The 121,896-nt window shown below is 43.0% G+C and overlaps 1 protein-coding gene across 2 annotated transcripts; it reads right to left on the bottom strand.

Moving 5' to 3' along the window:
* Positions 1 to 428: 428 nt before the first annotated feature.
* Positions 429 to 80,736, bottom strand: LOC126174789 (proton-coupled amino acid transporter-like protein pathetic). 2 transcript variants are annotated; one of them, XM_049921156.1, is made up of 10 exons: positions 80,567 to 80,736; positions 44,796 to 44,866; positions 43,281 to 43,385; positions 41,869 to 42,019; positions 20,878 to 21,002; positions 16,832 to 16,916; positions 11,482 to 11,763; positions 7,488 to 7,666; positions 3,912 to 4,081; positions 429 to 1,783 (listed from the first exon to the last, which is right to left on the bottom strand). In XM_049921156.1, the coding sequence occupies exons 2-10, from the start codon at positions 44,864 to 44,866 to the stop codon at positions 1,545 to 1,547; spliced, it is 1,407 nt and encodes a 468-aa protein (XP_049777113.1). In that variant the 5' UTR covers positions 80,567 to 80,736; the 3' UTR covers positions 429 to 1,544. The 2 variants fall into 2 exon arrangements, with proteins under 2 accessions (XP_049777113.1, XP_049777112.1); XM_049921155.1 differs by lacking the exon at positions 80,567 to 80,736 and adding an exon at positions 61,664 to 61,835.
* Between the last annotated feature and the right edge of the window lie 41,160 nt (positions 80,737 to 121,896).

Here is a 121,896-nt window from a genome sequence, read left to right as displayed (position 1 = left end):
TTTATGGCAGTAGGTAGACATGTTTTTAGAAAAATGTGTGGACTCCTTAGAATTGTGTAGTTTTTACACAGTATGAAACATTTCAGAATTCTGTAAAACGACAGCCCTATTCCGGGAAGTGACCACTTCACACAGTTATGGACTGCATAACAAATAAATAGTAAAACGTATTCTTTATCTACAGGGATTTAAAAAGTTATAATAACTGACAGTTTATACTGATGAACAAACTGTGTGAGAGTAAGCCAGTGATTATGCATTTGCAACAAGAAGGATACTTTTTTTGTTATTGGAGATTTAGTATTTACGTGATAATTATTTGCTGCTACGTGTTGACTTTCTGTAAAGGTGGACAGCTAAAATGTAATCATTGTCAATATTTGAGAGACGCACGAGGAAAGAGGGAAATCAAATAAAACATGGTCAAATGTACTAGAAAATAAATATAATTATCAGTATCAAAAGCATGCCACTAATCATTTTCAGTATCTCGTGACAAGGGTATATTAAAACTGACATTTACATTACAGCTGCAAATGATACAGTTCTTTAAACAGGTACTGGTATTGGTTCACACTGACAGAAACGAAACAATGATGTGCGACTTAAAGTTAGGCACTGTTAGCTTACGTAATTGCAAACTAGAAGTAACAAATTCCGTCAATGTGGATTATATTTGGAACTGAAGACAAAAATTCTTACTAATATAAAACTGCTGTTTCATAATAACAGCTGTAACTCATTACATTCGTGCACTTATCAAAAACAGTTATGCTTGTACAAACAGAATGCGCAATTGTATTCGGCCAACGTTAGTTGCACAATTTGTCGAATAATCCGTTTAACACCATTGCACTTATATTTTCACTGCTTTTTTATAACAGCGTCAAATGCGTTGTCATAGACACTTCAGACAACTCCACATGATAGCTAATCACCCACACTGTAAGAAAAAAATTCGAAGACACTACTATTTACCTCCATTTGTTGCATAAGTGCGTTTACGGAGAAAAAAAAATTAGTCCTACACATTGAATCAGTGGGTACAGATGTTTTCTGACAACCGCAAATTACATCTGATCTGTTTAGCAAGTGTATATTTTTCTCACAATAGCACATCATCCAGTCAGCGTCACCTTTGTATTTATTGTACGCTTTGGAAATTGGTAAATATTTGTACGTCGATGTGTTGCGTGTCGAGAGTCATTGTTGTACCCGGAATGTAGCAACATAAATACAGCGAGAAAACACACATACACACACACTTCTCAAACACACGACATAAACACACTAAAAGAGCTTTGATATAGGAACTTGATTCGCAAAGTCCGTATCCACCACTTCTGTCCTTCGCAGTTCATGCATACAGTTCAACAGCTACAGTCCGGTTGAACTAGATATTCTCCTCGACGCAGTAAATGGTCTCACGTTTAATGATCAGGAGGCGTACACGCCGGCACTACATCGAGAACATCTCTCGCGCAGACGCTACAGCAGTGGATCCAGTTTTCAGTTCACGGGTTTTCGGCTGCAGTTACATCAGTCTATACGGTGTTGATAATGTCAGCAATACTAGCGTAGCAACCAGTTGCTAGGCCGAAGAGTGAAAAGGCAGCGATGAAGATGTCTTTCCACATTCTCCAGCGCTTCCAGCCGAGGCCCTCGTCCCAGAAGACGACGATCTCCAGAATGGGTGGGCAGAAGAGTCCCAACACGGACAGGAAGACAGCTCCCACCAGCGACACGATGGGTTGCAGCTTCGGGATGGCCACCGCTATTGACACTGAAACAGAAAAGAAAAAAAAAACTGTAGTTTGTTGCATAAGCTCACGGCAATGTGATTTCTGGTGTCAAGCGGACTTGGCATAATGCGTTATGGGATCACAGTGTTATCTATACAGGGTGAGCCAGAACGCCACCGATAAACTTTCAGAGGTGGTGGTATGCACCAAAACTAGAAAAAATCCCGTAAGCATGGGCTCTAAATTGCATACCTGAAGAGTTCTGAGAACTTTCCCAGTAAAAGTAATGTGTTTCACAGTATCGATGATGAAAAAATGCTCATAGCTTTTAAGGTATGCATATTAGAGCACATGTTTCCTGATAATTTTTTCCTTGTTTTGGTCCATACTAGCGCTTTTTAGATATGGAAATCAAAGAGCTGTCAGTAGAAACGTTTCTAACAATAGCTCATAGCTCTTAAGGTATTCACTTTGGAGCTCATGTTTACTGAAAATTTTTTTCTTGTTTTGGTTCTCTGAAAGTTTGCCGGGAGTTCTGGCTTACCCTATACACGGAAACGACTACTTACTACTGACACGGTAGTGTCTTTGAGTGACTGTAGGAGGACACAGAATGACTTGGATCGAATTTATGTTTGGTGTGATGAATAGCATCTTCCTCCAACTGTGGGAAAATGTAATGAGGATGAGTTGGAAAAATCATCCTGTAATATTCGAGTACAGTATTAGTGGTGTTCTGCTTGACACAGTCACTTCGATTTTAAATCTAGGTGTAACATTGCAAAGCAACAGGAAGTGGAACGAGCACCTAATGCCGGTTGTAGGGAATGCGAATGGGTGACTTCGCTTTATTTGGAGAATTCCATGTAAGTGAAAATGTCTATATATGAATGAGACAGCATGCAAAACACTTGTAAAACCGATTCTTGTGTACTGATCGAGACTTTGGCTTCCCCACCAGGACAGATTAAAGGAAGACACCGAGGTAATTCAGGTTAGTTCTACCACATTTGTTAGCGATTATTGATTGGCGACTCCATGGCGTGTTGTGTGCACCACGACCAATAAGTGAATAGTGGAAGAATACGGCCAATGCTGATTTTCCTTCCAATTCTGTTAGCGGTTAGTTTTATCAACACGCGAGAATTGCGCATATGTGCTGTGAACCGATGGGAATTGGAAGAAATGCATGTTTGCCGTCAGCAACAGAAAATTATTCTTTGGTTTCTACTCTTTACTGTCGTAGCGATCGTCTTCAAAGGAAGAAAGAAAAACTGTTCATTACATGGATGTGCAGATCCACTTTCCATTGGTTATTTTCGTTTCCACCTTAATGATCGTTCTTTTTAGTCATAGAAAAGTCAGTTGTGGTTTTCAAGTTATTTTCTAAACATTTTATGACTGATGGTTTTAAATTTATCCAGTGGAAAGTGGAATTAGATACCCGTCTGATATACATCTTCTTTCCTCCTGTGAAGCTGGTCATTACGACGGATACCAGTAAAAAATACACAATAGACCTGTGCATCTGATGGCCACCATGCAATTCGTCAAATTCCCGACAGCCGTGTCGAGTTATCTCATTAAACTGACAGCCTCATGGAAATCTCTTGAGGGAGGATGGTGCTCGTTTCACGAAACACTGCCGAGAAAGTTTAGTGAACCAGCGTTTGTGACAACTGCAGAATAATCCTAGTGTCCCCAACAAACGTCTTACATACGTAGTGCAGACCCTAGTTGAAGATATCAGGGCATGTACAGAAGTAAGTCAATTGCTTTCCGTCCCTCCATTTGCTAATGGCAGGGAGGGGTATAACAGGGAGGGAAAGTACCCTCACTCATGTACCGTGTGATGGCTTTCGGAGTGTGTATGTAAATGGGGAAGTAGAAACGGTATCATTACTGGCTCTGAATTTTTACTAAATCATCAGACGTTTTGAAATAGTTACGTAGTAACTAGTCAACAAAAGAGAAAAGAAGTGTTTTATTGTATCTGACTAAAGTAAACTTAAGAGGAAGACGAGAGAATTAGAGGTAGACATGGACTGTCAATAGTTTGGTAGTTTGTTGCTAAATCTTTTTCTTCCTCGTTAGAATCACGATTTACGAGAAGTATTAACAAGAGCATAATGCGACTTGTTTAATGGAGTGACCAGCAATTTTCCTTACCTGAAGCGAGGACGACGAAGATGCGAAAGACGTACTGGACGACGTCGGCCCTCTTAGGAGAGACCTTCTCCAGGATTATGGAGAGGGCGATGTTGTTGGGCACCATCACCGCCAGCCCGAACGTCACGAGCGTAGCCAGCGCGATCAACACGTTCACCGACTGCGCCAGGCTGCGGTCACAAGAGAGGGAAACACGTCAGCACAGCACAGGTAGACTCACAAGCCTCGATGAAAAAGTAGAAACGGAGCCGACGTGTAAGTTCCTGAGCTGCCTTGTCTCTCCTGCAGTGTGTATGTAACAGGTACTGGAAAGTGCCTGTCTTGCATCCAATCAGATACTACTGTGAGTCTACCAGACAGTCGCATCTGTCTTGCAAGCCTTAAATTAAGAACGATCAGCGATCGCGTCGTTGCCCAAGAACACCAGCTTATTTATTTGTGAGCAAACCTTTATTTGTAATTAATATGAATGCTCTGAATGTGACTGAAAGTTCTAAAATTTCTTTATTTAATAAATGTTGTAATATGTTAGTTCAGTATGGGAAGTGATGAATTGAATCAGATCATGTCTGCAGAAGTTAATAACGATGTAATTTTGGTGGGAACGGCCTTCAGCCAAAGAAAAAGCAGACAGTGGCGGAACACTGCGGGAGTCAAGTGGAAACTGGGACTTTTCGAGTGAAGAGACCAAGGGAGCGATCTGATACTTTGTGTCGTTGCTGGAGGAAGGCAGGCCTGCCTATGGTAATCTGCGTGATTTAGTCGTATAGGTGATTGGCTCGGGGTGGTGAATGCCCCCTACAATACTCCAACTTCTGAAGGCATTCTAACTTACGAGAGATCCGAATATGCCACAGAGTAGGATTCTAATTTTTTCCGCTTGTATTACGGAACCGAGGATAGACAGAATATTAGTTACTGTTCTTCGTATCGCGTGTGATAATTTATAAATCATCATGTTCAACTCTGAACTATTTGAACTAGTCAGTCATTCACGTATTGTGAGCATGAAATGGATTTAGTTTTCGCGACTCTTCGATGACTTTTTAGTTTGAAGATTTTGTTACCGTTATCGAAAAGTTCTAGACGTAACTTTAATGCATTTCTTAAAGATATTTTCTGTCTGTCTTCCCGTTTATTTCAGATGTCCTTCTTGAATAAATATTATTCGACATAATTCTCTGTCGTCTAAACCAAATACGGATGTTGGAATAGAACCCTTCTCATTAGATTATTCACTTAACTTTTATTTCGTATTTCTGTATATTTTATTAAGTCCGATTTTAGCCAATGGAAGGATTGTTTGTCTGCGGGATCACAGATACTGTTTACTATTTGCAGTGAGTCGGATGTGGCTCGACGCCGGCCGGTGTGGCCGAGCGGTTCTGGGCGCTTCAGTCTGGAACTGCGCGACTCCTACGGTCGCAGGTTCGAATCCTGCCTCGGGCGTGGATCTGTGTGATGTCCTTAGGTTAGTTAGGTTTAAGTAGTTCTAAGTTCTAGGGCACTGATGACCTCAGATGTTCAGCGGTTCTGGCCGCTTCAGTCTGGAACTGCGCGACCCCTACGGTCGCAGGTTCGAATCCTGCCTCGGGCGTGGATCTGTGTGATATCCTTAGGTTAGTTAGGTTTAAGTAGTTCTGAGTTCTAGGGCACTGATGACCTCAGATGCTAAGTCCCATAGTCTTCAGACGCATTTGAACCTTTTGTGGCTCGACCCTATGACTACATCGAGTTATTCTTTTTAAATAGAGCAGCGCGTAGCCCGACAATCAAAGGTACGAACAGTATGAGGGAAAGTCGCAACTGGTTTACTCGTCTGGACTGCTATTTGGAAGAGCAACTATTCAGCATCAACTGTTAGGTACCGTCGCAGTGAAGAACTGTCGTATTTTACAACCGAGAAATAAAAGAAAGTCTATTAACTCTTCACGCACAGTTTACGAGCACATATTCACAGTGTGGTGTGCATGATGCGCGTCTGCTTTAGGCCACTGCTCGTTTTTGTTGCAACCATTTTTGTTGATGAAAATATAATTTTGCAACAACTCTGTATCATTTGCCCACCCCTTTAGCTGCGTGTTTAGCGCGTCTGACTGCCATGCAGAGGGCCCGGACTCGATTCCCAATAGGGCAGGAGATTTTCTTTCTCTGGGAGTGGTGTTGTCTTTATTACCATTTCATTTATAATGAACACGCAAGTCGCCCAATGTGGCGTCAACGGAAAAGATTTGCAACTCGCCGGCCAAACTCCGCCAGGTGGAAACTTCCGACCATCAATGCCATACCATCGTTACAATTTGAATCGTTCAAAGGTAATGATTTTTTCCACATTGTAATACCGAATCCGCTAGATGCTCTGACTTTGGTAAGACTTTTTTGTTATTCTTTTAGTGCAATTCTGTATCCTAAGAACTATGAAATTTGAGTACAAGTAGCATGGATGTCCTTGTGTTGTTCATAACATCATATACGCTTAAGCCTGTCAATACGTGTATCTATGAGCTCAGTTGAATATGTATTGAGAGCTACTTAAAAAAAAATGGGCTTGGCTAGCACTTTGATGGGTCACCGTGCGCGTCTACCGCGTGATGACAAGTGGGGTGCACTCAGCCCTTGTGAGGTCAGTTAAGGAGCTACCTAACTGAGAAGGGTAACGGGCATGAAAACTGACAACGGCTGGGAGAGCGGTATGCTGACCACATACCCCTCCGTGTCCGCTTCCAGTAACGCCTAAGGGCTGAGGATGACTCGGCGACCGGTCCGTTCCGTTGGGCCTTAAGGCCGATGTTTGTTTTTCAGACGTTTGAATAACATCCTCTCGTAATCGCCGGTCTTCTATAATTATTCGCCAGAGATGAAATTTTTACATTTAACAAGATAGTGCATCGTTGGAAACGCCACTCCTGCATGCAGAATGGCGTTAATAGGAAGCCGTCGTCCCTGCATACGGAGACATTTGAAGCAATTTTCAAACTCGCAGTGCTAAAAAAATGTGTTGGGAAAATTTCTATTCACGCGCAAATCTTACCTGAACGTGTTTTCATGTGTTTCAGAAGACTGTGTTTTCACAGACCATTCATCCACCAACACTTCCAGTTACTCAATATATTCTAGCAAAGAAACTGAATTCTTATCACTACATCACAACGTTGCGCAAGACAGTTTCTTTTTTTTTTTTACTTCATTAGTCTTATGGGACTGTTCTGACTAGATAATCGCTTTGTTTAAAAGCACTGGTATAAACTTTTCTGATTCCAAAAGTGTTATAACGCAAACAGTAAAAACAGATACTAAATTCCATCACAGTGTTTGTCGATTGTCTGTATCTTCACACAAACTAATGTAACCGAATGATTACTGTGAACTCAACCTTCGACATGAAAATGTGTGTATGTTAACGGTTTTAGTGTTTTACCTTACATTTAGTGCACTCATGATGGTCACACAGTGACCGCAATCTGGATTTTGCTATAAATGTTATTTGCCTGCCCTTTACTACTTTAGTTACTGATGAGGTACGTTACAGTTACCAACTATTGTTACGAGTTCTTAGAGGGCTCAGGATACACTTACATCTCATTTAGCGGCAGGTTTAGAGTGATGCTGTCCATGGTGTCCTCGCCATACTTCCAGTAACCGACGAAGCCCATCATGGCGTACAAGCCGACGACGATGGAGAAACCGATGTTGAGCACTCCAGGGCAACCTAGGAAATGGCTCGGTTTCTTCATGCTGTTTTCTACCGGCAAGACCTGTAAAAGATACAATGAGTTTTCAGCACTGATGCAGCAGCCAAGATTCATTAAGATATTTTCACTTGTATTTTATACAAAGTGGTCAGAAACAGTGTGGAAAGATGGTAAAGGTGTTGCAGGGTAGGTTGTATTGAGAAATAAATGTTTACATAATTCGATACGTTGCGTCGTTTATGAGTTAATTAGCAGGCTGTCGATGGTGCAAATTTTAGCGTCCCGCCAGATACAAGTAGTGTCAATTGTTCTCATAGCGAAGACGACTGCGTACGAGACTGCTCAGCATTTGACTCGGGTTCCATTCTTACTTCCGTCCCATGTCAAACTATTGTACCGCTCTCTTGTTCGGTTTTGGGAAACCAAACGAAGAACGCGCATCTGCAGAGTGTTAAACTATTATTTCAGATTCTTGAACACCATAATTTCACACAGAAGACTCGTGTTACTTTGTAATGGACTTACAACAGTTAGATAAGTAGGTGAACCATATTTACAAGTGACAGGGCTCTGCAAGCAGACAATAAAAGCTTCCAAAAACGAACGCAGTGAGTGACAGGAAATGCAGACTGAGAAAAATTTAGAAGTCAATTTTGTCTAAGGACCGAGACTTCACGAGACGGTTTTAAAAACTAAATCTGTTGATATCACGTATCTTTCTATATAAGACAAGATTCCAGAACATATGTATTTGAAGTGTATCCTCATATACTTCAGTATCCTCATATACTTCCTCTATCTCTTCATCTTCTGCTTGCGACGTCGGTGTTGATTTGCTTTCGATTCTGATGAGAATAACTCTATCACTAAACTGCTCACAGTAACTCACTGTCTGCTCTTACTTCCTATTCATAGCAAATTTCACTCCCGTTATGCCTTTTTTCGCAGCTACTGGTGTTAACCTATACTCGTCTGAACACAAGTTCTTGTCTCCTTTCGATTTCACTTCACTGACCTCCACTATATCTAGAGTCAACCTTATTATTTTGCTTTTCAGATTTTCTAGCTTTTCTACTACGTTCAAACTCCTGACTCACCCCACTCGACTCACAGAACGTTAACTTTTCTTTGGTTATTCAATATTTTTCTCATGGTCACCTCCCCTTGGCAGTACCCTCCTGGAGATCCGAATGGTGTAGTATTCCTGAATCTGTTTTCAATGGAGACATCATCATTCCACTTTTTCAATTACAGGCCACATCGCCGGCCGCGGTGGTCTCGCGGTTCTAGGCGCTCAGTCCGGAACCGCGCGACTGCTACGGTCGCAGGTTCGAATCCTGCCTCGGGCATGGATGTGTGTGATGCCCTTAGGTTAGTTAGGTTTAAGTAGTTCTAAGTTCTAGGGGACTGATGACCACAAATGTTAAGTCCCATAGTGCTCAGAGCCATTTGATTTGAACAGGCCACATGTCCTGTGGATACACACTGTGTCTGTGATGCAGTGGTTTCCAGTGCCTTCTGCATTCTCAAGCCGTTGATCATCGCTGATTCTTCCTCTCTTAGGGTCAGTTTCCCGTCCGAAGGCAAGAGAGTCCCGTAAACCTCTATCCGGTCCTGTGACCCTCTTTGACAAGGCCGTTGGATGAATGAGGGTGACTTCTTATACCGGAAGTCTTTGGCCGCCATTGCTGGTGATTTTTATTCAACATTTAAGCAGTGCCGGGGTTCGAACCCGGGACCGAGGAGGTTTCGGTTATGAATGAAAGACTCTACGTCTATACCATGGGCGCGTTACTCTTAGTTCTTAACCATTGAAATCTGGCCAGGCCACGGTTTTCCAGTCGGCTAGGGTCCAACGGATATGGTCACGAGCCCGAGAAAGAGACGCTGCACGCGATGTCGTGCTATTAACAAAGGCACTAGCGTCGGCCGTCTGCTGCCATAGCCCATTAACGCAAAATTCTGTCGGACTGTTCTAACGGATATGTTTGTCATATATCCCACATTATTTCATTCAGTGTAGCTTATCTATTAGCGCTTACAACTCTACGCAACTGCAGCTCCTCTCAGTCACTAAATGAAGGCCGGCGCCCAGTGTATTGCCCGTGGTGAGAGGGAAAGCCTGAAATTTGGTGTTCTAGGTACGCTCTTGGCTCTGTGGATCTCTGAATACTGAATTCCCTGAAGATTTCCGAAATCGATTGTCCCATGCGGCTTGCTCCAACCACCACACGGCTTTTAAAATCTTTAAACTCCCGTCGTGTGACCATTATCACGTCGGAAACCATTTTACGGAAATCACATGAATACAAATGACAGCTCCACCAATGCACTGCCCTTTTATGGTTTGTGTACGCGATACGACCGCCGTTTGTACGAGGTGCATTCAAGTTCTAAGGCCTCCGATTTTTTTCTCCAGACTGGAAAGAGATAGAAACATGCGTATTGTTTTAAAATGAGGCCGCATTCATTGTCAATACGTCCCAGAGATGGCAGAACCGTACGGCAGATGGAATTTTACCGCCAGCGGCGAGAATGAGAACTGTTTTAAATACTTAAAATGGCAACGTTTTCCTTACTTGAACTGCGTGCAATCATTCGTTTTCTGAATTTGCGTGGTGTGAAACCAATTGAAATTCATCGACAGTTGAAGGAGACATGTGGTGATGGAGTTATGGATGTGGCGAAAGTGCGTTCGTGGGTACGACAGTTTAATGAAGGCAGAACATCGTGTGACAACAAACCGAAACAACCTCGGGCTTGCACAAGCCGGTCTGACGACATGATCGAGAAAGTAGAGAGAATTGTTTTGGGGGATCGCCGAATGACTGTTGAACAGATCGCCTCCAGAGTTGGCATTTCTGTGGGTTCTGTGCAAACAATCCTGCATGACGACCTGAAAATGCGAAAAGCGTCATCCAGGTCGGTGCCACGAATGCTGACGGACGACCACATGGCTGCCCGTGTGGCATGTTGCCAAGCAATGTTGACGCGCAACGACAGCATGAATGGGACTTTCTTTTCATCGGTTGTGACAATGGATGAGACGTGGATGCCATTTTTCAATCCTGAAACAAAGCCCCAGTCAGCTCAATGGAAGCACACAGATTCACCGCCACCAAAAAAATTTCGGGTAACCGCCAGTGCTGAAAAAATGATGGTGTCCATGTTCTGGGACAGCGAGGGCGTAATCCTTACCCATTGCGTTCCAAAGGGCACTACGGTAACAGGTGCATCCTACGAAAATGTTTTGAACAACAAATTCCTTCCTGCACTGCAACAAAAACGTCCGGGAAGGGCTGCGCGTGTGCTGTTTCACCAAGACAACGCACCCGCACAGCGAGCTAACGTTACGCAACAGTTTCTTCGTGATAACAACTTTGAAGTGATTCCTCATGCTCCCTACTCACCTGACATGGCTCCTAGTGACTTTTGGCTTTTTCCAACTATGAAAGACACACTCCGTGGCCGCACATTCACCAGCCGTGCTGCTATTGCCTCAGCGATTTTCCAGTGGTCAAAACAGATTCCTAAAGAAGCCCTCGCCGCTGCCATGGAATCATGGCGTCAGCGTTGTGAAAAATGTGTACGTCTGCAGGGCGACTACGTCGAGAAGTAACACCAGTTTCATCGATTTCGGGTGAGTAGTTAATTAGAAAAAAAATCGGAGGCCTTAGAACTTGAATGCACCTCGTATATGTGCGTAGAGCCATCCCGTGTCTTTATTACTTCAGTTTATACAATACATGCACAATAAGTACAATTTATTTATTTACTGTGTTTCTGGTGTTGCAATCTTAAGGGCCAGGAGGGTTGAGTCTGTTTCGCGAACCCCTTCTCAAAAATTGTTAGCTTTAGGACGGAAGACTTCGACTCACCACGCCGATGCACTCCATGGCGAAGATCGCAATGCTGAAGAAGATGGGCAGCTGTGCGACAGTTGCGAAGTTCTTGCGCTCAGCGATGTCCGGCAGGTCGCAGAACATGTAGTAGAGCGTGATGCCGCAGCTGACGCCCACGGCCACGTTGGCCGCGTGCGAGAAGGGCACCAGGTACTTGAGCTCGCGCAGCACCCCCAGCACCAGCAGGATGGGCAGCGGCATCAGCAGGTAGTAGCGGATGTCCAGCTCCGCCATCGCGGGCACGTAGTACCTGCACACCTGCCACGCAAACACCCGTTCAGCACCAACGGATTCGCCTATAGACGAGTACACAGGAAATACAGGGAGAAAAATGTCACCCACAAACTGTGCAGAACTCATATTGCAATTATAATAGTAAGAGTAGGCATAAAGGGGAAGCAATAGTCGGGAAGACGCAAAAGAATTATATCCATTCCCCAGTGTTACTCGGTCTGTGGATTGAACAAGAAGCAAAGAAATCTAGGGAGTTTAAGTTCAGGAGCAGAGATAAAAACACTGATGAGTCGAATCAAATCAGGTGATGCTGAGGGAATTAGATTAGGAAATGACACACTTAAAGTAGTAGATGAGTTTTGCTATTTGGGAACCAAAATAACTGATGATGGTCGAAGTAGAAAGGATATAAGATGTAGACTGCCAATGGCAAGGAAAGTGTTTCTGAAGAAATTTGTTAACATCGAGTATAGATTTAATTGTTAGGAATCTTTTCTGAAAGTATTTGTCTGGACTGTAACCATGTATGAAAGTGAAAGGTGGATAATATATGGTTTACACAAGAGGAGAAGAGAAGCTTCGAAATATGATGCTACAGAAGAATGCTGAAGATTAGATGGGTAGATCACGTAACTAGTGAGGAGGTACTGAATAGAATTGGGGAGAAGAGGAATTTGTGGCACAACTTGACTAGAAGAAGGGATCGGTTGGTAGGACACGTTCTGAGGCATTAAGGGATCATCGGTTTAGTACCGGAGGGAAGCGCGGAGGGCAAAAAATCGTAGAGGAAGACCAAGACATGAATACACTAAACAGATTCAGTAGGATGTAGGTTGCAGTAGTTAGTCGGAAATTAAGAAGTATGCACAGGATACAGCAGCATGGAGAGCTGCATCAGATCAGTCTCTGGGCTGAGGACCACAGCAACAGCAAAAACAACAACAACTATCCTCGATGACTTGTTAATTCTGACATACACGGCAAATGGATGGAACATCAGTTGAAACTTCAAACAGAAAGAGGCAAGAAGCTTTTGAATTGCGATGCTACAGAAGAATACTGAAAAGTGGATGGATAGATCGAATAGATGAGGAATTGGCAAGGAAACTATAGCACAACGTGATAACAAGAAGTGGTCGGCTAACAGTAAACATCCAGAAACATCAAGGAAATGTCAGTTTGGTAATAGAGGAATAGTGGAAGAAAAATAATTAAATAGGAAGGTCAAGTACTCAAGTTCTATTGGATGTTGGTTGAAGTAATAGTAACGTCGAAATGAACAGGCTTGCACAGGATAGACTAGCATGGTGAGTTGCTCAAACTAGTCTTTGGAGTGAAGACAACAAAAACAGTAACAACACCAGTAACAAGTCAATATTCTCGTTAAGTCAGTGACCTTTCTACTTTTCTTGTACTTCTTTTCTACATGAACTGAGGTAATGGTTTCACATCAGTGTCTACAGGATGTTTTCCAGCAGCAGAGCAAACTTTTCACTATCACAAAAGAAGTCGCCTGTTAGTAAAATGATCAAGAGGTGTTTTGTTTGTATCGCTGCAATCCTCCCCATGCCTGCACTGTTTAAGGTTATCTCTAAGATAATTCATCAGGTTACCTTCCATTCCGAATGCTGTTGCACACAGCGACTGTTATATTGATTGTAAATAATAGATTTCAGCTATCAGTCGTCCTTTTGAAATTTTATTGGCAGATATAGATTTCAGTTAGAAACTAGCCATTCCCAATGCACTATCATTTTGGATCAAAGCATGTAATGCCTGTTGGTCGGGCTTCATCCACAGTTCAGTTTAATGACTGTGGAAGAAGCCCGACCAACAGGCATTACAAGCATTGGTCAAAAATGATAGTGCATTTGGAATGGCTAGTTTCCAGCTGAAATCTAGACCTGCCAATAACATTTCAAAAGGACGACTGAGAGCTGAAATCTATTATTTACCGTCTAAGACAGTTGATCACTGTCAGTAAGACAAGAGATAATCAGATAGAAAGACAAGGAAAGGAGAGACAGGCTGATAGTGACGAAATTACAAATTATGTTTTCACTGTTCCTCTCGGAATCTTACTTCAAGAAGCCAGCTATTTTTAAAGCAGCTTAGATATGTGTCATCTTCTGCATCATTTTTTGTCAGCATCGTTGTGATGATTAAGGACGGACTGTCAGCAGTTTCTAAGCACATCATTGTATCAGCGTGGCTTTCATAGTACCGCAGCCCTTGAAATCCATACTTATTGTTTCTCTGATTGTTTATTAATAACAACCTTTCAAGGTATTTCTTTAACAAGAGCAGCTCCCTTTAAATGGCCTCCTTAGTGATGACATCCAAATCTTAGAGACAACAAAATTCTTAACAGATATTTGGACGAGATAAACGTTACTCAACAATGCTGATGAATTGTAGCCAACCGGTCATATGAGTCTCAGAAGCATTTCGATTGGGACGAGTACTTTCCTTGTATGGTAGTACCAGTTCATGATACAGAAATAGGTTACCTCTTCTTATTGAGGCAGTTGCTACGTCTCAATCGATTATGATATCAATGTATTGCTCAGTACTAATGTTTACTTGTCACTTGCTGTTCGAGATCACCAGAGAGGTATGTATCTCTGAGTATCTCAAAACAGTTTGCTAATTTTCTGCTGTAGATGATTCGAATATTTTGCTCTAAGTAATCACAAACGAGAATATTTGAAAGCAGCGAATATGAATATGTGCTTCATATATTTAAAAAAGCGTTCTATGAGTGATGTAATATGTTTCATCATGCAGAAACTCTTCTAATCTTCTGGTAAACATGAGATGATTTTCTATGTGTTGTGTACATAGTTCCGCGTAGTCAGCGCATACACAACTTCCCCAATAGAGCGCGCCCCGCTAAGCACAACAGCGCAGGCGCTGTGCTCGTCCGTCTGCGCACTACGAGATGGCGCTGTCTTAGAGACGGACCAAATTCTGCTTCCGCCGATCTGCGTATTAATATGTAACGCAGCCAATGAGATTGCTGCTAGCGTAGAATCTTTTCTCCTCACGGATCACATTCGCGCAGTGATACCTGAACGCTTGAGGTATTATAACGAGTGTACAATCCTCCGATTAGTCAGTCTGCATCAGTCTGCATTAGGTTGGACCAGTCTGCATTAGTCTACATTTGTCTGTACCAGTCTATAGTCAAGTTTCAGTCTGCGCCTAATAAGATTATCATATTCCCGTACATATCCATGAAGAGAAATGTATAGACACTTTGTAAAGTATCAGAGATATGTGAGAATAAGATTAACGTACCAAGACCAAAGGAACTTCGATTGTCAATTGTAAATAGCATCCATAATCAAGTTAAGTAAGGTTTATGATTATTATTATTTTAATAAATGTGTGTGAAAATTAATCAAGTTCTGTTTAAAGTTGGTCACCGTCAATCTGCTACTCTAAGCGTGCAAGTGGCATTTCTATCGTCTGACCTAACGGCAGAAGATAACACGCCACAATAAGATCACGAGACATATTGCTGACACTCGCCTACTTCATTAGAGCGACAAGTCAAATAATCTGATGGTGTGTGTACCGAAGGTCTTACAGTACCCGCACCACACTATGGTTACTGAGTAAGATTCATCTTAAGAAGCCACAGAGACCACAATGGCTCCTTGCGTGTACAATTTCGCCCTTAAATAACGAATGCAGCTCGAATTTCCACATTTCACTGATCACGATGTCAGTATGTGGGGGAAACGTTATCATAGCGTCAAATCATGCCAGCAGAAAATATAATACGTAGTGTTGAACAGGACTGTTCTATACAACTTCTGTTTTCAGTACATGCAATCGTCTAATTTCCTTCCAATGTCAGCATTAACTACGAATGTAGGTGATTAAGAGGGTATGGCGCTACAGAAGTTCAGTGTCGAACCAGCTTCCCTTTTCAATCAGGAAACAATAAACCTTAGCAAGAGGAGCGACCATTCGAAATAAAGTTGTTGCAACATGAGTCAGTCGTGAAATATGCGAGTCGGAACGATGGAGACACAAATCATCAATCAATCTGATTGATTTCCGTAAAGTGATTGTGGAGAAAGCGGGTGAAATCCACCTTCTCGAAATGAATTTTTTTGGAGAAGGGGCAATTTTGTGACCGAATGCGCTACAACAAGACTCGTGCAAATTTTCGCCGAATCTACCGCACCTGGATAAAGTTACAGGTAATAAAACAAGTGCTAATTTATGACAGAAACGCAGTTAAGTCTCAGGCGCGGACAGAAACAGAAATTTTGCAGTTATTTTCCGTTAATGATAGTTTATTTTCTACGTATTGTTGCAGGACTTTCGTTTATTGCTCTCGTAATTTGCTTTGCATGGTACATAAATTTTTTTTTCTGTCTGCTATAACGATTTGTGTGCTGGATCTAGAGTTTTAGTCTTACGCTTCTAAATTTTTAAAAGCATGTACGCTTATTCATTTCTGTTGCAAGATTGAGCTAAGTAGCGCAGTGGTTAGCACACTGGACTCGCATTCGGGAGCAGGACAGCTCCAATTCGCGTACGACATTCCAGATTTAGATTTCCCCTGACTTTCCTAAATCACTGAAGGCAAATGCCGGGATGGTTCCTTTAAAGGACAAAGCCGATTTCCTTCTTCATCCTTCCATAATCCGAGCTTGTGTTCCGTGTGTAATGACCTCATTATCGATGGGGCCTTAAACATTAATCTCCTCCTCGTCCTGTTCTGTTGCAAGGTTTGCGGTCCAACCGAACGCAGGCACACACTCGCACACACACACACACACACACACACGAAAGCGCACGACTTCCCCCTCCTCTCTCCCCTTCGTCCACGCCCACTCAACTTAAATCACAGTCAGTGATACAAGTGTCGATATCACGAGCTTGGAAACATGGAAAATAGTTTTTACGTGTAGCAGTTGTGTTTACAAAATGCAATTGTCGTGTGGTATCAGTCATTAGCTCTCTAACAGGTTGATATTCTAAGCCGGAGGTCTCGCGTTCATTTCACTTAGAATGTTGTGTTCCTGAGTGGTGTAAGAGAGTCTTCAGATTTGGATTACGACAGCAGACTCACCTGCTGTACCGAAGTGGCGAGCAGCAGCAGGTACACGGACGACGCTCCGTAGTAAGATGACAGGATCCCGACGTTCACGAAATTCCTGTGAAGAGGACTGCGTGAGTAAATCGAATACCAAAATAAGAGCAGCGACTGACAAGCAACGTAATTATTCAGAGTAAGTACATTTAGCGTCGCTTGAATAAATGAAACACCTGTAACTAATACTAAAATCACAATTAAATGACTGAGATCGTTAGTGGTTAGGGCATGGCACTTACGGGAGATAAGGGTTGTAAAGCGTGTCCTCCCATCCAGATTTATGTTTGACGTGGTTTGCCTACTTGGATAAGACTGATGGTGGGATGGTTCCTTTCAAAACCACGCTGCCGATTTCTTTCCCTATTCTGGACCTATCTGAGATTGTGCTCCGACTTTAATGGCCCCTTCCTCCACGGGTTGCTGAAGCTTAAGATTCTGTCTTCAAGGGAATGAAGAAGTAAGGAAATGATTTGAAAGTAAATATTACCTACAAAGCAGAGAATACACACCGATAAGCCAAACAATTATCACCACCTGCTTAATAGCCTGTTTGTCCGTCTTTGGAGCAAAATACACATTGATTCTGAGCATCAGGAACCCGCAGTTTGCTGGTAGGTTCGTAGATATATATATTATATTTCAGTGCACAGGTCATGTAATTCGCATAAATAAAGGGCCGCTGGTTTGCGTATGCGGTGATGGCGCCCAATAGCGACCCAGATGAATTCTATAGGATTTACGTCAGGCGAAATTTGCCGCAGAGGCGTCAGCGTGAGTTTACTGTAATGCTCCTGAAACCACTGAAAAACTGTTATCGCTCCGAGGCACGGACAATTATAGTGATGAAAGATGACGTCGCCCTCGGGAAAGACACCAAGCTTGAAGGAATGCAAGTGTTTCGCAGCTGTCAGCGTGTCTTCGATTACTGACACAGGTCCCATGAAAGCACATGATAATGTCTCCCATAGCATAATTCAGCTCGCACCAGACTGCGTCCGAGGTGCGCTGCACACCTTGAGCCGCCGTTCACTTCGATGACGTCTTCTGTGGACACGACCATCTCCCTCGTGTGTCAAAAAATGTGATTCAGTGGAGGAGCCGACATGTTTCCTTTCATCAACGACAGAATCCGGATGGTCCCGTTCCCCATTGCAATCGCAACCGTCGATGTCGCTGGGTCAACATGTGAACACGTAGGTATTGTCTGCTGCGGAGTTCCATGTTCAACAATGTACGATGAATGGTGTGATCTGAAACACTTGAGCGTGCACCAGCATTGTGCTCTTTCGGGAGAGATGCCACAGATCACCATCTGTCCTACTTTGCAGAGCAGACAAGCTTCCAAACAATGCTAATGAATAATTAAAATAGTGTGTGTTAACATTGTTCATCTCGATGATACGCTGCTGGGCACTTATGTTCCAACGACACAGAAAACTTTTCGTTTAAGTCCCTCTATTCTGTTCGTTATAGCATCGATGACGGAGTCAACGCTGAGTGAAGATTTCGTCCATTCCACCCAAAAGTGCTTTTTCTATGACCTGTTGCGACATAGCCCTTCATAACTCTGCATCTATAAGGAATGGCTAACTTTTGCATTGTAGTGAAATTTGTCAATTTAATGTTGTGGGGGTATACGGAACTCTATAACTGAACCTTCTAAGCATTAAATGTTATATCGTGTGTGTATCTCCTTGAAACACGTTACCATGTCGGGAAGACTTTTAATCCTAAATGCAGAAGGCGCCGCTTATCACTATTTTTAAATTTTTACGTGAAACAACTTACCGATTTGCTCACGAAACGAGACACTGCAAATGTAGTTAGCAGCCGGGCGGGGTGGCCGTGCGGTTCTAGGCGCTACAGTCTGGAACCGCGTGACCACTATGGTCGCAGGTTCGAATCCTGCCTCGGGCATGGATGTGTGTGATGTCCTTAGGTTAGTTAGGATTAAGTAGTTCTAAGTTCTAGGGGACTGATGACCTCAGAAGTTAAGTCCCATAGGACTCAGAGCCATTTTTTATTGTAGTTCGCAGAAGTATAAAATGAAAAGACACGCGCAACAAAGATGGTCGCGTAAGTGTGTAGAGTACAGTTGAGAACTACATGACATTAGTTGTTACTAAACTACTGCGATAAATTTCTCTTCGGAATAAAAGGGCTATGCTTTAAAGAAGACTTTCAGATATTCTCTTTATCTTTGTATGAAACATGTAACCGGGTGGACATATCAGTTACCAGAAAACTGTGCGTTTGCTCTTTGCCCAAACAGCGTGTGTCGTTGTCTGAACCGTTTACTGTTCATGTTTCAATTGGTTCAAATGGCTCTGAGCACTATGGGACTCAACATCTGAGGTCATCAGTCCCCTAGAACTTAGAACTACTTAAACCTAACAACCTAAGGACATCACACACAACCATGCCCGAGGCAGGATTCGAACCTGCGACCGTAGCAGTCACGCGGTTCCGGACTGAAGTGCCTAGAACCGCACGGCCACCGTGGCCGGCATATTTCAATTCTACATAAGGATACACACCAGTAAAGTACCGTCTGAATGATTTCCTAATTATATTTCTGAATCTAAAACCCTAGGGTCTCCTGATTTAATAAGACGACTGTTTAATTGCGACAGATGTCTCTCCTTCTTATACGAGTCATGAAATCTTCTTCTCACACACAAACACTATACAGATGCCATTTCTGAATGGAGGAACCAACAGCTTACATATTTATGACAGGCGGAATGTAGAAAGCGTTACTTCTACCCCTAACATGTTGTGCCAGATTCAAAACGAGACCTTCGGTGTAGCGCCATTGTATATAATCCCAGTGAGGGAATGTTTTTACCGAGTGGTGTTGTGATGGTATTCGCAGTAGCATAAGCAGAGTTAACGGCTTTGCAACAAGTTCGTCATTTCTAAAGAACGGTTTCCTCAGTTCGTTCCATGATGGATTTCTCCCGATCAGTACAAAGAGTGGTTACCCAGTTTCTTTTTGCAGAAGGGGAGCATGCTTCACATATTTATCGCAAGATGATTGTGGTGTACGGAGAGCAGTATCTCATATGGTGTACAGTATTCTGGAGGGATCAGCGTTATGAACATCTTTAGTAATGAGTCCCGCTTCTAACTGAGGCCCGATGACCAACGAAGATATCTCTGGAGATGCCCCGGACGACGGTGGGTAGCGAACCTCACAGTCGCCCGCAGTTCGGCCCGACAACCAAGTGTGATGCTATTTCATTCGATATCAGGACTCTTTCCGTTGTCATCCGCGGCGCCTTAACAGGACAGAGGTACAATACGATACTCTATGAGTCCCGTTTTGTTGCCCTTAAAGGCAAACCATCCTGGGCTTACATTTCGGCAAGAGACTACCCGTCGGAAGACGGCGAGAGCTTGTCTTCGTGCTTGCCAAACCCTACCTTGGCCAGCAAGATCGCCGGATCTCTCCTCTGTTGATAGCGTTTGGCGCATTATAGGCAGGGCCCTCCAACCATCTTGGAATTTTGAGATCTAACGCACCAGTAGGGCAGAATTTGGCACGATGGTCCTCAAATAGAATTCCAAAAATTGTCATCACTCCAAGCTGCATAACTGTTTGGCTAAGGACCGGAGGTGGACCAACACGTTGTAGACTCGCTCAGTTTGTGTAGATCTTCTTCTAGAATAAATGATACAATTTTTCTGAGGTAGTAATCATTTGTTTGTCTGTACATGTACATCACATCTATTGCTTTCCGTTCCATTCGGATAATTCCTACATGACGCGTCGGTTTTCCTTCTCTCTTTTTTTTTAAACATTTTGTTCACTTCAGGACAAGCAGAAGTTTGTTACATACCGACTTCTTGGTGTTGTAATTTTATTAGTCAGCAGTTTACACACTTTCGAGAAGAAAATTCATTAAGCAGAAACATCACAGTTGAGTTAAATGCTACAGGTTCCTTTAGAATCACTATGCAGCGGTAGTTGCATTATTACTAGTTATTAAAATTATTCTCGGCTCGATACGATTACTCACTTTGCGAACGTGGAGTAGGAGCGGAGGACTGGAAATCTCGAGGTCTTGAAGGCCGCCTCCGCGGTCTCAGCGAAAGCGAGCACCGGCACGCGCTCCCGCCGGCACAGCTCCTGGGAGCACCGCACCTGCAAAGCAACGGACCCTGGTTCAAATCCAATTGGTGGCGCCACCGCGAGAGACCGCAAACGGTGCACCGATGATTAACGACTACTGACATTCTAAAGTCGTCAAGTTCAACCCAGGCCTGTTAGCTACCCATTGTTATCTATCGGAACCTGAGCTACATGCAACTGAAATGCTAGCGTCGTAGTCCGTCACATAGAATGTCTATCAGCAAGACGCGTTTGAAAGAACATTTGGCTTGTGACTAGCAGTTTCCTCATTCGCACATCTCCTACAAATCCCAAAGCTGTAAAATTAAGTGTGACCCACGCTGTAAAGAACACTGCTTACTGCTTTTTTATCACTACTGTATCCTCAAAGCAAACCAAGTTCTCCTACGAGGTTCTGCAGAGATTATTTGACAGACCTACAAGCTTCACACTCCTCGAGATGTATGTTAGTACTAAACAGCGCAGGACATTCCGCATGGCCCTCGTCGTCATTAATTTATTTCTCAGTTCTAAATCTCACGTCTGATTTTCCAGTTATTAGTTTCTTCCCATTATACGTACCTACTGCATGTTTAGAAATTTGTTGAGTTCACTTATATGACACTTATCTTTTCCATCACAATTCTTTAGCGTTGTAAGTAAGCTGTTTAGGTTTTTTTATTGGTAACGCAACGTAGCTTTCTGTATGAAAATCACTGGCTGTGCTGTGTGCAGTCTGTGGCTGGTTTGCATTGTTGTTGGCCGTTGTAGTGTTGGGCAGTTGGCTGTTAACAGCGCGTAGCGTTGCGCAGTTGGAGGTAAGCCGCCAGCAGTGGTGGATGTGGTGAGAGAAATGGCGGAGTTTTGAAATTTGTAAGACTCGATGTCATGAACTGCTATATATATTATGACTTTTGAACACTATTAAGGTAAATACATTGTTTGTTCTCTATCAAAATCTTTCATTTGCTAACTATGCCTATCAGTAGTTAGTGCCTCCAGTAGTTTGAATTTTTTATTTAGCTGGCAGTAGTGGCTCTCGCTGTATTGCAGTAGTTCGAGTAACGAAAATTTTTGGTGAGGTAAGTGATTTGTGAAAGGTATAGGTTAATGTTAGTCAGGGCCATTCTTTTGTAGGGATTTTTGAAAGTCAGATTGCGTTGCGCTAAAAATATTGTGTGTCAGTTTAGTGTTGATCAGAATAGGTAAAGAGCGAAATGTCTGAGTGCGTTCAGTTCTGCTCAGCTGTTTGAAAATCAAATAATGTAAAAGATTTACCAGCACAGTAATTAATTAATTTTTCTAAGGGGATGTTTCATATGTCGACCCTTAGCCGAGGATACCTCACTGGAATCTTATGACTTTTTTCTTGTAGTTTGTGTAATTAGTGTAGCTATTGTTTATTGCTAGCGCATAATCATAGAGAGAATTTCCTTTGTAGTTGTAGTTTTTCATTGTTGTACAGTAAAAGAGTTGTGGCATGCATGTAGATTTGCACCTAGTATTTCGCGGCTGCCCTTGCAATTAACTAGATATTATTTTCAGTGCTATGTTAATGTGTTCTCTTATTTTTGCTCTTCAAATTGTGCTTTTCTGTGTTATCGTGTGAAATACTGTGACAATAATGGCGTGTGAAAAACGTAACACTAGGTTCCAAAGTAAACTGAGAAATGACTGTGAAGACGAAAACAGTGTGTTAGCGTCTCTGTGTAATGAATTAACTAATGTTCAAAGTAGTAATTTGGTAATTGTGCGTAGGGAAATGGAGCGGGCTGCAAATAATGGTGTAGGCAGTGAAACAATTAGTGAACAGGGAAGCATTATCGATCGATCGGTCGGCAACAGCTTGCCTCAGGAATCCGAAATAACAGGACACAATCTTGAAAATACTGTAGATTCGGGTTTTGCGTCCTCGCCGTTTTCTCAAGTAAGTCAAGACACATTTTCTGCTTTTCAAAATGCGAATATTGCCGGTTCAAATGCATTGCCGAATAGCACTGGGGAACATGTTTCAGACACCAGTGCATTGTTATTACAATTAATGCAACAAATGGGACAAAAGCTTCAAAAGTTAGACACAATGGAACAAAATCTTCAAAAGTTAGACACAATGGAACAACACCAGAGACAAACACAGCGACAGATAGACACAATGGAACAAAATCAGAGACAAACATAGCAGAAGCTTCAAAAGTTAGACACAATGGAACAAAATCAGAGACAAACACAGCAAAAGCTTCAAAAGTTAGACACCACACTTGAACAAACCTATTTTTTCGCGGCATGAAAATGCATTACAGAATCACGAAGCAGCCATAAAAGAACTGCAAACTAATGTTCATGAAATTCATGAGACCTAGCAACCTAAAATTGACTCAGTTGCATCTACCGATTCGGTTACGCAACTTGCAAAAACTCAGGAAAACTTAAAGGACACTTCAGATGTGATTTCAACACAAAAGGACACTCTGAAACTTGGTCCAGAAAAACACACTGAGGAAATAAGTTCACTATCGGAGAAAGTCGCCGAACTTTCTGATCAGTTCACTAACTTATCTACAAAGGTGGATGATGATCTGAATGACACAAGACCTGTAGCCTTCACTGACACAGAAAAGTATGAACAAATAAAGAAATTCAAACAAAATCTGAATCAAATTAATACGAAACACAAAAGAGAAATCCGGGAAGTACAAGATCAGTTGGCACAAGTAATGCAAGAATTACATATTTCAGAGGACACTCGCGCTCCAACACGGGAAGAGGGACTTAGAAATACGGAAAAGCCACAAAATAATAACACAGGGCATTTCAGAAATTATGAAAGAAATTGGCAAGGTGCTGACTATAAACTGTTCATTACTACACGTAAATTCAAAACATTTAAGAGTTCTGGCAACGACATTCATCCACATGCGTGGCTTCATCAATTCTCTCATTGTTTTCCTCCCAACTGGTCATTGGAGCACTGACTAGAATTTATGTGTGGCTACTTAGAGAATGAACCAGCTGTAAGAATGCAATCGGTCATTCACGATTGTCACGGTGATGGAGAATTTTATCATGCCTTCCTCTCAGCATATTGGTCTCAAGCTACACAAGACCGAGTAAAACATAGCATCATAATGATGAAACATTTCGAACAATCGGAATTTTCTAGTGTTGTCAAATATTTTGAAGACATGTTACACAAGAATCGGTACCTGTCAAACCCATACAGCCCCTCAGAACTCATCCACATTAGCTTAATCAAATTTTCTGAACATTTACGACAAATTATTTTGGCAGGACGTTGCAAAGACGACATTGAAGCTTTTCAGGGACTCTTACAAGAATTGGAAATTGTTACTGACAATCGCGGAACGCGAAACAGGAGCACAACAATTACAGGTCACATCCGTCACAATTCCGCGATGACAGAAATAATAAATGGACACGACAAGGCTACTCTTACAACGTAAATCGTGACCAAAACAGACACCACCCGTATGACAACTGTTGGCAGAGTAGTAATAATTACAGAGAAAGATCACCTCTCTGCGGTAATGACTATCACAGAGACAATCAGAGAAACAGACAATATGGGAACCAAAATAATTATTATCAAGGGAGACAGAATAGCTTCAGACGCAACGGTCCACCACGCAGTTACGATTTCGGGAGAAATTCTCCACCACATGACCGACAAACAAGAAACTATGTAAACTACCGACAAAACGACAGGCCTGAATTCCATCAGAATTGGCGAGCTTCAAAGAGGGCAGGGCCTTCTCGTCAAGGTGAATTTGTAGAAGTTAGATCTCCTAATCTCAATAACGACGCACGCCAACAAAGAGATAGCAGACAATGACTCCACCGCAGGCAGCCACTTGAGCTGGCTGGCTCAGACAAAAACAAGATAGATGCTAACTTTGAGATAAATTTTAGCATTCCGTACCGACGTATACAACATGATAATTGCGTTGAAGTTGAAATTCTGCGTACTAGGAAAAGTAAAGGATTGCACCACATTTCACATATAAAAACCGTTTACTGAGAGATAATCTGCTTTTTAACTTTGTCTTTGCCATAAAATTTTTCACTTCACGCTACTAGTACTCTTTGTCAGACTTAGAAACTGTTATCATGCAACATTGTTTTGAAGTTAACTATCCAGTCTAGAACCTAGGGAACATATTCAGACAGTAATTACGAAGAGGAATTTGTTAACATCGAGTATAGATTTAAGTGTCAGGAAGTCGTTTCTGAAAGTATTTGTATGGAGTGTAGCCATGTATGGAAGTGAAACATGGACGATAACTAGTTTGGACAAGAAGAGAATAGAAGCTTTCGAAATGTGGTGCTACAGAAGAATGCTGAAGATAAGGTGGGTAGATCACGTAACTAATGAGGAGGTATTGAATAGGATTGGGGAGAAGAGAAGTTTGTGGCACAACTTGACTAGAAGAAGGGATCGGTTGGTAGGACATGTTCTGAGGCATCAAGGCATCACAAATTTAGCATTGGAGGGCAGTGTGGAGGGTAAAAATCGTAGAGGGAGACCAAGAGATGAATACACTAAGCAGATTCAGAAGGATGTAGGTTGCAGTAGATACTGGGAGATGAAGAAGCTTGCACAGGATAGAGTAGCATGGAGAGCTGCATCAAACCAGTCTCAGGACTGAAGACCACAACAACAACAACAATTACGAATGCATTATTATAGTGAACGGATGACACAGTGTTATTGTGTGCGTACATTCTTGCTTGTTTGTTGCACGATTACATAGTGAATATAAGGCCCACATACTTAGAACGTTTACCAGTACTGCTAACAAGATTTTACTGCAACATTTTGGTTTACTTGAAAAATACATTATGGATTTAAAGTGCTTTCTGAGAGATATCAGATGACTCAGTGGTTAGTTTATTTGACAGCTACACGATTATATCACGACGCTAGTAATGTGTGACACAATTTACATTGTTGCTTTTGTGGTGTATCTGTTTTATATCTGCACAGTTTTTCTTAATTCTTCTGGAAAGGAATACATGTTTTAGTAGTAACTTTTGTGGTATAGCTACAATGAGACAGCATTTTTCGTAGCACAACAATACATTACAGTATACTACTTTCTTGATATGGTACTGTACGTAATAACTACGATATCTATACGCATAGCATTTCGCATTTGTTTATTACGATGTAAGTACATTGATACGTTTGAAGTTCTCTAACGCTGTAGATACAGCAATAAGGAATAGCGCAGTAGGCAGTACAGTTGAAGAGGAATGGACACCTCTAAAAAGGGCCATCACAGAAGTTGGAAAGGAAAACATAGGTACAAAGAAGGTAGCTGCGAAGAAACCATGGGTAACAGAAGAAATACTTCAGTTGATTGATGAAAGGAGGAAGTACAAAAATGTTTCGGGAAAATCAGGAATACAGAAATACAAGTCGCTGAGGAATGAAATAAATAGGAAGTGTAGGGAAGCTAAGACGAAATGGCTGCAGGAAAAATGTGAAGACATCGAGAAAGATATGATTGTCGGAAGGACAGACTCAGCATACAGGAAAGTCCAAACAACCTTTTGTGCCATTAAAAGCAACTGTGGTAACATTAAGAGTGCAACGGGAATTCCACTGTTAAATGCAGAGGAGAGAGCAGATAGGTGGAAAGAATACATTGAAAGCCTCTATGAGGGTGAAGATTTGTCTGATGTGATAGAAGAAGAAACAGGAGTCGATTTAGAAGAGATAGGGGATCCAGTATTAGAATCGTAATTTAAAAGAGCTTTGGAGGACTTACGGTCAAATAAGGCAGAAGGGATAGTTAACATTCCATCAGAATTTCTAAAATCATTGGGGGAAGTGGTGTGTAGAATATACGAGTCTGGCGATATACCATCTGACATTCGGAAAAGCGTCATCCACACAATTCCGAAGACGGCAAGAGCTGACAAGTGCGAGAATTATCGCACAATCAGCTAAACAGCTCATGCATCGAAGCTGCTTACAACAATAATATACAGAAGAATGGAAAAGAAAATTGAGAATGCGCTAGGTGACGATCAGTTTGGCTTTAGGAAAAGCAAAGGGACGAGAGAGGCAATTCTGACGTTACGGCTAATGATGGAAGCAAGGCTACAGAAAAATCAAGACACTTTCATAGGATTTGTCGACCTGGAAAAGGCGTTCGACAATATAAAATGGTGCAAACTGTTCGAGATTCTGAAAAAAGTAGGGGTAAGCTATAGGGAGAGACGGGTCATATACAATATGTACAACCAAGAGGGAATAATAAGAATGGACGATCAAGAACGAAGTGCTCGTATTAAGAAGGGTGTAAGACAAGGCTGCAGCCTTTCGCCCCTACTCTTCAATCTGTACATCGAGGAAGCAATGATGGAAATAAAAGAAAGGTTCAGGAGTGGAATTAAAATACAAGGTGAAAGGATATCAATGATACGATTCGCTGATGACATTGCTATCCTGAGTGAAAGTGAAGAAGAATTAAATGATCTGCTGAATGGAATGAACAGTCTAATGAGTACACAGTATGGTTTGAGAGTAAATCGGAGAAAGACAAAGGTAATGAGAAGTAGTAGAAATGAGAACAGCGAGAAACTTAACATCAGGATTGATGGTCACGAAGTCAATGAAGTTAAGGAATTCTGCTACCTAGGCAGTAAAATAACCAATGACGGACGGAGCAAGGAGGACATCAAAAGCAGACTCGCAATGGCAAAAAAGACATTTCTGGCCAAGAGAAGGCTACTAATATCAAATACCGGCCTTAATTTGAGGAAGAAATTTCTGAGGATGTACGTCTGGAGTACAGCATTGTATGGTAGTGAAACATGGACTTTGGGAAAACTGGAACAGAAGAGAATCGAAGCATTTGAGATGTGGTGCTATAGACGAATGTTGAAAATTAGGTGGACTGATAAGGTAAGGAACGAGGAGGTTCTACACAGAATCGGAGAGGAAAGGAATATGTGGAAAACACTGATAAGGAGAAGGGACAGGATGATAGGACATCTGCTAAGACATGAGGGAATGACTTCCATGGTACTAGAGGGAGCTGTAGAGGGCAAAAACTGTAGAGGAAGACAGAGATTGGAATACGTCAAGCAAATAATTGAGGACGTAGGTTGCAAGTGCTACTTTGAGATGAAGAGGTTAGCACAGGAAAGGAATTCGTGGCGGGCCGCATCAAACCAGTCATTAGACTGATGACCAAAAAAAAAAAAGTACATTGACTTCTACGGAACTTTGCTTACAGACGACGATAATTACGACACTTGGCACATTTTTTACCCTTAAGTAATGACAGAGATTATCTTACAACAAGATGCACAGTTTAGTGCTGCAGTACACGTATTTGAGTGATTAAGTTTGTACTTAAAACATTTATTTTCAAAGATTTTTGAATTACAATGATACAAAGGTTTTCTGTGATACATTTCATTCCATTGCTGTAACCTGTAACACCTGAAGGTATAATTACATTAATCCTCAGGGGGGGTACACGCCTACTTTGTGTACCATGTGTTTGGGAAGCACAAGGAGCCCTAGCTAACATGGTATTTGCTTATACAACTTTACACATCGGTACAATATTCCTCTAACACAGAATTACATAGCTATCTGATTATTTAACAGAGAAAGAAACATTTTTTTTTACTACGTCAGTGACAGATGTTTATGCAATTACACAGTTGGATAACTTCACACTTATGAAACTGTATTTTGTTTGTACTTTGTGAACTCTTCATATTTTTTCAGAACCGTTGTGATACTATCAGAGCTTTGAATGATGTATTTGGTATGAGATCATGATTTTTAAAGTACATTTGAAGTAGATGAAACTATTGAAATGAGCAAAGAATATTTTTTAGGGTTTGAAATTATTGCAGAAAGCTACGACGTTTTTGAGATTTGGCTGAGGTTTTACGATGTTATTATTACGATGACAATATGTATTATGCTGTTGAGGTATGTTTATGATCAATAAGCTGATGCTATATGAGGAATTTGATTATGCTATGTATTTATTATGATGAAATATTGACGAAGTGTCGACGAATATGTATATGTGTAATAAGGTAAGGAATAATGAGTAGTGGTTAGGGATTCTGATTTATGAAAAGGATGTTGGAAACCAAGAATCGTACTTTAAGAGTTATGAAATGTGTGTAAATGCGTGAATGTATCACAATGCCGGCAAAAAGTTTTTGGACACTGTTATATTTACAGGATTTTGTTTCTATACATTTGTAACTTTTCGACCTGTGAAATTTTTATATGAGACTGTCACTGTAGCAGAAACTGCTGTCGTAAATATTTCGGTAAGAAGGGTAAGTGACCGTGACGTAATGCGTTGTGAGCAGCCAGGTGTGCCAGCTGCCTTGAGAAAAAGCCATTAGGTGGAGAAGAAAGAGGCCATTATCCTCGCTATTGACATTTCTTTGTAGAAAGCATCGCAAGTACGGCACGCTCAAACTTGAAAACATATGATTATACTGTGGAGCTCTTAAAATACACTCCTGGAAATGGAAAAAAGAACACATTGACACCGGTGTGTCAGACCCACCATACTTGCTCCGGACACTGCGAGAGGGCTGTACAAGCAATGATCACACACACGGCACAGCGGACACACCAGGAACCGCGGTGTTGGCCGTCGAATGGCGCTAGCTGCGCAGCATTTGTGCACCGCCGCCGTCAGTGTCAGCCAGTTTGCCGTGGCATACGGAGCTCCATCGCAGTCTTTATCACTGGTAGCATGCCGCGACAGCATGGACGTGAACCGTATGTGCAGTTGACGGACTTTGAGCGAGGGCGTATAGTGGGCATGCGGGAGGCCGGGTGGACGTACCGCCGAATTGCTCAACACGTGGGGCGTGAGGTCTCCACAGTACATCGATGTTGACGCCAGTGGTCGGCGGAAGGTGCACATGCCCGTCGACCTGGGACCGGACCGCAGCGACGCACGGATGCACGCCAAGACCGTAGGATCCTACGCAGTGCCGTAGGGGACCTCACCGCCACTTCCCATCAAATTAGGGACACTGTTGCTCCTGGGGTATCGGCGAGGACTATTCGCAACCGTCTCCATGAAGCTGGGCTACGGTCCCGCACACCGTTAGGCCGTCTTCCGCTCACGCCCCAACATCGTGCAGCCCGCCTCCAGTGGTGTCGCGACAGGCGTGAATGGAGGGACGAATGGAGACGTGTCGTCTTCAGCGATGAGAGTCGCTTCTGCCTTGGTGCCAATGATGGTCGTATGCGTGTTTGGCTCCGTGCAGGTGAGCGCCACAATCAGGACTGCATACGACCGAGGCACACAGGGCCAACACCCGACATCATGGTGTGGGGAGCGATCTCCTACACTGGCCGTACACCACTGGTGATCGTCGAGGGGACACTGAATAGTGCACGGTACATCCAAACCGTCATCGAACCCATCGTTCTACCATTCCTAGACCGGCAAGGGAACTTGCTGTTCCAACAGGACAATGCACGTCCGCATGTATCCCGTGCCACCCAACGTGCTCCAGAAGGTGTAAGTCAACTACCCTGGCCAGCAAGATCTCCGGATCTGTCCCCCATTGAGCATGTTTGGGACTGGATGAAGCGTCGTCCCACGCGGTCTGCACGTCCAGCACGAACGCTGGTCCAACTGAGGCGCCAGGTGGAAATGGCATGGCAAGCCGTTCCACAGGACTACATCCAGCATCTCTACGATCGTCTCCATGGGAGAATAGCAGCCTGCATTGCTGCGAAAGGTGGATATACACTGTACTAGTGCCGACATTGTGCATGCTCTGTTGCCTGTGTCTATGTGCCTGTGGTTCTGTCAGTGTGATCATGTGATGTATCTGACCCCAGGAATGTGTCAATAAAGTTTCCCCTTCCTGGGACAATGAATTCACGGTGTTCTTATTTCAATTTCCAGGAGTGTATGATATTTACTAAAATGCCTAATGAAATATTGAGAAACATTTTATATCTATTGTCTTTCTAGTTGAGAGAATTTTTTTGCCTTTGGAGACGACATTTGCCTTGTGAATGACGTTTTGTATGTTGCTTTATATATATATATATATATATATATATATATTTGCTCATTTTGTTTAATATCTAGTTTCTACACTCCTGGAAATTGAAATAAGAACACCGTGAATTCATTGTCCCAGGAAGGGGAAACTTTATTGACACATTCCTGGGGTCAGATACATCACATGATCACACTGACAGAACCACAGGCACATAGACACAGGCAACAGAGCATGCACAATGTCGGCACTAGTACAGTGTATATCCACCTTTCGCAGCAATGCAGGCTGCTATTGTCCCATGGAGACGATCGTAGAGATGCTGGATGTAGTCCTGTGGAACGGCTTGCCATGCCATTTCCACCTGGCGCCTCAGTTGGACCAGTGTTCGTGCTGGACGTGCAGACCGCGTGAGACGACACTTCATCCAGTCCCAAACATGCTCAATGGGGGACAGATCCGGAGATCTTGCTGGCCAGGGTAATTGACTTACACCTTCTAGAGCACGTTGGGTGGCACGGGATACATGCGGACGTGCATTGTCCTGTTGGAACAGCAAGTTCCCTTGCCGGTCTAGGAATGGGAGAACGATGGGTTCGATGACGGTTTGGATGTACCGTGCCCTATTCAGTGTCCCCTCGACGATCACCAGTGGTGTACGGCCAGTGTAGGAGATCGCTCCCCACACCATGATGCCAGGTGTTGGCCCTGTGTGCCTCGGTCGTATGCAGTCCTGATTGTGGCGCTCACCTGCACGGCGCCAAACACACATACGACCATCATTGGCACCAAGGCAGAAGCGACTCTCATCGCTGAAGACGACACGTCTCCATTCGTCCCTCCATTCACGCCTATCGCAACACCACCGGAGGTGGGCTGCACGATGTTGGGGCGTGAGCGGAAGACGGCCTAACGGTGTGCGGGACCGTAGCCCAGCTTCATGGAGACGGTTGCGAATGGTCCTCGCCGATACCCCAGGAGCAACAGTGTCCCTAATTTGCTGGGAAGTGGCGGTGCGGTCCCCTACGGCACTGCGTAGTATCCTACGATCTTGGCGTGCATCCGTGCATCGCTGCGGTCCGGTCCCAGGTCGACGGGCACGTGCACCTTCCGCCGACCACTGGCGACAACATCGATGTACTGTGGAGACCTCACGCCCCACGTGTTGAGCAATTCGGCGGTACGTCCACCCAGCCTCCCGCATGCCCACTACACGCCCTCGCTCAAAGTCCGTCAACTGCACATACGGTTCACGTCCATCCTGTCGTGGCATGCTACCAGTGTTAAAGACTGCGATGGAGCTCCGTATGCCACGGCAAACTGGCTGACACTGACGGCGGCGGTGCACAAATGCTGCACAGCTAGCGCCATTCGACGGCCAACACCGCGGTTCCTGGTGTGTCAGATGTGCCGTGCGTGTGATCATTGCTTGTACAGCCCTGTCGCAGTGTGCGGAGCAAGTATGGTGGGTCTGACACACCAGTGTCAATGTGTTCTTTTTTCCATTTCCAGGAGTGCAGCTGCACTGCAGCATTGGTTAAAATAAAATTTTATGGATGTACTAATATAAATATTTTATGCCTACAGATCCAGTAAATAATAACTTTATGATGAACATAAAAAAAAACGATGGAGCACAAAAAGACATTTCCCTTCACAGGAATTGCATACAGAGTTTTCTTTTCAAGTACTTGGTAATTTCTTTTGTAGAATAAGTTGTGGTGCACCACTTTAATTACATTGATATTAAGATGTGAATAGACATTTCCCTTATCTGCATTGTTGTCTTTAGTGTACTTTCTTATTTTTTTATTTTTTATTTATTTTTTATTTTTTTTATTTTTACTTTTTTTTCCTTGTGGGTTTGACGTTATTGCATATACTGCTGCTGTTTGCCAGACATAGTGTTACTGAATTTCCCCTTGTATTATTCTGTTAAGCCAGTTTTACTACTGATTTATTTTTCTTATTTGCTGCAAATTGCCTTATATTAGTTGTAATATTGCAATTTCTTTGCTAATTTAGATATACTGCTGCTTGCTTTGCCAATTTGCATTTTTTGTCATTGCTGTTTGCGTTAATATGTTATGTATTGCTGCATTGCCTCGTCCCGTAGTTTATGCATCTGAGCTCAGTAGATTTAAGTTAGCTTAAGGTGGGGTAGGTTATATAAGAGAACGATTTGTGATGAATTGGAAGAAATGCATTGAGAAGCTATAAGAAAATAGTTTGACCAAAAAAGTATTTTGAAAGATGATATGAACAACAAAGTAGGGTTTAGGGACAACAGGTTTAGGTAGGATTTTCTTAGAAATAAATGATGAGGTAATATAATGGAAAATAAATAATGAGGTAAGAAGTATGTGAACACATAAATACAGAAAGCATGCTTGGATAGGATTTTTTTGGTGGAAACAAATGTTGAAATAAGAGGAAAGATCTATGGAATGAAGTTTTGGGTTGGACTGCAGTACCAAATGTTACACTGAAAACAAACCCTGTCCTTTCCTCCTGCGTTGTTCTGCTATGTGTTTGTGTACTCTCGTGTATTTGTGTTTTTCCAGTCTTTGTGTGTTTAGCTAATATGATTTATGTTGTAGAATTTTTCTAGTACTAAGCTACATTCACTATGATGAAGAATACTGTTATCCTCAAATATAATTTGCATTAATAATATGTTATTTTCTTTGTAAAGATGTTTATAGACATTATTAATTCTGTTCTGTTTCAATGCTCATGTGTGAAATTAATGTTTCGGAAACTATTCTCATTATTTTATATATTTACTTATGTCATAATTCCTGTAACACTGATGTGTATCTTTATTTCTATTCTTTTGTAAGGACTGTGTTGCTACAAATGTTATCTGTACTGTTATGTTCTTTAATGATGTATTTCATACCTTTGTTATTGTATTCTTATGTTATAAAATTGTAATTGACACCAGTTCATCAAATTAAGTAACTTGTAAGCATTCATTTCACTGCACATGTTTCTGTTGGTCATAGTATATGCACAAGATGTGAAAAAAGAGGACGGTTAGTGTTTGCACTTGTGTTAATAATTCAGCAAGAGACTGATTAACAGCATTGCTGGTTCTAAGGACAATTCCAAAAACTTGGTGAGTGCACAAGTGGTGGTTTATGGACTTGCTATATTGTCTGCACGACTTCTAAGGACAATTCCAGAAACTTGGTGCGTGCACAAGTGATGGTTTATGGACTTGCTATATTCTCCGCAAGACTCTTCGATGTTGATTGTGCACCTGCACAGTCGCAACAGATGGCTGCTATGCGTCTCTACAAGGACTACAGTGGGTCTGCATCTTTGATGGCCCACCAATACCATTATTTCTACAAGGACTGCAGTGGGTCTGCACCTCTGGTGGCCCACCAATACCATACTCTCTACCAGGACTACAGTGGGTCTTCTCTTTGATGACCTACCTACCAATATTCTTCAAAACTTCGACTGACTCTGCTGTGGGTTTGCTCTTTTGTGGCACATTACCTGTTTGCATGTCAAGAGTCAGCACTGTCATTCCGTTGAAGGACAACACTACTTCTTCAAGACTGCATGGAATTGCACTACTTCCGTGTGCATTCTCTTTTACTGCTCAGACTTTGAGAAAAAAAAAACACTGCAATTTTACTGTGATGAACGATCAGGACTGTCTTTGTGGACTGTGAGAAAATTTTAGCTTTGATTTCTTTGTTACAGTAATTGTGAAAAAATTTTAACTAATATGTATTGGCCAGTGCCCAAAACAGCTTGTAAAATTTTTTGTGGGGAGCATGGGGGCTATGTAACTAAGCTGTTTAGGCTTTTTTATTGGTAACGCCACGTAGCTCTCTGTATGAAAATCACTGGCTGTGCTGTGTGCAGTCTGTGGCTGGTTTGCATTGTTGTTGGCCATTGTAGTGTTGACGTTTCAGCGTGATCATAGATAAAGGAGAAGGCTGTTCGCTCTTAAGCCTCGCAGTACTGTACATGGGGAGAGGGGGGGTGGAGGGGGGGATAATTAATGCCCACCTTTTGAAAATATTGTAATCTGGTCAGTTACTTAATATTTTAAAATTTTGGAAAAACTAATTATTGTTTGCAATTAATACTTGTACAGTATTCCACAAATATTTTAAATTTTTCAGTTACACCTAACCCAGAAATTTAAGTGTTAGTAGCAGATGCCACTTTCCAGTGAATTTAATGCTCAGTATCTTCAATTTCAGGACCATGTTGTTAGTAAAAGTCGCAACAGCTGACAACATTTGCATTTTTTAATTTTTTTTTCTTGGTAGTCATGATCCCAACTGGGGTACAAGATGTTACTGAAAATGCACTGGAATTGCTGTGAACGTGGTAAAAGATATTTTCAGGTTCTGGAAGATATATACACATCAGTACCTTTTAAAAAGTACGTTATTAACATAACTCAACAACAATCATCAAATCTTGCTTTTTAACTTTCTTTCGTGGGATGAAGTATTACCCCCTTTCCTTTTTAATATATGGACTCACGTAATATACGCTATCGGAGAAACTTAAACAGCGTAGTAAATACACTATGGAATGTCACTTTTAGTATACTCCTTCTGCTAGTCTCAACACCCCGCCAGTTCAGCGTCATATACATCCTACCATCTGATCACATACACAAAAATCAAGCCCAGGAATTCGTAGGACAAAATTGAGCTTCTTCGGTTACGAAGACGATGAGAAGTTTCTCTTGACGGAAGGTTCTGGCGAATATTGTCAAAACTTAATATGAGTCACGTTCTTAACGTAAAACTGGTGTGTTGCTAAGTACGTCGTTAGTTGAAATAAATGAGTGACTAGGAACGTAGTCAGACGCTATCTGACCGTTACGTCTTTGTGCTAGAGCTACCAATAACGTTTGCCACTGCAGACCGAAACTAGGACGGTGCACCTGTTTTTGTCCTTCTGTTTGGATTGTCAATAAAACAAGAAGGAGAGGACGTTACTGACTGCTCTGCAGAAAATGAGGCAGAAGTTTGACAAGCTGCGACTGATTCACTTTCACAAACGAAGCTAAAAGTTTTCGCTTCAAGAAAGAAACGAACGACAGAGAGAAAAATAGAAAAGAGGGACAAAGAGAAAAAAATATGGAGCGGAACTACAGAAAAACCTTTAGATACATGGGCTCGAGAAGGCTACACAATTACAAGGACAAGAACTCTCGGCCTTGCAGAGGCATGGTGCTTTATTGTTTGTTATTAGGGGTCAAGCGTTATATTAGTTTGTTGTATTTACTTTCTAGTACACGACATTACGAAGTGGGGTGACTTTCTAGTACATGACATTACGAAGTGAGCACGTTCTGTGAGCTTCACTTCAGTCGATGACCTGAAAAGTTGGATTTTATCACTTAGAGATCGGTTTTAATTGTAAAAAACCGTTCAATAGCCAAGATCGCACAAAACATTTCTTTATTTAAAACAACCGGTTGCAACAGACTTTGCTGTCATTTTCAGGTCTTAAAAACTTTTTGTTGTAAAACATGTTCATTTTTCTCTGAACCTCACACACAAGATGCCAGATCGATTAAAATCAGCACATTATAAAACGCTTGTCATCACTAAAATAATTATTGAAAAACATAAAGCACCTTGTGCAAAAGGCCACGTCCATATACATATTACTCACCGATGCTTGTTACATCATACAGACACGGTATGCAGAACCACATCCGTTTACATATGGCGGACGTATTTTAAACAGTGCAAATCCACTTTAAATTGCGTAAGGTACGCAGTAGCTAGCATCATAGACATATCAGAAGGAAAACGTGTCGTACAATTCACTCAGAAAATTAGCTATGAAAATGCTTTGTGCAAAGCGTGCGCCGGATTTAATGAATACTAACCGAAAGAAAATGCGTAAAATTATTTCTCAGCATTGTATAGTGATTTTAGAATGTAACAGAATGTATTCACGTATTTGTCACTGTAGATAAAATACAGGTTCATTACTTTACGCTGGAAATTAAATGGCAATCATGCAATGATGAACTTCTGCCGAAATATGCCAAGTCGATTTAGTCAGCCGGGAAAGCTGCAGACACTGCCAGCATTTTACTCTTAGCTGCTTTGCGAAGGCTGAAAAAAATCGCTATTATTTTGCCAATGGGAGGTACACTTCGCAGTTCGTGGCCACAAAGAACCGGTGACAAAGAGTACTCATAATATCCTACGTCTTCCAGGAAGCGTTGCGACAGCTTCTTCGCCACCATTTCCTGGAAGTATCTGTCCGTACCTGGGCATATGATGCGCACCTTCTAGCCTTGAGGCTGTAAGAGCCAAGGAAAGTCCCCTCTCCCCCCAATTACGTAAAGACTGTAACAAGAAAAACAGTATCATATGAATCGTCATGCACATGGTCCGTGCTTCACGAATAAACGAGCCTCAGTAGTTGTCTGCTTCTGTTTTCTTCTTTTTTTTCTTGTCGCCGTTCTTGAAAATGGTATACTGTTGACTAAGAGGACAGAGGATTTTTTTTTTTTTCATAACAGGGATCATTATATTTCCAACAGACGCATCCACCCAAGCTTTGATCTTAGACTCTGGCCAGCGGCGTAGAATAAAGTTCAGTAGTTTCAGAGTGTTAAGGTAGGTTCAGACGAACTGCTGCGGTATTGTGTATCACGTGTACCTCCTTGATCAAACAAATGAATAACTCCAAAGTTTACTTATCAGTCCCCGGATGATAAAATACAGTTTCTCTCTTTAACAGACACCTGTTTGTTATTCAGCCATAACAAATTGCTGTCAGACCCATTTTTGTATAGTACTATCTTATTAATAGAAATTGTGTTTTATTATTTGCGCATTGACCTAAAAACGAGAAATATTTTGCGATCTAGGAATTGGTTAACACACAGAATAACTGTGCTCTTACATTGCTGTTTCCTAGCTAGTCCCCTACAGTCTATAAATACACTGAGGTGCCAAAAGTCATGGGAACCGATACGCACAAACACAGGTGGCGGTTGTATAGCGTACACAAGGCATAAAAGGGCACTGGAGCTGTCATTTGTGCTCAATTAATTCATGTGAAAAGGTTTCTGACGTGTTTACGGCCTCCTGACAGGAATTAACAGACTTTGAACGCGAAACGGTAGTTGGAGCTAGACGCATGGAACATTCCATTTTCGGAATTAGCGAACTCCATATTCCGAGGTCACAGTGTCAAGAGAGTGCAGAGAATAACACATTTCAGGCATTACCTCCCGCTACGCACATTTAACGACTGAAAGCAGCGGCTTTTGCTTTGAGATGTCGATACTAACAGAAATAATCATAAAAATCAACGTTACACGTACGACGGACGTATCCGGGAACCACCTTCGCAATAAGCCGCTGTGCAAGCTGCTGGTGGCTCCATAATGGTGTGTCCTGTGTTTACGTGAAATAAATAGACTGGGCCCTCTGGTTCAACTGAACCGACAACTTCAAATGGCTCTGAGCACTATGGGACTTAACGTCTGAGGTCATCAGTCCCCTAGAACTTAGAACTACTTAAACCTAACCAACCTAAGGACATCACACACATCCATGCCCGAGGCAGGATTCGAACCTGCGACCGTAGCGGTCGCGCCGTTCCAGACTGTAGCGCCTAGAACCGCTCGGCCACCCCGGCCGGCGAACCGTCAACTGATTGGACGGCTACTTGGACACCATTTGCAGTCATTCATGGACTTTATGTTTCCAAACAGCGATGGAATTTGTATGGATGGCAATACGCCATGTCACCGGGCCGTCGATTGGTTTGAAGAACATTCCGCACTCAGATCGCCCGACATGAGTCCAATCGAACATTTATGGGACGTAATCGAGAGGTCAGTTCGTGCACAGAATCCTTCACCGGCAATACGGTTGAAGAGACAACATGGCTAACAATTTCTGCACAGGAGATCCCATGCCTTGTTGAGTCCATGCCGCCGCATCTAGTCACTGCACTACACCGGGCAAAAGAAATCTGACACGATACGAAGCGGTATCTCATGACTTTTCTCACCTTTATGCATAATTGATGCACCGTCTTTTGTGACAGTAATAATAGTCTTGTTTGGACCTTACGTATTTCGTCATCCAGTGTTACGTGAAGCGCAAATCATGGAAAACATTTGCTGAACTGTTTTCACAAATTTTTTAGATTTTAATTGTTATGGAAAACCTCCAGCTAGGTTTACAATGGATAACAAAGTGGCGCGAGAAGCGCTGCGTAGCGAATAAAAACGGTATCAATACGTAACGATGTCGAACAGCAGAATACATTGGTCGAGTGAAAGAAAGCCCCGAACACGATACGACGCAATCTCAATATTGTTTCTCTGTGCAACTGGAAATCTTGTGATCATCGCGTCGAAATATTACCAAAAAGGACCTTCATGTAAATCCTTACAAGTTTGCTGTTCTCCTTGAATTAAAGCGTATAGGTGAACTTGAGACCTTGAGTTCTTCCGGTGGTTTTCAAGTGAACTGGAATTAGGACTTTTGGATCCGCATTTTAATTTCTTTATATGAGTCTGATTTCAGCCTGTCAGAGTATGTAAACTCATATAACATGCGTCATTACGCAAGCACTCTGAAAAGCTGTAAGGTGTCAGGCAAATCCAACACCTTCCATGAAAACCCTGACATGATAAGCAAATCCAGTAGTATGTCATATAGCTCCGAATAAATCGTGACTTTAAATTAACCAAAGTAATACGAGTAACGAGTGAACAAACGGAATACCACAGACTAACACAAGAATGTCTAAATGCATGTCATACCTTCCCACCGTGAGACAGACGCAGTTCTGAGGGGAGAAACGAGAGCAGAAGCCGAGAGCAGAACCGTGTTAAGCTAGAAGGCCCTACGACAAGGGACGGACTGTACACCCACGTCGCCAGCTAACCACTAGGACCACCCCAGCTGCAAGTTTTAACGTGAGACTTTTTCGCGTCTCTGTTACGCTAGGACCACCCCCCAGCCCATGTTAAAAGCTAGAGCCCTCCAGAAGAACAGTATAGATCTTACGATAACACAAAAAGGGCCACACCCCAGCCGTAAGTTTTAGCGTGAGACTTTTTTGCATCTCTGTTACGTCAGGACCACCCCCCAGCCCATGTTAAAGATAGAGCCCTCCAGAAGAACAGTATAGATCTTACGATAACACTAAACATTACCACACCAGCTACAAGTTTTATCGTGAGACTTTTTCTGTCTCTGTTACGTTGCAAACTTTAAAAACATTGCCCCACCACGAAAAGTATAACGTTTCTCATTGGATAGACAGAATTTTTGTAGGCGGAGCTTAAGGCTAACATTGAGACCCTGATTGGTCAGATGAGAACACAGCCAGATAGTTTATTTTAAACCAACTTCGGTAAATTGTAGTAAGGAGAAGTTAGGAGAGAGTAGCTTCTGAGACGGCGAGGTGAGCGGAGCTGTGCTGCCCACCGCCCCCTGACAAACACCGACAAGGTAATGAACACACGCGATGCCGCATAACAGCGCATAAAGCTTCACTCAGAACTGCAGAAGTCTCATCTGTTACACCCCCTTTTTGCGTAATACTATTGTCTATCGTCAATTAAAGCTCATGGTGTTCACATTTGCCACTTGAAGTAAAAATCTGTAACGCGATGATTTTTCTGTTATATAGTTATTGAGAAGCCACATCAGCCACTGTAATTTACGACAAGTTAGATAAGTAATTAAAGATAATTGAGGGTCACTGTAGACCGTTTTGATAGTTTTCTCTTTTGTGAAACTTAACTTAAACCTAGATTATAGATGTGATATGGCATAGGTCATCCTTCGACCCATTGTAGAACTTGGAAACCCACTCAGGGAATATTCGTTCACATTTTTGTTGAACGCAGTTGGTTTTTACCATCCTGTATTAAAACATTTCCTTTTATCAATAGTGCAATTTATAAACAATGTTTTGTGAGTAGAATAAAATTTCCAATGGTAAACGTAACTGCTTTTTCGACGTTATTTTACCAGCTAACTAAAAATAGGAAAGCCTTGAACCCCTTCCACTAAATTTAGTTAGTATTAAGATTCTTTCACAGGGAGTGCAGTGGAGCTGACGCTGAAATCATTAAGTATTAGGTTATATCATCGCTAGTCTCACTGAACTCTTCTGAATTCTACATGTCATGTGTGGTCTGGCGTCTCCTTACCAGCAACAGGTCCCAGGTTCAAACTAGTCAATTCCCTAAAAAACACGCTCAGAGCGTCGTTGCGCGAAAGTGGTAGGGAGACACTAGATAGAACAAATAGACACCACGCAGAATGTTAGAAAGCCGTTGCATAATCTGGAGATTGGTGTTTGGTGCGCAATGTCCGGTGTCCGCATCGTAACAGTATTCTCTCATCTAGCTGTTAATGCTAAACAGTATGTCCAGAAGCTGCTTAATCAATATGGTTATCAACTCACGGAAGAAGAACGACTGTGTGGATATTTTGAGTAAGACAAGAAAACAGCAAGCACCTTTATGACAATTCTGTCACGAGTGCAAGAGCTGCTCGCTGATGATAGGACAGCCAGTGTCCTTGTGATTTCTACCTGTGAAGTAAATTGAAGTGGCAGGTGAACTTAAGTAATCTTCAAACACTGAAAAAGCTGTTGCTGCTATCCGTTAGCCAGAGTTTGATAAATCGAGCACAACGCTGCATCGTTAACGGTAGCCAGCACCTTCTGTGTTTTTCATTAACAAAGGTCAAACCTGCGTCAGTCTTACTGTAGACATTTACCGGGTTAGCTTTATTTTTCCCACCCTGTATTAACAATATCACTAGAAGTTTTAAGCAGACTGATGGAAAAAATGCTGAGAAGCTCTTACCAGCAATTGTATAGTGTGGTTGAAGATGAAGGCTATGACGAAGGTAGAAACCAGTCCAAACCCGAGCCCGGCGTTCTTGAAAGCATTCGGCATCACCAGGAAGCCGCTGCTCAGAGCCGACTTCAGCAAGTGCGCCAGGGCACCGTAGTCGCTGCAAAAGGCGAAAAAGGTTAAGGGACTCAGTGGCCATATTCAGCGAGATGCGTTGGTAATCCGTCAGTTCTCTCTCTCTCTACCTATCTGTGTGTGCGTGTGTGTGTATGTGGAGGCGAGAGTGGACTTGCGCGTCTCTGTAGGTAAGTTGTTGCGCCTGTGTGGAGCCGTTTCTGACAGGCCGGTTATTTAAGTAGTTAATATTATTGTAACAATAGTGTTGCAGGAACTGAAATTTGGATACGGCTATCACATTGAACTATAACGGTTTCCAGAATGAATCTCAGGCAAGGGAACTCGGCACGCACAGGTTTGTTACAGTTAGAATTACCTAACAAATCAAGTTACACTGGAACACCAGAACGTGGCAGGATTTGTCTCTTAAACTAGATTAAACCGGCTGTTGTTTTCCACAAAGTCAATGAAAAACACAAAAATTCAGATGCGTCCTCTCTACAGACTATTACAAAGACGAAACCAAATGTTTCAGTTGTTGAATAGATATTTCTTTGTAGCTGTACTGAAGACAATACACGTCAAATAAATGTCGATGAAACGTAATTTAACTGGATTAAAGCTTTAGGATGGGAATCTTAGCAAGAAGTGTTTTACTCCATCATCCTTGGCCGTCTTCAGCGTCCCAAGTGAGAGGACTAAGTGCGCAGAAAGAAGAGATTCTACAGTGATCTCCATTCTAATAGAAAAAGAGCTGTAAGCGAGTATTTAAAAGCACTTCAAATTTTTCTGTCGTTAAAAGCACGTTATTATTCTTTTCACGAAATGCATTCTAACCAATTCGAAAAACTTATATTTAGTTGCCTATAGTTGCGAGAATTTTAGTGAGAAAAGAAGAGCAGCAGAACGCTGTACATTATGTCAAATCCTTCTAACAGACGTAACGAATATATGAAAGTGAAGTCATAAGATTAAGATAAGGTAAGTTTCACACGAGATACAGAGAAACTTGCGCTGCACGAAATGCTCGAAATCAAGAGGAACCGCAAGAAAAATGTTGAACAGATAGGAGAATGAACAAACAGACAAGTTTATCTCCGTTCCTGAATGATTACCCAATCCATTATAATTAAATCGTGCCCCAATGAAAGTGTATTTTACAGTAATTCGTTTCACTCTTCCACTATTTTAAACCGATTAAATCGTTTATTTAATATTAGCAGTTAATTATTTTGAAGATAGTTTTTTTATTTGTTATATAAAACGTTCATCGTGAGTGACTATAGTATACACAGAATACTTACGAGTAGGCATTTTCGCGGTTCCTTTCGGCGAAAGGATCGTAGTCAGCTGTAGCTGCGGGTGCCGAACCATTCTGCCCACCGCTCTTTAAATCCGTCACATTCACCCTGTGGAAGAGGAAAGCAGCATACACTAAGCGTGAGCTGTCGTTCACATTATGCCCTGGCTCTTTACGTACCATAATGCATTTGCCACATCGTCATTCTGCAGTACTGAAATTTGTTACGTAACTGAACAGCTTTGCTTTTTACAATTTTTCAACTGGTATATTCCGTTGAAAGACTGTTAAAGACGAGAAAGCATGTAGTTGTTCCGAACGTTTCATCCAAATAAATTTTGATGATATCATCAAAATTTGAAAAGCACACTTATGTAGGATAATTACATGTACAATTAGTTACTAAGATCATAATTGTTGCAGATGTTCTATGCAGCAGATTCCATAGATTAAGAGCTTACTGAAAGATAGTAACAAATAGAGTTCTCACTGGAAAGAAAGCCATTGGAAGGGATCTCAGAATAGGTTAAGTTCGGTAATCTGAAGGAAATTTTTTTTATATTCAGTAACTTCATGTTCTTCTATACCATCTCTCAACAAGCTCTGATTTTAAGATTAAACGAGAAATTTATTCAAGCATTCTTGTGATCTCAGGTGTGGTAGGCCACAATCTGAGTCTGAAAAATAAGTAGAGACTGCATTTCATCATGTGGCTTGTGAATATCCGATTTCCAGGTTACTTTTCCTCCTGAATAGTGTTTTTCAACATAAATCATGAAAGTATACAGAATTTGTGCATGATGACGTAGCCCATTGCATAAAAACAACGATGTATTTCTGATGTCACAGACATCACATTGATAACAGCAGGCACACTCTAAGGTGCATACGACATGGAAAACAATTGCCAAACAGGGCTACATAGCACCAACAAGTGAAAGAAGAACCAGAGTTCTCGTAAACTTTACGTGTCACCAGCCCTTGATTTAACAGTAATTGAAACAACGTTTCTGAGAAACACCTGAGAATATATAAAAAATGGTTCAAATGGCTCCGAGCACTGTGGGACTTAACATCTGAGGTCATCAGTCCCCTAGAACTTAGAACTACTTAAACCTAACTAACCTAAGGACATCACACACATGTATGACCGAGGCAGGATTCGAACCTCGACCGTAGAGGTCGCGCGGTTCCAGACTGAAGCGCCTAGAACCGCTCGGCCACACCGGCCGGCTGAGAATATAGAAGCCCTAACCAAGAAGTAAGTATTTTTCCTGAATATGGCTATAACCTGTTACCAGAACTAACACCTCTATTCTAGTTTTGGAGCCCGTGCAGGTACCGAGAAGAACAGAAGAGACTTACGCAAAAGGAAGCACCAATGTCGCAACCCGAAAGCGTTAGAAAGTTAATGACATGATATTGATGTCACTATCTGTTAAAAGATGTATCAAAACATTATGACAGAGACACTTGTGTTTTGTGTTTTCTATATCAAAGCCAGAGTGTCGTTACTTACGGAGGATTGAATACGCTCAGGGTGATGACTGTGTCGCTTTCACGAGCGACGACGTTTTTCTCCCGCCGCATCTGCAACAGAGTAAGCAAACGGGACACATAAGCCACACATAAAGCTGTATGACGACCAGTGAAGAGGAAGAAAAATTATTAAAATCGCTTTTAACACGGTGACAGTTGTTGAGAAGATAAATAATTTACAATTTACAGGGAATGGTAGAAAAGGAAAGAGGTTGGTATTAACAATAAAATAATGTGAATAACGTGGATAAATTACATCACTGCTGTATATAAAATATTACAAGGCTCATTCGAAATAAACAGACCTAATAAGACAGTCCTTCTTTCGTTGTCCTTTCGTCATTCTTGTACATCAATAGTAATTTCTACGTAGGTATTATAAAAATAAGATGAAAGCGGTTACTACATATACATTGCTTCAGAGTGAAGTTTGTGGCGACAAGGAGGTAAGAAGATACGAAAAGAACTTCAAACATACTTTTCAAAAAATTCCACCGTATGAAATAAATGTAAAAAGAGAAGAAAACAGTATTTAAAGCAAATCACAGAATGTCTAACAGAAAGGTAAACAATGCATCGATGATGGAAAAGTTCCAATAATGTATAACTGAGTCCGCTATCGTTATATCCAGTTGCGTTGTACAGCAAAAATCACATGCAGACCCTTATGTTTTTTCAGAACACATTAACTGTCAGCAACAACAAACATGGTTCCATACGGCTGCATGGGTAACTTGAGCCACATTCCTCGAGGTTAGACGGAAATTCAACTGACTAGCAAGCTGTTGATCAGATGCCGGAAACTTTGAGATTCAAAACAAAATTAATCAGTAAACACGCTGTCTGGCACGACTACATATTGGCGTATGCAGGCTATCGCCTCACCAACAACTGAAATACTTCTATTGTACAGTTTTTCTGGATAATTATCTTTGCACTTAATCAGCAGCACAACTTTCCTTAAATATTTTCGAAGTGACTCAAATTTTATAAACGTTTCCATTTGGAGCATAGAAAAGAGCGGCCGTACGAAGACTGTACTGAAATATGAAGTCGTGACTCAGTATACAGCACTTTCTATTCTATGAAAATAATTTCAAACTGGATCTCCGCGCTTGGAGATAAAGGTGTTACCGTCGTTCCCCCAATTCTATTAAGCAAATGCCGTATTGGTTCCTCTGAAAAGGACACAATCCATTTCTTGTCCTCCTCCATTCTCGATGACACACTAATTCGTATTCTTGCTTTTGTTCAAAAGTCAAACGTCTTACGAGGGGCAATGTGAACTCGGCTATATGTAGCATGGGTTCAAAAGCTTTCACAAATATTATGGAATTCGAAATAGATTATTCAGCCAGACTCCCGAAAACTTATTATACGAGGAAGATTTTCTTTCAAATAAACCAGATACTTCAACTTAATAATGGGAACCCTGCAAATAGTAATACACTACTGGCCATTAAAATGGTTACACAACGAAGATGACGTGCTACACAGGCGAAATTTAACCGACTCGAAGGAGATGCTGTGATATGCAAATTATTAGCTTTTAAGAGCATTCACACCTACAACGTGCTGAACTGAGGAAATTTTCCAACCGATTTCTCATACACAAACAGCAGTTGACCGGCGTTGCCTGATGAAACGTTGTTGTGATGCCTCGTGTAAGGAGGAGAAATGCGTACCATCACGTTTCCGACTTTGATAAATGTCGGATTGTAACCTATCGCGATTGCGGTTCATCGTATCGCGACATTGCTGCTCGCGTTAGTCGAGATCCAATGACTGTTGGCAGAATATGGAATCGTTGGGTTCAGGACGGTAATACGGAACGCCGTGCTGGATCCCAACGACCTCGTATCACTAGGAGTCGAGATGACAGGCATCTTAACCGCATGGCTGTAACGGATAGTGCAGCCACGTCTCGATCCCTGAGTCAACTGATGGGGACGTTTTCAAGACAACAACCATCTGCACGAACAGTTCGGCGACGTTTGCAGCAGCATGGACTATCAGCTCGGAGACCGTGGCTACGGTTACGCTTGACGCTGCATCACAGACAGGAACGCCTGTGATGGTGTACTCGACGACGAACCTAGGTGCACGAATGACAAAATGTCATTTTTTCGGATGAATCTAGGTTCTGTTCACAGCATATTGATGGCCGCATCCGTGTTTGGCGACATCGCGGTAAACCCACTTTGGAAGCCTGTGTTCGTCATCGCCATACTGGTGTATCACCCGGCGTGATGGTATGGGGTGCCATTGGTTACACGTCTCGGTCACCTCTTGTTCGCATTGACTGCACTTTGAAGAGTGGACGTTACATTTCAGATGTGTTACGACCCGTGGCTCCACCCTTCATTCGATCCCTGCGAAACACTACATTTCAGCAGGATAATGCACGACGGCATGTTGCAGGTCCTGTACGGGCCTTTCTGGATACAGAAAATGTTCGACTGCTGCCCTGGCCAGTACATTCTCCAGATCTCTCATCAACTGAAAACGTCTGGTCAATGGTGGCCGAGTAACTGGCTCGTCACAATACGCCAGTCACTACTGTTGATGAACTGTGGTATCGTGTTGAAGCTGCATGTGCAGCTGTACCTGTACACGCCATCCAAGCTGTGTTTGACTCAATGCCCAGGCGTATCAAGGCTGTTCTTACGGCCAGAGGTGGTTGTTCTGGGTACTGATTTGTCAGGATCTATGCACCCAAATTGCGTGAAAATATAATCACATGTCAGTTCTAGTGTAATATATTTGTCCAATGAATACCCGTTTATCATCTGCATTTCTTCTTGGTGTAGCAATTTCAATGGCCAGTAGTGTACGTTTTTAGTTCCATGAAAGTTTATTTCATTAGTAAATGCTTTCCCGGCTTATAAGTTGATCAGTGTCTTCTGCGAGACTGACTTCCGTCACGTTGCAGCTACCTGTGAGCTCCACCACGTGTTATCGCAGGACGACGTGCAGCTGGGTGACGGTCTCACACTCCGGCCGTAAAGTCTCCCAGGTCGCTATGCGCAACAACGCTGTAGGTCTTCCGGCCGCAGCGCGACCTCGGCTGACATGGATTCTGCCACGTGACGGATAGGGGTCAGGGTCACGGCCACGGCCGCCAGCACAACTCGGCCGCTAACTCATTGTGTGCGGAGACCGACCACGCACTGTCCGACGCCGTGTGCGAGTCTGCAGCTTCTTCAGCTTTGCGTTACGAGGAACTTAATGTTTGTGCCCAGAGGTGCCACAAAAAGGTAGGAGGTTCACAGCCACTGAACTTCTGCGTATTTGAAGAAACGGAATGCAGGTTTTGTTGAACAAAGATGGGGAGCGACTTTTATCTTGTACAAACCAATACAGCATTTGCCTAAAGTGATTAAGTAAATCATGTTGCCGTTTTTGTTGCGGTCTTCATACTGACGGCTAGTTTAATACTGCTCTGTCCCGTGCAATCCAGTGAAGCTTCCTGAATCTGCTTACTATATTTATCTCTTGGTCTCCCTCTACAACATTTACTCTCCCTACTTACCTTTGATACTAAAGTGGTAATCCCTTAATGTCTTAGAATGTGTCCTATCAACTGAGCCTTTCTTTTCTCTCCATTTTATTCAGTATCTCTTCGTTAGTTACAAGATCTATCCATCGAGAATGAGATTTTCACACTACAGCGGAGTGTGCGCTGATAAGAAACTTCCTGGCAGATTAAAACTGTGTGCCGGACCGAGACTCGAACTCGGGACCTTTGCCTTTCGCGGGCAAGTGCTCTACCAACTGAGCTACCCAAGCACGACTCACGGCTCGTCCTCAGAGGTTCACTTTTGCCAGTACCTCGTCTCCTACCTCCCAAAATTTACAGAAGTTCTCCTGCGAACCCTGCAGAACTAGCACTCCTGAAAGAAACGATATTGCGGAGACATGGCTTAGCCACAGCCTGGAGGATGTTTCCAGAATGAGAATTTCACACTGCAACGGAGTGTGCGCTGATATGAAACTTCCTGGTAGATTAAAACTGTGTGCCGGACCGAGACTCGAACTCGGGACCATTGCCTTTCGCGGGCAAGTGCTCTACCAACTGTTCTACCCAAGCACGACTCTCGACCCGTCCTTGTTCGAAATTTTGAGAAAAACAGTGGTAGCTATAGGGAAATAAGGGTAACACACAATACGTACAAGAGCGAGGCAGGAACAATAAGACTGATAGACCAAGACGAAGTCCTCGGATTAAAAAGGGTAAGACAGGCATGTAGTCTTTGGCCCGTACTGTTCAGTCTATACATCAAAGAAGCAGTAACGGATGTAAATGAAAAGTTCGAGAGTGGGAATAAAATTCACGGTGAAAGGATAACGGTGATAAGATTCGCTGATGACATTGCTGTCCTCAGTGAAAGTAAAGAAGAATTACAAGACCTGTTGAAAGGCGTGCAGTCTAATAAGTATAGAGTATGTATTGAGAGTAAATCGAAGGAAGACGGAAGTAATGATAAATAGAAGAAATGAGAATTGCGAGAGAAATAGCAGAAATGAGAATTGCGAGAAACTGAACATCAGAATTGTAGAAGAAGTTAAGGAATTCTGCTACCTAGATAGCAAATAACTTACGACGGACGGACCAAGGAGGACACAAAAAGCAATATCGTTCTGGCAAAGAGGGTATTCCCAGCCAGGAGAAGTCTACTAGTATCAAACATAGGCCTTAAATTCGAGGAAGAAATGTCTGTGACTAATGGAGCACAGCATTTATAGTAGTGAAGCACGGACTATGGGAAACCGGAACAGATGAGAATCGAAGCCTTTGAGATGTAGCGATACAGAAAAATACTGCAAATCAGGTGGACTGATAAAGTAAGAAATGAGGTGGTCTCTGCAGAATCGGTGAGGGCACGAATATATGGAAAACAATGCCAAGAAGAAGCGACAGGACATCTGTTAAGACAACAGGGAGTAACTTCTATGGGACTAGAGGAAGCTGTAGAGGGTAAAACCTGTAAAGGAAACACAGATTGCAATACATCCAGCAGATACTTGAAGACGAAGATTGTAAGTGCTACTATGATATCAAAAGGTCGGTACAGGAGAGGAATTTGTGACCGGCCACATCAAACCAGTCAGATGAACATCGAGTCAGATAAAATGTCTTGGTCATCAAAGGTGCCCTGAGCAGCAATTTTTCAGCGAGCAATGTGTGGGCGTCACATGGTGCGGGACATTCCCTGCGCCATACTTCCACCACTGCTGCGTCCGTAAGTGATGCAGTGAGGCAGCTAATTGCAGGAACGTGATGATATGCGGTTTCTTAAATCGGAGTGTTGCGGTCGCCACTTGTCGTAAATGTCCCTGAGAAATGTGTGGTTTTGCAGGAGCTACGGGAAAGGATTGCGATACGCCACAACACCAAACACGGTGTTTTCAGTTGGCCATTCAGTAATCATCAGAATAAGTACCTGCAATGTGATCGTCGAAATATAGTTACATAATAGATTCTATATGAATAACATGGCAGCCTGTAGGCTATGCAGCGGGAAATTGTCATGTCTGTCCAATCTTCTAGAGAACACTAACGTTAATCTATAAAGTGAGCGTGGAGCATGTTTCTGTTGGAGCTCCTAGTCTTTGTCGTCATAGGCAATATCTTTTATGCGTAGAGATAACTGATGAAAAAATTGTGTGAGAAGATGCAGCACTTATATTCGCACGTTGCTGATTGTGGTTCATCTTGTTCTACGCAAGGCGTTCACTTTAGTTAATTCATCCTCGCTACCGAAATAGACAAACCTAGAATGGTAATTGCTGATTTTGTATATAGTCTTCAAAATTTCTTTACGGCCTTTCGTAGTTACACAAGAATATTTTGTCGCTTTGGTAGGTACAGTGCTGTGGGACATTTCTTTATACATTTTTATTGAATTTTTCTTAATCGCACAAACTGGTAACAAGTTTGACCGTCTTTCACTGCTAAGCAGTCTTCGTTAGAACAGGTACAATAAAGCAACTCTACCGCAATGAAACACAAAATAAAAACTTAATATGTTCATTTGCTGTAGAAAACAGCAGAAGTTGCGACTATTACCAATTATAGAAATGAGAGGACATTAAGTACTCAAACTTTTGATCTGCCTTTGTGATTCTATGTAATGCGCCAAATCATTTCACCCATTGGCACGTAAGTGACGCTGTTTTGTAAAAGAGGACACTTTCTCAGTTAGCCTCGGGAAAATAAACTGAAATAGATGTATCACAAATTTCAAGACTCAGTACTTGTCTTAGGCAGGTGTGATGCGGCAGTAGAAATCCCGTTTTGAATTTCACTTATCTACAAAGAAATACATCCGGTGAAGTGGTGCAGCCTCTTGGGGAGTCATATCGCACCGCGGCAAAAAATGTGACACAAGTCGAAAAAACGACAACTTTTAGTTTGTCAATGAAAAGTGCGTGTGAAGTGCATCAATTTGCACGAGAAACATCACTCTGTCTCGCAAGTTGTCCAGTACAGGGCATTTCTCTCAGTTTTGTTGTCGGTTACTTCATGATTCACCGCGGGAAGGACAGCGTCGGTTCAGTGTTGCTAACGGCAGGTGTGCGTGGCTCAGTCAAGAAGAGCGCAGCAGTCTGCGTTGTGACATTTTTCTGCATAATATAAGTTAAATGTAATTTTTAGCATTATTGATTATTAGAATGTCTCTGATTATACAGTGTCTGCATCTCACATTACAATGTCGTTCAGACATGCATGCATGCATGCATGTCTAAAGGAACATTGTTTTAACGATAACAGCTGTCGTAAATATTACGAAACTTCGTGTGTTGCAGTGTACAATGAAAAAAGGAAAATTTCTGCTATTAAGAAAGTTCGTATTGCATCCCTTTTCTCAGCGGAAAGTATCGCTACATTACAAAAGCCCATTTACGATTTTATGTTCTCGTAAATCGTTTTCTTTAAACTTTAACTATTTGATGTTCGTAATTAAATTGTATTAATTTTCATTAATTATAATGTTGCCTTTTGTATTTTCTTAACAAAACAGTACCAACTTTTTTCTCATTCTATATTCAAATTTAGTACAAATTTCGCCCGAGGGAGATTCGAATGTCATATTATATTACAGTAAGGAAAAAAAAGTTATATTATTTGGGGTTGGAAAGTGGCATTTTTTATTACATGAGGGTCATAATAAAACAAAAAAGGTTTTAGAAAACCAAGGAAAGTGACAACTCAGAGAACTAACTAAAAGTCACCTGGTAACACTTTACATTCGGTGAGAACAGAAGTACATTTCCGTATTACTGTTGCCTAGAACACAATGAAATTTACTGCCAAAAATTCTTACTTGAAATTTTAACGAAGTTATAGCATTTTTATATAAGTTTTAAAGAATTCTTCATGTCGACTTTTCTCAAGTATTGCTTTTTTGAGTTGTGTCACTGTTCTGGACGTGGTCGGATACGTATAATTAACATATCAAATCTAAATAGCAAATGCTCTATATTTGGGGTACGACTCTCCCAATGTCTCCTACAGACCTAAACAATCGTGCAGGATAAGAGATGGCAGCGTCGCGTGGATGCTGATTCAGGTTCATAGAGCCCATGGAACCGGAAAAGACGCTTTTCGTAGTAATCAGCAGCGCTGAGTGTGTAGCAGGCGATGCTGAGACAACAGGAGAGATAGGCCGTGCTGTCAGTTATCGTGGTTACCCGCCGCCAGTGGTGGTGGGGTTCGGGAACCCCAGGCAACCGCGGCTGGTGATACCGCCTTGACCCATCAACACCGACGGCCCCTGTCCAGCCACAGTTTCCTCGTATTTAGCGCCACTGATAACAGAAGCCAGGCCGTTCAGTCTTAACATTCCTTCTTAGAAGATTACCATGAAAGAGAAGTATCACGTCTCACTGACGGATCTCATTTTTCAACTTCGTACGAAGTCCAAACAAAGTAGCTTGTTGCCACATTCAGGACTGCCTCGACAGCTCCTGTACAGTCAGTCTTAAATTACATAAATATTGGCGGAATGAAGAAATAGAAAATAAGAGAACCGTTTCATATTTAATTTCATCAGAACACAGAATAACGCTAGGCAAAATAAAGAGAAGATGGTCCGTGGAAATACTCAAACATTTCTCATCTTAAGAAGTAATGGATATTACCCAAGTTGTCTTTAATGAAAGAAAAGTTCACAGTCATTTAGCCTTACCTCCAGGGTCATCGCATAACTTTCAACGTCCGACAGTTACATGTAATGGCGGCTGCATATCATATTCGAGGCCTCAGGCACTAAACTTTATTACAGCTTAGTAACCGTTATAGTATGGATACATATTGTTGTAAACTTCAGTTTCACTATTATTCTGCCGGCCGGGGTGGCCGAGCGGTTCTAGGCGCTACAGTCTGGAACCGCGCGACCGCTACGGTCGCAGGTTCGAATCCTGCCTCGGGCATGGATGTGTGTGATGTCCTTAGGTTAGTTAGGTTTAAGTAGTTCTAAGTTCGAGGGGACTGATGGCCTTAGAAGTTAAGTCCCATAGTGCTCAGAGCCATTTGAACCATTTTTTTAACTATTATTCTGAAAATGTATCAGATAAAAAAGTTACATTTTTCGGAAAGCATCGCTTAATCTGAATCGTTTTTAACGAATCGCACTCCGATAACCAGTTAAATCGAAAGTGACCTGACTTCCACAGAATTTGTCTGACTGACAACTGAAATCATGGGACACACTTACGCGTGTGTAAATGGTCCTCAGAGACGTCGTTGTCGTTCACACGTCATTATATTTTCCACCCCTAGCAACGCTTCTTTAGTCGAATACCATAATTTCTTCACGCCTCAAACAACGGCCACGTAAATGGTAAGTATGCATTCCTCGCGACACGGATATGCGTGTGCGTTTATTTTGCAGAATTGCTACTGAAATAACCAATTCGATTCGGTTTAATTTTTTTCCGAACGAAGCATTTACACTGTGAACAAAGTCTCTCGTTCTCTTCAGCACATGTGCGGAATGACACGTTCGATTACGAAAAGTTACGTTATTGTTACAGTTGCAAAATCGAGATGAGCTGAGACTGCTAACCTTGTGTATCTGTCCCGACAGCTCCGCAAAAGACCTTCGCATTTTGCAAGCGTTGTAAATCAGTGGAGAGCTATCCAGTGAAGACATACCAACTTGTTTTTTTTTTTATCTGACTGTTTTTGTGATTATCAGCTCGTCACCAAAGACATTCATTTCTGCCGCAATGCTTGCAGGTTTCTACACTGAAGCGCCAAAGAAACGGATATAGGCATACGTATTCAAATACAGAGATATGTAAACAGATAGAAAGTGTTTGGGGCAGTTGTTAGATCGGTTACTGCTTTTACAGTAGCAGGTTATCAACATTTAAGTGAGTTAGAACTTAGTGTTATAGCTGGCGCACGACCGATGGGACAGAGCATTGCCGGTAGCGATGAAGTTGAGACTTTCCCGTACGACCATTTCATGAGTGTACCGTAAATATCAGGAATCCGGTAAATCATCAAATCTCCGACGCCGCTGCTGCCGGAAAAAGATCCTGCAAGAAGGGGACCAACGGCGACTGAAGAGAATCATTGAACGTGGCAGAAGTGCAACCCTTCCGCAAACTGCTGCAGATTTCAGTGCTGGGCCATTAAGTGTCAGCTTGCGAACCGTTCAACGATCATCATCGATATGGGCTTTCGGAGCCGAAGTCCCAATCCTGTACCCTTGATGACTGCACGACACAAAGCTTTAAAGCTCGTCTGGGCCAGTCAACACCGACACTGGGCTGCTGACTGCAAATATGTTGCCTGGTCGGACGAGTTTTGTTTTATATTATATCGAGCATTTGGACGTGTACGGGTATGGAGACAACCTCATGAATCCATGGACCTTCGTGTCAGCAGGGAACTGTTCTATCTGGTGGAGGCTATGTAATGGTGTGGGGAGTGTGCAGTTGGAGTGATACGGGACCCCTGATACGCCTAGGTACGTCTCTGACAGGTGACACATACGTAAGCATCGTGTCTGACCACCTGCATCAATTCATGTCCATTCGACATTCCGACGGACCTGGGCAATTCCAGCAGGACACGGCGACACCCCACAGGTCTAGAATTGCTACAGAGTGGCTCCAAGAACACTCATCTGAGTCTAAACACTTCCGCTGGCCATCAGACTCCCCAGACATGAACATTATAGAGCATTTCTGGGATGCCTTACAACGCGTTATTCAGAAGAGATCTCCATCCCTTCGTACTCTTACAGATTTATGGACAGCCCTGCAGGATTCATGATATCACTTCCCTCCAGAATTACTTCAGACAATAGTCGAGTTCATGCCACACCATTTTGCGGCACTTCTGAGTGCTCGAGGAGGCCCTACACGATGTTAAGAAGGTGTCTCAGTTTCTTTGGCTTTTCAGTGTATAAGCTCATAAGTATCTTGACATTAGTTGGTCCAAGGAAATTAGACCAATCAAAATCCGTTTTTTAGTTTTAGTAAATTTCTCTTATTTTAGGTATCAAAATCAACATGTGCCCGTTCACGAGTGACGACAGCATTCCTGGTAACAGAGATTAATGACAAATCAGATCTTTATATACGGAATCCAAACAATATTTTGAGAAGACAACGACCTGGCTATGGTATTTTATACAGAACCATTGATGATAATGTAGAGAAAAAGGCATTATTAGGAGGACCGTAAAATATTTTGTGTAGAATTTCCAACTAATAAACCGATGGTTTCCCCGATACGACGTACATGAGCACCTTATAGCAGAGTCCTCAAAGATCGAAACTATAGACGAGAAACACTTTCCAACATGTGTTCCACACTGCCAACGCTTATGTGAAGGCAGTCTACAGCGTATTCCGATACACGTTCGGAAATACCAGGCGTGTTCCGAGAAGCATATACAACCCATCCACAGTGGTTTCCAGAATTTCCTCTACACTACCAGCATGGATGGAATACAGGGACGGAATACACCAAAGCTTTTGAATATTTGTTAATATAGGAAATGAATTTCCTCTGTGAGTCCGCTATCATTGCATTGTGAATACTTATTAAAATTTCTTTATTTATTACGACGTTTCGCCTCCTACGAACATGAGATATCTCCAGTCTGACGATCTAGCCGATTTTATTCATAAGCTTTTAAATATTTCCATACAAAAAATTTCAGCGGGTTCAAGTCGGGAACTGGGAGGCCATGGTATGGACGAGCAAAGACAGATACACTAGCTGTCGCAACGCTATTAACTGTACTTGTGTCTCAGGAATTATATTCATCTGATTTATTACTTAGCACCTTACGCCTCATTTGCAGTCTTCCAAAATAGACGTAGCCTTAGACATTAACACTATTGTAATATATGCATCACAGCGCTTGCGGATACGTCGTATCGGGGAAACGATTAATTTTCTGACCTATGTTTATCCGCATTATTTGCTTGTTTCACTGTCTCCCACACGCTCCTTTCATTTGTACGTGTAATATATACCCTGCACATACAGTTGAAGACGCACGTAATAGGGTATTTCAGTATTTTGTAGAATGTCGCTGGTTAAAGTTTTTATCAACTCATAGAAAATATCGGAGCTACGTACAGCGTGATCAGATTTATTTTAAATTATTTTTCCTTTTTCGTCTGGAATATAGCACCTCTCAGCAGCTGAGTTACCGATGTCTAACGCAGACTCATTTTGAAGAGAAATAAGAAGTATCATGGTCTTTATAAGTAATGATTATCGCGTTATACTGACATGTACAAACACGACACTAAGACGTGGAGAGAAATTAAATGACGACTGAACTACAGAAGAATCGGAAACAGATTACTGCAGACGAAGAAAGCCATATTTACCAAATAACGTTGATGGTTATCAAGTTTCGATATGGAATTCAGGGAGCAATTACGTAGGTTGTGCGTCTGGAGTACAATCCAGTAAAAATAAAAAAATAAAAACGCCGGAATTGAAGGAAATTGGTCTGATAGTGTGGTTTTGTAAGCGATGTTAAAAATTAAGGGGTCAGCAGGAACCAAGGGGGAGAAGAAAAAATCATTGGAAATGTTCACTAGAAAAGAGCCATGGTAGTGGAACATTTGATAATTTAGTATTGAAATATGCGTCATTGGGGAAATACTGTAGGGGAAGTTTGTCGACCATGTTGGGTGTGGTAAATAGTGTCGAAACGAGAGACATATGGTCAGCGCCGGCTTTAGGGTGGGGCGACTCGGGCGGTCGCCCAGGGCGCCGGGGCCCAAGGGGCGCCACGTACTAAACGCATGTAAAAAAAAATACAATTTACAATCACCCATTTCACGAAACTAAAATATTATTCAGTCTCATTCAACATACGTCGCTAATCTCACGAATGCGCGATGAATTCGGGGTAGCAGAAGAGAAATCATCCTGAATGCAATCTTCGTATTGTCTGCAACCATCCATGTTCGACGCGGGCTAGCACGGGCTCTACCAAAGCGCCTCTCTTATTTGTTTCAAGAACTGCAACAAGGAAGAGCCCATGCAGCCGCACCATCTCTCGTTTACAACAGAAACTACCGGTCGCTCCAAATAAAAGAAAATACAGACTGTGAAATATACATTACATTATGATTTAATTAATACGAATGTATTTATATCGAATATTTGTGACTTAATGACTCATGTACATTAATTAATAGATCATGCAATGCGTGCACTGCATTCATAGAGAATTCTCCCCTAACTTACTGAAATAATACAGCGCCACACAATGTTTGTTAGACTGCATATGTTGGCAGCGCTACGATTTGCACCCGCATATCAGTAATTGTCAGTAAGAGTCGGAGGCAGCGGTCATGTTTTCGTGGCTGAATAATTGTGAGTGAAACGAGTGTCGTGACTGTGTCAATATTTTAATTTTCTGGTAGGTGCGAAAAACATTTTTATCTTTCAGTTCAGGTTTTTTTCTAGTTACGTCTACTGATAGGTGAATTTCTTTATTTGTTATAGATCGACTATTGTGGTCGCGAAATAGAGAAGTGTCCAAGCAATAATTTGTCAAATTATTAAATCATGCCAGAAGAGAAGGAAATGATTAAAAAAAAGCTTTCTGGTTCAGAAAATCGGAAAAGAAAAGCTGAAAAAGAAAAAGTTCTTGAAGAAACTAAAAAGCACATGAATATTTATAAGTACCTTAAAGGAAATTCTAAGGCAAATACTTCAGATATTGAATCAAAAGTCCATGTATCAGCAAATATTTCTTCAGACTGTGAACAATTATACACAAAAAATATACAATCACCTATTGAAGGTGATCAAATTGACCAGCGCAGTACATCTTTGCATGAATCCTCTGATATTTCTCCAAGTCAAAATCAACACATGACATCTGTGGTCGATGAAAGTATCAACGTTCTTGCAATAAAAGAATACAATGTTTCTGATGTACGTACGTGGCCAAAAAGTACTTAATGCTAGAGATATAGATCGCATTATAATATGTGGACCCTCACAAGTATGTCTAAATAACTTTCCAAAAGATGAAAATGGGCGTCATTTCTCTTCAACTCATTACACAAGAAAACTATCAAACGAAGAAACTATCAGACGACGGTGGCTAGTTTATTCTGTATCAAACGACAGTGTCTTTTGCTTTTGTTGTCGACTGTTTGATTTAAAGTCAACTACTAATTTGACTACCACTGTGGGTTTCAGAAATTGGAAACATTTAAGTGAAGCTCTGAAACTGCATGAAAATAGTCCTAACCACAAAAAAGCATTTACTCAATGGACTGAAGCTGAAATCAGGTTTAAAGCTGGATTAACTATTGACAAGGAAGAACAAAAGCTAATTTCTGAAGAAAGTTTACGATGGAGCAATGTGCTTCAAAGATTGATGCACATTACTTTGTATTTGGCTGAAAACAATATGGCATTCAGAGGGTTATCAGATACATTATTTACCCCAAATAATGGAAAATTCTTAGGTCTTGTACAGTTATTGGCAAAGTTTGATCCAATCATGGAAGAGCACGTCAGACTGGCACTGAATGGTGATTTGGCTGACCATTATTGCGGCAAAAATATACAAAATGAATTAATAGAACTCATGGCATCACACGTTATGTTTACAATCGTATCCCGCATAAAGGGTTCAAAGTATTATGCAATCATAGCTGACTGTACTCCAGATATAAGCCACAAAGAACAACTTTCGATAACTTTAAGATGCGCCGACATAACAGAGGATGGCGTAAGTGTGAAAGAACATTTCATCTCATTTCTGCAAATAGATGATACAACCGGTGAAGGCCTCACAGAAAGCATTTTAAAAACATTGAGTGATCTTGACCTTAACATTAATGACTGCAGAGGACAGGGCTACGATAACGGCGCGAACATGAAGGGGAAAAATAAAGGCGTCCAGAACAGAATTAAGAAGTTAAATCCACTAGCTTTTTTGTGCCATGTGGATGCCATAGTTATAATTTGGTATTGTGTGATGCGGCAAAATCATCAGTAAAATCCGTGACACTGTTCGGAATGTTACAAAAAATGTTTAATCTATTTGCTGCATCGGTAAATAGATGGAAAATTTTGACCGACCATTTGAAGATATACACCCTGAAAAATTTAAGTGACACACGCTGGGAAGCTCGAATTGATAGCGTCAAAGCGGTTCGTTATCAATTATGCGAAATGCATGACGCTTTGGTTTCCTTGGCCGATGCTACTGAACAAAGCGATGCTGCGGTGTCACACGAAGCGACAACACTAGGAGGACAATTAAAAGACTTCAGCTTCATTGTTTCTCTCGTGACATGGTATGATGTTCTGTTTCAAATTAACGTTGTGAGTAAAGCAAGTCAGTCACCCACAATCAACTTTGTCGAGTTTATGGGAATCCTTGACAAATGTTGCTCTTATTTGGAAACATATAGACAAACAGGTTTCGAACAAGCTATTGTAACAGCAACTGAACTGGCTTCGGATCTTGATACGCAGCCATTATTTAAACCACAAATGCGATTAAGACGTATTAAACGCAGGCCGGGTGAAGAGGCTGTTGATGATCAAATAACTGACCCAAAAAAGAAGTTTAAAGTAGAGTTTTTCAATGCACTGTTGGACACCGTACACATATCCATGAAAGAAAGATTTGAACAGATGCAAGAATTTTCTGCGACGTGGAGTTTCTTGTTTGACATTAAAAAAAATCAAAATAAAGAAGAACTAATACAATGCTGTTCTAAATTACAAGAAAAGTTAACTGTCAACATGAAGTCAGATATTGATGGAAATTTGCTGTGCGACGAAATTTTAGGCCTGCAACACTATCTCTAAGACAGCCGGGCAACGCCTATTGAAGCCTTAAACTTCATAAGAAAGCATAATCTTCAAGAGTTATATCCCAACATCTGGATAACGTTACGTATTTTGCTAACAATACCAGTGACTGTCGCAAGCGGCGAACGCAGTTTTTCCAAACTGAAGTTGATAAAAACGTACTTGCGGTCTACAATGTCTCAAACACGACTAACCAGTTTGGCCTCACTGTCCATTGAAAATGAAGTTGCAGGAAACCTGGACTTTGCTAATCTGATCAGAGACTTTGCCGACAGAAAAGCGAGAAAAGTAAAATTTTAGTCGTTTATAATTGTTTTTCATTAGGCGTAATATGTTTTGTGTTCAGATGACTGACAGAAAATATAGGTTTATGGCTTACAGTTATATTAAATTCAATAAAAATATGGTACCCAATTCAAAATTAGTGTTTCTTCGTTATACATATTACCTCCTATATATAAAAATCAATTGTTATGTGTTAGTCTCACCAAAACAAAGAAATGGCTTGACCAATTTGAATAATTTTTGTTTTGTTTTGTTCGCTTTAGTACAGGGGTGCTTCAGAAAAGAAAAGAAATATTTGGGATATACGAGCCTGTTTCAACCACATTTTACGCATCTTTTCTTTGTTTGGAACACGCAAAAACAATTTTCTGGAGTTGTTGTAGATGTACAGTGCAGTACTACGCAATATTTTTAGACAATTTCCCAAAACGTGAATGCCCAAACAATATATCACTGCTATACTGACTGTTACGGCAGCGACAGCAGCATGCTGGACTGACGTCACAGGCTACACAAGACTCACATGGAGCGTCTTAGCGGGCTTTCAGATTATTTGGATTTCATTTCCATTTAAAAAATTAAAATACTCAAATTTACGATGGAAAAAACCATGTTATGATCATAAGATGACGCCATTAACCACTTAAGACGATTTCTAGAAAACAGTCAAATACCGTGTTGCAAAGCACTGCCAGGTTCGCTATTTATACAATACAGGGCGCCAACTGGACGACTCGCCCGGGGCACCTGGATGGCTAAGGCCGGCCCTGCATATGGTGGAACGAAATGGAGAACGGTATCACATGATATTAAATAAAAAGAAATGATTGGTCATCTCACAGTAACGTGCCCGTCATGATAAATATGCGTTATAATGTTTACACCGGTCGTGCAAACAATTGGCATCAAACTCTTACCTTTCTTACAGTCGAGGATTCAGGTGGCGTTGCAACATATTTTGATCACAGTAAAAGCTGAGTATAGAAGTACTAGAAGAAGAACAAAGCCTCAGACAGCAAAATAACACAGTAAACTATACTCTAACCCTCTGACGAAATGTTCACACGATATTTGGGACTATTGTTAGAAACTAACTTTCCAGCCGTTGGAGATGAAATCAGCAGTGCAATGAAATTATACTCGCTCATAGTTTTTAATCATAACTAAGTGTGACATAGCCTTCTATTGGGCAACTTGGTGAGATGTTTTGCCGAAAAGCTGCTTACCTTATACAATACGAGGATCTCTGAGTGGGAAACCCTTGTCGTCGTCTATGCGACTTTTACAGCAGCGGCGTCTGTCACGGAACGGCCTCAGTTGTCGGCTGCGGCAGGCTGCTTTCGGAGGAGCCCAGTAGGGTGGCAGCCCTGTTGGTCGCAGGTTACGGTAGAACAGTGGTCGGCGTGCCCCGGCCGTCACTTTTATACGTGGGACCGCTAGCCGGCCGACGCCGTCTCCCACTCCTCAGGGTCGGGGACCGCATGCCGTCGCCGCCGGCGTGACGTACGTGGCGCTCGGGAGTGGGGGCAGTACGCACTACCTACTACCTCCAATAGAGGGGCAAGGCGGGAGGGAGGAGGCAGGGGAACTGTTCAGATGAACTGCGCGGGGAACCCCGGCGCCACCTGCGAAAGCCACTGCCTCGAGGTCTCGCAGAGCTTCCCAGAGGCAAGAACTGGCCCGGCTTTCTCCCTAGAGATCCCGTGCAGCTACTTCTCCAGGTATTGATGTACCACCAGAATCAGACTGAGCGGCTCACATCTGTCAGTCTTCATTGCTATCTCTCACCTGCCTGTACCACTCTCTCCTTTCCCACGTATTAAGTCAAAACTGGAAAAGATACAAGAAGTCACTTTTTTTTCAATTCGTCAAGTTTGGTAGCCTACACTCTATCAAAAGGCCTTGCAAATCGTATAGCTGATACATTTTCCTACCATGTTTCTTTTCCTTCATCGTTCCTCAGTTTCCATCTTCCTCCTCCAATTTTCATCCTCCCTCCTCCAACCTCGAGTCTCCACACTCCACCTACATCTACCCTACTCCAACCTCGATCCTCCCTACTCCGGCATCCTCCCTACTCTAACCAGCACCCTTTCTCCCTACTCTATTCAGCACCCTTCCTTCTCATTTCGTGCACACCACTTCACCCACCTTCCCTCTCGCCAACTCATTTTGTTATCCACGTTATTAGAATAATACACATACGCGTACATGTGCACACCCATTCAAAACCACAACATATGTAATGTTTAATTTGTGTAAGACCCGCGAACAGACCTAGACGATTTCGCATTGCTAACAGACTATCTTGTCATCCATTACCATTTTGCGTCATTTAGATTCGGTGTGGAGGGATATGCGGTCTTCCAGGTGTCGTCAGCTTACTTAATATGGGAGCCGTTACTTCTCCTTCAAGTTTCCCCTCAACCAGCATAGAGCTATAGTGATTGTACGTTGGTATTAATGCGCAAACCCACAAAACTAGCAGGAAAACAAACGTAAGCTACAGAAAACGCAAAATTTCAAATCACATAAGTGTTGTGTTACTTTTTCTTTATTATTAGCACGATGGTTTCCTGCATTAGTGCCAACATACAATCAATACAGCTCTTCAGTCAGCGTGTGTGACTGCCATGTGGAGATCTCTCATATAATTAACCGTAACGTCAGTAATAAATGCTTCACGGAGATCTTTCCACGTCGAACTTATACTCTCACCTTTCGTCATTGTCAACAGAGTGACAAACATGACGGGGAATGATCTCTGAAGAGTTTGGTCCACAATGCCGCAAACCATGTGCTGTCTAGAAAAACAGGATTCCGAATTACCAAGAAGAACTTGAAACAGTGAACGAGACCAGTGTAACGCCAATTGCAGCATCTTCTGAGGAAAAATCAGCAGAAACAGTAATTACCATAGCATAAAATTAACTAAAACGTTGTAAGTAGCTTTTACGATATATATTTGGCACTAACTAGTCTTGGTTGACAAACCATAAAGTTCGGGTTCAGAGCTCCCTTCTGTGACGAACTGTCTTAGATCTGAAGTTTAGTCTCCTATCTGTTACGATTTTTTTGTTGTTGTTTAAAAGAAAGAAACATAACAGTTGGATAAAAATTTCTGTAGCCAATACGTTTAAGAAAAGAAATATTTTTTCTAGTTTTCTTCTTTAGTCTTTGTCACCATTGTCTGATCCTGTTTATGACGGGAACTGACTGTAGTTAATGTCATAGGAGATTTTCTAATACTAAAATAAAATACTTACTTGTCGTGGCTATAAAATTCTTTAGAGACACTTCACATCCTTGGCACGATTTTGCACTTTCAGCGATTCGTAATCCAATTACACTACTGTTCATTAAAATTGCTACACCAAAAAGAAATGCAGATGATAAACGCGTATTCATGGACAAATATATTATTAGAACTGACATGTGATTACATTTTCACGCAATTTGGGTGCATACATCCTGACAAATCAGTACCCAGAACAACCACCTCTGGCCGTAATAACAGCCTTGATACGCCTGGGCATTGAGTCAAACGCAGCTTGGATGGCGTGTACATGTACAGCTGCACATGCAGCTTCAACACGGTACCACAGTTCATCAACAGTAGTGACTGGCGTATTGTGACGAGCCAGTTGCTCGGCCACCATTGACCAGACGTTTTCAATTGATGAGAGATCTGGAGAATGTGCTGGCCAGGGCAGCAGTCGAACATTTTCTGTATCCAGAAAGGCCCGTACGGGACCTGCAACATGCCGTCGTGCACAATCCTGCCGAAATGTAGGGTTTCGCAGGGATCAAATGAAGCGTACAGCCACGCGTCGTTACACATCTGAAATTTAACGTCCACTGTTCAAAGTGCCGTCAATGCGAGCAAGAAGTGACCGAGACGTGTAATCAATGGCACCCCATACCATCACGCCGCGTGACACGCCAGTATGACGATGACGAATACACGCTTCCAATGTGCGTTCACCGCGATGCCGCCAAACATGGATGTGACCATCATGATGCTGTAAACAGAACCTGGATTCATCCGAAAAAATGACGTTGTGCCATTCGTGCACCCAGGTTCGTCGTCGAGTACACCATCGCAGGCGCTCCCGTCTGTGATGCAGCGTCGAGGGTAACCGCAGCCGCGGTCTCCGAGCTGATAGTCCGTGCTGCTGCAAACGTCGTCGAACTGTTCGTTCAGATGGTTGTTGCCTTGCAAACGTCCCCATCTGTTGACTCAGGGATCGAGACGTGGCTGCACGATCCGTTACAGCCATGCGGATAAGATGCCTGTCACCTCGACTGCTAGTGATACGAGGCCGTTGAGATCCAGCACGGCGTTCCGTATTACCCTCCTGAACCCACCGATTCCATATTCTGCTAACAGTCATTGGATCTCGACCAAAGCGAGCAGCAATGTTGCGATACGATAAACCGCAATCGCGATAGTCTACAATCCGACCTTTATCAAAGTCGCAAACGTCGTGGTACGCATTTCTCCTCCTTACACGAGGCATCACAACAACGTTTCACCAGACAACGCCGGTCAACTGCTGTTTGTGTATGAGAAATCGGTTTGAAACTTTCCTCATGTCAGCACGTTGTAGGTGTCGCCACCGGAGCCAACCTTGTGTGAATGCTCTGAAAAGCTAATCATTGGCATATCACAGCATCTTCTTCCTGTCGGTTAAATTTCGCGTCTGTAGCACGTCATCTTCGTGGTGTAGCAATTATAATGCTCATTAGTGTATATTCCTACTTAAGTCTTTCTCGGTGGCGGTATAATGGCAGTTGGTGTTGATATACTACCTTCCAATGGCAGACACAAAAACAGTAGTGCTGAAGATCATTTTACAGTACTGATTATCTTTTCTTGTCTTGGGTCCCCAATAATAAAACTTTTAAAAACACGTTACTAGCTCCTTTGACTGGTAAAATTACTTTATTTGCAACCTATACAACTGCAATTACTCTTATAGCGATTTTCAAGTGGAACGATTTCTGAAAAATAAGATCTACGGAATATTTTCATTTAGTAGAAGTGGAAATACAAAACTACCAGACGGTGTGTTACATGTCATCGTCACATACTGCATAATCGATAAATACGAGTATGTTCATAACAAAATGACGGGAGAAAACACTGCAACACCAAAACGTAATTAATGTAGAGTAATTTAATTAAGTGAATAGATATGTCTAGGCAACATATATAAGTGACTGAAATTGCAAGATCAGAGGTTGATGTAAGCACGAGATAAGGCATTACAAATGTGAAATGCTGGTACATTAATATCCGATGCAGCCGCCGAAATATTGAATGCAAGCATGCATTCATTAAGTATTCCATTCAAACAATGAAACAGAAAACTGAGGATGTGGTAAATGATGATCAGTTTAGCTATAGGAGAAATAAAGACACCAAGAAGCAAGTCTGTAGAAAAATCAAGAGATTTTCGTAGGACTCGTCTACCTGGAAAAAGAGTTCGACAATGTAAAACTGTGCAAGATGTTCGAAATTCTGACAAAAATGCGGTAAGCAATAGGGAGAGACGGATAATATACAATATGTACAAGAGCCAAGAGGAATAATAAGAATGGACGCCCAAGAACGAAGTTCTCCGATTAAAAAGGGTGTAAGTCTTTCACCCCTATTGTTCAATCTGTATAATTAAGAAGCAATGAAGGAAATAAAGAAAGGTTCAGAAGTGGGATTAAATTGGAAGGTGAAAGGGTATCAATGATACAATTCGGTGAGGACATTGTTATCTACAGTGAAAATGAAGAAGAATTACAGATCTGCTGAATGGAATGAACGCTCTAATGAGTGAAGAATATGGATTGAGAATAAAGCGAAGAAAGACGAAAGTAATGAGAAGTAGCAGAAATGAGGACAGCGAGAAGCCGAACATCAGGACTGATGGTCACGATGTAGATGAAATTAAAGAATTCTACTACATAGGCCGCAAAATAACCAATGACGGGCGGAGCAAAGACATCAAAAGCTTACTAGCACTGGCAAAAAGGGCTTCCCTGGCGAAGAGAGGTCTACTAGTATCAAACACAGGCATTAATTTGAGAAAGAAATTTCTGACACTGTACGTCTGGAGCACAGGATTGTATGGCTGTGAAACATAGAATGTGAGAAAATCTGAACAGACAAGCGCAACATTTGGAATGTGGTGCTACAGACGATTGTTGGAAATAGGTGGACTGATAAGGTAAGGAATGAGGAGGTTCTGTGAAGAATCGGAGAGGAAAGGAATATGTGGAAAACAGTGACAGGAAGAAGGGACCGGATGAGAGGGCATCTGTTAAGATATTACAGAATACTTCCATAGTTCAGGGGCCGGCCGGAGTGGCCAAGCGGTTAAAGGCGCTACAGTCTGGAACCGCGCGACTGCTACGGTCGCAGGTTGGAATCCTGCCTCGGCATGGATGTGTGTGATGTCCTTAGGTTAGTTAGGTTTAAGTAGTTCTAAGTTCTAGGGGACTGATGACCTTCGAAGTTAAGTCCCATAGTGCTCAGAGCCATTTGAACCCATAGTTCAGGGAATGACTTCAATGGTACTAGAGGGAGGTGTACAGGGCAGAAACTGTAGAGGAAGAGAGAGATTAGAATACACCTAGTAAATAATTGAGGACGTAGGTTGCAAATACTGATCTGAGATGAAATGGTTGACACAAGACAGGAATTCGGAAGACTGACGAATAAAGAAAGAAAAAAAAACGAAGAAGAAGAAGCTCCTTCATTCGTTTGTTGTAGTCTGCTGTGTCCTGTACAATGGTAGCGTTGCCCTTGTCTGCCTGTGCCATTACTAACTGAGGGCCTTCTTCAGCTCCACGATAGCACGTCGTTCCTCCCTGCTTATGTTTTCTTTGTATGGTTTTAGATCAGTCAGGACTCGTACCGTTTCTTGTCGGATATCCTCTGCTTTAGCTCGTGGTATATATCATAGTCACGGTCAGTGATATTGTCACTCCATCTTGTGGCTTGTTGAAAGGTTAACCTGTCGACCTTCTCCCAGTCTCCCACCTCCAGCTTTCTTGTCAGAAAGAGGTGCGGTTCACACAGTTTCCTGTTGTTGTTGTTGATGATGTTGTCGAGTCTAATACGAATGTGCCGGATCCTCTTTCTCAGTAAAGCCTTATTCGCCTGTAAACAGATATTCTTAGCCTTGTTCGATTTTGTACGGAACGTCAGCTGTAAGAGTTTTGGAGCTACATTGGTGTCACTACACCTTTTCAAGAAAGCAGAATCATTCAGCAGTTTACCTCTTTTTAGTCGCAGCGATTAAATCTGCCTTATGGTTCTGTATACTTCCTGCCCAAACAGGTTAGTTAAATTAAGCGTAGGCTTCCGGAGGCTCCTCCCACCATCATCCACACAGAAGTTCCCCGTTCACACTTAACCCATGAAAGCCCACAAAATCAGCAATGACGGACACCTGAAGGCGAAACTATGACACCTTAGATCCGTTTCTGCAGCCATCGGTTGTGGCAAGAATATGACAGATGAAACTATGAAGATAAAGTATGAAGCCAATACCGAATAGCAGAAGGAAGCACAGAATATAGACCTATTACCATATGTACAAAGGGTCACTGAACGAGCCGGCCGGAGTGGTCGTGCGGTTCTAGGCGCTACAGTCTGGAACCGCGTGACCGCTACGGTCGCAGGTTCGAACCCTGCCTCGGGCATGGATGTGTGTGATGTCCTTAGGTTAGTTAGGTTTAAGTAGTTCTAAGTTCTAGGGGAATGATGACCACAGCAGTTAAGTCCCATAGTGCTCAGAGCCATTTGAACCATTTGGTCACTGAACGTGTGGGCAAAATTCTCCGCCGAGAGAGCACGAAGCCAATCTTTCGGAGCAAAAACAAAATTAAAGATGTTACAGGTCCAACGAAAGATGCTGTCGAGGAGTTAAACACCGCAGGAGTCTACGACATCGGTTGCGAATGTGGGCTAGGACGTGTAGGCGAGACGGGGCGGCCGATAACACAGGATCTGTAGCTCATGAAAGATATATCCGTCAGGGACAAGGCACGGGCAGCGGTGGCGGAACACGAGGATGAATGCGATGGCCATTAAAATTTCTACACCACGAAGATGACGTGCTACAGATGGGAAATTTAACCGACAGGAAGAAGATGCTGTGATATGCAAATGATAAGCTTTCCAGAGCATTCACACAAGGTTGGCGCCGGTGGAGACACCTACAACGTGCTGACATGAGGAAAGTTTCCAACCGATTTCTCATACACAAACAGCAGTTGACCGGCGTTGTTGTGGTGCCTCGTGTAAGGACGACAATGCGTACCATCACTTTTCTGACTTTGATTAAGTTCGGATTGTAGCCTAACGCGATTGAGGTATATCGTATCACGACATTGCTGCTCGTGTTGGTCGAGATCCAGTGACTGTTAGCAGAATATGGAATCGGTGGGTTTAGCAGGGTAATACGGAACGCCGTGCTGGATCCCAACGGCCTCGTATCACTAGCAGTCAAGATGAAAGGCATCTTATCCGCATGGCTGTAACGGATCGTGCAGCCACGTCTGGATCCCTGAGTCTATAGATGGGGACGTTTGCAAGACAACAACCATCTGCACGAACAGTTCGACGACGTTTGCAGCAGCATGGACTATCAGCTCGGAGACCGTGGCTGCGGTTACCCCACACGCTGCATCACAGACAGGAGCGCCTGAGATGGTGTACTCAACGACGAACCTGAGTGCACGAATGGCAAAACGTCATTTTTTCGGATGAATCCATGTCCTGTTAACAACATCATGATGGTCGCATACATGTTTGGTGACATCGTGGTGAACGCACATTGGAAGCGTGTATTCGTCATCGCCATACTGGCGTATCACCCGATGCGATGGTATGGGGTGCCATTGGTTACACGTCTCGGTCACCTCTTGTTCGCATTGACGGCACTTTGAACAATGGACGTTACATTTCAGATGTGTTACGACCAGTAGCTCTACCCTTCATTCGATCTTTGCGACACCCTACATTTCAGCAGGATAATGCACGACCAAATGTTGCAGGTCCTGTTCGGGCTTTTCTGGATACAGAAAATGTTCGACTGCTGCCCTGGCCAGCACATTCTCCAGATCTCTCACCAACTGAAAACGTCTGGTCAATGGTGGCCGAACAACTGGCTCGTGACAATACGCCAGTCACTACTCTTGATGAACTGTTGTATCGTGTTGAAGCTACATGTACACGCCATACAAGCTCTGTTTGACTCAATGCCCAGACGTATCAAGGCCGTTATTACGGCCAGAAGGGGCTGTTCAAAATGCTTCAAATGGCTCTTAGCACTATGGGACTTAACATCTATGGTCATCAGTCCCCTAGAACTTAGAACTACTTAAACCTAACTAACCTAAGGACAGCACACAACACCCAGCCATCACGAGGCAGAGAAAATCCCTGACCCCGCGGGGAATCGAACCCGGGAACCCGGGCGTGGGAAGCGAGAACGCTACCGCACGACCACGAGATGCGGGCGAAGGGGTTGTTCTGGGTACTGATTTCCCGGGATGTATGCACAGAAATTGCGTGAAAATGTAATCACAAGTCTGTTCTGGCATAATATATTTGTCCAATGAATACCCGTTTATCATCTGCATTGTTTCTTGGTGTTGCAATTTTAATGGCCAGTAGTGCAATAATTCGTGAAGCCCGCTTACAGGCGGAACAGCCATTTACATTGATGAAGAAAATGAAGGGAGGCGATAGGAACGGGCAAGCGACCCGCCAAGATGAACAGAGAGGACGGCGTCGTGGCTGCCAGCAGTGACAACGCTATGTTATAGGACAGGCGTGCCGAAGACAGCGGTGGTCGTACATATTAACAGAGCGCAGTGACGCCGCAGCCCGCACCTGCCAACAAGTAAACAGCACTGCGGCACAGCTACCGCCTGTTTCTAATTCGCCTGTATCCACCAAAGGCAAGAAATAATGTAAACACCAATCAGCCACTTCTTTATCCGCCAGTGACAAAGATTAATATAAAGACCAATAATCCTCACACAAACGGAAAATAGTCTGACATCGAAATAAGTGTCCAAGGAATACAAAAGCAACTGGAATCACTCAACAGAGGAGAGTCCACTGGACCCGACGGGATACCAGTTCGATTCTACACAGTGTACTCGAAAGAACTTGCCCCCCCCCCCCTTCTAACATCGGTGTACCGCAAGTCTCTAGAGGGACGGGAGGTTCCAAATGATTGTAAAAGAGCACAGGTAGTCCCAGATTTCAAGAAGGGTCGTCGAGCAGATGCGCAAAACTATAGGCCAATATCTCTGACATCGATCTCTTGTAGAATCTTACAACATGTTTTTTGCTCGCGTATCATGTCGTTTCTGGAAACCCAGAAACTACTCTTTCGCAATGAACATGGATTCCGGAAACAGCGATCGTGTGAGACCCAACTCGCTTTATTTGTCCATGAGACCCAGAAAATATTAGATACAGGCTCCCACGTAGATGCCATTTTCCTTGACTTCCGGAAGGCGTTCGATACAGTTCCGCACTGTCGCCTGATAAACGAAGTGACAGGTTACGGAATATCAGACCAGCTGTGTGGCTGGATTGAAGAGTTTTTAGCAAACAGAACACAGCATGTTGTTCTCAATGGAGAGACGTCTACAGACGTTAAAGTAACCTCTGGCGTGCCACAGGCGAGTATTATGGGCCCATTGCTTTTCAGAATATATATATAAATGACCTAGTAGATAGTGACGGAAGTTCCATGCGGCTTTTCGCGGATGATGCTGTAGTATACAGACAAGTTGCAGCATTAGAAAATTGTAGCGAAATGCAGAAAGATCTGCAGCGGATAGGCACTTGGTGCAGGGAGTGGCAACTGACCCTTAGCATAGACAAACGTGATGTATTGCGAATACATAGAAAGAAGGATCCTTTATTGTATGATTATATGATAGCGGAACAAACACTGGTAGCAGTTACTTCTGTAAAATATCTGGGAGTATGCATGCGGACGGGTTCCCGGGTTCGATTCCCGGCGGGGTCAGGGATTTTCTCTGCCTCGTGATGGCTGGGTGTTGTGTGCTGTCCTTAGGTTAGTTAGGTTTAAGTAGTTCTAAGTTCTATGGGACTGATGACCATAGATGTTAAGTCCCATAGTGCTCAGAGCCATTTGAACCATTTTTTTTATGCATGCGGAACGATTTGAAGTGGACTGATCATATAAAATTAATTGTTGGTAAGGCGGATATCAGGTTGAGATTCATTGGGAGAGTCCTTAGAAAATGTAGTCCATCAACAAAGGAGGTGGCTTACAAAACACTCGTTCGACCTATACTTGAGTATTGCTCATGAGTGTGGGATCTGTACCAGGTCGGGTTGACGGAGGAGATAGAGAAGATCCAAAGTAGAGCGGCGCGTTTCGTCGCAGGGTTATTTGGTAAGCGTGATAGCGTTACGGAGATGTTTGGCAAACTCATGTGGCTGACTCGGCAAGAGAGGCGATCTGCATCGCAGTGTAGCTTGCTGCCCAGGTTTCGAGAGGGTGCGTTTCTGGATAAGGTATCGAATATATTGCTTCCCCCTACTTACACTTCCCGAGGAGATCACGAATGTAAAATTAGAGAGATTCGAGCGCGCTTTCCGGCAGTTGTTCTTCCCGCGAACCATACGCGACTGGAACAGGAAAGGGAGGTAATGACAGTGACACGTAAAGTTCCCTCCGCCACACACCGTTGGATGGCTTGCGGAGTATAAATGTAGATGTAGAATAAAGAACGCCTAACACCCCTCCTCCTATCCTCAAGTATACTATGAAAGCACGTAAACAGTTTCCTCCGATACTATACAAAATCCGTCATTCAGCTCAGCACAAAGCCCTGAGAGAGGCCGTTTGCAATAGTACCCGAAACGTCGGACAATTTTATAGACTGTCCATTCGATCAACAGCCCATAAGAATTATACTGATAAAGATATGCGCAAAGATTCATAATGTACATTGACAATACTTAATCCACTGTACCAACCACGAATGGGAACAGAAGTGGGGAGAATAGTACTGACATACTCCGCGCAACCTTTCCCTGTCTGCTCCCCTCCCTCCACGCAATTTCTACCCACGCCGTACTGCGACTTGCGGGATACAAACAGTACAAACAGATATAGACTGCTTAGGCGTTTCTGTTTTACTCTGCAGCGTCGCTTGGGCTAAGGCTCTCCTCCAACAGAGCAACCCGCAGTGCATGCCATTAGGCAGACAGTTGTCAATTTAAGTCTTCAGTTCGTCCCGTAACCTTTGAGTCACACCCCTGAGCAACTTCGCAACGATTATCGCAAAGCGGTACTAGAAGGGAAGGGAAGTAGCGTGGAAACGAAACTGCAGGGCGAAATTCGCTAGTGACACAGATGGACTTCATGTACGAATATATGCGACATATGTTACATATATGTGACATGGGCGTGCAAGAGAAAGGCCACACACGTGTAAAACGCTCCTCTTAAATCCCTAAACGTCTTCAGTCAAACTTGGTACACGTACTACTCGCTATGTGGATAGAAATACTATTGGGGGTAACGACAAGCAACTTGCTATTGGGATGGGGACGATAACAAGGAGAAAGAAGCGGATACGTGGAGATGGACAGAAAGTGAGGGACAAGGAGGGGATGGAAACAGATAGGTGAGAGGAGGAGATGGACAGAGAGAGGGGGCGGGTGAAGTGAATAGAAAGGAGAGAGGGTCATATGGATAGAGAGTGGGGAGAAGAGAAATTGGACGGAGAAAGGATAAGATGATAAGATAAGGAGATGGATAGAGACAGGGAGAAGGAAGAGATTGGCAACGAGAAAGGGAGAGGATGTGATATACAGAGGAGACATGGAAATAGGGAGAAGGAGCTTGACAAAATAGAGAGAGGGGTGAGGAGAAGGAGATGAACAAAGAGAGGAGGAAGAAAAGATAGAGGTGATGAGGAGGAGATAGAGGGGAAGATGAATTCTATAGGAGAGGAGATGGACAGTGGGGACGGAAGTAGACTGAAAGAAGGAAAGGACTAGATGGATAGAGAGAGGGGGAGCCGGACCTGATAGAGAGGAAGAAGTGATAGAGAAGGGGGAGGAGGAGATGGACAGAGAGAGGTGGCGTAGGAGGTGGACTAATAGAAAAGTAAAATACGTAAATACGTATATGTCCGGGCAACACCGAGTACTCGGAAAGTAAGTTTATAAAACTTCACAAAATAGGACAAACTCACTCCTGAGAGATCGCAGACTTATATTTGTATAAAATAGAATGTTACAGAAATCATTTCCATTAATTTAATAAGGAAGTCTCACAAACGTGCAAAAAACAAGAAGTTGTAAAAAAAAAAAAATTGGGTCATCGACAAGCAAATCCAGTACACATTGCTTCGCAACCCGGCACGTCGACAACTTATGTTACACTGATATTCTGCAATAAACGACCCTGTATTTTATTTTAGAATCTTATGAAGGACCGACCGCTGTGGCACTAGGCGCTTCAGTGCGGAACCACGTGCCTGCTACGGTCGCAGGTTCGAATCGTGCCTCGGGCATGGATGTGTGTGATGTCCTTATGTTAATCAGGTTTAAGTAGTTCCACGTCTAGGGGACTGATGACCTCAGATGTTAAGTCCCATAGTGCTTAGAGCCATTTGAACCATTTTGAACTTCTGAAGGACTTTATCGTTAGCAACTGGCATTTAATTATAATGAATCCTACTATAAACGACGGTTTTTTACGAATCTTTAATATGCCGTTGCCTTAAAACGGCATAATTTCGTAAGTCGCGAGTTATAACAAAAATAACTAAATAAGACAATTCTTTAACTACCAGTATGGCGTTTCCCTACAGTTTATTACAACAAATCGGAACAGTAACGAAGCGTTTGCGAGAGATCCTCAATGTGCTGGGGACTAGAAACAGTATACATTCATAGAGTGCATCTTCACAGCGTCTTGCACTTTTGTTCAGTGAATAAAATACGAGCTTACCGAATATCAGAGCAGATTTGCGACAGGATTCAAGATTTCCTTGCAGACTGAACACGTCACTCTTCACGGAACAAAATCGACAGGTGATTTCGGGAGTATCCCAAGGAAGTGTGATAGGACCGTATATGTACATAAATGATATAGAGGAAAGCGTCGGATTTTCTATGAGACTGTTAGCAGATGATGCGGCTCTCTCTAAGAAAATAGCAATGCCAGAAGACAGTATCGAATTGCAGAATGTCCTGCAGAGGACTGATGGGTAGTGCAAGCTCTGGCAGTTGACGCTGAACGTAAACAAATTTAACATATTCCTCATACATAGGAAAAGATCTTCACTACTGTAGAACTATACTACTCATCATGAATCGCTGGAAAGAGTATATACCGTCAAATATCTATGAGTAACCATCCAGAACGACATTACGTGGAATGACCACATAAACAAAAGAGTACGAAAAGCAGATGTCTGACAGATTCATAGAAAGATTGTTAAGGAAACGTAGCTCATCCACGAATGAAGCGGCTTACAAGGAGTTTGTTGGACCGAGTCTTGAGTACTGTTCACCAGTATGGGATCCTTAGCAGGTAGGACTGATGGAGGAGATGCCGAAGATACAACGAACAGCGGTGGTTTTCGTCACGAGATAGCTTAGTCGGCGTGAGAACGTTACAGAGATGCTTAACGAACTCTAGTGGGAGACGCTGCAAGAGTGCCGTAGTGCAGCACGGAGATGTTTACTATTGCAACTTCGATAGAGCTCTTTTCGGGAAAAGTCGCACAACATATTAGTTCCTCCCATATATAACTTGCGAAATGACTACGACGAGGAAATTGGAGAAAGTAGAACCAATACAAAGACTTGCCGACAATCGTTCTTCCCACGCGCCACTCGGGAGTCGAACAGGGAAGGGGGCACTAGTTAGTGGTACCAGAACTACCCTCACCACACAGTGTTAGGTGGCTTGAAAAGTATGATGCAGATGTAGAATATAAAACCCACCACATAAGAGCTTCAACTGAAAATGACAAATACAGTATGCCGACTCGCAAGTTTTGTGTAACGTAGAGAGTGTTCTTGCTTCTTGTTGATTCTACTGACATGTTGCCGAAATATAGCAGAATTTTCTGTATGTTACGTGACAAAATAGCTCCTCAACGTGAAACATAAGGAAGTACGTCACAAAACTGGTACAGTTTCACGTCAACGCTAGCTAACTATAGCCATCCTCACAAGGAACGAGACAGCAAACGTTGACGTGAACGCAATGTGCGTTCACCGCGAAGTCGCCAACATGTCCCATCTGACCTCACGAGTCACAGCACCGGCAGCACACAACACGAGCTCTGCGCTCTCAGCGCTCTCCAGCGGCCGTTGTCTACTTTATTTAGCTTGCAAAACATGCAGTTTACGAAAATGGACACGCGTAAAACAGCTGCGATAACTCTGATAGTTATTGTCAGAAGAAGAGCGGAGAAAATCTCAAAAGAGATTCTGGATTCGTAGATTGCTTGAACAACGAATTTCTGTTAGAGCATCACTGCATTATGCTATACAGCTTTCTGATAAACATATCGGTAAAAATTATTCCTTAACTCAATCAAATTTTCATCCCAATGTCGGTTTTAAACCAAATATGGTTAAGGTATAGTCTACAACGGCAGTTTGCACATGCGTAATATCCACATTCACGATGTTTCATTCACTACTAACACTCTGAAATAACATACTCCATTACATAGATTTGAAGATCGAGATTCATTTCGTAATGTAACTTGAATGGAAGAAGAGATTTTTTCCAAGGTGCATACCACCACTGAAGAAGATACACTACTGGCCATTAAAATTGCTACACCAAGAAGAAATGCAGATGGTAAACGGGTATTCATTGGACAAATATATTCTACTGGAACTGACATGCAAATATATTGTACTAGAACTGACATGTGACTAAATTTTCACACAGTTTGGGTGCATAGATCCTGAGAAATCAGTACCCAGGACAACCACCTCTAGCCATAATAACGGCCTTGATACGCTTGGGCATTGAGTCAAACAGAGCTTGGATGGCGTGTACAGGTATAGCTGCCCATGCAGCTTCAACACAATACAACAGTTCATCAAGAGTAATGACTGGCGTACTGTGACGAGCCAGTTGCTCGCCCACCATTGACCAGACGTTTTCAATTGGTGAGAGATCTGGAGAATGTGCTCGCCAGGGCAGCAGTCGAACATTTTCTGTATCCAGAAAGACCCGTACAGGACCTGCAACATGCGGTCGCGCATTATCCTGCTGAAATGTAGGGATTCGCAGGGATCGAATGAAGGGTAGAGCCACGCGTCGTAACACATCTGAAATGTAACGTCCATTGTTCAAAGTGCCGTCAATGTGATCAAGAGGTGACCGAGACGTGCAACCAATGGCGCCCCATACCATCACGCCGGGTGATACGCCATTATGGCAATGACGAATACACGCTTCCAATGTGCATTCACCGCGATGTCGCCAAACACGGATGCGACCATCATGATGCTGTAAACAGATCCTGGATCATCCGAAAAAATGACGTTTTGCCTTTCGTGCACCCATGTTCGTCGTTGAGTACACCATCGCAGTCGCTCCTGTCTGTGATGCAGCGTCAAGGGTAACCGCAGCCTCGGTCTCCGAGCTGATAGTCCATGCTGCTGCAAACGTCGTCGAACTGTTCGTGCAGATGGTTGTTGTCTTGCAAACGTCCCCATGTGTAGACTCAGGGATCGAGACGTGGCTGCACGATTCGTTACAGCCATGCTGATAAGATGCCTGTCATCTCGACTGCTAGTGATACGAGGCCGTTGGGATCCAGCACGGCGTTCCGTATTACCCTCCTGAACCCACCGATTCCATATTCTGCTAACAGTCATTGGATCTCGACCAATTCGAGCAGCAATGTCGCGATACGATAAACCGCAATCGCGATAGGCTACAATCCGACCTTTATCAAAGTCGGAAACGTGATGGTACGCATTTCTCCTCCTTACACGAGACATCACAACAACGTTTCACCGGGCAACGCCGGTCAGCTGATGTTTGTGTGTGAGAAATCGGTTGGAAACTTTCCTCATGTCAGCACGTTGTAGGTGTCGCCACCGGCGCGAACCTTGTGTGAATGCTCTGAAAAGCTTATCATTGGCATATCACAGCATCTTCTTCCTGTTGGTTAAATTTCGAGTCTGTAGCACTTCATCTTCGTGGTGTAGCAATTTTAATGGCCAGTAGTGTATTTACCTTCAAGACACCAAATATAGGTCAGTTCATAAACCCAGAGATGGGTGCAGAATGTTTCATAACAGCAAATACCTACAGTGAGTAAAGTTACCTTCACACATTCTTGGAGGTGGCGAAACATTCCAATCGTTGGCCTCTGCAACTGGAATTGCTGCAACTTTATTAGTTATAACAGGTAACGCCGACTTTTGAGATAATACTTGTAAATGAATAAAAACGACTCAGAATAATGTATAGAACAATACATTTAAAAATACCGGAGGCGGCTGGACGCAAACTCGCTACCATGTTCATCGCAGCTCAGTGGCCCACGACGCTATCAATTCTGCTTTCTTCATCGTTCTTGTTCTCTGCTTTTGGTCTGGGCGGACATGACACCTGTTCAGGTTAGGCGTTGAACACGTCACTCAGTCCGCAGCTCGTGGTCGTGCGGTAGCGTTCTCGCTTCCCACGCCCGGGTTCCCGGGTTCAATTCCCGGCGAGGTCAGGGATTTTCTCTGCCTCGTGATGACTGGGTGATGGGTGATGTGTGATGTCCTTAGGTTAGTTAGGTTTAAGTAGTTCTAAGTTCTAGGGGACTGATGACCATAGATGTTAAGTCCCATAGTGCTCAGAGCCATTCGAACGATTTTGAACACATCACTCAGTTTTTATTTTTATTTTTATTTTGTTACAGAGCGTAGCCAGCCCTCTGACCGAAAAACCTTGCCTAGCGTGCCGGCGTTAGAGTTTCAACACAGCTACTTGGCTACCGCACATGGCAAACACTGTTGTTCAGATCGTAACTATAAATGTTACATTTAGTATGCAAACAGTACCAGAGAGACATACTTTGATAAATGCTGTGCCGTAGCATTGAAAAGGTACACTTTCGTAGTATATAACTTATAACACTAAAATTACCTACACGATGCCTTTACCTACTGATACGTAATTTCTTGACATCTTATTATAACACACCGTAGCTAAAACGACGCATTTTGTAGTGATCTTCATTTTGCTGATGCTTCGAAACAGCTTATATTAATTGTACGTACTCTATGAAATAAGACACACACAGACACGTTGTTTAACGCCATGCAATATGGCGGCTGCTATGTTCTGCTGGCAACGTACAGCTATGTCGCATCTCTTCGGCCACATTCCGCTTCATGAAGCAAAAATCTGATATGCCAGATTCATTTCAGGCTCCGCAGTGTAGTGGTACGCTGAATTTCACACTTCGATGTCACCAGCTCCTCGTTCACGTACTTTTTCAAGTTCCGTGAAAGGAAGGCTGAAGGGCAGACGCAAAACCGTGTGGCACTGTGTTCCGGACTGACGCAGGGGAAGAACATAGGCCGCTGCTGCAGACTGACCTGACTCACACGGGCGACGCCACCTGCGCTGCCTTGCAATGGCATGCGTGACAGGTGCCACGTTAATCGACACTACAGATTCCCCTACGCTTGCTACTGAAGGCTCGGTTGAATTCATCTTGATATTGCTAAGAACGTCATATCTTCTTTATCAGTAGAGCTGCAGACTGCGCTATAAGCATGCTGTTCTTTCCACTCATCGTACTCCAAGGACAGAATTCAATAATTTTATTGACAACGATAATAACTTATCGACACGAAACTAGTACACAGGACGTATAATATCAAACTGACGCCAGCGAGTCCTGTGACGTCATCTTCTAACTCGCCACCTCCGCGCCTCTCCGCCGCAGCCGACACGTCATTTGAGCCTGTTGTCGGGACTCGACTCAGAAACGCGAGCGAGAACACGAGTTAGGAAATATAACAGCGAACCCACGACATTCCCGCTATGTATGCAAACGTTTTGAAAGAAATTTCCAGTATTAAACTGTAAATTGATATTACCTTAATTCACACAATCATGATTTCGGCTTTATAGGCATTGTTGATTGCAGGTTGAAATGTCACAAAATGACCGACCTTATTAAATGACAGAAGCACTTTACATGTCAATATGACTGACTGGTTAGAAGCGAATATTGTTTTGTTTATACATTTATTGATAAAGACATTTTTTTTTAACAAAGCATTAGATTTATTTTAGTTTTTAATATCTATTCAAAGGAAGTCTAACAATTATGTAGACATGTACACATTTTAGAGACGTTAACGATTTCGACAGTGCCAGAACACGTGACGTAAGGGCGAAGCGCAGTCTCCAAATGGTGATTAATTGTTAAAATAAATTGCCGAAATGAATGATAAACTACACAACTCGCTATTAGCCCATAAATGACATGTGATGCCGGCAGTCGGCCACTTCACCTTCTCGGTGCTACATTACAGCAGGAAGATCACGTACTTCTGTCTCGTACAAAGAGTAAGTTACGACTAGCCGTACACTCCAGTATGCTTCAGTAAAAGAGAACGAGACGAAAGGTATGAAGCGACCGCAGCGCCCAGTTCTCAGAATCGCCATACCCGCTGAACTACAGCGGGAACGAAAGGTTCCCGCTAGCACTGATGTAACAGCTGCGCCTTGATTTGTGACGCGCGCAGACCGACCAATAGACGCATACTCTCTCCGTTTCTGATCTCTAGAAAGAGTAGGCTAACTGAAACTAAAACGTTCAATGAACGTTGGTCTGAAAACGAATCGTTCGCGAGACAGTTGCGGAAGCGTGGCTAGGGAGCCGCAACTCACTTCAGTGTCAAGTATTGTCCTAGTTAGTTCCAGCGTACGTGAAATGTAAACTTCTCGATCAAGTCCCCATGGAAGTGTATTACTTTCGGCACAAAGCACGAGTGATTGAAACACTACTTGAATGAGTACAGAGTGTGCATGCTTAAGTTGCGTCGGGCGAATCGCTGGACGTACCTCGCTAACCTGATCCACGTTGAGAGAAGTATCCTTGCTCCAGCGAAGCAGACACCATCAGGTGCGAACCAGTGACCGTATCCAGTTGCGCAGTTGTCAACGAGCCGGCCGCCAGAGCGCACGCGACCACCTGGCCAGGGCGGAGATACCAAGCAGACTGCGCTGCTCACGCGTGGCCTGCCGTGTATATACTGGCGGTTTTTGGCTCGCGGCGCATCGCGCGACGTTCCCACTGAAGCTGCGAATAGACCAGCTGATGCAACGTAAACACTACCGGGAAATCGCCCGCCACCCGACTTACCACTGCTGGCATCATTTGCCAAGTGGGCAACTTAGAACTGTTTACTGTAGGCCCAGTGCTATTGACTTCTGGCTCTACTATTACATTCAAAAAGATCTACGTGGCATGGTAGGAATAAAAAAAATTATAGCATGCTTATTAGGTGTACGGACTAGGAAAAAGGCGCAGCATTAGTCGACGAACTTTTAAATTTTGCAATACCTGTGACAAACGTATTGTGCCGTTTCGATGGCGACACATAGTTGTCTTGCCTACTTGATTTTACCTATGTTGACTTTCATCGGAAAACGTTATAAAAATGGATGTGTGTATGTGTGTACATTCCATGTATCCTGCTAAATCACTGGAATGACTTTAATTAAACTTGGAACAGGTCACCCTTGCTGTCAGGCAACAATCGCTGTGGGGTTAAGAGTCACCTCTTTGTCACACTTCGGGAGATATGATGTCATAAACAATGAGCTGCATGAAAAACTGCCGCAGTCACTTCTTTGATACTAACTCTATTCGCAACATACTTCGCTGACAGTGTCCACATATTCCGCAGAATGTACCTACAAAAATATGTCATCGTACGACACATATTTCAAGAGGTACAACGACACAAACACTGAAATAAGTGGAGAAAAGGCTGGTCGTGCATTACGTTTTAATACATTTATTCTTTTTATAAGACACTCCTACTGTCGAGTCAGTTAAGGAAATCACTGACACCTGGGAGTGATTTTGATATCTGTCAACTGCGAAGCGGAAACGGCTGTAGGCGAAAACGATAGTCGTCTATAGAGGTATGAAGAAACACTGCCGTAGACAAGTGACATAATCCAGATGTAGACACGTGAAGCAACTGCGCCCAACGGACTGAAACTCTCCGCGATCATGTTTCTTAATCTGCAGACTAATAGATTACTATCGGGAGGTTATAATTATTGTGCAGCTACTTACAGAGGTCCGCTGTGGGCTGTAATTATCGTATGGCAGCGTAACTCGGTAGATATTCTAATGTGTTAATGAGAAAACGATTTACGCTGGAAAATAATTAGTCCCAATTTTAGGCACCAGTTGTAAATTTGACTCTAAGGATGCAAGGAAGTCGTATAGAAATATTTCTGTATGTGATGGGTTGGGAACGGTAGGTGGGGCAGGAAAGGCCAAATAAGTGAGAAAGGCGTAATGTTGATATTATTAATAAAGACATAATTTGGATACTATTAACCGTCGCTTAGGTAATTTGTTCAATATGGACAACGGATGCGTCGACGAGATTCTGCACGGCGCCAGGTTTGCACCTTCAAATAGTTCAAATGGCTCTGAGCACTATGGGAATTACCATCTGAGGTCATCAGTCCACTAGAACTTAGAACTACTTAAACCTGACTAACTTAAAGACATCACACATATCCATGCTCGATGCAGGATTCGAACCTGCGACCGTAGCGGTTGCGCGGTGCCAGACTGAAGCAAATATAATCGCTCGGCCACAACGGCCGGCCAGATTTGCATCTGCTGGTCAAAATTTGAACAACTTTTTTCTTGAATAAATCGATTCCGCATTAACGCATTACCAAGTTTCTCTGCCATACGATGATTACGGTCCACGCTGGGCCTCTGTGAACATCTCCACTTCAATTATAAGCACCTGATACATTATGCATATTTCTTTGTATGACTGATTCATAATTTCAAAGTTGTTTTCACGAACAAATGAAAATGAAATTTTTTACATACTTCAGTAAAAATCATCTAATTTTTTGTTTTCGTTTTTAATATAAAATTGGCAAAAAGAATACCGGGGACTGACGGGTTTGTCAGCTAGTAAGAAATAAAAGATTTCTCCTATTAAGAAAGCAAGAATGCAAAACAAGACAGAAGCAAGTGTGACATCATGAACAGAACGATGCAGGTAACGATAGATTTTCTTCAATCGGAGGGCACTACCGGTGATAAATTCAGAATGGAATTGAAAACTACAATGTAATATATGTGTGTATGTATTGGACTGAGGACCTAGAAACGACGGAGAGGCTCCGTCGCCGCCGTAGCCATCAGTGGTACACAACCCCACAACGGGCTACAGCAGTCCACTCACCCCACCGTCGCCCCACACCGAACCCAGGGTTGGTTTGCGGTTTGGCCGCCAGTGGACTCCCCCGGAAACGTCTCATTCTAGACGAGTGAAAGCCCAATGTTTGCATGGTAGAGCAACTATGGTGTACGCATATGTGCAGACAAATGTATGCGCAGCAATCGCCGACATAGTGTACCTGAGGCGGAATAAGGGGAACCAGGCCGCATTCGCCGAGGCAGATGGAAAACCGCCTAAAAACCATCCACAGGCTGGCCCGCGCACCGGACCTCGACACTAATCCGCCGGGCGGATACGTGCCGGGGACCGGCACGCCTTCCCGCTCAGGAATCAGTGTGTTAGACCACACATCCGTTAAAATCATTTCTGGAGCTGTGAGTTAATCTATATCAAAAATGTTCAAATGTGTGTGTGAAATCTTATGGGACTTAACTGCTAAGGACATCAGTCCCTAAGCTTACACACTACTTAACCTAAATTATCCTAAGGACAAACATACACACCCATGCCCGAGGGAGGACTCGAACCTCCGCCGGGACCAACCGCACAGTCCATGACTCCAGCGCCTTGGACCGCTCGAATCTACACTCCTGGAAATGGAAAAAAGAACACATTGACACCGGTGTGTTAGACCCACCATACTTGCTCCGGACACTGCGAGAGGGCTGTACAAGCAAAGATCACACGCACGGCACAGCGGACACACCAGGAACCGCGGTGTTAGCCGTCGAATGGCGCTAGCTGCGCAGCATTTGTGCACCGCCGCCGTCAGTGTCAGCCAGTTTGCCGTGGCATACGGAGCTCCATCGCAGTCTTTAACACTGGTAGCATGCCGCGACAGCGTGGACGTGAACCATATGTGCAGTTGACGGACTTTGAGCGAGGGCGTATAGTGGGCATGCGGGAGGCCGGGTGGACGTACGGCCGAATTGCTCAACACGTGGGGAGTGAGGTCTCCACAGTACATCGATGTTGTCGCCAGTGGTCGGCGGAAGGTGCACGTGCCCGTCGACCTGGGACCGGACCGCAGCGACGCACGGATGCACGCCAAGACCGTAGGATCCTACGCAGTGCCGTAGGGGACCGCACCGCCACTTCCCAGCAAATTAGGGACACTGTTGCTCCTGGGGTATCGGTGAGGACCATTCGCAACCGTCTCCATGAAGCTGGGCTACGGTCCCGCACACCGTTAGGCCGTCTTCCGCTCACGCCCCAACATCGTGCAGCCCGCCTCCAGTGGTGTCGCGACAGGCGTGAATGGAGGGACGAATGGAGACGTGTCGTCTTTAGCGATGAGAGTCGCTTCTGCCTTGGTGCCAATGATGGTCGTATGCGTGTTTGGCGCCGTGTAGGTGAGCGCCACAATCAGGACTGCATACGACCGAGGCACACAGGGCCAACACCCGGCATCATGGTGTGGGGAGCGATCTCCTACACTGGCCGTACACCACTGGTGATCGTCTAGGGGACACTGAATAGGGCACGGTACATCCAAACCGTCATCGAACCCATCGTTCTACCATTCCTAGACCGGCAAGGGAACTTGCTGTTCCAACAGGACAATGCACGTCCGCATGTATCCCGTGCTACCCAACGTGCTCTAGAAGGTGTAAGTCAACTACCCTGGCCAGCAAGATCTCCGGATCTGTCCCCCCATTGAGCATGTTTGGGACTGGATGAAGCGTCGTCTCACGCGGTCTGCACGTCCAGCACGAACGCTGGTCCAACTGAGGCGCCAGGTGGAAATGGCATGGCAAGCCGTTCCACAGGACTACATCCAGCATGTCTACGATCGTCTCCATGGGAGAATAACAGCCTGCATTGCTGCGAAAGGTGGATATACACTGTACTAGTGCCGACATTGTGCATGCACTGTTGCCTGTGTCTATGTGCCTGTGGTTCTGTCAGTGTGATCATGTGATGTATCTGACCCCAGGAATGTGTCAATAAAGTTTCCCCTTCCTGGGACAATGAATTCATGGTGTTCTTATTTCAATTTCCAGGAGTGTATATCAGGCTGCGAGTTATACCTATTTCGGTATACACTGTCCTCTGTCCTAAAGATGGAATATATCTTCAGGTAATAAAACCATGATATTTTATTAACAATTACAAGACTGACTGAAGCGCAGACTTAAATAATGAGCGCAGAGGTACGTAGAGACACATCCCTCTCCCCAAAAACAGAAGAGTGAAAGCCCAACTATAGGGTCCGCACAAAATCAGCGGGAACCAGTATCAGTGAGACCTCTGCTAGTAGAACTCCTACTCGTAATATTTGGAGGCGGAGATCAGGTAAGGTCGGGTTGTAGAAGACATTGCTGCAGTTCCAGAAATTAATCGAAAACTAAAAAAGAAGCCTTTTTTTAGTCAAACTTACAGTTCAAGCGGCACCTAATACTTTATTGATTGTACAAGTGAATATAAACTACTGGCCATTAAAATTGCTACACCACGAAGATGACATGCTACAGACGCGAAATTTAACCGACAGGAAGAAGATGCTGTGATATGCAAATGATTAGCTTTTCAGAGCATTCAAACACGGTTGGCGCAGGTGGCGACACCTACACTGTGCTGACATGAAAAAAGTTTCCAACCGATTTCTCATACACAAACATCAGCTGACCGGCGTTGCCTGGTGAAACGTTGTTGTGATGCCTCGTGTAAGGAGGAAAAATGCTTACCATCACGTTTCCGACTTTGATAAAGGTCTGATTGCAGCCTATCGCGATAGCGCTTTATCGCATCGCTACATTGCTGCTCGCGTTGGTCGAGCTCCAATGACTGTTAGCAGAATATGGAATCGGTGGGTTCAGGAGGGTAATACGGAACGGCGTGCTGGATCCCAACGCCTCGTATCACTAGCAGTCGAGATGACAGGCATCTTATCCGCATAGCTGTAACGGATCGTGCAGCCACGTCACGACCCTGAGTCTACACATGGGGACGTTTGCAAGACAACAACCATCTGCACGAGCAGTTCGACGACGTTTGCAGCAGCATGGGCTATCAGCTCGGAGACCGTGACTGCGGTTACCCTTGACGCCGCATCACAGATAGGAGCGCCTGCGATGGTGTACTCGACGACGAATCTGGGTGCACGAATGGCAAAACGTCATTGTTTCAGATGAATCTAGGTTCTGTTTACAGCATCATGATGGTCGCATCCGTGTTTGGCGACATCGCGGTGAACGCACATTGGAAGCGTGTACTCGTCATCACCATACTGGCGTATCACCCGGCGTGATGGTATGGGGTGCCATTGGTTACACGTCTCGGTCTCCTCTTGTTCGCATTGACGGCACTTTGAACTGTGGTCGTTACATTTCAGATGTGTTACGACCCGTGGCTCTACCCTACATTCGATCCCTGCGAAACCCTACATTTCAGCAGGATAATGCACGACGGCATGTTGCAGGTCCTGTACGGGCCTTTCTGGATACAGATAATGTTCGACTGCTGCCTACCTGTACACGCCATCCAAGCTCAGTTTGACTCAATGCCCAGGCGTATCAAGGCCGTTATTACGGCCATAGGTGGTTGTTCTGGGTATTGATTTCTCAAGATCTATGCACCCAAATCGCTTGAAAATGTAATCACATGTCAGTTCTAGTATAACATATTTGTCCAATGAATACCCGTTTATCATCTGCCGTTCTTCTTGGTGTAGCAATTTTAATGGCCGGTAGTGTAGTCAACCAATATTTGTTATAGTCTGCGTAGATGGGAAAATTAGGCATCGGATATCGATAAGTAGGCAGCTATAGAGGTACGTGCCCCGATAACTCAAGTTCTGATCGCGAGGCTAAAACACATGCCCTGTCAGTTCTCCCATATTATGATTCTGTTCCTTCCAAAACATTATATTAATGATGAAGAGGTTTTAATAGGTGAACAGTTTTGTACGTTCAGTTATTTTGTTCCACTTTAAAATCAATAGATATATCTCTGCCGATTCAGGCTGCACTCTACAAATGCAGTCACTGATTTATCACGCGTCTGTATGAGTTTACCATTGTCTTATCATTAATATCGTCTTTTCATTACACCAGTTTGAAAACCTTTCCGTCGAATAAATAAAAGAAATAATGATTGAACTTAATGCGTTTAGACGATAACCTTCCCGTCTAGAATAAAACAATTTAACTTAATTTTCTCCTAATGAAAGAAAGAAAGAGAATTGAACTTTTTTGTGCCTTGCAGCTTTCCTATCTGCGCTTGCTTTTCACAACGTGTCTGATGTGATAGTCGATAGAATACACAATGTTCTACGCCTTGTTCCTTTATTGGTAACAATATTAATGTGACTGATCAAAATAAGTTTATTTCGACTTGAACACATAAACTTACGCCTTGGCCCTTAGTAGTGGTTGTCTATGTAGTGAACTTGAAAACAGACATATATATTTTCCTTACCTTTTATTTGACTGTGTCGCCTATGGATAACGTCATCTGACTGCATGTCTGAATATACTAACTCTGACCTGTTGTTGATAATTCTTTGGGTTGGCATTCATTTACTGGGATTTGCAAATATGTGAACTAAAACTGTACTTATTATCCATTTGCTTTTTTCATTGAAATTACTGGTGAAAAATTCAATGTCATTATTAACTAAAAAATTGGAAAAACTCAACAAAAGTTAAATGTTGTGGTTACTGGGTTGAATGAATAATAATACGATATTGACTGAGATAAACTGAAATTCTGAAAATGATTGAATATAAATTTTTAACCCTTTATAATGATTCAATTTATAAGACTTTAGTTTGGGGATCGTTTACATAAAACAGATTAAAAGTGTAACAACTAACTTACAATATGCAGTTAGCGCTTCAATACCTTATATGTCTTCATGACGACTATTTTTAATAATTCATGAATAATTACCAATTACATAATTATAGTATTCTACAAGTAATATATAACTGGTGGCGAACAGGTACACCGCTCTGTCGCTACACACAACTTCACTGCACAAAGATTGGCTCAAGAGTGTTCTATCGACAATGCTGCGCGCTTCTCGTCGCGCTCCCTATGTATCGATGTGCGGGCTCTCCCGCCAACAAAGAGCGTGGTGCGGATACATCACTGTCACCATCGATATGCAAAGAACTCAAACAAATTTTACAAAACATTTTTTCTTATCATTTTTCTTCCCATTTTCGTAGACTCTATAATTGTTATTTACATATTTCTTAGCTTATAAATATTTATAATCAGTTTATTACTTTGATTTATTTATGTTTTGGCCTGCTCGATTTTCTATTGATATATTTCAAGTATTCCGGAAATAAAATATGATTCTGAGCTACAAAACTCTAACTTTGCTCACACAGAAATATTAGTTCTACTTGCGTTTTAACTCTGGCGCGACTATCAGTAAAATCTATCACTTTTATGCACGATCGCGAGAAGTGTAGGCACTTATGATCTGCTCTGTAAGCGTGCTCCGGCTCCGCTGACAATATCCCCCAATATTGAAAAACTAATTCATTCTTTTACGCTCGATGCGCTGAGCACGAGCTTCCGGGACCTGCCCTGCGGGCTTGCTTAGGCTCGGCTGACCGTCTCGTAAACCGCCATACGATCTCCAGGCGCCAGTCTCTCCGTTGTACAACTGCGGGTAATCCCCGTCAGCGATGCCGCTGCTCGGTAGCGAAGGAGCGTGAGGGTGTTTCGATCCTTGCAGTATGGAATCGATATCTGTACCCTTACGACACAGGATTTGTTGAAGGAAACCGTTGTTTCCGCAGTGCTGTTCATTAATTCAACAGGATTATTTGTATTCACGAATGGCCATTTTTTGACCTTTCTTTTCATTTTCGAGTGGAACACAAGGCCAAAGAAAAAGGTACTTGATAACCTGAAACTGAGAGGCCTTATAACATCCGGAAACGATTTGCAAACCAACAGTGAACAGCGTATTTCTGGGATTCTATTAATTCTACTTAAGAATCTGCAAGAGCTTCTTCAGCAAAAAAAAAAAAAAGCTACGTATGTTGGATATCGTAGAATTCTCCAAATCTCTACAATGCACCCGACGAGGTAATTCAGCACACTGGACTCTCTTTCGGGAGAACGGCGGTTCAAACCCGCATCCGGCCATCCACATTTAGATATCCCGTGATTTCCCTAAATCTCTCCATGCAAATGCCGGGATGGTTCCTTTGAAATAGTACGGCCGATTGCCTTTCCCAGCTTCGAAACATACGAAGGTTCTGCTCTGTCCCTAATGAACCGATGTCGACGGGACGTTAAACCCTAATCATCCTTACTTCTTGTACGATGTAAGCCATGCGTGGCTCATGTTCCAGCCATCATGTATTTTCACCCTGTCTTTAACGTATTTCCGCCTCATTACGTTAATTTAAATTACTACTGTCAGTGAGTTGCTGCTTTACCTGACCGTGAGCAGCGTTAGCAGCGCGTATCGATATATCCTCTCTCGTAGTATCTTTGTTCGACTGCTATTACTTCCCGGTCGATGTCTGTCGTAGGCCGAGTTCGAGTCGCCAGTTCGGCCTGCCAGTGAGTTGGAACGCGTCTGGAGCTCAGTCCGGACCTGCAAGTCGGGGAGTTGCAATGCGGCACTAGTGCAGTCGGGTTCGAGCAGCAGTGAGGTCTGCGTCTACATGGCTCGCCCGACCATTGCTGCCACACATCACTTGAGCCGGGCCACGGTCTTGATGGATCGTTCGTCGGTCGTCCTACCGGACGACGCGTTTTGGCTCACCGATCGTTCATGAGCCGGCTGTGCGTGTGCATCAACTCCCGATTTGTCTTCGTGCGTGCTTAGTTACAGTTGGGTATCGTTCAGGTCCTCGTCCAAGTGTTGGTCAGGTTGTGTGTGTAGTTGGCGTTATTTCTACTGACAACTATTTTAGATGTTGTCGGCATTGTGAGAGGAGTCGGTCGGTTGCTGCGGACCAGGGAAGTTATCTCCGTGTGGTGCAGTCGGCTGGGTCCGCTGGCGGTACCTGCGCAGTGTCAGTGCGTGTGTGTAGCTGTCCGATCGCTACGAGCTTCGTGGTTCACCGACCCAGTTGAGTAGTGGTTTCAAGTACCCAAGCCATGTCCATTCAAGTTGTGTGGTTCGTTTTGGTGGTTCGCTGCTGGGGAGGTTTTCCTGTGGGCAACACCGAGTGTTTGTATTGCTGAAATTTAGCCGCCATTCTGTGGAATTAACTATATTGGTTGACTACAATTCAAGTGCACCAGCGGAATTTTCTGCCTTGTGGACGTTAGTGTTCCGGCTACCTGCACTGGGCCGGCCGGCCGCTGGTGGCCGAGCGGTTCTAGGCGCTTCAGTCTGGAACCGCGCGACCGCTACGGTCACAGGTTCGAATCCTGCCTCGGGCATGGATGTGTGTGATGTCCTTAGGTTAGTTAGGTTTAAGTAGTTCTAAGTTCTAGGGGACTGATGACCTGAGATGTTAAGTCCCATAGTGCTCAGAGCCATTTCAACCATTTTACGTGCACTGGCCATTAACGTAATTTCAGGCAGTGTCCTTTCCTCACCTGTTGCTATCCATCACGGTGTGTAGTTTTGACAGCTTAATACATATACATATTTGACTGTGGATAATCACGCCTGTAACATTTTGTGTTTGAATCCTCATGTACCGATTAGTGGCAAGCAAGTCGTTTGTTGGTCGGTCTGTGGCTGTCCCTTGGTTGGGTTCCGACAGATCAAGTGTAGTTTGGCTCACCACTTGTCTCACCTAAGTGAACGAGGGCAGACTGACGCCCTGGAGGCTTCTGAGTGTTGTTGTCTTTACTGTCTTTCTCACAAGTGCTTAATTGTCTGTTTATAATCTATCATAGCCAATGATAAAAAATTCCTGGTTTTATGCAAGTAAGTTTGAATTCCAGCAAGAGGATATTTGCTGGAAGGTTATTGCCGTTGTGCTGTCTTATCTTTTAGTCTGGTTTCAGCTACTTAAAACTTAAGGCTTATGGTTATATTTCTTTTTTTAAATTCTGGAAAATTATTTGTTGGCCTTCAGCCTTGGAACCTTATTCTTAAAATTACCTTTCAAGCTTAAACATTGCAGCCTTCTGCCTTTCAAAGGTTATGGTAATTTATTTTAAAATCTTGAAAATTTTATTGTCTATCTTCAGCCGTTTGTGTTACATCTTGTTTGTTTGTCTATCCACCCTTGCCTTGAGGCTTTCAGCCTAGCTGTGATATGTATGTTATTTGTAATTGTAACTGCGTTTTTTCGGTCACTTGAAATTTACTTTGCTGAATTTTAAGATTTCTTGTCTGGAGGCCTTCAGCAGTGAAAGATTTGGAGTTGTAAAAGTTCGGTTATGCGCCTCTTTGATTGTAAATATGTTATTAAATTACAATAAATTACAATTTTAAGGTGAAACTGACCCCAACCTTATTTGGCCCTTTCCACAATCCAAATCACCTGTTCTGCCCAGCGGGTTTAGCGGACGATGACGTTTAACACATTAAACGTCGTTTTCATAAATGATAAATTGTAACCATGTCTTTCCTTATATGATTTTTGTATGATTCCCGTAGGTGTGGCTATCGTCTTCGAGACTACAACGGCCTTTTATTTATTATAATAATAATGCCTTCCTTTAAATTATGAGGCAAAAAAATGAATTAAGATACCAGAAACAAGCATCAATTCAAGAGTTCATTGTTTCTCGTACCAAAATCCTTTATCAACTGCGTTATTCAAAGCAGCCATAATTTAGAACTGAATTCGTTTCTTCAATATTGGTATTTGATTTGTGACCCTAACGTAGGATAGAAGTTGTGAGACGCATAATTTGTCACCGTTTATATCATCCTTTCGTATGACAACTCGAATACATTGTTGTTTTCAGCCATGTGAAGTTAGCAACGTTTGATTTAGTCTAATTAACAGAGAATTTCTTACCTGGAAAAATATTTTTGTACGCAAGAACGGGAAGTTTTTAAAATGCTGATCGTTAACGTTTGTCCACAGACTCTCTGCGTCCGCCGCTCGTGGTCTCGCGGTAGCGTTCTCGCTTCCCGAGCACGGGGTCCCGGGTTCGATTCCCGGCGGGGTCAGGGATTTTCACCTGCCTCGAGATGACTGGGTGTTTGTGTTGTCCTCGTCATTTCATCATCATCCAGGAAAGTGGCGAAATTGGACTGAGCAAAGATTGGGTAATTGTACGGGCGCTGATAACCACGTAGTTGAGCGCCCCACAAACCAAACATCATCATCAGACTCTATGTATTACGTTGCATGAAATTTCGAGAGAACTGCAGAGAGTTGATAAATTACTGCCGAAATGTGTAAGTACAGTCTTCTAGCTTCTTTAGGTGTATACATTAGAGTACATAACTTAAGACAAATATGTTTCTGACCCAAAGTATTGGCTGCTCTAATTATAGCAGCTAAAGCTGTTTTAAAGTGAAATTTGAGAAAGTCGTCGCTGTTCTGTTAGTGAACAGATCAATACGGACCAGAATAACAAACGAGACGCTTTCAAGCGTCTATGATAAGTATGAAATCTTGAGGACCAATAATACATCCCATGTGGGCAGTATGGCGACTTCGTGCTGCAGTTGACACGATTGTTCGGCGTTTCGTATCGGAACAGCTTATTCCCTCACATTTCAAGTATAGCAAACGTGATATTTGTGTTATGAGAACCAAACTGCGTCACATTTCTAAAGTAGCAAGCTTTAAAATGTAATACCACCACGTCATCACTCATGAAACGAAAGCAGATAACCTTATACGTGGCTGCAGCAGCATGTTACAGAAACTGACTGTAAAAGGATCAACACTTTGTTCAGAAAACAGCAGTTATTGTGGGTGCTGCAAAGTAGACAATTATCATGTCTTAGAGCAAAGAAAGTGAGCTTACGGACCGACTGAGGTGCTGCAGAGCTAAAGTTGGTTGGTTGGATCATTAAAGGGACTAAACTACTAGGTCATCAGCCAGTAGAGTTAAGGCACTGGATTCTTAATCAAGAGGAGGTCACTAATTTATATTTTTTCCGGTGTTTTCATAAATAAATTGAACTAAATGTTGGATGGTCCCTTTTAAACGGACATGGCCGACTACCTTTTCCATTGCTTTCCTAACCGAGTTTATCCGCCTTCTCTAACGACATCGTCATCGACTAGAAGTTAAACGCAGATCTTTCTTCAGTTTACAACGAATTTGTTTGATTTCGTCTAGGAGTCTAAATGGAGCCAACTTACAAGAACATGGTCGGGGGACAATTGTTCAAGAACAACCTACACACAAACGCCTCAATCACGCTTCCTGTACGGTATGTTGTGCACCTAGACATTACCATATTGTGTACGTCTGACAATCTTTTAGCTTGCTCGAATGAAAGAGGAAGTGCAGCTGCCTTACCACGTTCTTCAGTTTTAACCCCGTTTGACGTTTAGCTAAGAGAATCCTCACAAGATTCTGCGCGTCACAGAAATTCGTCTCTACTATAAGAGCTCCTGCAAGAAATCGAAGCAGCGTGTTTGGTGGTCTTAGTGGGCTATTTAATGAACATTGGCCAAGCAGCATTTCGTCGTAATCAAACATCTGACGACCTTCTGGTGCTCGCTTCAACAACTTCGTAAAAGGGGTCATATTCTTTACAGTTTTTTGGAATGGATGTTTGTACGTCGCCTTGGCACTCTTTGTATAAAATACATTGTGTTTTTAGTCTACATATAACAGTTCAGGCTTTAGTGAGCCACATACACTTTCGACGATACGGCAAAAAGTATAGCACATCTTACAGAGTTCGTACAATCATAAATAACAGACCGAGCGAGGTGGCGCAGTGGTTAGACACTGGACTCGCATTCGGGAGGACGACGGTTCAATCCCGCGTCTGGCCATCCTGATATAGGTTTTCCGTGATTTCTCTAAATCGCTCCAGGCAAATGCCGGGATGGTTCCTTTCAAAGGGCACGGCCGACTTCCTTCCCCGTCCTTCCCTAATCCGATGAGACCGATGACCTCGCTGTCTGGTCTCCTTCCCCGAAACAACCAACCAACCAACCAACCATAAATAACATTTCCTCTGAGGAACTATGAATCCGTTTTTAAAATACATCGATAGAAAAATGAAATACTTTGATTGAAAATGAAGCTCTGTGCATCGGTGTCCAATGTGGTTCCCCCGTCAAGTCCTACACTGGCATGATATAGTAGCTCAGAACGACACACCGAGGAAAAGAACTACAGAGGAGTTCACAAAAATATGTAGGGGTCGGTGGAGTGGATTGAATGGACGCAAGCTAAGCGCTGCTTACACAGCATAAAGTGGCAACAACGACGTTGCTAAAGTTTAAAAGCGTGCCTTATGTGGGTTGACAAATAAGATTTTGTCCTATGTTTTTGATTTAGCGCTGCCGATTTCTCGTGATTCTCAGCAAACGTCGTAACTCCGCGCTCACAGTGTGGCACGATTGCAGTGAGGACCGATGTTGACTGGACACCCGCTGGACTTCCAGAAGGCGTCGCTGCCTGCTACTCTCGAGTGCAGGTCTTGGCGAGAGATTATGAGGAGTAATATTTGTATTGTCATTTACCTTAAACATGAATATCTTTACCGCGGAGTAAAGGTGTTCGTGTTTAATGTAAATGAATAATTACTCATGTGGTTCATACTTTTACGATGTCTCAACGGCATAAACAGCCTTAACGGTTTGTAATAAACATGGTATATGTATGGGATCGTAAACAACCTAGTTCGTTGAGTATCGTAATGTAGAGAGCAGAGGGCATAAATATCCAAGCAGGGCAACGCACGTGTGAATGTGCAGTCTGTGAAACTCCTATCCACAACTTACCCGCTCAAAAATGGTTCAAACGGCTCTGAGCCCTATGGGACTTAACATCTGAGGTCATCAGTCCCCTAGAACTTAGAACTACTTAAACCTATCTAACCTAAGGACATCAAACACATCCATGGCCGAGGTAGGATTCCAACCTGCGACCGTAGCAGTCGCGCAGTCCCGGACTGCAGCGCCTAGAACCGCTCGGCCACCGCGACCGGCCCAACTTACCCGCTCGCAGTTTCCAAGAGAAGAGGATACAAGTACACCCGAATAATGCGTTGCAGTTAAGGTGACACCTTGCATACGGCGTATCAGTACGCACCTGTGTAACAGCAATAAGTGGGTAACAGGATGCCCTAATATGCAAACGTCTTTTGTTCATAAACGATAAATCTGTTTGGAATAGGGTTGGTTACTGCGATACGGTTAACATTTACAAGGCTAGCAAAATGCAGAGCCAGTCCCAGAAACTTTAGCTTTCCACAATCAATGAAACAACGTTCGAAAGGCGATAGTTGATTGCATGTTGAACGAATAGAAGAAAGTTCGTAATTTACAGCATAATAATCTCGTTCGATAGAATGGGGGCATACACATAAATAGTTCGTTTCATGTCAGCACAAGAGATGGCCTTCAAAGGGCGTGATGAATCACGTGGGTCTCTGAATAAAGGCAGTTCGTTGACAGATACAGGTCGTCTGTGAATAGGACGAAAAGCGGAAACATCATTTACAACACTCTATTGTGTTCTAACACTGAACGATATAATTGTTTACGTTTCAAATGCGCTCATGAGTGAAGTAAGAATGGAGATAAGTGAAACGAACTTCTCTTCGGTTATTCTGGACTGAACAACTGATGTTAATAGCCTCTCAGCTCATGGTCGAGTCCCCTTAAGATTGTTAAAATTCTTTAAAATTTATGACGACAGAACATCCGAGGTCCCGTATCATACTGTGGTAAACTGACAGACAGATATGGGTGCAATCAAAAACCAAACGCTCGTAATTAGGATGGAGCTGCAACCAAGACTGGTCATTTGAATGGATTGCACTCTACTGTGAAATACACGTTTCGTACTGCAATGTCCGTTCACTCTTTCGCTCACCGACAGAATTTAGCGCTATCTCAAGGTGTGTCTAAGATCAAAAAGCGCAGAAGTTATCTCCTCACTTTGAATGGTCTTTGTACTTATTTTCCATGTCAGCCAATAGAGCCAGGGTTGCAAATGAGGAAGCAAAGAAACGGTTGTCTAAAGTGTCTGCCACGAGGCGGAGTTCTCCAGTTCGTTAAGCCAAAACCATATATGAGTACATTAGTTAACTGGTTTCATTTCTTAATGTAATAATAGATTCAAATGAGATATGGGAGGATGGTGCCGATACTGCTGCTCGTAGAGTTGAAATCATGATGCAAGATGTGTTTCAACTCCATTCTCTACATGCTTTTGCGGATAATTTCTTCCTCATTGACGCATTATTCGATACATTTCAAGCCATAGCTTACGACAATGGTTATTGTGTAGCAATGTTTTTTTTTTTTTAATGTTGGGGACAAAATGTGACTGACTTGAAGGAGTGTGGGTCATTCATGGTCAACATGTGAATGAACAAGTAAATAAACATCCTAGGCATGATGTTACAGTCAGTTTGGGAACTTCAGAAGAATCTAATGCAAAATTTAGGACACAGTACTCGAGCCGTTGCAAGACAGATTCAGTTACTCGGATTCTGTTTTACTTTTTTAACTTTTAAACCTGCATAATTTTGATCGGTATAAAGTGTTTCGTTGATCTTTGATTTTAATCGCAAAAAGATTGCTATGGAACATTTTTTTTTATTTTTCCACTTAAGATCGCAGCTAGTAGTAACGCATAGTTTAGGAGAACTGCTTCATAATGGTGTTGGTAATTTGTCAGCTGTATTTCGAAGAGCAGCCTGCGGTGAGATTCTGTGAACGTATTTTAAGTATTCTGCGTCCAGAGCCTCAGTTAAGAGAAGTTTTTCGGTCAGAAATTTCACGAAGGTTTACTAACTTAACTATGTTGTCAACTGAAAAGGAACTCGTGAGGGTGCATGACCGACGCCTCCCACCGTCGGAAAAATAGGACCAACGCCTCTCGGGGTCAGAGATCGGACCCAGTCCTTCTGTTCAAAGCAAGTAGCTACAAACATACTTCTCCTCGAAGCTCTAAAATATTTTTCGCATAAGTCGTAACAAAAAAAGCGACTCTGTACGTTGAGATCATAAGAAAATGAGCCTCTAATGCTTAAATGTTAATTAATGGCTTTTCTACCGATTCGTTCAGCGTTACGCAGAGTGCATCGCGAGGAGACAAACTTTTTCAAAGCACAGAATTTTCTACAAATTTTCATTTTTTATATTCTTAAATATATTTACAAATTTATTGTCAACGTAGTCAATTTATATACCCATCTTAACAACTGTCTGCCTCCGTAGCTGCGTAGTCCGCATGGCTGACTGCCATGCAGCGGCCCGGTGTTCGATTCCCGGACACGTCAGAGATTTTAGCCGATTGGGGACTGGCTGGTGTTCTATGTTGTGCTTATCATCATTTCGTCAACATCGACACGTAATTCGCCGAATAATATGACTCATACTATGCGGCCAGACAACACCACGGGGGTCTCCAGGCAATAACGCCATTCGATCATTTCATTTCAGTTTGGGACTCTTATTCATTTTAGTTGGCACTTCCATATCTTATTCTATATGAAACTAATTTTCCCATATGGCATTTTAGAAATTTCTACAGCTTATAAGTTCGCCACTTGTTGCGTTACGAATTTTGAAGGCAGCAAAGACATCTGTCTCTCCATCTCCCTCTCTCTTTCTCTCTCACTCTCTTCGTGGTTTTTTTTTTCATGAATGGAAAGAAAGAGTGCGTTTTAGTCTACATAATTATGCACTATGTAACTGAAGCAAGTTGATGCTGTTCAGACACAGGCATCGCAGACATTAAGTCCTCAACAGAACAATCACCAATCATATCATTGGCAAAGCCTATATATAATGAAAATATTTTCCGATTTCTAAAATATTACTGTGCAAGCCCAAATGTTTATATCTTCCAGTACCAGCTCTTTTTGGTGAAATTTAGATCCTTAGATTCTTATATCAGTCCACGTTTCACACCCAGCTTTCATAATACTTTCTTGAAAGTATTCTCCAAGAAAGATACTTCAGGGATACAATTTCAGACCTAGATTATACCGTTTCTCAGTAGCTGCTGAAAATACAAGCTGAAAAATGAAATTTTCTTATCGTTGAACAAGACAAACAATTGGAATGTAATGTTCAACAGCACCATACATCGTACACTGAGCAACACAATTTAAGGTTCACCTCTTTGAAACCCAGTGACTGTATCCCAATGCGACGCAGGAGTTCGAAATTCGGTTCAAAGGTGTCTACTAAAGTCCTTGTAACAGTGGAAAAAAATTGCACTCTTAGACGTCACACTCGCACTTGACGATGCTTCAAACCGCAGTGTCGACACTTGCAAAATAAAGGACAGGGCTTAGAAGCTCGTGTAGGCTGTAAGGTAGATTAATGATGCCACATTGCCAGCAAATTTCACCACAGTTCTGCCCAAAGCCACCATGGGCGTATCACAGAACGGGAAGATCGTCACACTCTCTATTAGCAAACGTTTCACCCTTCTTTTGACGCCTCTACAATGGAGATAAAAATCGCGACACTCAGTGGTTTTCTTATGGAAAACCGAAGAAAACATTTCAGACGTAGCTCCGCTACGCATTAGAAGGTCTCAGGAGATGGCATGAAGTTCGTCAGTGAAACCGCCCCACCCCTTGGGAAGCTGATTCCCAAACATTTTGTTGTCGAAAACGGCAGTTCGCAGTGCGATGAGCAACAGAGCGACGTTCTTGACAACGCTCGACACTATTGACACCTTCCCCTCCCCCACTCCCCTCCCTCTCCCCGTAAACAGATGATTCAAATCTTCTCGAAGGACATCGTGAGGATGCAACATCAAAGCATGACTATAAATTTTGCTCTGGTATACAGGATGCGAAACCATTCGATGTAATTTGGACGCGAGCCACTTCTGCTCTAACGCCTGACGGCAGGCAACCCCTTCGACACCCGTTAGGGTCAGCATGCCGGCACACATGCCCCTCACATGAGCTTCTGAGCTTAGGCCTTTTTCTCGAGTGTGACGATACCTTCGATTCTGAAGTGTCGCCAAGCCCAAAGGGCGATGTAGCATTGCTGCAGGCTATTGCATCATTACAGTGGGATGTTGTAGGCACCTTGGAGCCAATGGGAGACGATTATGAGATTTCAAAGAGTGACCTTTTAATTACACATTTTTGAGCAATATATGAACGTTCCATCAACATACATTGTGTCACAACGACTAAGTTTTTTGAGCTTTTAAACTTCGCATACCATTACAATGTTTTTATCAGTGTCATTATGTAACAACGAATTTGACCCATCTATAGTTTCCAGAAGAAAACGAACCTTCTGAATATTCCAGAATGGTAGAGCACTTGCCCGCGAAAGGCAAACGTCCCGAGTTCGAGTCTCGGACCGGCACACAGATTTAATCTGTCAGGAAGTTTCTTCTGAATATTAGTTGCTAATTTCGGCAGAATTTTCCGCCAAGCTTTGTAAATATATATACGTAGGTGTCATCATCTTCAATGGGTCTGTCTGTTCTCTCTGCAGTTGATTACATATTATAAGTGTTAGCTTGGTGCATAAGTTCATCGCGTTTCTGTTTTGTATGTTGCTATTCCTGTTGTAATGGGTTCACTTATCGATTCCGATTTTTTTATTTTTGGTTCATTGTTACTCTTAGAGTTTACATTTTGTCATTTTGTAATTTAGTGGTAGTGATTGGAGCAGTGAACACTAGGAAAATGGAAGGCCAAGTGGAGAAGTCGGAATTCTTCCGACATGTGCTTCGCTTTGAGTTCAGTAGTGATGCGACAGCAGCGGACGCAGCCAGAAACATTTACGCCCTATAAGAGGTAAAGCCATTGGACAAAGCACATCAAGAAAATGGTTTTCTCGTTTTAAGGACGGTCGTTTTGACATTAGTGATCCTTCACGTTAAGGAATACCTTGGGGTTTGATAAAGATCGTTAAGACGCATTAATCCACGATGATCCACGTCGGAGAACTCGATAACTGCCAAATGTGATGAACTGTAATCATTACAGCATCGTGCGAAATCTGTATTCAGTGGGGAAGGTCCAAAAAACGAATGTCTGGGTACTGCATGCACAAAGTTAAAATCACAAAAATCAGCAGGTGGCCATATGCGCATCCCTGTTTGCTTGTCATCAGCTGGTTCGTAAACAACATCAATCATTCCTGTCCTGTACCGTTACTGGTGGCTATACAAGGTGTCTTTATGCTAATATAAAGAGTAGAAAGGAATGAATAAGTGGTGGTGGTAAGTTACTATGGGATCAAACTGCTGACGTCATCGGTCCGTAGCTTACACGCTACTTAATCTAACATAAACTAATTTACGCTAAGGACAACACACACAACCATGCCCGAGGGAGGACTGGAACCTCCGACGGGGGAGCCGCGTGAACCGTGGAAAGACGCCCCAGAACGCGCGGCTACCCCGCGCGGCGAGTGAAGGAGTGGTTCAGCCCAAACAAAGCAGCAACTCACCGTACAACGGCCCGTGCGCATCCATAAAAGATTATGTCACGCATCTGGTGGGACAGCGACGGTGTGAGGTACTACGAATTGCTTTCCCAAGGTGTAACCGTAACTGCTGACATTTGTTTTCACAATTTAGATGTCTTGCAGACGCAATCCAAATACATCAACCAGGTAGGAAGTGATACTATTCCACGATAATGCCCGCCCGCAATTTGGTAGACCGACAAAAAACACTATACGGAGCTGGGTTGGGATGTCATTGAACATCTATCTTATTCATGTGAGCTTGCACCTTCAGATTTTTACCTTTTCCGATCTCTGCCGAACAATGTTCCAAAAACTTCGTTTCCGAATGAAAATACACCCCGAACGTGGCTCGACGTGGACTTCGCCTCAAACCACGTGATTTCTATAGCCGTGGAATCGAAAAGATACCCCAGTGGTGGCAGACTTTTGTAAATAGTGAAGGAGTATAATGCCATTGATAACTGAAGTTCCTGTTATATGTATCTCCTGTGTTTATCAAAGATATGGAAAAACGCTATGAACTTATACACCGAATTAAGCAGGAGACCAGGGTTCGATTCCCGGCCTGGGTGTAAATTTTTACTCGACGCTTCAGTCTATATACATCAGTTCAAATCTATATGAGACCAGTAAAGTCCGTGAAATTTTGTAATTTCATTTGTGCCAAACCAATAGCTCTGATGGTCTCTCACATTTTCTGTCTGTCGCTTTCAACTTCAGATCAAAAACTATTTTCTGCCTCTGAATTTTGCCTAAAGCTATTTTTACATGGTCCTAGCCGTATTGACGCTTAATGTTGGGACTTCAAGTGCGCTATTCCACATTTTTACAAATTTTTGGATCCGAAAACGTAACCTTTCTGAAATAGTATTTTCCTTCCCATTTTACTCACTTAAAAGGCAGACGCGTGAGAGGATATGTTCACTACGGAAAGACTGTGAGCCCACGAACTACCACTCTGATGAGGGTTCAAATGGTTCAAATGGTTCAAATGGCTCTGAGCACTATGGCACTTAACATCTGAGGTCATCAGTCCCCTAGACTTAGAACTACTTAAACCAAACTAACCTAAGGAAATCACACACATCCACGCCCGAGGCAGGAATCGAACCTGCGACCGTAGCGGTCACGCGGTTCCGGATTGAAGCGCCTAGAACCGCTCGGCCACACCTGCCGGCTCTGATGAGGGTGAGAGAGCTCGGGACTACTACCTGTTTGTAAATGGACTTCTTCCAGAGGTCTGCTACACCTACCTAGTTACGGGAGGCAGAACTAGCACTCCTGAAAGAAAGGATATTGCGGAGACATGGCTTAGCCACAGCCTGGGGCTAGTTCTGCCGGGTTCGCAGGAGAGCTTCTGTAAAGTTTGGAAGGTAGGAGACGAGGTACTGGCAGAAGTAAAGCTGTGAGGACGGGGCGTGAGTCATGCTTGGGTGGCTCAGTTGGTAGAGCACTTACCCGCGAAAGGCAAAGGTCCCGAGTTCGAGTTTCGGTCCGGCACACAGTTTTAATCTGCCAGGAAGTTGGGATGCAACTTAATTACATACAATATAATTTTACCTTTAAGTATGAAATTTCATTCTTTTGTGACAATATCATTACACGCCACTGGTACAGATATGTAGACTCACCTACAATATTATTTAAAAACAACTGTTGCAACAGTCGTCAAGGAATATGCGCAAGGAAATACCATTTTTTTAAAACTAATCAGACTGATACGTTTAGTCTCTGAATCGTCTCTACAACTATTTCAGATACAGGTCCCGTGGCGCAATTAAATTTCTTTCGCGGAAATACGTAGGTTTTTTTAAAGAAAACTACCTCCTATTTGTTCCCTGATCCTTATTCAGATTTTCTGTGTTACTAGTAAGTGCAACGTCCAAGTGATTATTAAAAGTGCCTAACAGCCTTTGCAAAAGAAATTGTAACCCTTGCACATAGTTATAAATGTATGATTCTGTTCTTTTGTCTAAATCTATTTTTTTTTCAGATTTAAAAATTATTTAAATAAGTACTTCATAGCCACAGGAATGTGGCACTACTACCTATCTGGCAGGAGAGGAGTTTCTCCCAAACAAGTATGGGAAACAAGCCGCTGCCGTGAGCAGCTGCTGGTGCGACTTGCTCAACCGTGCCGCTACTGTCCTGCGGCTACTCCCCCACATAAACAATAAGTGGAAGCGAGGCGCGGACTGTGGTATGCGAGACAGGAATTCCAGTACGTGTGGCACTTTCTGGATTGTAGAGAGACCCGAGGGCGAATAGCTGGTGGCCGTAGGAATACTGATTTTCCTTTATGTAATTTTCTACTTGCCGAATAATTTTGTACAGTGAGCCGCACCGAGTCATTTTCACAACATTCCTAATTGGAGGATACCAGACCAGTCAGTGTAATCACCATTTACATTATCCTTATATGAATTGTTATATTCTTTCCATTAAGTTATTTTCAAAATATAGTTTTGTTGTATGATTGTAGTGTGCGTTAATGACCTGAGATATTACTACACGGGATAGGTTCGTGTTCTCGTTCCCCATATTGAAAATATTCCTGTTTATTATAAGTTGAAACAAACGGATGCTTATGGATATTTTCCGATCGTGTGATAGATGTTCGCTTCTTGTGGCGCACTGATGTTTGCTTTTGGCTGCAGGTGGCTCGGACCGAGTGTTGGACACCTCTAGTTTAGTCTATGCACCGCTGTATGTGGTTTGTCTTTAGTTTCCTGTATTATCACCTGGTCGTCGGCATAAAGCACTGTATTTAGAAATTTATGTCCTATGTTCTTATACCTTAAGCTATTGTGTCCCATCCATTCCCTGACCAGTTCATCGGTGTAGATCTTAAACAGTGTAGGTGACATACTACAGCCTTGCCTCATTCCATGGCTTACCTCTGCTTCTGGCGTCAGATCTTTGCCAGTATCTGTTCTTACTTTGGTGATTTGGATCACCCTTGGAATAATTCTTTTCTCTAATACTGATCACTGTTGATGCGGTCAAGTGCTTTTTCGTAGTCGGTAAATGCCATGTATGTTTCCAAATTGAATTCTTGTCTACTTCTTTTAATAATTTGTTTCAGTGTGAAAACATCGTCGGCACATCTTCCTTTATGAAAACCTGCTTGCTGTTCTAACAGAACTGACCATGAGATATTTTGAAGCCTTTCATTAATAAATTTACTGTACATTTTATAAGAAGCATTCAGAAGACTGATTACCCTGTAATTATTTTTGTTACCTCCGTCCCCCTTTTTAAACAGCGTAATAACTTGAGTGCAGCTCCATTCTTCTGGCATTTTACCTGTACGCCAACACGTATTAAAGAGTTTATAGAGCATTCACAATTCAATATATCAGATGGCGTACTGAAAAGTAATGCCTCCGAATTTTTGTGAGAAAAAGCTTTTTTAAATAAAATAGACGTCATTAACATTCCACACCTTTATTCTTTGTGTCTACGTGTTTGTTCATGTCTACATATTTGAAACCCTCTGGCGGTAGAGAGCTCCGAATTGTAGCATATATCATGGCTGTGTGTAACGTAACTATGTCGGTGTGTGAGAAACAGCGTGCACTAATAGGATTTCGAAATGGAAGAATTCATCCATAAATGGAGCACCCTCTGCTTCAGCAAAAATACCAGACCACACACGAGTGCTGCTAATTCTACACCAATCTGACGCACTGGGTTCTCCGTCGTCAATCAACCTCCATACAGTCATCCTCCACACAGTCCCGATTTGACACCACCAGATTTTTATCCGTTTCTAAGCTTAAAGAACATCTTTGAGAACAAAGTCAAAGATTCTACAGTAACTGTATCAACAAACTGGTCTCTCATTGGTAGAAAAATGTTCTTCACCAGGGTGACTAATTTGAGAATTAAATACGCAGCTATGAAGGATAAAGATGTAGAATAAATAAAACTGTTAATAAAATAAATGTAAATAAATTGTTAAAATAAAAGTTAATAAAACTTTTTAATTGAAAAGGCATTAAGCGTTTTCACATACATTCGAAAGCATTACTTTTTAGCACGCCCTTGTATTATCAGTTCTGAGTTATTCCGTCTGGTGCAGCTGCTTTTCTGTTTTTCGCTTTCTTGAAAGCTTATTATTATTGTTTCAGATCTATTACATCTGTCTCTTCCTCTGCCTATCTCAGTTGGCTCTTCTGCATTGCATCTGTATTATACATAATTTCTTATAATGATTTATCCATTCTTCGGAAGGAATGATATTTGTATCTGCAGTACCTTTATCGGTTCTTTTCAGCTGTCTGATCAGTTTACTTTCTGCTTACCATGAATGTCAGTTTTAGCCCTGCTTGTAATTGTATCCCATGGAGATCTGTATGCCTGTCTAACTATTTTTTGGAATCCTTTCTGATTTTATTGTATTTCAGTTTAGCTTCTTCACTCTGTTTCTGCAATAACTCTTTTTATGCTCCATTTCTCTTATCTACAGCTTCTGCTTCGGCTTCATTGCAAATTTTAAGTCCCCTTCTTCGATTCATTTTGAGTTTTTCACCTAGTGCTCCTTTTCCAGCCTCTATTATGATGTTTTTAATGTTTGTCGATTCTACAGTTCTATGTAAGTTTGACAGCATTTGTTGGAGTACCTTAGTTAACCAGAGCAGATGCACCCTAAAAAATTTGTTTTTGTACCTTTCATTTTCCGTATTGTTCCGTTTTTAAGATCGTTCCTACAGCTGAGTACTTGATTTAAGAATATAATGGTTTTTGTTTACGTTTCTCCCCCCCCCCCCGCCCCCCCCCCCCCTGAAGCCAAATTTTCAACTTCTATCATGTGATCAATGGGAGCTCTAGGGTCTTTTTCAAACCATGTGTATTTAAATATTTCATTCTAAATGTTTCTTTCCTTTCAGAAAATTTGTTGGTTATTTTCAGTTCATTACAGGCGACAAACTCTCTCCGTTTTATGTCATTGTTCTTAATGGCATCTTCTCGATTTTTGCGACCAACGGGTGGCTGTACCTATTCGTACATTTAGGTCTTCCGCCAAGATGATATGGTCAGTAACATTTATTTTATTCAGACGTTTCTGTAATTCTTTGTAGTACTGATCTATTTGTTCCCTTGCTCCTTCCTTTGTTGCGTGGGTTGCCGGAACTGCGTGAATCCTCAATAAATTTTCAGTCTATGATGATCCTTTTATTTGCTTAAGCATACTGCCATATGTTCTCTCCCATATTCTGTCTACCATTACTGCCATTCCACTATGTGCTCTTCGTTCAGAACTACCACACTGTGGCCGGCCGAAGTGGCCGTGCGGTTCTGGCGCTGCAGTCTGGAACCGCGAGACCGCTGCGGTCGCAGGTTAGAATCCTGCCTCGGGCATGGATGTGTGTGATGTCCTTAGGTTAGTTAGGTTTAACTAGTTCTAAGTTCTAGGGGACTAATGACCTCAGCAGTTGAGTCCCATAGTGCTCAGAGCCATTTGAACCATTTGAACCACACTGTGTATAGAATAAGCAAATCTTCTAGATATTGAGTTGACAATGACTTGAGATACTGAATTGAGGTACTGAGTGATATTAAGTTACTTTTTGATTTCTGTAATCGCTGATGTATTGACATTATGATTTATGAGTGTTTTGTTAAGTTCGCTGTCATTTACCCAAAACCCCGTACATTCCATGTGGAAATATTGAATATGTCTTTCATTTCGTAATTCATAACCATTTTCTTACCAGGTTGTCATGGGCAGCCGCTGTGGCCGAGCAATTCTATCTAGGTGCTTCAGTCTGGAACCGCGCGACCGCTACGGTCGCAGGTTCGAATCCTGCCTCAGGCATGGAAGTGTGTGATGTCCCTTAGGTTAGTTAGGTTCAAGTAATTCTAAGTTCTAGGGGACTGATGACCTCAGATGTTAATTCCCATAGTGCTCAGAGCCATTTGAACCATTTTTTGTGATTCATGATTTCTGGGTTTTGTTGAGACTTACTGTGAGACTTGCGAGTATGAAGATTTGTTAATAGATAGGTTACTGGCCTTACCAAATAACTCCTAACTTGGAGCACCAGGTTTTGTCTCACAGGTTTGCTCCCATAGCAAGCTATCTTCACCACTCCTGAGGAGGTCTTCCTCCCCTGTGGAAGCTAAGACTAAAAAATAAAAATGTAACACCTTCAGGCTTCACATTCTGATGACATCGGAGTCGAACAAGCAAAAGTTGACCAAGATTGACCGATAGGGAGGAAAACTTATGAAGAGATCTGATTTCCTCCCAACGTGCACAATATTCAAATAACTTACAGGTATACAACCATCGGTTGTCGACGACGTTACCTGGCTGTATGCTCTGTACGTTATTTGAAGTAAACAGAAGAAGTCTGACTCATATAAGTGGAAGCCATGTCATACTTAGCTAAGGGTCCAAGTGGTTGACCACCAGACACTTCCGAAAAGGCAGCCCCCTGGGGAACTACTCTTTGTCTTGTCTCTCACCTTCTAACTGTGTACCATGGGTGACCTTGACAGGGCCTTGCACTTGTCTCTCACCTACTGAACAGTGTGGCATGGGTGACCTTGACTGGGCATTGCTCCCACCAACACAGCTGTTTGGATCGTTAAGACACACAGACATCCTCATCACGTTAGACCACGAGGAAGATAATAAAATCCAATGCTTAGATTACACAATTTTGATGGATCGCTATCCAAATTATTAGAAAAAACGTTACAGAACAATCAAACTTGGTTATTAGCAGTGACATAGTTGTGTCAGTACACGTGTAGCAGAACTACATAATTGTTGCGCACGTGGAATATGAAGGCTAGGGTGTCACTAATTAGTACTGTAGTAAGGGTTGTTCAACTGCATTAATCACCATTTCATTTGAAACTTTCCTCAGAAAACAATTTTCATAATCACTTAAACCTATATTGGCTGTCTTTGGAATCAGCACAAAAATTTACCAAATGATTCAGGAAAACATTATATCAAAATTTTCACCATTAAGTGTGGATTCCTTAGCATACTAGATTGTGAATTCTACGGTGTCCTCAGTTAGACTGAGCTGCGTTCTGAATCGATTTCCTTGTTGGAAAAATCCTTATATTTATGACCAGATCGTGAAGCAAATCGAAGTGCAGGAACTTTGCAAAGCTCATTCTCTTTTTAAATGGTACACTTCGGCACACACAGTCGTGCGAGAATTTTTTCTTACACTTGAAATGTAAACTGGTGTACAATGTAGCAGCCTAACCACAGAAATTGTGATGCACTGAAGTCACTTTTGGCCAGACAAGCTCCAATCTGAGTGTTGCGACATGGACCCCGGGTCACGGAACTCGGAAAACACAGAAAGTGATAAGACGGTTCAAATTGCGGCATTGACTGGGCATTTCTTCTTCGTCACTGTTCTCACAATCCGCACTAGACAAAGACCTCTAATGTAAATACGTCTGTCTTTTATCAGGCACACTTCACTGGTATTTTCTTCAGGGAAAGCCCCTCAACAGCAGCAAGTAAACCGTTTACAGAGCTTTCTGTTTTTCTTTTTTTCCCTAATTCACTAGCCCCTCAAACATTTTGTATGTCAGTAGCTAAGTCGAGAGTAGCAATTACGATATTTTTAAGTGTGATGTTTGCGGAAAGAGGGAAGACTTTAACTAAGAAAGCACGATGCAATACAGTCGCATGACAAAATGCTTAAAACACATGATTTATGATCCGTCTGAAAATGTAGCGAAGGCACTGCGTTAGACACTTTCGAACTTTCCTGGTGGCAGAAAGCGAGCTCTGATCTCTGTGTAGTTTTAAGCCTTGTTTTCGATCCTAAAGAACCATGTCTGCATATGGCCCATTTAGCAGAAATGAGGATTACATAAAACTGAAAAATATAAGAACAGAAAGTAATTAGCGTATCTAAATAACCGCACAACGATAATTATCAAGGTAGATAATTATTTTCGAAATCATGAAACTCTTCATGCCTATGGTTGATTTGTAATTTATACATTTATACATGTAAAATACAAGGAAAAGAACTTTTAACTGGTTGTTTGAGTTAGAAGGCAGAAATATAAATTTAGTGTTACCTCCTGTAATTCGATAGGGAGGGCGCCATTTCACTTCCACAAAATATACTTTACGAGATTAAACTACCTAAAAGTGTAGCGCATAAGACCACGGAAATTGTAGCAAACAGTTGGATTACAAAGAATTATCAAAGAAACCTCAGGTTGGTCGACAGAGATATCATTACTACAGTGTACCAGTGCAACTACTCCAGTGATTAATCCTCTCTGTTCTTTGTAATTCAATCTCAGATTATGAATTTAAGTTTCCATAATAGGATAAAGATTTTTTCTATTCACATTTTGTGAATTGGTCACAATATGAGGAGACTGGATTCTTTTCGAGTGAAATTAACGTTCAGGCAACGTAGACGATATTTACTACCACTTTCTTCATGAATAAGTCGCAGTGCAGATGTTGGATAAATGTATTATCTGAGGCCATTGATACAGATAAGATTTATGTACCTACTAATTAGAATTTATTGTCACTGACTTGGACACTATCACTAAAGAAAAGTCGGTCCGATATGAATTAAAAACACGTTTAGTAATAGAGCTACAACAACCCTCGATACTTTTGGCCGTCAGAGAATACATTTTACAGTTCGCAGAACAGTCTATCGTAGATAGCTGGAGTATAAGAGCATTTCGGTTTATAATGGGATTAACTTTCTGAATGAAACAATAACAGTTTATTGTTTTTAAATGTAGCGCCATTGATTACGTGTTTATTTGACAAGAATTACAAATGGCGCGAATATGCGCAGAAAGAACTTACAGCCGCGCGGGATTAGCCGAGCAGTCATGGGCTGTGCGGGTGGTCCCGGCGGAGGTTAGAGTCCTCCCTCGGGCATGTGTGGGTGTTTGTCCTTAGAATAATTTAGGTTAAGTAGTGTGTAAGCTTAGAGACTGATGACCTTAGCAGTTAAGTCCCATAAGATTTCACACACATTTGAACATTCGCCGGCACTACAGTCTGCAGCCGCGCGACCGCTGCGGTCGCAGGCTCGAATCATGCCTCGGCCTGGATGTGTGTGATGTTCTTAGGTTAGTTAGGTTTAAGAAGTTTTAAGTTCTAGGGGACTGATGAGCTCAGAACTTAAGTCCCATAGTGCTCAGAGCCATTTGAACCATTTGAAAGAACTTACAAGAGCAAAAGGAAGTGGGAAGGATGCAGCTCGTTCTGTACCTACATAATATATACCATAATATAAAAACCATGGTTATAATTTTAATGTCACTGATGAACGTGTGAGAAAAGTCGGTTGGCATGATAAATTTCTTATACACGTAATACACTGATCAGCCAGAACATTATGACCACTTGTCTAATAGCCGGTATGTCCACCTATGGCACGGATAACAGCGGCGACACGTCGTGGCATGGAAACAGTGAGGCCTTGGTAGGTCGTTCGAGGTAGTTGGCACCGCGCACAAGTCACCTAATCCCAATTAATTTTCGGGGGGGGGGGGGGGGCGGGAAAGGTCGGGTGGGGTGGCGATGAGCTCTGGCACGGCGTTCATGTGTTCGACAGGGTTCACATCTGGCGAGTTGTGGGGACACCACATCAACTACAACTCGCGACTGAGATCTTCGAATCACGTTATCACAGTTCTAGCCTTCTGATATGGAGCATTATCTTGTTGAAAGATGCCACTACCGTCGGGAAACATGATCGTAATAAAGGAGTGTATGTGGTCTGCAACCAATTTGCGATACTCCTTGGCCATCATGGTTTCTTGCACTAGCTCCTCTGGCCCATCGATGTTCACGTGAGTGTTCCCCAGAGAGTAATGGAACCGCCGCCAGCTTGTTTCCGTCCCAAGTACAAATGTTAAGGAGCTGTTTCCCTGGAAGACGACGTATTCGCGCCCTCCCATTGGCATCATGAAGTATCGGGATTCATCAGACCATGCAACGCTTTGCCGCTGAGCCAAAATCTAGTGCCTAAGGTCATGTGCTCACTTATGTCATAGTTGTCGACGTTGTGGTGTTAATGTAGGCACATGCATGGGTCATCGGCTGCGGAGGCCCATCGTGTGGAATGTTTTGTACACTGTGTAATCAGACACGTTTGTACTCTGCCCAACGTTAAAGTCTGATGTTAATTCCGTCACAGTTCGACGTCTGTCCTTTTTTATCAGTCTGCCAAGCCTACGACGTCCTACATGTGTAATGAGGGGTGGCCACCCAACCCAACGACGTCTGGGCGTTGTTTCATCTTTGTTTCGGCACGTGTCGAAGACACTCCTCGAGCGCCAGACAAGCCGTGCAGTTTCCGAAATGCTCGTGCGATCCTCTGGACCATCACAATTTGCCCTCGCTCAAACTCAGATAGGTCGCACGCCTTCTCATTCTACACACGTACAGCACGCTCACTGATATTACATGCATCGTGTGTGTGTTTGACTAGCAGTCATTCCTCATCAGGTGATGCTGCTGTCGCCTGGACGGCTTTATTTCTGTGGTATATCGGTGGTCATAATTTTCTGGGTGATCAGTATACATCGGTGTATTATTATTTGCAAATCTATTGCATTATGGTGAACCACAGCTTCCACTAACCTTATTTTGTGTTGGTGGGGGTGGGAAGTATTACGGAACCACGAAGGAAATCGGCCATTTAAGGAGGAACCATCCTATTATTTGCCTTAAGGGATTCACGAGAACGTGAGAAAAGAGAAATTTTGATGGCATCACACGGGTTTGAACCGTCTTTCAGTGGACTGTGAGTCCAAAGCGTTAACTATTATGCTACCTCGCTCAGTAATCGGACAAGATGTAACTGTCTACAGTTGGTGACTGTGAAACGACGTCTGTATTAAATAGTTAATACGTCATTTAGTTCACTGGAAAGAGCAAAGACCTGCATTATGAGTAGTTATCGTACTATATGAAAATTGTAAACGACAAGTCAAAACAGGGAAACCTATGTTAAAAAATTTATCGGCTCAACCACTTGTTTATAGTGAAAACATTAAGAATGACGCGTTTCGGAAGTCTAGCTTCCATCATCAGAATAATAAAAAGTAAAAGAACCTGTTAAAACTCGCTAAAATGGAACATGTACCGGGCACAATAAAACTGATAATGAAATTAAAACATCGTGGCTACTTACCTTGCTGCTGCCGTGTCTTCCAAGGTGCATCTCCACATAGTCGTCAAAATATGAGAAAACTCTAAAATGGTATCGCCTATGGTGAAATGATTTACAGCAGGAAAGCGATAAATATGAGAGAGCTGGGGTCTATAAAGTTCAGTGTAACACGTACAAGGCAAGCTATGGAGGCCAAACTGGTAGGTCCTTTAAAGTACATTACAAAGAACATAGCAATGCTTCCCGGCTTAATAATTTCGAAAAGTCAGCTGTAGCCACGCATATTTGGGAAACGGGACAACCCATGTTGGGAATAGATCAGGATCTCGTTATTTTACATAGACAGGACCAAGCCAAAAAGCTGGATCTACTAGAACAGCTGGAAATTACGATACATAGCGTGGATAATCATAACACACTGAATGAACAGCTAACTGGTGATACAAATAACTTTTTCAAACATTTCACTGGTTTCTTTTAGTAACTACATTTTTAGCAATTGGCAGGATACCATCATTTCATGAGGTCCTTGGAACATGTATACGATATCTGTTCATATAGACATCTCTGTGACTTGCTTGTTTACTTGTGCATGAGCTCACTCGCGTTTCAGTGTCGTGTTTGGCTACGTGGTGTGTGGTATCAACGAAGACGCACGGGCGGTTTATGATCATATTGGAGAGAGAGCCATGTGGTTAGATGTTGAACACCACAGGCGATACCATTTCAGAGTTTTTTTATATTTTGATGACTTGAGAGGTGACATGAGCCCCCTCTCATATTTCAATCTTACGATTTTCCTCTCTAATTGCATGCGGTGAAAAGTTGCTATTCCTTCACATGCGGACTTCCCACGCAGCGTCTCTCGTCACCCGGGTGGTCCGGTGACAGGCGGGCTCTGCTGATCTTGAAAGGGTAAGCCGATGGGTGTGAGGGAGTAGAGTGAATGTTTTCCAGACGCCGACATTGTAGAATAGTGGCGGAGACACGCTCGCAGGGGCCTGAAGTAGCGGCTGGACTAGAGGTTCCGTTACTTCACAGAAACTTAGCGAAAACACTTTCTGGCGGGCTACCAGCGAGGCTTGGGAATGACTTGTGTACCCAGGCAGTTGTGGCAGGCAAATTCCCGCGCTTTCTGCAGAATCCTAACTGTGATTGGCTTGCTCAGGGCATAGCTCCGTGACGTAGCAAGATCGGCGCAGAAATTGGCGCCAAGAATCTCCATTGGTGGAATGGTAGTGCTCCGGCAATAGAGTGGAATTTTCCGCCGGTTTTCGAGTTGCTGATTGGAACGGTTGACAACGGCCATTGTCGTGGTGGCGGGAATGTTCTGTGTTCGGTTTGTACGGGTGCTCTTGTGGGAGTCGGCTCTCGCCTTTCGGTCGGAGTAGGTTACAAGACAGCTCTCGCTGCTCTGGACAGCCTGCCTTCCGTTGGCTGTCTAATATACTTTTATTTAATTGTAACTGTTTATGAAGTTGCTGAAGTTTTGACTTCAACGTAACTTTCCGAGTACAGTCGGTGATTGAGTGTTCTGCGTACAAGGGGCCCATGTTGTCTGTGTTGAGCAGTTTTGGCTAAAGTTGACTGTATCGGAGTTACTGTGTGACTTCGCTTGTTAAAATCAATCACTGTACCATCAGTGATTGTGTGGCGAGCCTTCTTCGTCTCCCTCAGAGGCACATTTGTATTGCTAGGAAGTCTTTAGTCTGGAACAACCAGGCCAGGATAATTTGTTTTGGGCTATACTCGCGACATTATCATCGCCACGACGAGACGTCAAAGCAACCAGCCATCACCTCCGGTATGCCAGATCATGTCCGTGCAGTTAAGAAGACAGCTTGGTAATGTACGTCCGCAGCACCAGCAAAGCAGGCAATTTTGCTAGGTGATAATCCGAGCTCAGCAGAGCGCGCCTCTTTGTCTTTTCTAGCTTTGATCTGTCTTGGGTGTTCATTGTCTGAGTTCTCACTAATGTAGCAGCAATTAATGCTAGGATGGCTGTGTGTCTCTCTTAAAACTTGAGTTGCAAGGAATTGGCTCCACATACCACTTTGTCATAAATGTCACAATCTAGTTTAGGGACAACTTCACGTTCACAGCATTTACTTGAGTATCCAATTTGAGCCAATTTGATGTATTGTAAATTTTTCATGTGTTTTGTTTATTAATTCGAGTTTAGTCATAATAAATCATATTGTTATTTTGGACAGAACTGTCATTCTGTTAATCGGTAGAGCAACCCTCTCATTTCTCAATACGTTAATGAAACTTTCCTTTATTTAACTTATTTATCAAATTAAATTATTGCAGGTGCCAAACTCTTTTCTACTCCACTTGCAGGGTCGATTACAGTCAGTTCGCGTTTCTTTTTAATCCATGTGCAACAGCAAAAGTCGGAGTTAGAATAGGGTGGGCTTAGAGCATCATTTACATATGTAGATTCTAGAAGAATTTAGTGTTAAATACACTGCTAGCCCTGGCATCTCGCAGACTATGTGGAGATGTATCTTGGAAGACACGGCAGCAACAAGGGAAGTAGCCAAGATGTTTTAATTTCATTATCAATTTTATTGTGCCTGGTACATGTTCCATTTTAGCGAGTTTTAACACGTTCTTTTACTTTTTATTATTCTGATGGTGGAAGCTTGACTTCCGAAACGCGTCAATCTTAGTGTTTTACACTACAAACAAGTGGTTGAGCCGATAATTTTTTTAAAATTGACATTCTCAACCATGACCTCTCATCCAGTATGCATAAAATCAAAGGAAAATCTATATTTTAACTGCCTTTTCTGCCTCTGTTGGATGTTTCGAAAACGTAACAGAAAACCTGAAGAAATCAGCCTAGTGACCTTGCACATTATAAATTAGTTCTATTTAAATCCAGACATGAAAAAAAATCATCTGTTTTGTCAACTGAAGTCTGAAACTAGTGATATATTTAGATGATCACATGTTAATCAGCAGCAAACACGAAAGTTGTAAATTGTGTCATAGGCAAGTTAATTGTATTTAAGGTAAATCTAATTTGTATCATGCCAGTTAATCACTAGGGTGAAGGCTTAAATCATATACAGTTCTATAGTCCACACTGCAGTTTTACAACTGAATGGTGCAGTGACCATTATTTTGCACCCATATATCAAATCAGTTCGGTGCAAAACCATATCCAGTCATCTCCTTTTAATGTTTTATAGTTTTGCTAAACGCTGAGACGGTTTCGGTAATAGGGACACAGTCGACTTTCCTCCATCCTACCACTGCATCTTCGACGAGGGAAGAAACATTTCAGTTCACATTTCTTCGCTTACGCTGTCATAGTCAATTGGCTGGCGTACCCCGTGCGTTGACGCGCTACTAGAATAACACGTCGAAATATTTTGCGACTATTGTATTTTTCTTTCTTTTCACAAACGTGTATTCTGTGCGCTAGCATCGGCAGACGCAACTGCTGTCTTCGACGGCGTTCAGAGATGTAGAGACACGTGAGCTCCCTCAAGGACATGTGAATTTCCTTTCCAAGTGACGTACTTCGTGGATAAACACCTGCGTCTTCAGATTCAGTATTTTAAAATGAAAATCTTCTGTCGCTCATCTTCTTTATGCTGTTGAAAGTACTCCTTATGAGTTTAAACTTGACGACGTCAATCCATGTCGCCAGTAACAAGAACTTGTAAATCAAGCATAGTGGTCGAAGTATTATTACTTGCTGTATCTACCATCGCAGTCGGTGTACTCTCACTGCAGGATCGTCAGTGCAGATCAAACGCATATGTCTGTCTTACTGCTTCCCAATTTAACATTCTTATTTTTAATCAAACTATGAATATGTTTACCTTCTAAATGTTGTTTTTGTCGTTGTGGTCGTTGTGGTCTTCAGTCCGATTTGATGCAGTTCTCCATCCTACTCTATCCTGTGCAAGCCTTTCCATATCCGAATAACTACTGAAGCCTACATCTTTCTCAGTCTGCTTCCTGTATTTGTCTCTTAGAACCCCTCCACGATTTTTATCCCCTACACTTTCCGTCAATACTAAAATAGTGATCCCTCGATATCTCAGAATGAATCCTATCAACTGATCCTTTCTTTTAGCAACTTGTGCCACAGATTTCTTATCTCCCCAATTCTGTTCCGTACCTCCTTATTAGTTACGCAATCTACCCATCTGATCTTCAGCATCTTATGTAGCACTACATTTCAAAAGCTTCTGTTGTATTGTTGTCTAAACTGTTTATCGTCCATGTTACATGGCTACACTCCGGACAAATACGTTCAGAAAATATTTCTTAACATTTAAATTTATATGTGATAACAAATTAATCTTCTTCAGAAACGCTATTCTTATCATAGCTAGTCTACATTCTATATCCTCTCTACTTAACCGGCCAGAGTGACCGAGCGGTTCTAGGCGCTGCAGTCTGGAACCGCGCGACCGCTAGGGTCGCAGGTTCGAATCCTGCCTCGGGCATGGATGTGTGTGATATCCTTAGGTTAGTAAGGTTTAAGTAGTTCTAAGTCTAGGGGACAGATGACGTCAGATGTTAAGTCCCATGGTGCTTAGGGCCATTTGAACGATTTTTAGGACACCTTTACTTCGGTCATCGCCAGCTATTTTGCTGCTCAAATAGTAAGACTCACCAGCCTCCGCGGCCGAGTCGCTAACGCAGGTTTGTGCGGAGGTGCACAAATCTTAGGTAAACTGGTCCGAATCCTGGTGGTGGAGAAAATTTTACTGCCAGTGTTTGGGCAGAAAGGGGAGGAGAGGCGGTGGTATACAGTTCCTGACCGTCAGACTTTACACCACAGTCCTCGTTTAAGAACCATTCCTCTACACATTGTCTCATGAAGTGAGGGCTTGTGACATTAATTGTCGAGGGTTATCCGTCCGTCGGAAGGGGGCGTTAAGTTCGGCTGCCTCCTTGATGGTATCGTCGAGGAGTAGGCTATGTGGCGGCACTGGGTGTCTTCCTCTCCCTTTTCTCATCACCACCATCACCACCATCGAACAACACAAAGATCACACACCCTCTCTCTCCCCCTCTCTCCCTCTCTCTCTCTCCCCTCTCTCTCCCCCCTCTCTCTCCCTCCTCTCTCTCCCCCCCTCTACCTCTCTCTCCCCCCTCTATCTCTCTCTCCCCCCTCTATCTCTTGCTCCGCTCTATCTCTCTCTCCCCTCTATCTCTCTCTTCCCTCTATCTCTCTCTCTCCCCTCTATCTCTCTCACCCCTCTATCTCTCTCTCCCCCCTCTATCTCCCCCTCTCTCTCCTCCCTCTCCCCCTCTCTCTCCTCCCTCTCCCCCTCTCTCCCCCCTCTCCCCCTCTCTCCCCCCTCTCCCCCTCTCTCCCCCTCTCTCTCCCCCCTCTCTCCCCTCTCTCCCCCCTCTCTCTCTTCCCCCCTCTCTCTTCCCCCTCTCTCTCCCCCCTCTCTCTGTCCTCCACCTCTCTCTCCCCACTCTCTCTCCCCCTCTCTCTCCCCTCTCTCCCCCTCAGTTTCCCCCCTCTCTCGCCTCTCTATCCCTCCCCTCTCTCTCCCTCTCCCCCTCTGTGCCCCCCTCTCTCTCCCCTCTCTCTGCCCGCCTCTCTCTGCCTCCCTCTCTATGCCCCTCCTCTCTTCCCCCCTCTCCCCCTCTCCCAACGCACACACACACACACACACACACACACACACACACACACAGAGAGAGAGAGAGAGAGAGAGAGAGAGAGAGAGAGAGAGAGAGAGAGAGAGAAACACGCAAAACACAGTACATACATCCAGTTATACAAATATTGTAATCTAGCACGTTGTAAGTACATAAACAAAAAACAATTACTACTTTCATTGTCTCGTTTGCTAATCGAATACTTCCAACATCACCTGATTTAATTCGACTACATCTTTTTGTCTTTGTTTTGCTTTTGTAAATACTCATGTTACATCCTCATTTAAAGACACTGTCTATTCCGATCTACTGCTCTTCTAATTCCTTTCCATTCTCTAATAGAATTAGAGTGTCATTGGCAAACCTGAAATGTTCCTTCACATACTACGTCTCTTCATCACTGGATTACTGTTACCAAGGTGCTACCAAATAGAATGATAAATAGCTTCATATTATTTCTTGTCCCTAGAAACCAGTACCTGCTACAGATTTCTCTTTGGTTTTCTTTAGTGTTTGCTCAGTGTACAGATTGAATAACTTCGGTTACAGACTACCACTGCGTCTCAATCCCTTCTTAACCACTGCTCCATTTTCTTGCCCTGTACTCTTACAACTGCTGTCTAGTTACTGTAAAAGTTGTAAATAGTCCTTCGCTCCTATATTTTATCCCCGCCATATTCAGGGTTTCAAAGCCAGTATACCAGCCTACTTTGGCGAAAGGTTTCAGCAAGTCTTTCTCGTTTTTCTTCCCCCCCTCCTTTTTTGAGTTGTCGGCCTACTGACGGGTTTGATGCGTCCACCCACGAATTCCTCTCCTGTGCCAACCTCTTCATCTCAGAGTAGCATTTGCAACCTACGTCCTCAGTTATTTGCTGCATGTATTCCAATCTCTCTCCTCCTCTACAGTTTTTGCTCTCTGCAGCTCCCTCTAGTACTGTGGGAGCCATTCCCTTACGTTCTAACTGATGTCCCGTCATCCTGTCCCTTCTCCTTACCAGTGTGTTCCACATATTCCTTTCCTCTCCGATTCTGCGCAGAACCTCCTCACTCCATACCTTATTATTCCATCTAATTTTCAACATTAGTCTGTAGCACCACATTTCTTCTGTTCCAGTTTTCCCACAGTCCATGTTTCACTACAATACAGTGCTGTGCTTTAAACTACATTATCAGAAATTTCTTCCTCAATTTAAGACCAATGATTGTTACTAGTGGTCTGCTTTTGATATCCTCCTTGCTCCACCGTCGTTTTTGCTCCCTAGGTGGTAGAATTCCTTAGCTTCATCTATTTCGTGACCATCAATCCTGATGTGTTTCTCGCTGTTCTCATTTAAACTACTGCACATTACCTTCCCTTTCTTCGATTTACGCTCAATCCATACTCTGTACTCATTGCACTGTGCATTCCATTCAGCAGATCATGTAATTCTTGGTTCAAATGGCTCTGCGGACTATGGGACTTCACATCTGAGGTCATCAGTCCCCTAGAACTACTTAAACCTATCTAACCTAAGCACATCACACACATTCATGCCCGAGGCAGGATTCGAACCTGCGACCGTAGCCTCATGTAATTCTTCTTCACTTCAACTCAGGTAAGCAATGTCATCAACGGATTGTTTCATTGATATTATTTCACCTCGAATTTTAATCTGATTTCTGAACCTTCTTTTTTTCCATCATTGCTTCTTCGATTTACAGATCGAACAGTAGGGGCGAGGGACTACATCCCTGTCTTACACCCTTTTTAACCCGACCACTTCGTTCTTGGTCGCCCACCCTTATTATTGCCTCTTGGCTCTTACAGGCCGGCCGGAGCGGCCGTGTGGTTTTAGGTGCTACAGTCTGGAGCCGAGCGACCGCTCCGGTCGCAGGTTCGAATCCTGCCTCGGGCATGGATGTGTGTGATGTCCTTAGGTTAGTTTGGTTTAATTATTTCTACGTTCTAGGTGACTGATGACCTCAGAAGTTAAGTCGAATAGTGCTCAGAGCCATTTGAACCATTTTTTGGCTCTTGCACCTTTTATTTATAACCCGTCTCTCCCTATAGCTTGGCCGTATTTTCTCACTATTTCGAACATATTGCACCATTTTATATTGTCGAACACTTTTACCAGATCGGCAAATCCTATGAACGTGATTTATCTTTAGTCTTGCTTCCATTAACAATCGCGACGTCAGAATTGCCTCTCTAGGGCGTTTACCTTCCCTAAAGCCAAACTGATCGTCATCTGACACATCCGCAGCTTTCTTTTCCATTCGTCTGCATATTATTCTTGTATGACTGTGCGATGATTCTCACACTTATCAGCTCTTGCCGTCTCCGGAATCGTGTAGATGTTCTATTACCGAAAGTCAGATGGTACGTCGCCAGACTCATACGTTCTACACACCATCGTGAATAGTTATTTTGTTGCCACTTGGCCCAATGATTAATGTTATCTATCCCTTCTGCCTTATTTGATCTTTAGTCCTCCAAAGCCCTTTAAAGTGTGATTCTAATACTGGATCTCCTATCTCTTTTAAATAGACTCCCGTTTCTTCTTCTATCGTATCAGACAACTCTTCCCCCTCATAGAGGCATTCTGTGTACCCTTTCTACCTATACGCTCTCTCCTCTGCATTTAAAATTGGAATTGCCGTTATAGGCTTAAAACTACCACCCTTGCTTTTACTTTCACCGATAGGTTTTTCGACTTTCCTATATGCTGGGTCAGTCCTCCCAAAAATCATTTCTTCTTCGAGTGCTTCGCATTATTCACGCAGCCACTTCGTCTTAGCTTCTCTGCACTTCCTATTTATTACATTCCTCAGTGACTTGTATTTCAGTATTCCTGCGTTTCCCGGAACTTTTTTGTACTCCTCCTTTCATCAAACAACTGAAGTATTTCTTCTGTTACCACGGTTTCTTCACAGTTACCTTCTTTGTATCTATGCTTTCCTTACCAACTTCCGTGATCGTCCTTTTTAGAGATGTCGATTCCTGTTCAACCGTACTGCTACTGAGCTATTCCTTATTGCTGTATCTGTAGCCTTAGAGAACTTCAAACGTATCTCGTTATTTTTAGTACTTCCGTATCCCACTTCTTTACATATTAATTCTTTCTTAAACTTAAGCCTACTACTATATTGTGATCTGAGCCTATAGCTGCTTCTGGGTACCCCTTACAATACAGTATCTGATTTCGGAATCATCGATTAAAATGTAATCTAACTGAAATCTTCTGTATCATCTGGGTTTTTCCTCATCTTATGATTCTTGTACTGAGTATTCGCTATAATGACGTGAAATACACTCCTGGAAATGAAAAAAAGAACACATTGACACCAGTGTGTCAGACCCACCATACTTGCTCCGGACACTGCGAGAGGGCTGTACAAGCAACGATCACACGCACGGCACAGCGGACACACCAGGAACCGCGGTGTTGGCCGTCGAATGGCGCTAGCTGCGCAGCATTTGTGCACCGCCGCCGTCAGTGTCAGCCAGTTTGCCGTGGCATACGGAGCTCCATCGCAGTCTTTAACACTGGTAGCATGCCGCGACAGCGTGGACGTGAACCGTATGTGCAGTTGACGGACTTTGAGCGAGGGCGTATAGTGGGCATGCGGGAGGCCGGGTGGACGTACCGCCGAATTGCTCAACACGTGGGGCGTGAGGTCTCCACAGTACATCGATGTTGTCGCCAGTGGTCGGCGGAAGGTGCACGTGCCCGTCGACCTGGGACCGGACCACAGCGACGCACGGATGCACGCCAAGACCGTAGGATCCTACGCAGTGCCGTAGGGGACCGCACCGCCACTTCCCAGCAAATTAGGGACACTGTTGCTCCTGGGGTATCGGCGAGGACCATTCGCAACCGTCTCCATGAAGCTGGGCTACGGTCCCGCACACCGTTAGGCCGTCTTCCGCTCACGCCCCAACATCGTGCAGCCCGCCTCCAGTGGTGTCGTGACAGGCGTGAATGGAGGGACGAATGGAGACGTGTCGTCTTCAGCGATGAGAGTCGCTTCTGCCTTGGTGCCAATGATGGTCGTATGCGTGTTTGGCGCCGTGCAGGTGAGCGCCACAATCAGGACTGCATACGACCGAGGCACACAGGGCCAACACCCGGCATCATGGTGTGGGGAGCGATCTCCTACACTGGCCGTACACCACTGGTGATCGTCGAGGGGACACTGAATAGTGCACGGTACATCCAAACCGTCATCGAACCCATCGTTCTACCATTCCTAGACCGGCAAGGGAACTTGCTGTTCCAACAGGACAATGCACGTCCGCATGTATCCCGCGCCACCCAACGTGCTCTAGAAGGTGTAAGTCAACTACCCTGGCCAGCAAGATCTCCGGATCTGTCCCCCATTGAGCATGTTTGGGACCGGATGAAGCGTCGTCTCACGTGGTCTGCACGTCCAGCACGAACGCTGGTCCAACTGAGGCGCCAGGTGGAAATGGCATGGCTAGCCGTTCCACAGGACTACATCCAGCATCTCTACGATCGTCTCCAAGGGAGAATAGCAGCCTGCATTGCTGCGAAAGGTGGATATACACTGTACTAGTGCCGACATTGTGCATGCTCTGTTGCCTGTGTCTATGTGCCTGTGGTTCTGTCAGTGTGATCATGTGATGTATCTGACCCCAGGAA

The sequence above is a fragment of the Schistocerca cancellata genome, chromosome 3 (assembly GCF_023864275.1).
Source record: "Schistocerca cancellata isolate TAMUIC-IGC-003103 chromosome 3, iqSchCanc2.1, whole genome shotgun sequence".
Taxonomy (NCBI): domain Eukaryota; kingdom Metazoa; phylum Arthropoda; class Insecta; order Orthoptera; family Acrididae; genus Schistocerca; species Schistocerca cancellata.
Note: the sequence above shows the minus strand (reverse complement) of the source record. Positions and strands in the feature narration are given on the sequence as shown.

Coding starts and splice junctions, on each gene's coding strand:
- LOC126174789 (XM_049921156.1), bottom strand. CDS start 44,866: ATGCGGCGGGAGAAAAACGTCGTCGCTCGTGAAAGCGACACAGTCATC. Junction 21,003..41,868: donor ACCACACTATACAATTGCTG/GTAAGAGCTTCT, acceptor GTTGCTTTGCAG/GTGCGGTGCTCCCAGGAGCT. Junction 4,082..7,487: donor AACCTGCCGCTAAATGAGAT/GTAAGTGTATCC, acceptor TTGTGACCGCAG/CCTGGCGCAGTCGGTGAACG.